The sequence below is a fragment of the Psittacula echo genome (assembly GCF_963264785.1).
Source record: "Psittacula echo genome assembly, chromosome: 16".
In the NCBI taxonomy this organism is placed as follows: Eukaryota; Metazoa; Chordata; class Aves; order Psittaciformes; family Psittacidae; genus Psittacula; species Psittacula echo.
In genome coordinates this window covers 5,174,517-5,286,131 of record NC_137752.1, presented here as the reverse complement: position 1 = coordinate 5,286,131, position 111,615 = coordinate 5,174,517, and the positions used below count along the sequence as shown (strand labels likewise).

General features: G+C 48.7%; 3 protein-coding genes across 3 annotated transcripts; 1 reads left to right on the top strand and 2 right to left on the bottom strand.

Moving 5' to 3' along the window:
* The first annotated feature begins 267 nt into the window (after positions 1-267).
* ABL1 (ABL proto-oncogene 1, non-receptor tyrosine kinase) lies at positions 268-77,974 on the top strand. Its single transcript, XM_080630755.1, has 11 exons — positions 268-1,519; positions 55,573-55,746; positions 56,422-56,717; positions 61,549-61,821; positions 65,630-65,714; positions 66,076-66,253; positions 68,403-68,587; positions 70,684-70,836; positions 71,477-71,566; positions 71,886-72,050; positions 74,328-77,974. The coding sequence occupies exons 1-11, from the start codon at positions 1,384-1,386 to the stop codon at positions 76,025-76,027; spliced, it is 3,435 nt and encodes a 1,144-aa protein (XP_080486881.1). The 5' UTR covers positions 268-1,383; the 3' UTR covers positions 76,028-77,974.
* A 5,152-nt stretch (positions 77,975-83,126) lies between these two features.
* Positions 83,127-83,492, bottom strand: QRFP (pyroglutamylated RFamide peptide; the record flags this gene model as incomplete). The annotated part of the gene is given in 2 exon segments (XM_080630811.1): positions 83,127-83,393; positions 83,397-83,492. Coding segments are annotated over 2 exon segments (363 nt in total).
* A 4,401-nt stretch (positions 83,493-87,893) lies between these two features.
* On the bottom strand, positions 87,894-100,328 carry FIBCD1 (fibrinogen C domain containing 1; the record flags this gene model as incomplete). The annotated part of the gene is made up of 7 exons (XM_080630804.1): positions 87,894-88,153; positions 88,394-88,573; positions 88,857-88,953; positions 93,287-93,423; positions 94,190-94,349; positions 95,112-95,588; positions 100,257-100,328. The coding sequence occupies 7 exons, from the start codon at positions 100,326-100,328 to the stop codon at positions 87,894-87,896; spliced, it is 1,383 nt and encodes a 460-aa protein (XP_080486930.1).
* Positions 100,329-111,615: the final 11,287 nt, after the last annotated feature.

The following is a 111,615-nucleotide window of genomic DNA, read 5'->3' as shown; positions in this document are numbered from 1 at the left end:
ACCTCACCCTCTCCTTCACCCACATTCTCCTCACGGCCCCACCTCCTGCTCGGTCCCTCATTGCCCTCACAGGTTCCCCCATCCCCTCAGGGCCCCCCCCGCTGCCCCACCCCGCGCCCCTTCCCCAACAGGCCCGTCATGGCGGCGGGCACGGCGCCCGGCCGGGGCCGAGAGCGGGCAGCGACCGGGCCGGGCGGGAGGCGGGGGCGGTGGAGGAGGAGGAGGGGCCGGAAGGGGATGTGACCGCCCGCCCCGCCGGCCGGGGACGGGGCTGAGCCGCGCCGGGGGTTCCGGGATCTCCCTCGCCGCCTGCAGCCGCCCCCCGCCAGTGTCGCTGCCCTCCCTGGCGGCAGCCCCCGGGGCACCCGCGGCCCTTCGCCCCTCTGCTCCTGCCAGGCCTGGAGGGCTCTCCCTGAGCCGCCCGGCCGCGCCGCCCCCAGCCCGGCCCCCTCAGCACATCCCGCCGTGGCCGGGCCGGGTTCGGCCCCGCTCCCGCTGCCCGCCCGGGCCTCGCCCTCCGCCGGCGTCCCCCGCGGGGATGCAGCCGGCCCGGTCACCCCCTCTTGACCTCTTCTGGCTGCTGTGCAGGAACCGGCCTCCTGGAGCGCGTCTCTGGCCTCGCTCCGCGGCTCCGGGCTCGGTCTGAGGCGGGCAGCAGGCCACCTGCGCCGGGCCCCAGCACTGCTTCGACGCCGCCATGGCCCCCCGGGCCCCCTTGGCCTCCGAAGGGGTGCGGGAGAGGAGGTAGCAGCGGTGAGGGCGGCCGAGGCTTGCGATGGAAGGAGGCGAGGCGTGGTGAGGAGCCCCTCGCCCTGAGGAGCCAGGCCTGAAGCTTCGCCTTGCTGGTGGACATGGTCTCGGCGTACTTGATCCTGCTAGACTTCTGCGATACTTGAAGCCAAATACGTGGCTCTTTGGCCTTTGCTAACTCAATGCTATGCAAAAGAAAAGGAGGAAAAAAAAAAAGAAACCTTGACACTGATTGCAGTGGGAATGGCTGTTTCCTGCCCTGGGTGAGCCTACCTGTGGTTTCTTGCTTGTGAGATGAACTAATAATTCTCCTTTACCTGGTGGAAGACACACTACATATGGCGACCTGAACCTTTGGTAATGCTTGTTCGTTATTAAGCAATTGGAACTTTTACTTGTTTTCTTTGCATAAAGCCACCTAAGGAGCCTTGTTGCTGTCTTCAGAAGCATCGGAGGAACCTGCGCTTGTCTTAATTCTTCACCTCAAGTGACTTTATCACCCAGTGTGTGTGCACCCAGCGCACCCACCTGAAATACGTTCATCTTCAAAGCTCCTTCCCAGCCTGCAAGATCAGGGATCACGGACTTCTTCAAACACTTCTCGTCCTGGGAAAGGCTGCCCATAGTTACTTTATGGGGCAGCAGCCTGGAAAAGTTCTTGGGGACCAAAGGAGGCCGAGTCTGCCTGCCCTGCACTTTATCAAGGGAGCAGGGAAGAAGGAGTCATCGAGGCATGGGGGCCCACACTGTAACGTCTTCGTCGAACATGGTAAGAGGTTTCTGTGGGTATTTCTTTTGGTTTAACTTTGATTTGCCAAGCTATACATGATATAGATCTATTTAAGGGCATGGTGCAGATACAGGGATGCTGTACCTCATGAAAGTTTTCTGTCTTCCTTTCTTAATGCAAATCTTCTGTGATTGTTTAGTAGGAAACACTTGGGGCAGATTGCTTGAAACCTGGGGAGAGGTTATTGCACAGCTAAATGTGAAATACAAGGAAGTTACTTTTTAACCTTGTATAAGTTTCTCATTTCTGCCTTAGCTGTGCTCTGGTTTACAGTCTGGGAAAGTGTTTCATCCTTTGAGTTGCCTGTTTTGGAGGTATAGACCAACCACAGTTGATGATGATGCTGTGATCAGGGATGAGTGGCCTTTAATTATCTTTACAAAAAGGACTCTGCAACTTGGAGAAAAGACTTTTGCGAAGTTTGTGGATGTTGCTGCTTGAAACTGGTTGGAATAGAAGTTTCCTGTTAATTTGCTTCATGAGGTTACAGCACTTCTGGTTAGTGGTTTCTCAGAATGGGTTAAACCTTCATTTCGTGCAGTGATGGATTTAAGTGCTAGAGGATAAAGGTGGTCAAGTTAGGAGTGCAGCAACCCCTGTCACTTGCTGGTCTTCCGCAAATTAACAGGGGACTGAGAATCTCAGGTAAGAAGCCAGATGAAAAGCTCAGTAGGACTCAGAGGTAGGTTTAGTGATGGTTTCAAACGTTGCTTTATTTGTCTTTAAAAAGTAACCAAAGAAATTATAAACTGAAGGCATCTCAACCAAAATGTGGCACAGGAATGCGTTGTTTTGCTGAAACTTCTTGGAGCAGTCCTTGCTTTTGCACAGTGCTTTTTAAATTCTAACATTCCTTGAGAAGACATGCTCCTGGCTGCTCTCTTCAGCTGGAGAATGGGGTTTTGACAAAGCTTTTTCCGTAGTTTTTGTCCTCTCAAGGAAGTTTATCTGTGGACAAAACTGCATCTGTAATCTCAACTGAAAACAGAAATATCCGCTGCGTCTGAGAATGCAGTGTAGTTAATGGCAAAGTTTTGATTTAGTTTCGTTTCAGCTGGCCTTTGCTTTCAAACTTTCTCTCATTCTGTGTTCATAGAGGGGCCCAAGAAATCCCCTGCAGTGTTCAGCAAAGACAAATCCTGTGTATGTACTCCTGCACTGACATACTGGTTAGAGTTCCATCAGTGGTCTTTCTTTTAATTTCCCATACAATGTTTGTGCACTGAGGAAATTGAAGGTGATTAAGGGAAGGTTAAAGAACATAACTAACTTGTAATGAATGCAGCTAACTCGGCCCTCTGATGATGAACCCACTGCTGGATTTTCCCAATCTATGCTTTCAGTCCTGGAATACACCCGCTCCTCCACCCCCAGTTTGGTTGCTGCTTTCACTACTTTGGACAGAGTTTCAAGGTCAGATAAGATACAGAGAGAGCACTAACTGCAAGCAATCCAATATTAAAGTACCTTTTGGTGTTTTGATGTAGCAGAAGAGCCAGAAATGCTCCTTTTTGATCATCTAACAGCAATAGGCAGATGGTAACTTCTTGCCAGCATGACCTGAGGTCAGAAGATCCGAGCACTGTTGCAAAGAAAAATGGTGTCTATCATGTCCATGCACCATATGTCCACAAGAGAGCTCAGTGTCTTGATTTAGAAAAGAATAATGTTGAAAGGGGACATCAAGGCTGGGACATCTGTTAAGAAAACTGTAGAAGATCAGCCTCGCTTATCCACATGAGGAAAAGTTTCTTCCTTTGAGTGTATGGAATGGTTCTTCGAAGTACAGACAGAATCTGTACCACTGTCGTTTGTTCAGCTCTTTCCTGAGTCTGGGCTGCTCATATCCTGAAAACTGCTATCTTAAAATAATCTGGAAAAATAAAGAGGGAACCAAGTTAATTTTAGAAAGTTCTTTGTTTCTCTCTAGTTTTCTTGATAATTTCTTTGAAGTATACAATCTGACATACTTTATAATTGATGGGCAGAATAGTATTTAATGTTTTCAGGCCTATTCAGGTCTGGTGCCATGGGCTGTAGTTCATAAAAATAGATGGGTGTTTTTTCAGGGCTTGAATTTTTTGCATGTTTGTCTTGCAGTGTATTTTCATTACACAGTTTCTTCTAAATGCCAACACTGTATCTGGCTTCTCTGTCATACTGTGGGAACTAGTTTGTCGCAGGAAAATAATGTTTCTTAGTTTTCATAATTAAGAAATGCTTAAGGAGAAATTCCAGGGTGGGCTTCTTAAAGTAATCCGCTAGGGATAGTCGAACTCTTAAAGGTACTTGTTTGAAGTTCTTGTATATTAGAACTCATGATTAAACAAAGAAAAAGCTCTGGTAGTAGCGTGGCTCTCCTGTTATGGTTGTGTTTTGGTAAAGCCATTTCAGGACCCTGTTTCAGTGGCACCGCTACCTGCTAAGTTCTACTGAGGCTCACTCAGCAGACCCTTAGCAGTGTTTTCAGAGCTCTGAAGATGTTCATTGCTTCAGTGATATTGAATCTTAGTTGAAAGGGTTTGTATTAGCAGATACTAACAGTGTAAGGCAGAATAGCTTTCAGGCAAGTAATTCTGTTTCTCGGTCGTCGCGCTCTCCGTGGCACTCAAAGCAATGCATCGGGAGCCTTCTGAAAAGCGAGGAGGCAACTGGCCAGAAATCAGCTCTGCTGGTGGTCAAATGTGCTGTGAGAATAATGCAGAAAGGCTCTAAATTGTGTCATGAGTTGACAACTGAGGAGTGTGTTAAGGGGGGGAAAAGTAATCTATGGGCAAGTTTGCTTCTTCTGTCTTTGTGTTGCTGCTTTCTCCACCAAGGGTGTTTTACAAGCTGGAGTTCATACTGGTGTGGTTACCCTGGGCAGCAGAGCAGGCCCTGATGGGATTTTTACAGATTTCATCTTGACACAGATTATTTCATCTCTTAGATTGCTTGTAAGCTTGAAATTGAGAGCAATTACAAAGGCAATGTTTGTGTCTACCCCTGTGCTTTTCTCAGCTACGAAATGAGTCTGTAGTCACTGCTTTTTGGGACCATCCAACTGAGAGAAAAGCTGTGGTCAGTAGACAGTTAGTGGGAAAGACTTTGTCAACGCGTTTCAAAGCTTGCACGCTTGGGTATCTTGGGCCTTTCCAGAGCACGAACTTCAACAAAACACATATTTCTGAAAAGAAAGGTGTATTCCCACAGGGCTCAACTCTGATCCTGGAGTTTGCAGTGTTTGACTGGAGTGATCGGCAAACATTATGCCTTCTCTGTCTTGGGTAGGCGTTGCTGTGCTGAATGATAAGCAGATTCCCTGAAGCATCTTGGTAGAACAGTATCTCCAAGTAAAAGCAGCACCTGAAGGCTTACTAAATGAATTTGAATCATTAGACCTGAGATGCTGAGGTGAAGAAAAGATGCTGGGATAACTCTTCAGTGAGGTGATGGATTTGGTCCACAGCTTTGAATTCTATTTACTGTCCTGATGCTATGGTCAGCAGCAGAGCTGTGTTCTGAGAGGTAGAATACTGAGCAGTGTCTTCACTTACCAAGCCAGGAGAGTGGAGTTTTATATATGTATTCCTTGCTATATGAATCGTGACAGTGACCAGGAATGGGACCGTCTTTCCATGGGCACATTGGTGGGAACTTAAGTGTGGGGTCTTTGCTTTAATAATGCAAAGTTATGGTAAATATCTTGATATATAGGTCTTTAAAATGATGCTACAGATTATGTATTTGCAGTCATTGGTGCTAGTTTTGCAGTGGCATTCCCACAAATTATGTGGGAGGAAGAAGAAACCTAAAGAGGTTTTCATTATGAGATGTTCTTATATGCTGTTGCTTGTTATATATAATGGATCACTGATAGATAGCAACCCGGGCTTACAACATTTTTATAGTTTTGTGGTGTTTGAGCCATTCTGTAAAGTAATTACAGCTATGGCTAACTGTAAAGTTGGTAGAATGAGAAGGAACTTCCTTTTTGAAAGTGTTAACACCTTTACACTACCAGGAAGTGACAGTTGTTCGGCTTTATTTCAAGTACCTTTAGAATATACTTGATAAAGTACTGGCACAGGAATTTTCTCAGTTTCTTGTAGTGATAAAATGTAGTCTTTGTGATAGTTTCTCTTTGGGCAGATAAGTGATAGGGAAGCATAAACAAACTGTTTACCTTGCCGTAGAGGCAGACTTCAGGAACTGAATCCATTTTTCTTATTCCTTTAGTGCTGAGTATGTACCTTGTACCTTTATAGCTGAAGTCAGCCTCCTACAGTCTCTTTCATATTGGGTCTAAACTCTTTCCTTACAAGGGTGCTGAAAGTTTTAATTAGGCTGTAATTGTCCAAATCAGATCTGTAGCATGAGCCTGCCACAGCTGCCAGTTGCAGACATTCCCCATGACATTCACTCATAGATGAAAACACCGATTAAAAGTGTATTTTCCTATATTATTGGAAAATTTATATTTAAGAGTCTTCAAGTTTAATAATTTATCTTGTTTTCGCTGTTAAATTTCATGTTCCAACTGTTTGGATTGTGGAAATTAGTAAAGTACTTTATGATTGGTTCCTTCATCAGGACTTAGTGGTTGACCAGCATATACAGGTACGTACTACAATATATGGTGTTATAATTACATTGGCGTCTATTATTTTTATGAAATGCCAATTGTTTTATACCATGTTTTATCTTATTTTTTTGGGGTTGTAAGTTGTTACTAATAACTGTATGGCTTTGGATATACTTTTTTCAGCTGGGCTGTCCAGGGCACATTGTGATCTAGCAGCACTATATGATTTTGTACTCATTATCCTTTATCCAACAGATGAGCTCAGTAGATCTTCTTTATATGCAATATACATTTATTAGATAGTCAATTGTTCATACGTAGAAGTGATTTCAATGAGATTCCTTACATACTAGAACTCTGTTTCTTTAAACCTGTGTAGTTGCAGAGCCTGCATTTATCTCTTTCCATTGTTCCTCAGGGTGTTTTTATACCCTATCTTTGCTTCACCAACTCCAAAACCTGAGACTTGAAAGAAACTGCTTTACTACACCCAGTTCCACTTTAGGCCGTTCACCTGAAACTATCATTCGCACTGGCCTAATTGAAGTCTGTTATTTAGAGCCTGCCTTCAGCATCTCAGGACTGTGTTCTGAACTGACAAACTTTCCCTGTAGTTAGGCTGGAGATTTGGCAGCTCCCAAACTTTAATTTCCATCTCTATTAGGAGAGATTTATCCCCAGCTTTGGAGATCAATTGCTTATGTATCCAACTTCCATGTGCTTTGGTATTAGTCTGGTTAATGCTGCTCATTGAATGCGGGCTTGTTTACTGCCTCTGACTATATCCCTTTTCATCATACAAAGCTCTTGCTATATTTTTTCCTACTTCAGTTTTCAAATACCAGTAGATTTTGCTAAGATCCTCCACAAAACTTGATCTATGATTGGGATGTTAGGAAAGAGACCCAAGACTTGATAAACTGCTTTTCTACACCCTGAGGTGGAAGATGACAATGATGGGGAAAGGCTAATCCTTTTCCTGGGCAAAAGCAGTTCTGTTTTGTGCACTGACTAATCTTTGATAACTTGCCATGTTTAAGCAGTTTATCTCCTTCATGACAAATAGGTAGTGCTTGCTCATATTCCAGACTTCCATTAATAAATTGTGCTGGGTTCTGCATTCTGACTTAGAGATTTTAATAGGAAGGCTGTGTGAGAAGATCAGGAAAGGGAGGCAAGAGAAAGCTGCAAGGTAATAGAATAGAAATCATTGCTTTTAAGTGCTCATCTCATTCAGCACACTTCAACACTTACCAACAAACTTTCGGTATTTTAAATTGAAGAGTTGAAATCTGAAGCTTGAAAGTGAGGAGTTGATGCTCTTGAGAGTTGGAAATCCCGAGTTTCATCTCTCGTGCTCTCTGCAAGCATGCGGATGGAGCAAGCGTGTCCTGAATACCAGCTTGCTTTAGTTTTTGCTTAAAGTACTTTCTGAAGTTGGTGTTGAAAACAGTTTTAGGGCTTTTTGTTCTTTCCCATCATTTCTTCCTTGCTGTTACTGGTTAGGTTGTGAAAAGCATGAGCTTGCCTTTCTGCAGAGTGATTGCTGCTAATTTACATGAGCGCAAGCAAGATCATCATTCTTTCATGAGTGAGGAGGCTGCCTGATTTATGTTGTGTCATTTCTGTGCACTGTTTTTACCTAATGAATAGAATTTCACAATGGATTATTAATCATTAAGACTTTGGTTTCATTGTGTGTATTAAAGAATCAATACTGCTAGACGTTACCTGCCTTGAGAAGCTTCTTGTCCATTACTGCCGCTTTTCTATGGCATTTTGGTGTGTTCATCTTCTAGACTGACTTCAGTTCCTACCATACCTTCTCAATACTTCTATGCCTTTCTAGGACCTGTGTTGTGTCCAGTCTTCCAGAAGCTGGGGCTAATGTGTGATGAAGACCATATTGAATTATGTATTCTGCTGCCTGTTAAATTCCTGGGTTTTGGGATGGCAAAAAGCTCGCTGAAGTACAGGATTCCCCCCTTTGCTGTGTGTTCCATGTCCGATGTCCATCACCATTGGAAGTACAGTTTGATCTGGGCATGTTCCCTGTGTTTGTCTTCACACTGATGTTGTACAGGAGGAAGTTTCACTTACTCTAACCATCCAGAATCTACTAACACACATGCGTCAGCCCTGTCAGGTTTTTGCAGTGACCCCAATATGCTGATCAGCTCCAATCCACATCTGGTGTCACTGATAGCTTTTTCATGGCCTTTTTATTGGGGCGTGTGTTCCCAGAACAAACAATGTTGTTTTCCCAGAGGTGGAATGTGTGAATGGCAGTGGAATAAGGACATGGAAACTTTAAATAGGAAATTGTTTGGGCTTTCAGGAAATATTTGCTATTTCATTTGTTTCCAAGTTGCACAGTTTCCAAGGCTGCTTTTGAGGTGCTGTTTGATCTGTTGTAACTCGGGCTGTTCCCGAGGTCTCAGTTTCTGGCATGACCACAGTGGGTTGTCAGCAGGGCTGTTCTGCAGTAAACTCCATTGGTTTTACTTGGGATTTTGGGATGCCTTTATAATAAACCTGGAGAAAACCGAACTGTCGTTTGATGCATTGGCCACCAGGTGTCTTCTTTGAATCTTGTTCAAAACGTGCTTTGGTTAAAGCAAGCACCCTGCAGTAAGAAGTGGTTTGGAAATGAGCAAAAACTAATGGCAAGAACCAGGGTCAGAAGTGTCAACCGTGAATTTCAGCAATAGTGGCTGTCAAGTCCCTTTAGTTACTTTTAGAGCCTATAATCTTCTTGAGCTTTCTTGCTGATGGAGAAAGAGGTTGGTAGGTGATGTTTGCTTTTGCTGTAATGGGAAAATCTTGCTCCCTTGCCTCCTCAAGCTCCATTTCAGCCTATTCTTCATTTAAGAAAAACCCCAACCAACCAGAAATAGTTTTCAGTGCTGTATTCCTTTTCCCTCACTGCTGTCTCCTGCATTTAATCTCCTTCCCCTGTCTCTTTTGCAATGCCACACTGACTTTTTAGAATTATATCCATATTTTTAATTTCTTTTTTTATTAAATTCTGTGGTCCTCTCAGTAGAGAAATGGATTCTGTAAATCCTCTCATAGCATTGTGACTGGCATTTCTAAACATGTGAACTTTTCCTGGCAAGGATGCTCAGGGAATAACTGAAACCAAATTCAGCCTGTTACGCTATTTCTAGGGTTGGTGTTGTCTGAATATCAGAATGGCTATTGCAAAGCTAATTGTGGAGTTAAACTGTTAGGAACTCATAACAATGCTTACAAAAGCGAAGCTGTAATCTCGTAAGCCTCTATTTTACTCCAATCTCTTTTGGGTGGGAGAATTCTATAATAATGAAGAAGATTTAGTGCATCTAGCAAAATAGTGTAAGCTATAAATATGTATGCTCGAATGGGTTTTTATTTTTATTAGCTCCAAGTTCTCTTCATATATTCTGTAAATCTGACAACACATAATGTTCATTTAAAAGGTACATTCTAGTTTAGCCAGAATTACTGGAACAGCCATTAGAGCTATTGTTGTCTGGCTACACCTTAGGTTTGCAAATAACTTGGGAAAGCTCAAATGAAAGATTTTGAATTAATGCCAAGCTGTTCTTTCGTCTTTAATATATTTACCTTGATGGATAAGAAGATGCATTTAAAATTCTCTGCAGTCAAACCTTTACTTCTTTTAACACTATTGATGGATTGCACTAAATGTGCTTGCTGTATACATTCATTTTTTTTTCTTTCCCAAATGTGCAGCTATTTAATACAAAATGGATGTTCTTTACAGGAAATTAACTGGAGGGAAGACGAAGCTATTCCCATCACTTGATACTGTTGATGTTCATGTAGAAGCTGCAATTTCTTTGGGTTCTGTGGATTGTCTGTTATGTCTAAATAGAGCCTCCCACGCAGAGATTTGGCTGTTAAGGTGCTATCACGTTTCAGGTGTTAAGTAGTAATTATTGTGATGAGGTGATCGCATAAGATAGTGAAAGTGTTGCTCAACCCTTTCACATTCCATGTCACCAGGAGAAAAAAATCTGTTGGGGAAACTTCGGTGTAATAAGACCTCGCTGAAAGAATTATTGGTGTGTTTTACCTTGCTCTTGTTAAAGAGTAGGTACACATTGAGGCTCTGTGTGACAACAGGTACACCACCAGATGTGTGTTGTGTCTTGATCACCAAGTACAGCTTGGAGACATATTCTAAATGGCTTTAAACTGGAAGATTTAGGTTAGATATAAGGGAAAGCTCTTCCCTGTGAGGGTGTTGAGGCCCTGGCACAGGTTGCTCAGAGAAGCTGTGGCTGCCCCATCCCTGTCAGTGTTCAAGGCCAGGTTGGACAGGGCTTTGAGTAACCTGCTCTAGTGGAAGGTGTCCCTGCCTGTGACAGGGGTTTGGAAGTAGCTGATCTCTAAGGTCCCTTCCAACCTGAACCATTCTGTGATTCTCATTTTCAAATGCTAAAGGCTGTTACTGGTTAGCAAAATGCAAAGAGCTAGTAACACCTCTTAAATAAATGTGTAGTATTTTGAGCCAAGCAAAAGGATGACTTAGAATAATAAAAGATGGCTGTTCCGAGGCAACTACTAGCTTTAAATGCTAATAAACCCAGCTTGATTACTGCAGTTTTGCCTCTGCAAAGCGAAGGTACTGCATGACAGTTCATTGAAGAGCTGCCACAATGTTGATAAGCAGAGCTCTCCTGAGAGCAATTGTGAACTTCACTGAGCAGTAGCGTGGCTTGGTAATTGTAGTTAAAAACGCAGGATTTGAAGAACGTTAAATGAAAATAGTGCTGCATTTGTTATCAGTTAAGGATTCAAGGAACCATGAAATGTTAACATGAAATATTTGCATCCCACTCATTGGAATAAGTAGCACAGATCCAGCAAGGTGTTTTTGTTCTAATTTAATAACTTGGGTTACTTTTCCCCAGAAAAGTGAATGTTGCAGTGTCTTGGCCACATTCACATCATTTAATCCTGCGTAGCTACAGAGGCACTAAAATCTCCAAAGTGAAAAGATGCAGACACCAACAGAGGAGATGCTTTCCAACTCAGACATCTCTGTCCTCTGCAAGGTCTCCAAATTAGGAAGTGGTGGGCTTCAGATGGCCTTCAGAACCTGATGATCTGGAGCCTCTGGAATGAGACACGTTTCATGGCCACCAAAAAGTCTTGAATCACCCAGTGTTGCGGGTGCCTCATCACTCTGGTCTCTGTGAGTCATGGCGCAGTGGTGGAACACTGTCTGCTGGTTGATAAAGGGTGGATGTTGTGGCTGAGATGGCGAGATTACTGGTGACCTGCGTCTGTAATAACTAATGCTGTGTGGTACCTGAAGTGCTTGGTTAGGCTGCGGTAGTTTTGCTGTTGTACCTTTAAAGTAGTTTGAATAGCTCCGTAGATGTCACTGTTTTTAAATCCCAGAATTAGAAGGACAGCAGCTCTTCTGTGGTTATGAGGCTTTCATCCGCTGAAGTTGTATTTCAGAAGGTTGATGAGCTGCTTGTGAAATCCTCCCCTAAGGCGATTCAAGCCCTTTGGGGAGGGGGACGGAGGACTAGAGCGAATCAGACAGGCATTTTATGTTTCAATTATTAATATGGTACTTTTTATGAGTCTCAAATTGGAATTGCTGGCAGCTGGATTTAAAAAATGTACTACTTCTAAAATTTTTAAAAGTTATGCTAACCCCATGCAAGTAAAGGTGCTTTCTTCTACCTCAGAGACCTCTTTACTACACCCTTACACAATCCCACGTGGATTTGAGGGCTCTTTATCCTTGCTTCTGTGTGTACTTTGCCACCATGGAGGTGCCCAGTTGAGCAGCGTACATGAGGGATGAGTCAATGAGAGCTCTGCAGCCTCCTTTGGAGAATAAGGTCTTAACTTCAGGGGAGATGCATTGGAAAGGTAATTGTAGGGTGTTTCCTGACTTGTAGTGAAATTCTGATTTGTCTAAAATGGATACAAATATGCAGTTCAATGTAAAAGGGTCACAGAGATGCTGAATACAAAGCTGAACAAACGGCTTTCTTCAGACAAATTGGAAGAGAGGAGGTTGGATGCTTTCCCTTGCTCCTCTCTCCCTATCCAAAAAGTGCTTACAAGAAAGTATCTCAGTGTAATGCTTTAAGCAAAGTGCTATCAAAAAAAAGGGGGCGAGGGGGGCAAAGGAAGTCTGTGGGTGAGCTTTTGCTAAGAAGTTCTGTCAGTGCACCTACACCCTGATGCTGTATTGCTGTGGGTCTAACGAAGCGCTGTGAATGCGGGTCCTGCCTGAATGAAACCCCACCAGATTTGGGGACACTGGTGCCAGGAGCTGCCTGTATTCATCTCACACCACGCAGCACCTCCAGCTCCTCTTGAGAACAACCTGTCCTGAGTCTTGATTTCAGAGGCTAACACCTCAGTCTAAGCGGGGAGAGAACTTGGATCATGCCTGGAAGTTCTTATGGAAGGTTTGGCTTGAGGAGCTGGCCTTGCAGGGCTTGGCCTGGGGGTGTTTTATGAGACTCACAAGCAAAAGCAGATAAGAAGGATGGGGGAGGAGGAGGGAAATGTGCACGGCTTCTCCAGGGCTCTTCCACCGCTTCCTGCTGCGGGGGTGGTTATGAGCCAGCCGGGATGACAGAGCTCCTGTTATTTGGAAACGTAGTGTACCACAGATAAACCACCATAAGGACCTTCGTTCCTGCTTTCTCTTATGCCACCTCTGCTCTTCCTCCCACATCTGGTTCTTGCAGATGGTAGCAAGGAAAACTCTTGCTACCAAACCAGATAAAACCAGGGGAAATAAAAGTGGCTTTCCTCTATACCTGACATTAGTTTGAAAGTATAATTGAATTTCTTTCAATTGTTTCCCTTCAGTGCAGGGATTTTCCTTGGATAAGCTGGATGCCTATTTTCAGGCTGGGTAATTGAGGTTTATGGAGGTAGTGATTCCAGGGATGTGCCAGTGCTGAGGCAAGTGAAATGCATTTCTCCTTGCAGCAGCGAACAGCAGTGCACATCTTGGGTAGTTAACAAGTACCCGCTTGGCTTGTTCGTAAGTGAAAAAACATCATTTGTCTTCATGTTCTTTATCATCATAAAGCTGCAACTTCTTGCTCTATAAGCCTGTATAAATAGGTAATAAGACTTTGTAGCAGTGGAAGAGGGTTAAGTAGAGGTGGAAGTGCTTGAAGGTACTCAGGGATGGGATAATTTGTGTTTGCTGGCTTAAATTAAAGCGCTGCCTTTTGTACAGGTAATAGCGCTGATATAGAGCGCTGTGCACATTCATTCTGCTTTGATTTTTCATTAGGGTAGGAGAAGATTTAAACTCTTACTGTATAAGGATCTCTGTATAAGGATCTCTAGCAGATGCCTATCCAATAGCCACCTGGCCTTTGCAGATGTGTAGTGACATTTCGCACTCATCTTGTAGCTGCTCGCCTTTGATCTACCACTTTGCTAAAGCTGATTTTTTGTTTGTTTCTTTTATAATTGTTTTTATCTGTACCAAATTGTCACTTTTCCTCTTGGAGAAACAACCGTCTGTCCTCAAATTGGATGCTCTTGCAGGCTGGCTGATCACTTTGGATTCCATTGGACTGTGAAAATCCTGCTGTTGAGCTGGAGGAACTGAAATCCTTGTTTACAAAAGAAAGCCATCATTTCTTACTGCCTGCTAGAAAAGCTGCTGGCCTGTGCTTGCAGGTGACCTGCCAAGGATTTAAGAAAGAAAAATTGGATTTTATCCTCTTTTTCTTCCCCCCTGGTTTTAAGATGGTCAAAGCTGGCGTAAAAAATGGTGGTGTTCTGAGAGGGGCTTTGTCTGCCCTAAGCAGCAAAAAAGAGCGAACTTAATCTTGTTTTTCTTCTTGAGTCAACTTTTAGGCTCTTGGATATATTAGTTTGCTATTGAAAATACTACTTTTTTCCTCTCTGCCCCTTTATGAAAAGGGAAATGGAGCCTTGCCCACTCAATTTGCTATTTTGACATCTTCTTTCTATAGTTCTGCGTAGTTGTTCCTTCCTGCTGCATTTTGGGAAGATGGTGCTTAGAGACTGGTGGTGTCCTTTTTGGACATGAAATGTATGTGAGATGCCGGTAGCACTAAGCTGACGTGCAGATATCCCTGCTCTGCTCTCCCACCACAGCCCGTAACTCTTCAGCTGTTGCTCTAATCACAAGTGTGTTGTAATCTCGGATTGCTGCTTCTGTAATTAAATGTGCAAGTTCATGTAATTTGTGAACAGTCTGATTTAGGGAAGACTTTGGCAGTCTCTAATGTGCAAAATATTACCTCCAACTGTTTAGTGGGAACAAAAATCAGACCTGTTCTTGGGAAACTTGCTCTCCAGCTTTCTTGCCACTGATCAAAGTTTTGCTCAAACTCATCTCTATGACTGGATCATACTGTCTGAGTGAAGGATTATGTGGACAGAAAGCTGTTGTGTGCTATAATCAAAAGCTTTGTTTTGAAAACCTGTATTTATTTTCCTCTTAGATTGCAATTACATGGGCTGGGTCTTTGATTTCCACTTAGTTCTTGCCAGTTCTTGAGGTCTGACCTGGAGCTTGCTGGGAGGCTGGTGGTGTGGTTGCAGCACTTCAGTGTGGGACAGGCACTTACGACTTCCAGTTCAGACACTTTTTCTCCTCCAGCCTGTTGATTTTTATGTATTTTAACAAACAGTAGCAGCAACTGAAGAAACCAGGTCCACCTCTGGCAATCTCCCTTCTTCCATCAGCCCTGACCAAAACAGTGATGGGAAAGAACAGCATAATTGTAGGGAAATGTTATATGTCTCCTTCATACCATAAACCCTGTACTTTAGGAAAGATTGTATTGCTGGGCTCAACAGCCCAGAAACATTGTCCTTCCATCTGTAGCATGTTGTCCCTTCTCTGCAAATAATATTTTCGTAAGATGCTGTCTGAATTAATGCCATTTGGGGTTTTTTTGTATGTGCGATTGTGTTCCTAGTGTTGTACAATGATCATTCCAGCTAAGATTGAGGTCCTCATTCAGCATCCATGTCTCAAAGATTACAAACAGCTAAAGCCAGGAGGAGACATCTTGCTGTTGTCATCCTTGGGGCTTTGAGATTTGGGTTCATAGCACTTGGTATTTTTCTTCTTCATGTCTAGGGACATTTTATCATCCTCCTCTTTCCTGTTCCAAGCAATTACCATTTATTTTATCTTCAAGCAGCAGCCTGTGGCAGTAAATTTTAGGAGATTCCTTCCCGCCCTTTATTAAACCCTACATAATAGCTTCCGCTACTCACTCACACATTCATTAAGAAGAACTAAACGAGTGCTGGCGGCCATTAGCAGAATGTTTAATAACCTCTCCAAGGGAAGGTGCAGCAGATTGGAATAGATGAACAGCAGCAAAACCAAATGAAATAACATCATGCTCAAAGTCCTTAAACCCCCAACTTATTTACATGAATGCAGCACTTGGAAAAGTGCCGGTTTGAGACACCTGGCAGGAGTCCCCAGTGTGGAAGGTCCATAGGTGGTGATGGTGAGCGCTTGGTAGTGCCTGATGGAAGGGTTGTGGGCTTTTTAGGGAGAGAAAGGGCATTTTTAGTATGTTCTGCCTACTTGCTTAGCTGCTGATGCTCTCAGCGAGGCTGATGGCTGAGCTTATGGGCTGCAGTAAGGACATCTGTCTTATAGGAACTGGGCCGTAACTAATAGCTCATCTCATCTGGTATCAACCACACCACAGTCTTTAGATGCTGGTGATGGCTGATGCCTGCTAGATTGGATTACATGAAAAAACAAGACATCACCAGGGAGCAAATCACTCCTCCATTGATTCTAACTTCTGGTTTAAAGATGCGCTGGCTCTGCTCCCTCACAGTGTTTATCAGTGTTTTAATGTCTGTGTATGGTCTGATCTGTGTAGATGAAGGAAGGTCGCTGGGACTTGTGTGAAATGTTCTTTTGGTAGTTTAGGAGAGTGGTTATGGATATGTGTTTCCTCTTGTCTTGGTGGAAGATAAAATAGAGCTTTAAGTAGACACCAGCTACTGCTTCACCAGCCTGGTGTCTACTGCTGCATGTAAATTGCGATAGCTGTGCACACCGGCTTAAAACACTGCTCACATGCTGGACTTCCAATGGTAAGTGTATCTTAGCCTTTACTCCCCCAGGATCTAATATTGCCACATTGCTTTAGCACACTTCAAGGCTTCAGCCTGACTTTTACTTGAAAAAATAGAAAAATTCTAATACATAAAAAAGGTGAAGTAGTAGATCTATGGCTGGCATTTCATAATAGCAGTGCTGAAAACCTTCATTTCATTTCACTGTTACTTGTGTTAGAGATAAAACCGATTCAAATATAATCCAGGTATTGTGGATGGCAGATTTTGTTGAGATTTATTTTGTGGGGTGTTCTTTTGCTGTAGTCATTCCTGATCTCATTTGAGGAGCTCAACAAGTTGAGAACAGTGACACAATAATTGCTGTTATTGAACCAAAGATGCAGCTTGAGACTTTTACCTGGATCACTAGATTTGATTGATATTTTACTTTGATTTTGTGGCAGATGAAAGATAATGAGAATCAGCTCAGTTGGATGTACTTGCACTGGAGAATTCCTGATTTTTTTTAATTGCTGTTTATTCTCTACTTCCTAGCACATGCACGTTTCCTCTTTTAAATTCTTCATTATGTTTTAAGCATCGGCAGCATATGAATGGAGTGAATCTGCACAAATCACTTCAATATGCAATATGTTGCTAATATACTCAATAACTTATTTTAATCTCTGTGCCAGATAATAGCTCAGATAATAGATTTCAGGCACGTTGTAAATAACAGTGGAGTGAGATGGTACAAACATTTGTTTTTAATGTACAAAGGTATATGTGAACCTGGTTATTTGCTTTTTAAATGGCCTCATCACCTTTCATCTAAGGGAAGAAGTAACAGGGAGAGGGGAAGACTTTGAGCAGATTGGTTTTGGATCTGTCTCGTGGTTTGATACATGGGCAACAAAGTGTTACTGACAGCAGAAATGAAGAGCGGAAGAGCGGGCTGAAATGCTGATGGTGAGCTAACATATTCTTACAGGGTCACTCCCCTGTTATTAAATAGCAGCTTTGGTAATTCTTGCTGTTTTCCTCAAGTTTGCAGTATTTCACAGTTGAGCCCTGCCTTCTGAATGCAGGTTGTCAAAGCATTAACCATAGCCAACGAGCTGCCCTACCTCCATCTCCGGTTTTTCCTTCTCCCCTTTCCCCTTTCCTCATGGTGTGAGCTGGTGCTACTGGAGCAGATCTCTCTTCATTTTAATTACACTGGCAGCTTTTGTCCCAGATTGGGGAAACTTGGTTCAAGGGGCAATGTAAATTGAAAATGCTTGCCCTCATGCTAATAAAAGCTAAAAAATTGTAATAATATCTTTATCAGCTTGAACCAATTCCCTGAACCTTTCCTCCTCTCAAGTAATAGAGGCCATTCAGTGCTCTGACATTTGATTGGGAGCTCAGGCAGCCACAGAGGCAAGCGGCAGCTTGCTAATGGATTTCTGATTGTCCTCCTGGTCCATTCTCCTCCTGATGAATGGTGCAGTCAGCTCTTGCAGTCTGGGGAATGGATAAAAACACTTTGCCATCATGTCATTACATTTCTCTGGGAGAGGAGAAGAGCAGATTTCCTCTGCTGTCCCAATGGCTTGCTCTCCTGCCCAATTAGAGAGATATATTGGGGATCAGCCTTCCTATTGAAGCTGAAATTAGTTTTCAGCTTATATTAGGTCTTCCCTGGGTGGCTGGTGAAATCCCTGCTTGCTCTGGGAAAGCTAGATCTGGCTTTCCTACCACTGTTCTTGTGACTGCCTTGGAGCACTGATGTTACATAGCTGACTGATGGGGCTTTATGTGGGGAGGTGTGTGTTGGGAGGTGTTTCTCTGCCTCCTGGACAAAACACCTTTTTATGCCAGACCTCTATGTTTCAGGTGAATGTAGACACCTCTACTCAGAGTCAACACAGAGGGTCCCCCTGCAGACCTGCCTTCAATAGGGCTATTGTGCACTGAGCTCTGAAATGTGCTGCTGTTGGTTTAGTAACCCAGGTTATATGGGTTTGGGATGCCTGTTGTAGGACTTGTGGATGCTAGCAGGGAAATTAAGGATGAGCTTTTTATGGCATAACAAGCATCTTGAAAATAGAATAACAATGTGGAAAACCCCCTTAATCTTAGGAATGATTCATTAGAATGTTTTTATCAACTTAAAACCAGCATTTGCAGCCCCTTTACCATCCCTAACAACCTGAACCAGCTCATTTCTTTCCCTTGAAGGATTGATTCCCTTCCCGCTACTCCCAGTGAGGTGTGAAAGTGGATTTTGGGCTTTGTAATTAAGATATCTTGAGTTATTTCTGATTTGTCAACATGACTAATGAAAGGGCTTGTGCATTACATCTCTTTTCACTGCTACACTCCTGCATGTGGAGGCATTTTGGGGGCTTGGTGGGAGTAAATCAGCTGTGTGCCAAGCCTGTGGACTTGGATCAGTGAAGTAATGGCACAGCTTAACCCAGTGAGATCCCCTTCAGGCTGTGTTTTCTTTTCTTTAAAAACCCCAAGCTAATTTAGGCCTGGGTTTTGAGCTTGTTGAAGATAGCTGGTGATAAACTGTGCTGTAACACACCCGCATTATGAACATTAATAATGCCTTGCAATTCGTTTTATTCCCAGGCATCTGAGAAACACCTGCTGAGTGATTTAGCTGGAATTTCAATAGATAGATCTTCTCTACTTTTAGAAGAAATAACTAGTGTATTGTTGGCTCAGTGCTGTTTTGTGGCTTCAAGGTTCAGGCTGTGTGTTGTTTTCCATCACAATCTTCTTATGTTCCACAGCTACCTCTGTTGGCCTGGTTCAGATAAACAGCATTAACTTGTATTAAACCCCACACCCTGCATGTGTAGACTGTGCTGCCTTTCCCTTGCACAGAGAAGTTGTACCAAGGGTAAGTCCTTTCCGTGCAGGCAGTTGCCTCTAGGGAGAGCTGATGTACAATACAGGAGCATCCTGTGCTTGGTGGCTTTTCGGGAACAATATTTATTAGACTTATCTGCTTGTGAGGAGAGTACCGTTTGCTCAGCACATGTTGTCTTTTGGTAGGATTTTGAAATGAAATTCCCTTAGTTGTAAGAAGCTTCTAAGTGAGATCTTCATGCTTCTCTAGAAGGGAGAAGGCCAGTTTTTATCTTCCTCTCTTGCTGTTACTCACTTGTTTTGACTGGTTATTCCCATTTTTCCTATTTTCATCATCTTTCTGCCTCTTTGTTTATCTTCAGTCACTTCAGAAAATGCAGAGCTGGCACGATTTCCTGCAAACATGGATCAGTTTCAAGGTCATCTCATGCAGACCTGCTGAGCACTCATCACAGGAGGGCTAATGGTCAGGGCATAATACCTGATGGTGTCACGTTGCCCAGTCCTGTCCCTGCTGAGACACGCAGCTGGAGCTCATCTATCTGCTCTTTTGTTTGACTCCTCCATAAAAGCAAGTTGATTTTATTAACTTGTAATAGTTATACCCCTGTCCTGTGGACCAGATATCTGTACAGGCTTCCATTATCTCTTCGTTCATAGTGCAGAAACGTGCTTTTCTCCTGTGGGTCCATAATGCTTTGATTTAGTGACTGGTTTGGGGCCTTGTTTGCTGTTTGAGCTACAGCCAGTTGGGTTTGTTCTTTTCTAGAAAGGGTGCCAGCAAACTGCCATAGTCAAATGTTTCCAAACTTTCCCAATGACGTAGGAAATAATCCCTGTGCCAGAGCCACCAGGAATCTTTCTTATCAAACATGGCTTTTTTTTTCTTGTGATTACAGTCTTGCTGAAAGGCAGTGTTCAGGCAAACATTCCTCTTTGTGTTCCCTGGGATGGGTTGTCAGTTTGTTAGGCTTCCAGCAGTCCTGTTTATTCACGTGTGCCTCTGGAAGGCTTGGGACGCAGCAGGTCATTTTCTGCTTTTGTTCACTGCGAAGGAATTAGATAATAATTTATGGCTTTGTTTCTGCTTTCAAATCCCTTAAGAAAACGATGGCATATTCTTAACCCAAGGACTGAGTCCTCTGTACCAGTGAGAAGCTGTTTCTCATCTGCCTTAGCACAGCACTGAGGCGCTCTGCTGCTGATTGGGCCCTTTGGCTCTTACTTAAATGAATAATGAATTTTCCCATTCAACCAGAACTGGGTAAGTGGTAGAAGGGATGTACGTGCTAGATCCCTGCCTGGGAGCAGCAATGTGACTGGAAAATCAACAGCACTTCAGCCTTGCTGGCTGATGCGAATGAGTATTTGCCAGTACGTGACGCCATTAGTACTTTAGGGTCTGTCTGCCCCCCACTAGCAGGTAGCTGTTGTGTGTAACAAGCAGTGGAGGTTTCATCCTAACCCAGTAAAACGTTTGGAATTAGTGCCTGGGTTTATTGGTTATCTAATAGCATGGTCTTCTGCTGTTTAACCTGTTGAAGGGTAATTAAAGAAAGGAATGGCAGCATAGCAGCCTTATTGTTAATCTGAATATGACTGGGCACAAGTAAGAAGGACTTTGTGTGCTGAAATTGGGTTTTTAGCCTTTCCTCCACCCCCTGCTCGGTGCCTGGCATTTTTTTCCCAGCTTGACATAAATATTTGGCTAAGGCTGAAGGGATGAACAGAATTACGTACTATCAGCAGAATTAGAGGGGGGTTGGAAAAGTTCTGCCAATCACATCATGCACTGGGTACAGCAAAGGCTTGACTTAATGCATTTTATTGTATTTGGCATATGCTAAACAGGATGAAGATACAGTGGGTGCAGGTCATCGCCCACTGCGCGTTTCCCAGGCTTTGGGAGAGCCCTCCATCCAGGAGTTTGAGCAGGCCACAAGCCTGGAACGAGCAGCATGTGTCGGTACCCGCTCTGCAATGTGACCTCTGCTGCATTCCCCAGGCTCATTCCTGGCATAACTTGGCCTCTCCATCCCCACCCCCTGTCCTGGCTGGTTCACGGTCAGGCTGGAGAACTGTGGTAACCCCCGCAGCGTGACTGCTTCATGGTAGAGCCAGATTTGAGGCACACTTAGCTGTTTGCTTGGAGGGTAGAGAGAAGTCAGGGGCTGAGCCCACCATGGCACAAGTGAAATACTGGGACAGGAGGGGCTGGCGCATAGGGAAGGCGGCTTTCATCCCTTCACTGGTGTGTATCATGTGTGCTAAAGCAGACACCAGCATTGCTGACCTAGCAACGTAAAAGCTCATGTAGCAGGAGAGGTGGAGAACACCTGAAAATGGCCTGGTTTAGGCAATGACTAATGTTAAGTTTTATTTATATGGAAGAAAATAGCCAACTGTACTTTCCTTGGCTTGCCAAGCTTTAGATCTGTGCAACCTCCCCATGTGAAGATGCTTGTCCTTGTTAGGGGTTGGGTAACCTTTTCTGCAGCAATTCAAACAGAAAAAGAAATCCATAATGCTGGAGTGAGTGTCAGCTAATGGGTTATGAGTCTTTACGTGTGACCTTTGGATTATAGCAAAATGTCTTAACAGGGAAGACCTTTTGCCTTGGGTTTTCTTCTAGAGTGTGCTCATCAGCCTGAGAACGGCTGTTGGTAGGAGACATAATTAAGGTTTAACTGGAGATGTCCATTAGAAGGACAGAGAGGGGAACACTGGGAGAAAGTAAAGAGAATAAAATGTGAAAGCTTTAAAGGAGACGAAAGTCCAAAGAAGAATAAACTGAGAAATGGAAGCTGATGCAATATTGGTGCAGAGGAAGAGCAAGGAAGGGTTGAGGAACCACGCTGGAGCCAAAGGGCATTAGAAGAGCTGAGCTGGCAGATGCCAGACGTCCCAACTGCCTCAATTATTTTGGGACGGAAGAGAAAAGGAGATGAGGAACATCAGGGCAAGAGTTTGAAGAGCTTGCAAGTGAAAAGGGGTGGGTTTTGGATGACAGAAGTATAAATGGAAAAGGGCAGGAGGCATGTTGGGGTGAAGTGACAAGCGGAAAGTGGTTTGCTGGAGGGCCCTGCAGTTCTTGGAGGATGTATGGTAATGCTCGTGCCCCGATCAATGGGAATGGGTGTTGAATTACTAGCAGAAATGCCTTTTCTCCAAAATATCATTGTTAATCTCTTGCAGTGTCAGTGCTGTGTTTAAATAGAAGTTCACAGCCCTTGCTTTTGTCACGTCAGAGTTCCAAGGGGTTTTGTTGCTGTCAAGTCTATTTACGGTGGCACAAAGGAAGTAAATTGCTCTTCAGGTGCCCCTGGTGCTGCTCTGGGAGGACAAAACAAAACCCCACAAATCAAAAGCCCTGCAGCAGATCCTGGTGGAATTGTATGGGCAGGAAAAACCTGAGTGAACGCTCCTGATCTTCCTTGTAGCTCTGCAGAAACTGAGGCATCACGAAGCGCAATGGGTTGTCCTTGGCCGTGCAGGTGTAGTGCGGAGGCTGCTGTGCATTGCCTAGGAAGTTCTGCCCTATACGTTCTAGCCAAAAAGAAAATAGGGCCCTTAAATAAAATATGTAGTCAGACTCTCTTTAAACATCCCCTGGAGTTTCCTTTCTGTTCAGTTGCGTGCCAGAATGCGTTTGAAAGTTCTGCTGCTGAAAGTGGAAAACTGCATGTTAGCACTTTCCATTGAATTTTCTACTTGTGAGCATGTGCATTTAGTGCCTTCAGGTTTTCATCGCGCCCTTTAGAGTTGCTTTGGACTCTTTATGGAGGGAAGTGCCTTTTTCCTGAGATTCTGGGAATGGTTGAAATGTTGAGGACAGATTTAGTGTCTTTTGATGAGGAGGTTAGCCTGGAGCTTAGAGCAAAGGCCTTCGAGCTGTGAAAGTGCAGGGCTATTATGCTCATGGAGCCAACTGACTTTCCTCTCTGTGTGACCTCCAGCAAGTCCTCAGACCTCTTTGCGTATCATTCAACCCAGCTGGAAAACCAAAGTAAACAGCAGGAACCTTGCTGGAAGCCAAAAGCCTTTTCTGCATGAGTTATTCTGGGGAAATGAAATAAGTCATGAATGAGAATCAGGTAAACAACATGGAGATCGGGTTGTTTTAAAGAGAAAATCATTCTGTAAATACCCAAAACCACTTTAATTTGGCTGAGTTTGAATGGGTGAAATGATGGCTCTGTCCTACTTTACAGCAAAGGGGGGAAAAATAATAGATACGTGCAGTTTTCATCAGTCTGTTTACAGAGTCTGTAGAAATTGAGTTAATATTTCTATTAGACACATGCTTGGGCCCCATGCCACAAGCACTCATTTTTAAACCCTTCAATCTTGTATCATTTATGGAGATTGTATTGTCAGAAATAGCACTGTAAATAATTTATTTAGCTGCCAATGCTTTTCTAAAGGTCTCTAGGCATAATGCAAGATTTCCTCCAGGAGCTGTAAAGCTTCCAGATCAGTTTGCTGTGGCAAAGGGATTCTTTATTTAGAGACAGACAAGAAGGATGATGGAAATGATGGGTTAGTTCAGCGGGTGGCTGGCGCCTCTTTCTTTTGCATCATTATTTTAATCTAGAGTAGAGAATTAGTAAGTGAAATTGTTCGTATCTCATTGTTCCATGGGTTGTGTGGAATGAGTCTAATGTCTCGGTGCACACAACCTCCTGCAACCACACTGGTGCTGTAACAGGTAACATGCTTCAGCATACATAGGCTCCAGTTTACATATTTGATGTGTTTTCCCCTCTCTGAAGTGATGCCATTTCTAAGTAGACTGTCAGTTGCAAAAGAAATGTGGCACCGTTTTCTCTTTGTACTGTTCAGTGCAAATCCCTCGTGGGCTGCCTGGTTTCCCTCTCCTCCAGGCAGCTGGTGAACACTCATCCTCACATTCTCAGCCATTCAGACCAACTGCAGCTCCATCTTCCAGCCTGCAGCACAAGACTGAAATCAGTCAAGCTTCTCTAACTTCCCAGAGACCAGAAACTTTGCTGATTGAAGGAAAAACCCAAATAAACATCAGCAATGTACTGGGAGGCTTGCAAGAAAGTCACTATTTCCAATTGACTCTTGAAAATCTTCCCAGATCTTTAGCGCTGTTATGGATTTCTGGGTAATGAGCAGAGTGCAAAGAAAGTTCCATGTAAACTAAGTTGGTGCACTCCCCAAACAAATTAGAAGGCAAGAATCTAACAGGAAAGCAGGCGGAAGTATCCAAAATTGCCTCCACAAGCTTTCTTTGCTGAAAGTTTAGACCCAGAGAGCTGATTTAGCTTTAGCTGTGATACGTTAAAGCTCTTTCTGAAGCATTGGCAGCCAATCGTCCGGTGACTACATGGGTATCTAGTGTGTACCAGTGTGCTCTGCTGGTCTGCACCCATCGATGACCCCCAAAGATCAGTGGTTGCTGATGGAAATCTTAGTGATTTCTGAAATCTTGTCCTTGAGGGCCATTATGTCTCCTTATCCCCTTCAGTTATGTATGGAGAAATCAGCAGCTTCACATGAATTAAGATTATAAGCAATATAAAAGAGAATCCCTAGTTTTGGAGGAATAACAAGCAGCACAGCCTGGCTATGGTTGTATTGGAGGTGGTGATTTACAGGTATGGGATGAAAGAATGGATCCTCTACTTCCTCCGTGGATCGTGATGTGTCTGATGCAGCCCTGGAGCCTCCTGTCCCTGTGGGCATGATGTTAGTGCCGTTTGCTAACAGCTTTGCCAGCCAGGCTCCAGCTTGATTAATAGATGAATCCTCAAATGCCTGTTTGGCATAGATGTATGTATGCTTAAAAACTGCCTTTTGGAGTGCTTTGGGAAAACACTGTAATAGCTAAAAAATAACTTCTATCTTTTCATGTCAGATATAAAACATTGCGTTTTGACTCGAGCTGCAGATTAAAGCAGGAGGCTGTGTCTTTCCTTCTTTTTGTTTTAAACAAGCTGCATCCTTTATTGGCCTCTCCTGTGTGCCTCGAGGCCCCAAGACGGCTGTTTCATATGAAACAGTATCGGTAGACTTTGTTGTCAATGATTTTTGTGCTTCAAAGGAAAGGATCAGAAACTGAATTTATCAGTTTTTAGACTGAAAGAACAAACTTCGCAGTATTTGAAGTTTCTTTCCGAGATGATTTTTCTTTTTCATGGCTCGTTTTGGATTTGTGGTGTGATCTGTCCCGATGGTTTCATCAGTTTGCTTCCATACACAGGGTGTCTGGGGAGGATGAGCGCTGTGGTCGTGTCCCTTCAGCTGATGGTGTCTTTGTGGCTTTGCTTTTCTGCTGGTCCGCTGACCCCAGCACAGCCATGCGTAGCGCTGCCACTTGGTGACAGTCTTTTAAAGCAAAACCTTCACCGGTGAAACAAGGTTTGAACTTTACTGACTCCTGTGTCCCTCTCCGCAGCAGATCTTGGTGTAAATAAGTACTGGGGCATAAGAATTCATCTGTGCGTGAAGCAGAGGTGTGGACACCCAGCTCTCTGATGCCAGTTTGCTCTAAATGCTATCAGTTATCAGTTCCCATTAAATCACTCGCTGGAACATCTTGTGCAGGTAGGATTTGTGGAGCAATCAAAGGAGTAAATGGCAGGTCTGCATCACTGGATCTTGCTGGGAGGGGCTGTCACCTGGAGTGACACATACCCACAAGTTGCGCCTCATTAGCAGCCTCTTAAGGCTGCTCAAACCGTGTTTCTCCTCTCTATAGATGTATATAAAGGCACAGTGTAGGTGGGTGAGGGGTTTTGCTGATTTTTGAAGTGAAGAAAACATGCTTTAGACAGGTTTCCTGGGTGATGTTTTTCTGTCCATGTGGTAGCTGGTCCATACCTAGTAACTTGTGGCCAAATTTAACCTGGAGTAGAGGAAGAAGTATGGAAAACTCACCTGAGCAAGCTGCTGTAGTGGAAGGTGTCCCTGCCCGTGGCAGAGGGTTGGAACTGGATGGTCTGAGGTCCCTTGCAACCGAAACCATTCTGTGATTCTATTTGCAGTTATATATTTGCAGCTGTATGTTTTATGTATCTCTTTGCAGCTATGTGGTTTATAATCCCAGGCTCATAAAACAGGATACCTGAATACCTGGTTAAGACTAGAGTTTCTAAACCAGCAGAATGGGGATGCTGAAGGCAACAGAGAGATCCTGATGCAGGGCCTTCTGCTTACCTAATCAAGCTTTTGATTTAAACCATAAATGTTACTCCCTTGCAGCTCCCTTGTTGGATTTCTCTTGTTTCTTAAATTCCCAGGGCAGGAACGTTGGTATTACAGAAAATGGTTCTCCCTTTTCAGCACTGAGACCCCTGTTTCGGAGCTGTGTGACCAGGGGGAGCAGGTCCTACACACCACTGGTGGTAGGTGAGCAGGAGACATCCAGGCTTCTGCAAGCCACAGGAGCAATCCCTAAATCCTTCCATCTTGCTCAGTTCCAGACAAAAAGTGGTTCCCAACACAAACTCTGAGAGATTCCTGTTTTTTTGTAGCCTGAGATGCACCAGCCTCTCCTGGTGCTGTATGTGTCTGCTTGTCTCTGTCACCAGAGGACAGCAGTCTCTCTGAGCCATCTTTATGTCTCTAGCAGCAGTATCTCCTCTGTCTGGGCAAAGGATGCTGTCTGCAGTGCTGCTCCAGCTGCTGCGTTCAGAGTCAGCTCTCGGCTTCTGATTCTTAATGGTTTCGAGAGGACAGAAGGGGAAGGAGGGGCAGAAATCCTCCATATTCTCAATTTTGACACGGCACCAGTGATATAGGTTAGTTTTCATGGTCTGTGATTAAGGCAGGGCATGGTTCCCTTCTGTAAATCTTCTGATGCAGAGTAATACTCATAAACCAGATCTTTATTATGTGTAGGATGCTTTTGGGTTATCTTGTTGAGCTCAGAATTTCCAACACAATAAAGTGTATTGCTGAGAGCTGTGGATTAGCAGCACCAAGGGCACAGTCTTGGCTCCCTTTCAGTAGGTTGGTACCTAACTTTAGGTTGTGTAAGCAGTTAGTTTGGGACATCTGGCATGTGACTACAGCTGGAGGACAATATGTTGGATTATTTAGGTGGATTGATGTGCCAGGGAGATGAATTTTGAACTCCATTCCTTTCCATCTCCCTTATATGCTGGAGGAGCAAAGGAGCAGCTTCTGCAGCTCAAAGCTGGTCTGCTCCAGGTGACTTGAAGGAACCCTCACTTGTGTCAACAGTGAAGACTCAACCCTCTTGGAACCCAGGTCTTGAATACTGGTTTTTTTCTGTGCTTTTCCTCCTTTCTGTATTTCCTGCAATATTAATAAGCTGTTTTGAAGTAACTGCCATCAGTTTCTCATCAGCGGTGCCCACGAGGCAGTGCTCCGTCGCTGGCTGCGATGACATTGTTTGGCACAAGCAGCTGCCAGGTGAGTGAAAGTCGATCTGCAGTTGTGGAGTGAGTGGAAATAATGTGGCCTGGGACATGTGTATGTAATTTGTTCAGATGATTCAAGTGAGAGCCATGGCAACTGAGATAAACAGAGGAAAAGATACTGGAAAACCAGCAGCGGCTTCATTTTAATAGCACAGCCTTTCCTCCAGACAGCTCAGATGTTTACTATAAGAGCTCCATCTTCCTGCGCGTCTCTTCCTCCCCACCACCCCCATTGCTTTGCATGCCCTTAGTCATGAGATCAGATCGCTTCTTGGGTAAAGCACCACAGGCCAAATTCCACAGTTTCCACTTGAGCTAAAAGCCATCGGCTCTCTTCAAATAGGAGCTGTAGAATTTCTCTCCCTGTTTGCACATAGAATCATAGAATGGTTTGGGTTGGAAAGGCTCTTAAGATCCTCCAGTTCCAACCCCCTGCCATGGGCAGGGACACCTCACCTTAGACCATGGGTCTGTCCAACCTGGCCTTGAACACTGCCAGGGATGGAGCATTTACCACTTCCTTGGGCAACCTGTGCCAGTGCCTCAGCACCCTCTCAGTAAAGAACTTCAGTGATTCAAAAGAACCTTATGAAAAACAGATCTCATTTTAGTTTCCCCATGGATCAAAAGGCATTTTGTGAAAGCATTATGGATTATTTGACCAAGTGTGATGTCTGAGCTCAGGGTGTGCTTTTGCTAGAGATAAAACTGTTGGGCAAGCATAAAGTCAGTGCTGTACAAAGGTAATGTCTGAAATGTAAAGAGTGGAGTAAAGCACAGCATCACCACTCCTCCAGTGTGAAGTTAAGGGTAAAGTAGGCTAATCTGTGGCTGTTGAATAACAAACAGCTCTTGAGAAGATCAAGTATGATTCCCATGCCAGGGCTCTATCACATGCTTGGCAGCGGGGCTGTGCTGGTGTGTGGGCTTCTGGGCAACTGAAACCTCAAGCTTCAAGTGGAAACGACCCAGTGAGAGCAGCAGCCGCCTTGTGCTGCACTGTGGAGAGAGGATTGGGAATGAGGACCTGAGTTCTGATCCAAGTAAATGATCCGGATGGCTGTGCTCACTGTCCAGGGTTGTGTAATTTTGCGTTGGGCTGCAGTTGGGTATGCTTATCCCAGATCCCACCCCCCAGGGGAGCTGGTGGTGATTCACCTCTCTGAATCACAATTCCTGACAGCTTTTCTAATCGCTGTCCTTAGTGCATCCTTGCTTCACGGGCTGCACATCCACTTGGATTGGAAGAAACAAGCTCTCAAGCAGTTTAAATGCTGGCCAGTTTCTTACACCAATACATTAATCCTGCATCAGAGTTCTGTCTTTGTGGCTCGTTTCTTTTTGCAGTTGCTTTAAGAGTGAACTAGGAGACACAGAAAATTAATAAAAGCCATTTAGTTAGCTGTAGAAATGTGATAAATATCCAGTAATTTGACTGTGAGAAAAAGCATGCCGTGGATATGCTTTTCAGTTCACAGTTTAAAACTGAATGTATTTATTTATTTAGAAAACCTGCTCTTTTTGTCATGATTTGGCAGCTCCTCAAGTCTCTGCCATTCCAAGATGCTGCAAATACCAATAAAAAAGTCTAAATAAAGTTGTTTGAGCGTACTTAACACTCTAAATACCTTCTTCCACATATGGTTCAATATAAAACTCCAAGTGTCTATACAGGGAATGCTAAGCTGTGTGTGCTTTTTTTGAATGACTGAAAATAAGGATTAGAGCTAATTTTGCATCGTTTCACAGTAGGAATGGAGCCAGGCCACTGGTGGCTGAACTCTGGGTTAACTCTGTGAAGCCAACCTGCATTTCTTAGCAGGTACATGCACCAATGCCTCTGCCTGCTGGCTCTGAGCTACCTGCATGCTCCTATAAGGTCACAGATACTGTGATGTCTGTGACAGATGAATGTTTGGTGCTGCCTGCCTAGGTGCAGGTCTGGAGATGCTGCCTTCACTGAGCCAGCAAGGCACCAGTCAGGAACCCTCTGCTGGCAAAGGATTTGCCTGTGTGTTGTGAAGTTGGGTTTGTCCTAGACATTTATCTTGCTTAACTTGGCTTGAAATGAATAAGCAGGCTCTATAGCAAGGATGCCTTTTCCCCAAGATGTGCGTTATCAGTGTTAGTGTAGGTGATAAAACAAGACACTCTCATCTTTCTCTGGGGTTTTCTTTCTCCACTTCATTATTCCATCTTATATGTTTATGTCACTTCCAGTTCTCTGCTCTGAAAGATTTCACTGTGCTAAAAGCTGAAGCCTACAAGCAGGATGCAGACTTTTTCAGCTGCCTTTGCTATTGAGCAGCAAACCTGAGTCAGAAGCCCAGTGTTTATTTTGCTTTTGGTACCATTCCTGTATGAAAAAATGTACATAAAAGGGCTGTTTGCTGACTTGCAGTGACTAGGGGAGCACAAGGAGCTGAGTGAAGGGATTCGAAAGGAAGAGATATGGAGTTCAGTCTTGACTCATGGAAGATGCTTTCCACAATCCCGTGGTTTTGCATTGTCTATCTCCATGGTGGCTTCAGGTCTCTTCATGGAGTCCACCACTGGCACAAGTGCTCGGCCTCTTTGAGTGTTCCCTAAACCATAGAATGGTTTGGGTTGGAGGGGACCTTAAGTCTCCTATAGGTCCAACCCCCTGCCACAGGCAGGGACACCTTCCACTAGAGCAGGTTGCGCAGTGTTCCCTCCTGGAACAGATTTTCTCTTTCTTTTCCTGCCTGCCCCTGCTGTCAGGTAGAACTGAGAAACTGGGAACCAATGTGGAGACCTTGGGAGGGCTTTTCAATTTGTGGGGTGCTTTGGAAGGGGGCAGTTTGAGAGCAGAGCTTTGCAGGAACACTCAGTGCCAGAACTGGAACTATGAACCAACAGGGATAAGGGGCTGAGCTGGATGGCTTGGAGTTAGTGGTGGGCCAGCTCTCGTAGGTGTTCAGTCAGAAGCAAACTATTTTCCATAGGATTTCAGAGTGGAAACTTAAGCTTTCCTAGAAGTATTCTGGAGGAGCAGGACTGCCAGCAATTAATGCCTTTCCAATAGGGGTAGGAACTGCAGCTTGCTCCCTGCTTCACAGGGGTGATGCCTGCTCAGGAAGAACACCTGATTTATTGGGTTCTTTGGTGGCCAGTTTCTGACTGGAAATGTTTGGAGCCTGTTTTGAAGCTGTGCAGAAGAGCGTGCTTGCGTCATCCAGAAAATTCAGTGAGTCAGTGGAGTCCTGAGGGAGCTGTAACGGCTCAAACAGAAACTTGGAAAACGAAATGGAGATGGATTTAAAGACACAGCGTTTGTGGCCTCTGCTCCGTTCAGGGATGGTCTGCACCCAACCAAGGCATCGGTGGTGAAGGGGTTCGGTGAGGGCTTTGCTGCTGTAAATACAAGTGGAGCTTTATAAGAACGATCCACCCGGGGCAGGGTGTGGAACTGGAAGAGGGTGTTAAGCTAGTTCTGCTTGCCATTATGCTCAGGATTTTGGTATTCAGGGAATCTCCATGAATTCCTCATTGACATGTGTGTTTTGGTATGTTAACGAGTAACTTACTGGGAGGGACAGGAAGGAAGGCGGGGGGCAGCCTCTCGGTTTGGACCCCGCTCATCTTTCTCCTCAACGTTTTCAACCGCCTTCAGATTTGGGATGGTCTCTACGGAGTTGCAGACTCTGCTATTGCTGCAGTGCAGCTGTGGTGGGATGGCTCTTGGGCCGTTTCATCTGCCCTGGGAAGACAAGGTCCTGTTAAGGAACCACTGTGGGGTTTGTAAAGACATGCCCAGCTCCTGGCTGGGTCGTAGTGGGTGTTAGAAGCTGGTGCCGTCATCACGGGGAAGTTTGCTGTTAATGGACACTGCTCTTTTCATGTCCACCCACAGATAGATAAAAGGGATACAGGATACACCCTTCCTTCAGACCAAATGCTGAATCATAGGAGGTCATTTAGGTGTGCTCTTCTGGTTCCTGTCACAGGTGAAATAGCCAAGGGCTGTGTGATACTGTTGGTGCATTGGTTGTTTTATTTGAGACCTTTGTAATTCTGACCACTGCAGTATTTGGGCACCTCGAAACCACAGCTGAATTCATCTTTATATTTCTGGAGGGAAAAAGCATCCATACAGTGGCACAAGAGTGAAGTCAAAGATAATGTCTTGTGCTTTATATATTCCCTGTTGAATCCTTATTGGTTTTGCTTCAGAATTCAGAGCCTGTTTTCTGCACTTACAAGGCCAACAGGCTGAGGCTGTTCCTCCCAGCAGAGGTAATAAAACACAGCAAAAAGCCCTGATGAATCTCCCCTCTGGGTAGGCTTTTCCCTTACTGGGGCAGAGCATTTGTAACCCAGCTTCAGGTGCTGAACTTGGCTGATTTTATCTGAGCATGATGTACCAAAGCTGGCTGTCCCTTGCAGGTAAGGCAGTCCTCCAGAGTGAATGTTCCGAAAATAAAATAACCAGTTTCTGGAGAGCCAAGAATGAAGAAAAATGAGAAAACCCGGCTTTTCCTGCTTATTTGGGGGTTTTGAGCTCAGTCTCTGGGCTCCCTCAGGAGTCGTCCCACAGTATCTTGGTAGCTGCATGACTTAATAGGGTGCTAAAGTGTTCTGAATGAACATTCCTGTTTGTCCCACCAGCTTGGCCTTGTCCTGCCCTCCAAAGCTACATCACAAATCTCCCAGCTCCCAGGGTTTGGAGCTGTCTCCCTATGGTTAGATTGTTTGAATGAACCATAGAATCATCTAATGGTTTGGGTTGGAAGGGTCCTTAAAGCTCGTCCAGCTCCAACCCCTGCCACAGGCAGGGACACCTTCCACTAGAGCAGCTTGCTCCAAGCCCCTGTGTCCAACCTGGCCTTGAACACTGCCAGGGATGGGGCAGCCACAGCTTCTCTGGGCACCCTGGGCCAGCGCCTCAGCACCCTCACAGGGAAGAGCTTCTGCCTAAGAGCTCATCTCAGTCTCCCCTCTGGCAGGTTCAAGCCGTTCCCCTTGTCCTGTCACTACAAGGCCTTGTCAAAGGTCCCTCTTCAGCTTTCTTGTCAGCCCTTTTAGGTACTGGAAGATTGAGCACAGCAGGATTCTTTGCCAGGCCTTCGGTTCCATGCATTTCCTAATTCACTCTGCATATACCCATTGCTTGAGTTTGCTTCCATAGGGTTGTACGCTGACCTGTGTATTCTTCTGTGTGTATAGGTTCTTCTGCCACTTTTTTATTGGCAATATAAAAACGTTCTGTGCCTGTAGCCTGCATGCACATCCCTGTTACTGTTCAGCTTTAACTCTCTTGCTGTAACCATTATATTGACACCATGAAAGCTTCATTAGTTCATTTATGATTGAAGAGCGATATGGCCCCAGCGATGCTTATGCAAATGGATGATTCATTTATATCTTCAGAGTTGAATTTAAATATCTATGAAATTTTAGGTTTAGGCAAGTCATTGCATTATAGTTTTGCAACTTCTGTGAAAGAGGGTTTTTTTTTTTTACACCCAGGGCCATATTTCAGACCTGTGACCTTATTCCTACAAAGCAAAGCTATTTCATTACATCATAGCTGTGCAATTTGCCTTTTGATAGCTGACATTTGCATTTGTGTTGGAGCCATTAAATATTTGTCTGCTTAAAAAGCTGCAGAGGTTTACATGTTAGCATGTAAGTGGTAATTAAAAAAATAACTTAAAAAGTGGTATTCTTTTGGCCTTTTTGTTGGAAACAAAGGAATCATAGTTTTCCCTTCCATCATCACCCTCTGCTTGGGTTCCAGAAGAAATGATTAATGACTTCTTTGACTTTGCAGCTGCAATATTTGATTGCAGACTGGCTTCACTACTGATACATACAGCAATATTTCTGCAGTTAATCAGATGTTATCATATCCACAGCAGGTGACTAAGACCATACTCAGATGTAGTTGTTCTCCCTCCGCTGCAGTAAGCAGCATCTCTGAGAGCAGGTTCCCATCCATGGCACTTTCCCCCTTTGATGCCAGTTCACAATTTACATTGTCTTAAGTAATTGAAGAGCTTAGAGTCCAGAATCTGCTGCCATTCACTATGCTTTGAGGCACTGTGGTTTCCATGCTGCTCCCATTAAAGTTAGATTTCAGGTAAGTTGGATGAGACTTGTGTGAATCCTTTGGGGTGGAATGGATCAACATATGGTTGAAGCAGAATGACGTGTCAGTCTCTTACAATGCATGTGCTTGCAGGCTTAGTATAAATGTTGAACATTTTAGCTTAGTATTTATTATCATTCGTTATGGCCAACAATTTTTGAATCCCGCTGGATTCCAGCGCTAGCTTCTCCCGCTGAACTGGCCAAAACACATCTTTGGTCTCTCTGCAACTTTAAATTGCCTTTTTGTTCCTCCCTTGAACCTCTTTTGTCACCTATCTTTTGCCAGCAAGTCTTGTGAAAGCAGCACCCCTTGTGATTCAGATCAACTGACTCTTTGGCATAGGGACTGCAGCAGTGCTAGGGAGGACCCCTCCTGCGGGAGCCAGCCAGGGGCCATTGCCTAACCCCCTGTTCTGGGATGCACGTTGCTCAGTAGTAGGATGCTGGGTGAATGGGATTGAGAAAACCTTCCTGTGCCCACGCTGGAATGGGTAGCACTAAGATCCATAGGAGTGTGTTCTTGGCACGGCAGGCTCAGGTCCTGCAGAGTTAAATTCCTTGCACAGGCTCACCCCCTTGGTAACACCTCCATGCCACTGATTATTCATCTTAAAACCCACAACAACAAAGGGGTAATTGCCCAGATTTTGTAAAATGGCTATTTTTGCACATTCAGCCTCAGATGGTGTTTGACCCTTAATACAGATGGTTTCACTTAATGTATTTTGTTTAAACAATCCCTGTTCCTGGAAGTGGTTTCAGAATAGGCTGTTCCTCACTGCTGTTCGTGTTTGCTTTTTCTTATGATATTAGAAGAAGCTTGAAGAGAGCAGATTCAGGAAAGGGCAGGAATCAGCATTAACAGGCAGTTGTGGAAGCCTTTGTATTTTCCAATTACAGTACTGCAGCTTTGTTGACTCCTCACAGCTTTCAGGACTGAAGTGGTTTGGAGCACTTTGGTTAGCCTGTAGAGCTCACTGCATTTGTATTACTCCTCTGACTATGTTGTAGACCTCAGGGAGCCCCAGCACGTTCGTGTGGAACAGTTTGTCATCTGAAATACCTGCCTTTCCCTAGTGTTCCCCCATGGGACAGGATTCTTGGTGCTCCAGCACATGAAAACCTCCCCATTCTCTTGGATACAAGTGAAGCCTTTCTGTGCAAGGGGGAGAAAAATTGTCTGTTATCCTTGGATCTGTCTCCTTTTCATGTCTGTTCTAATCTCTGCATGTGCAGGCTTTTCACAGGTTGTGCAGGATGCGTTGTTGATGCTGAATGCACCCTTGGCGAGCTGTGAAAAGCCTGCATCAAGTTCAGCCTCAGGAGCCTTTCCATGCTGCCCTCTGCCATAGCCACGCTGCTGCGAGGCAGCTCCACTTGATGGAAAGAATGCGAGTGCCCTCGAAGTACTTGAGAAATGTGTTCTATGAACTGGAAGCTGGTGAACTGGGTGTGTTACAGAGCGTTTCATGCTCATATGACACCTTCTAGCAGTGGAGCTCAAGGCTGGGGCCTGATTTGTAGTTGGCTTGTCCAGAAGCCAGGTGCTGTAAGAGTCTTGCACGTCTGGAAGACAACAGAGGCACAAGTCAGGTAGTTGGTTTATTTACAGTGACAGGAGAAATCTAAAGCAGAGTTGGACATAACTGTGACTTGTCTATTCCTAGAGCATATTTTTAAGCTGAAAGGTGAATTTCCCCGTACTTGTTTCATTCTAAAATAATTTCATCTTAAAATACAGACCCAGGGCTTGACAGTGTTAAGCAAAAGTGAACCAAGCTATTATCAGCTGTTCCCAAAACAATAACCTGCTAATTCTCCCAGTGACACTGTGACATTCTTCTTATAACACTTAAGGTATGATTGAAAAATGAGAAATCACATAGTCTGTGAGGTTCTTCCTCTTTGCTTGTTCTTGATCTTACAAATGGTATGTTACACAGCTTAAAATCCTTTTGTGTTACCTCTTCAGTATCTTCTATTACCCAATGGAAGTGGTACACTGGCTTCATTCCCCCTTGCCTCTGGAGCAAGTCCTGTTCCTTACCCCAGACCTTCCTCTGCGTTGAGATTAGTTTTAAAGTAGGTTCTCCAGGCACTCGAGCTGCAGCGTGTGTTGAAGGAGGGCTTAGGGGAGCACAGCAGCTCTTTCACCCTCCAAAAACCCTCTGGCCACATTCCAGGAGTAAGACTTACAAAGGCTGAGCTGAAGAGAGGGGAGGAAACCGGGACCTGTGGCCTAACCAAAGCCAGTTGGCTTTTGCTCTGGGTTTTCCCACTTCTTGGTTCAAGCCGGAGCTTTCCTTTTCCTTTAGTGTACATGTTCTAGACTGCTTTTGTTAGTTCACTTCGTAGGGTTGATATAACTTGATATAACATACCAAACTTGGCTGGGCAGGCAGAAGGACTTGCACAGGAGGTTTGAATACACTGGACTAGTGAAGTTAAGTCTTCCTGCACTACATTGCAGGTAACCCCAAATTTTTATATCAGATACCATCTGGTAAAGTCAAATGAAAGTGTTCTACCGGGGTAATACATGGTAGTTTCCATTCCTCTTCCAACATGTTGGGAGAGAGATACAGTGTCAGGAAGTGTTGGATATATATGTTTACTGGGCATGTTGCATGACTTCTGCTTCATGGAGAAAGCAAGAACAAGGTAAGAGCTTGTACTAGAGGCTCACAACGTGAAGAAATAACATGGAGTGTACCCGACTTACGTATCACTGACATGAGACCTTGGTATGGACTGGAGGTCAATCAGAAACAGGAAAAGCTGAGAATTTAATAACAGAGTGGTGGTTTATCTTCTGCCTGGAACTTCATGGAACACCCCCAGAATCAGGAGAAGCTCAGAGAGGAGCTACAAAGGAACTTCCTACTCCAGAAAGGGTTTCTGTATTTTCAGAGAGCCTTGTCCCAACTGCAGCACTGTTGCATGTCTGGGTACCTGTCAGCTCTCCAGGAATTTGAGGCATTGCCTTTCCTACATCCAGGCTGGAGCGTGGCCAGTTACTCGAGGCTGGCTAAAGTACTTCCATGTCCAATGGAAGCAGGTCTTGCAGTGCTGAATGACTCTGTGGTCTGTTTGATGCTCTCTGAATGATGAATGAAATGCCATCTATATGTTGTCCACTCCTACATTCACATCTATTCCTTTTGGATTTGTTTGAAGGTGTGGGAATGGTCAGTAGGATTAAGCTGTGCATGCAACTCACTACAGTGATTTTCTCAGTATTTTGAATTAAGAAACAGCTCTCCTGGCCCCTTTTGATGCCAGCGCTGTATTTGTATGAAGATGTCATGAGGAAAGTCCTCACATTCTTGAACTGGGTCACCACATGGTTGAGTGAGCACTGGTGCCAACAAGAGGGAGAAGATGGGAAAGGTTGGACCGAGGTGCTATGCATTTAGATGGGGTTAACTGTATGAGGACGTTCACTCCATGTCAGCGTGATCTTTTCCCAGCTAATCTCCATGTTTGCCTGTAGCACTCTTTCTGTTTCCTGCCCCCGTGCTCCATTGTGCATATTTTCAGAGCTGTGGCAGGTATTGTACTTGTTTATTTGCTTGTTCAATCATTTGTGCAGGTCCTCAAAATCCAGTTCTGCCCCCCTGAACAGTGGAGTGTTCAGTGAGGAACAGCTGAGCCTGCAATGAAAGCTGTGGCAGCTCCAGGGCTGTGTGGAGCAGGGTGGGATAGCTTATAGGGTGCTGACTGTTGCTATTCAGTTATAGTTCCGCACTTCTCTTTATTTTCTGTCTGGTATGTGGGCAGACAGAATCTACAGCCTTTATTCACTCCAGCAGCTATAAAACTCAGACCACATGTAATGTATCTGCTCTGTGAATGGCTCTGATTAATGACGGGCAGGTAGAGTGGAGAGGGAATGAATAGAAAGGAACTTTGGATTTCTCAAAACACACGGAGAGGCAGAGTTTGGGGTTACTGGAGACCAGGAGCACTGAGTTCTTTTTACACCTTCGTTCTTTATCTTGCCTCTTTTGCCTGGAAAGACAGAAAACATGGAAGTATTCCACAGTCTCATGCCATTTTCTAGATCTAAATGCAGATATGACAAGCATTATACTCTAAGCATTCCAAAGAAACTTATCCTGAAAGGGTTTAACTTAAGAACTTCGCCCCTGATGAATTCAACATCAAGACTTTTGCTTTGTCTTAATGGTGCAACCTGGAGGGAATATAACTTTTGGCTTTCCCCCAAAAGTTCAAATTAAAATGCTTCTTTTCAATGTGTTTTTCTGTTTAGGACTTGAAATACAGTGTTTTAAGCCCTTGTGAAAGTTTAGTGCTAGGTCTAGTGCTTAGACTGCATTTGCCCATGCTCGGCAGTGCATGAATAGAATGGGCACCACTCTCTGCATCCTTGCTCCAGTTGGACCAAGACAAAAGTGTATATATACATCTTTGTATTTGCCTTTCTCCACAGTGAAGTTGCTTATTTCTGTCTGAGGTTTCTGCCTGTTGGCCTCATTCTTCACAAGGAGAAATTACTAGTCCTGCCTTTACGTCATAGTCCCAGCAGGACTCTTAAAGCTTCCTGTATTGTGTCTTGACAACAAAATCAAATGCTGGCCTGTTTGGAGGGAACCATTGCTGCGGGCAGTTGTATTTAACTGGATTTACTCCTTTCTGGAAGCATATATTTAATTTATTACAATGGGAATAAGAAGCCATTAGTGCTGTGGAGCACCAGGCACTTCACGTGCATATCTGACAGAGGTTGAGAGTACATACAGAGGGTGGATAAATAGTAATTCCAATCAAGTGATTGTAGATGGTTTTATATAGCATCCTTTAGACTTCCGTAGATGCTTTTTTAGTTATATAGTTACAAAGAGTTTTCTACTTTCTCCAAATAAGACGTACTCCCCTGTGGATGAATTAGGAAGTCTTGAGTTTCTGATTGGAGGCACTGTTGGGTTTTGTTGTTCATTTGGGTATGTTATTAAAAAAAAAAAGAAAATACACTCATTGCAGTGTCAGGAAAGGTTTATGCTGTGATCCTGTACAGGTTTCTGTCCATCAATACTGATGTATTTCAAAAGCATAACTTCTTAGGATTAGATCCCTAGAGAAAAATGATCTCTGCAATTGAGTTCATCCTGGTCTCTTGGTGCTGTGTGTGTTGCTCAATGTTATGCAGTTCAGAAAATGATTGTAATCTTTGCTGAACTCAATGCTGAAAGAGCCTGGGTGAGCAGGGACCAGATGAGAGGTGTCTGGCTGGGCAGGGAGCCCTCCCTCACCCCAAACAGCTGTGAAAGTGTCTGTATTGCTGTGAGACCTCCTTTGTGTGGTCATCCCCAGAGCAAAGGAGCTGAACTGCTGCTGGGTTTGATGGATTATTTGTTTATTGACGAATTATTCCTTCTGTCTGCTGTGCATGAGGGGTTTTATCCTTTGCTTTTCAAGTACTTTAGTGACTCCTATACCCATGGCAGCACAAGTGTGCTGGTCATGTCCACAGAGCTGTGCCCCGCATTAAACTCTCTGCTTAGGAGAGAAAAAGCTGCTCAACTGCATAGCTTGGGTGGAGAAAGCAAGACAGGAGTTCCTACGATTCCAATCATATTAATTCAATAGCTGATGCACAAAAAGGGTTTTCACTTTGGCCGGGGGTAAGGTGCTCAGTGTGGATTAATGTTCCCCCAGTGCGGATGATGAGATGTGGGGTAACAACCAGGCTGCAGGCACCTCATGCGGTGATGCTCGGCAGACCTCGCCTCCTCCATGTGCCTCCCAATCTCTGCTGGGTCTAGTGCAGCAGTGGCTCAGTAATACTTGTTTTCTTTTCTTCTTCTCCCCTTCCACCCCCTCCTCATGTGTAATCTGAGCTCTTAGGCCTGCTCTTCTGCTTTGGCAGATTTTGCAGCTCTTGAATGGAAGAAATTAACCACTTCCTTGCCGTCAGGGCTAAAACATGTTTTACTGGTCCTCCTGGCTCTTCCTGCCCAGTGCGGTCAGAATTACACAAGATAGCCCCTGAACTCACCAGCTTGGAGCTCCCCCTTTTAACCTGTTGGTTTCACTTCACTTTTTCATCTGCATTTCCTTGCCTTTTCATTTGAAAGAAATACGGAAACGCTCCTCCTCCACATCTGAGTCAGTGTTTGGCAAAGCAACGTCTCTAAAATTTGTTTTCTGATACTTTCCAAGTATGTATCTTTACTGGTTGTGTCCTGGCTCTCTGTAACCGCTCTCCTCTGGTCTGGCAGGAAACACTGAACTTCAGTAGGATCCCTAAACTGATGTGACTTTACCTATTGCACAGAAACTCTCAGTCTCCACTCCCTTTAAGAATCTTAACAAACTGTCCAGGCAGTGGAAGCTGGGTGGTTATAGTGAGCAGAGGTTTGCGTGGTGGTTGTGGGTTTTAGGTACTCTGCCATTTTTATCTTTTCAGATCTGAAAAGTGCAAGATGCTTCTTTTTTTTTCCTTGCCTGCAGATGTTTCGCAAAGCATTTAATGGAAGAGGCCCAAAACTCTCCCAGTGATTTGTGAAGAGCCCCTTTGGACTTGAATTTAACCTTGTAGGCTTCAAATGCCAACATCCCAGGCAGTTCCCTGTGGAGCTCACATCCCAGCTTGCTTCTTTACATAAGTATGGTGAGGACTGAGCTCCATTGCAGGGATTCAGTTCGTACCTTCTGCCCTGCTGCTTGAAAGGAGATCCATGTAGTTGAGCATCCCATCTCTGAACTCCCACCGCTTCCAGCCGCCTCCTTCACTCAGGAAAAGTGTAAATAACAAACATCTGTTAAATCAAGGATTAAACCCAACAAATGCACATGTTTTGTTGCAAAATCCCCTGTTTTCTGGTGGTGTTTGGAGTGGACTTTCTGTAACCTGGGTTTGTTGTTTCTCTCTTTTCTCTTTTAAAGTTTCTTCCTGTGCGAGCGGGACTTGAGAAGTGCGAGAAGTGTTAATATTTTATTGTATGTGCAGATACTTCTCTGTGCTCTTGCAGGGCCTTTCATGCTGTGCTCGATGGTTTCTGAAGGAAGGAAAACACTCTCTGCCCTCAGGTGTTAACTAGCCTTTATGCAAATTCATGTGTGGGTTGAGCTTTAATTTACAATATTGTCCGTTGTAGAATGGTCAAAATAATAGAAAGAGGCTTTTGTTTTTAATGTTCCATTTGAACTGACCCCGCTGAGTTTTGAGAAGAGCTTTAACGGCAAAGTAGAATTATGGTCTCTATAGAAATGCATTGTATGCCAGCTGGAAAAGGAAAGGAGGGATGTCTATGTAAAAAGCTGGCAGAAAACAGACAGTAGCATCACTGGTGGAGTGGTTTTAAGGTAGGGCAGCACTAGAGAAACTCGGGGTGGCATTACACAGATTGCTGAGGGCACAAAGGTTCATCTGAGCAAGGCAGAGCCAGAAAACCACTTGAGCCCTCTTTGTCTGGCATTACTAATCCCAGGGGCATTGCTCATTCCCGGTGATCACCAAATAAGTGGAAGTCAGAGATCCTTCAGTGTCTTGGTCACTTGGGCTTTCTCCTGAAGTGCATGAGGCAGCTTGGAACGTTTGACTGGGCTGATGTAGTCATTCCCTGTGCAGACACCAGCAAGGGCTTTTCTCGCCCTGTACCTGTTACGTGGCAGGTATTACAGATGCATCACAAACGTAACTGCCTTTCTGCGTAGTGCCGTCATTGCCAAGTCAGCGAGGAGAGTTGGAGTATCCTGGAAGACTTGTCTTTGCTTGTGGTTTGGAGGAGTTACAAGGTGTCAGTGAACAACTGGGGAGACTAAGAGGTGATTGACTCAAGAGACGGTTGTTTAAATCTGAGGTGGCTTTTAATGGCTGGGTGTGGGATGTGCACTCAGGAGGAGCCCTGCCAGCCTTGGACTCGCGTAGTGCTGTGCTTTCTTTGGCATACCATAGTAGAGCTCTCATGACTTAACGTGCATGACCCACTGAAGCTGTGCTCATTGCAAACAGTTTTAAAAGACTCCACCAGACTCTGTGTGTTGTGCTGCATGTGCCAAGAAGGTAGAGCTCAGTAGGCAGGATTTCAAAGCTGCTAGTCCTCTCAATCGAGTACATACCAGTGTCTACCGTTTGGCACATTGTATGCAAGAGTGAATGGAGGTGTTTAATGGTGGAGGATGTGAACACACAAAGGAAAACCGGAATGTGTCAGACAAAGCTAGATCTGTCTGCAGAGACACTGGCACAGGATGCCCAGAGAAGCTGTGGCTGCCCCATCCCTGGCAGTGTTCAAGGCCAGGTTGGACACAGGGGCTTGGAGCAAGATGCTCCAGTGGAAGGGGTCCCTGCCCGTGGCAGGGGTTGGAGCTGGAGGAGCTTTAAGGTCCCTTCCAACACAAACCAGTCTGGGATTTTTTGATTTGTTGTTACATCAAAGCCCAGCTTTGTTACAGCTGTGTCTGTACCAGGTCCTGTGGTCACTTGTGGATTTCAACATAGGCTTCTTCGATCATTTTCGTATACACATTTATTTGTAATCAGGTAATGGTGTTCGAATGCGTTATTCCACTGTGTGAAAGATGCCATCAGAAGAGAGCTGTGTGTATGGCAGTGCTCTGTGGCATGGACCTGTTCTTAAACCTCAAGACAGTGACCTGTGAATGCCCAAAATCATGTGGAACCTTATCCCTTACTAAGAAAAATGCATCTTAGAAGTGAAATGATTCTGCATTTCATTGCTTCAGATAACAAAGTGCTTTATAACTGGCTCAGAGTTAGTCTTTAACACCTGTGGGGATGTTCCCAGCTGCATTTAGAGAACAGCAAGATAAAGCACAGGTAACGCATAACTGTAATCAAGAATCTGCTTTCTTCCTGGTGCCCTCCTGTACTCCTTTGCTTTAACCACTGGTTTGTGCTGCTTCTGTTTCACGTGATTTTTTCCATCCTACAACAGCTGAACATGCCTATCAAGATGCACCCAGTGTTTGGGGCTGCAAACTCTATTCTCTTTCTGGGTTTCTAAAAAGGATTCTGGAATAAAATGAAGCTCTGCTTGTCAATGGATGATGAGCACTCAAGCTGTTTTTAATGGTATCGCAGCAAAATTCGCTCCAGCTGCAAACGGCATGGGATCGTGCCAAAACTCACTTTCTGTTCATGGAGTCCAGTCCTTTCACTGCTGCTGGTGTGTGTGTGTGTGATTGTTCCCTTTTGGAAGAATCATTCCTCGAGCTTTGGGTAGCTTTAAGAAAGTAAAGAATAAATAGTTTTCTGCTAAGAAGCAGCTCAAACATGAAGGCAATTGGCTAAATAGGTTTATGCTCTTGTATGAGCGTGGCCAATAAAGGCTAATGGATACTGGATTGCATTAACAAGAGCAGAGCCAGCAGGTCGAAGGAAGTGATTATTTCCCTCTTTTTGGCGCTTGTGAAGCCACATCTGGAGCGTGGAGCCCAGCTCCCTCCTTCCCCTGCAGCAGAGGCTGATGCTGGAGCAGGGGGTGAGGGGACTGAAAGGGGTCCCTGGGCTCTCATAGCCACCCAGCTGGGGCCTGGAGGGGCTCTGAGGGTTTCACGCTGCTCAGGACACTCTGTTGAAGTTTAGGTGCAAAAAGCCCAGAACCCCCTGGAATAGATACCTCTGAGGAGGAGGCAGAATTGGAGATCTTCTGAGTCTGCTCCCAACCAAAATAGTTTTGTCATTCAGCAGCAGAGCCTCAGTTGAAGGCTGCATCAGTCCAAAGTCTGCATGCTTTTCATAACTGATTTTATTCTGAGATGTCTGTATGACAGGCAAACATGAAAGGGATTAAGAGATGTCAGCCATAAGAGTGGCAGAGTTCCTGTGACACTGCCACTATGGCTTTTATTCTTCATCACCAGTTAATTTCATGGCACTCAGGAAAGGCAGAGGGTGTTTGCTCAAAGTATTTACAGCCTGGTTTGCCATGATACAAAGGAGGAAACATTGAAGGATGATGTTTGTAGCAGAGGGACCACACAAGCTTGTCTGCATGGAAACATAAAGGCAATTAATTGATAGCTCTTTGTGCGTAACTCCCCAAGTGGATGTGTTTCTCTTACAGTGAGGTTCTTCTGCCGGCGGGTTAATTTAATTTCAGATGAAGCATTCTTCTTCGGGAATAAGCACCCCAGGAGTTCATCGGGAATGTAATCCGCATTAATTCTAGTGGTGCTCATTGTATTAACCTTAATTGTAACGGCTGGGTGGTGGGCAGGGAAGGCAGCCTTTGTACTGCAAGGGAATGCTATGGGGACTCTGCATTCCTGCAGCTGCAGCAGAAGGAGAAGCAGGATAAGGATGTTCCTCATACGGAAACGAAGTTGTGTGCAAGAGGCCTGGTCTGCTCTTACAACGTTTCTTCATCCCTAGCTCCCTAAACACCAACACTGGGCCTAAACACGTGATGGCGGAGTTCCTCGTGTGATTTCTGTAACCTCTCTCCTCCAAATCTGCTTTGAACTTCTCTTCCTTTTATTTTCCCCTCTCCCCAGTGCAGTTCTGCACAAGTTCTCTGTTGCATTCCCAAATGAAGTCAGGCAGGCAGGGAACAGGTGAGGTGCTGGTGTCTCCTGAAACTCTCATGCTCCCATAAAATAGAAATCCTCCTCCAGAAGTGAAGGAAGACGTGGGGAGAACCACATCATTGGCTTTCTGATGCACACGGAGGCTGCCAGAGGTGTGGGATTGGGTCTGTGGCCTCTTTTCTTCACTGGACTCTCTAAATTGAGGAGAGGTTTAAGTTCTCTCGCTGTTCCCTGGTTTGTTAGATGGTGATATCCACATCCATCTCCTCTTTGGAAAAGCGTGACAGCGCTTTGTACATCGAGCTGTCCTTGCTGTGGTTATTTCTTTGCTAGAACTGATGTGACTTGTAGTTTAAAAAAGGCAAATGCTATTATTGCAGTTCAGTACGGGTTGAGAGACTAAGGATTTCCTTCCAAGCTGTCTTTCATGTGTACACCCCATGGATCAGAAGAACTGAGGCAAAGTATTGCTGTAAAGCAGTGTTTAAGGTATCTGAGCAGCGTTTGCTGTTTCAGAGGCACGGTCCTCAGATGCTGGAAGCACAAAGAGTTTCCCCTAAAGTATTAAATGTCTGAAGACGTTGAGGGCAAAAGAGCGCTAGCTGGTCAGTAACCCTTCCAAAATACCTCTAGCTGTGGAGGGAAGTTTCCTAGGACAAAAATGAAGATTTGCTGCTTTGTTGATCCTGTGTGTGACACGCCAAGTGCTCCGGTTCCAACCCACTGCCATGGCCAGGGACACCTTCCACTAGAGCAGGTTGCTCCAAGGCCCGTCCAGCCTGGCCTTGAACACTGCCAGGGATCTCCTTTATATATAAATATATATCCTTTTTATAGATATATATATGCACACATAGAGAATATAAATATCTAGCAAAAATGCTGGCTGTTTTAAAAGGAGACACACAATGATACTAAAAAGTAATCTATACAAATGTAAAACTGGGGGCAGTAATTAACATGTAGCCCTGACAAACCTGCAAGGGAAAGGCACAATTTGCAGGAGAAAAGAATAGTAGGTAGTGGGAGAGTGAAAACTTTTGTCCGCTTGTGCAGGAGGAGTCATATCCTGTGAGTGTCATTGCATCAGCTGAGATTTCAATCTGTTTGCCTGTAATCGTCACAGAGCTTCTCCGACAGCATCCTTTGGGAAGGACCTCCAGCTCCCCTGCGGTTTTTGTGCTGGATTACAGATGGGCACAGCTCTGTTTGCTTTTCCCTCTTGCACGGCACAGTCTTTGAACAATTCCCTTAATACACCGTGAAATGACACACTTTGAACTATTGGCTATTGCCTACAATTCACCGGGTTTAACAGAGCCATGCACCACAAACACCAAGGCAGCAGTGCTGTTACCCCTCAGTCCTCCCTTTCCCCCTTCCCCAGGCTGGGGGAACTTGTTGCTTGTTGGGAAAGGAGGCAGCAGGGTGCAGGCAGGAGGAGGGTTAAGGAGCGAGGGCGTTGCTCGCCTGCCTGATGTCATGGAGCAGGCAGGGCTGAAGGGGGCCCTTTGTTGGCAGCAGAGCCCCAGAGCCCTGCCTGCACCCAGCGCCCCGCATGCGGGCAGCTCCCGCCAACTGCGGGCAGCAGCCACTCTGCCCGACTCGGTTGGTTTGGCTTTTTGCCTTCTTTTCTATTTCCCTTTCTTTTTTCCTCTCCTTTCTTTTTCCCCCCCCCTTTCTCCCGCCAAAAGAGTTGGGAAGGAGGGAGCATGGCTGGAGTTAACTCCCCGGGAGAGGAGATGCGGGGCCCCAGGATTTTCCGCCTCCTGGGCTCGCCCCTGTAATGGTTTTCAGAGCGCTGGATTTCTTACACTTTTCCTGGATATTTTGTTTTAGACTTTTCCCGGACATTCTGATTTAAACTTTTCCTGGATGTTTTGATTTAAACTTTTCCTGGACCTTTTCTTTTAAACTTTTCCTGGATTTTTTAGACTCTTCCCAGATTTTTTTTTTGTTAGACTTTTTAAAGACTTTTACCGGATAATTCCACAGCGTGAGAAGCTGAAAGGGGGGGAAGGAAACCAGACAGCCGAAGCCAAACTCTAACAAATGAAAATGTTGGAGATTTGCTTGAAATTGGTGGGTTGCAAATCAAAGAAGGGGCTTTCCTCCTCCTCCAGCTGCTACCTGGAAGGTGAGTACCCAAAGGGACCAAGGGACCATCAGTTGGGGAGGCTTCTGTGCTCCCGAGGGGCACGGCCCGATGCTGCCACCATCCCAGACGTGAGTTTTATCCCTTGCTCGCGGGTTTGGGGCCAGGCTTGGGGAGACGTTTGGTGCTGGCTGGGCTTTGGCATGCAGGGGACCAAGGGGTGTTTGTGGCATCCGGACCCCAGGTGACTTTCATTAGCCTCCGTATACAAAAGGAGCGCGGCTCTACCATTTATGGTTGTAAAATGTCAAGTGATCTTCTCACTGAGCCCATAAACAAAGCCCTGTCTTCAGGCCTCGGCTTCATACTTGCTTCACCAGGGAAGATTCTCCCTTGTTTTGGACAAGGGAGATGGTAAAACTCAATCCCCGGCGCAGGAAGAAAGTTTAGATGAGCCCATCAGTAAAATATTTTCAGCGTGCGTTCATACATGAGCTGTTAGTTCACTTTGGTTGTGCTCTTCAAACTTTGCTCTCCACTCATTTAACTGAATTCTTTGTGTTTGCTTTTAAAAGCTGATTTTTGACTTATACCTGTGGTCATTTGTAGATGTGAAACGTATGGACCCGTCTAGTTCAGATGGGAAGCCTGGGTGATAGGGGTACTGTGCTGTGCTGGAGGACTTGGGGCTGAGGTCTTGCTTGGCCTGACTTCAGGCACGTCCTTCACCCCAGCCCCTTCGCTGTGCAGCGGGGCTGTGTCCCTCCCAGGGCTTCTCCAACTTCTTTTGTGTTGCTGGATGTTGCTGCAGTAAAAATAATCCTCCTGCCAGGAGGACCGTGCTAACTCATCAAATCAGAAGCACGCAAGGCAGCAGCTGATTTCCTGGGGCCTATCGCAAGGCGCTGTTGCTCAACTCGCAAATATTCAGTGGAGAAATGGTCCTTGGAAATTCATGGGTTAGGAATCCAAAAGCTACAAATGGCTTCTTGTGGCAAACCCACTTGAAGGCACTTTGGAAGGAGGGTCTGTATTTATCAGATGCATTTAGTGGCTGTGAAGAATTTTCTACTCTCTAAAATCAAAGAAGTTTCCAAAGAACTTACTTTTACTTATTTCAAGTTTCAGAAACCCAACAGTGGGCAGATGCACGTGAATAACTTTGATCTTTCCTACGGGACTGAACTCTTCTGTGAACTTTTTAGGTCTCTAAAACCTCTGACTGCATCCCCTGCCTCTGGTCTTGCCCAGGATGTGTGTTGTGGAGGAGCTCTGAGCCGTGCTGGGCCTCCTTTCTGTGCCCTTGCATCTTTCAACACAGCCCTGGGAGAACAGGCAGCGCATCTGGGGCCTCTCCTCCCTGCAGAAATGAATGCGAAGGGATGATGTTACAAGGGTGTTACCCTGGCTGTTCTTGCAACTTTTCTCTTTTGTTTGTGTTACAACCACTCCCCCTCTCCTCAATTTGCAATGCAGTTGCATAATAGGATTAGAGCAGGGGTTGATTTGCACCGTATAGGTGGTATGGAGTTAAAACCACGGTCATTGACATAAGTACTGGAGTCTTTCCACTTTCTGCTTCCTGAGGACGTGGTTGCGCATTTGGTTTTTATGGTGGGATGGGAAATGAGCGTTGAAACAGCTTTTAAGTGATCTATCAAAGTAGCTCAGTCTCATTTCTCAGCTCAGCATGGGGCAAAAGTGAAGGCAGCATCCACGGGATGTATTAAAGGTGAACAAAGGTGGCAACTATGACTTTAATGCTGTGTCGGTTAGGGCATAGCAGCCCAGGACACACCGCAGTCAACTGTGGGTCTTGTGGAGGGTGAGAAGTGAGAGTCTATGCTTATATGGGGGGGGACCCCCCAAGTTTAAATCAAGTAGGATTTTCTGTTACTTCTTTCTGAAGCTGAAGGTCTCAACTTTCTTATTAAAGTTATTGTGAAGCTGAAAGCTCTGTTGAGGGCTCTTCAAAAGAGTGGTGGTGCCTTGCCCCAAACTCCTGAACTACAAGGGTACAAGTGAAACCCACTTGTTTGCACTACCCTTAAGAAGATGAGCTTTTACATAGAGGTTTGTTAATTTTGATGGAAGCCCTTTTAGTGTGGCAGAAGGGGGCAGGTTTGTGTCAAGGGTTAGAAACTGGGGACTGTTGCTCCTGGATCCCTGTGAGCAGCGTGTGATGGCTGGTCTGGTCCTGTGCACATCTCACAGCCTCGCTGAAGCTTCTGAAAGGATTAAGGAGATGATGGTGCTATCATTGGAGGATTTAACTCTGTTCTTGTTAGCTTTGTTGTACGGGAAGCTGTTGAGGACATGAGGGGAAAGCTGAAAGTGTCTGTACTATAGTAGACTATAAAACTTTAGACATGACCGCTTAAAGGTCCATTAGTTGTGTGGAAAACCAGTTGCAGCCAGGAGGATAGATTAAATTTTACCTAATTCAATTTCTTCTCTTTGTTTTCATGATTTAACACAAACATGACAGTGTTTGGTTCATGAATAGCGTGGGGCTGTAACAAAATCAAATCTGTTTATTGTATCTTTAAAGACACTTCTTGAAAATACTGGGTTGAGATTGGGTTTGATATGAGGCTGATTTAGTGCCAGGTGTATGTAGGTGTATGTGTCTTTAACCAAGTAATCAGGAATGTTTTGTTTTCATGGTGATCCCTTTCTGAAAAGCTTTTATGCTCTGTTAGTTTGCAGGAGCAAGGATTAGAGAGTGCTCCGTGGTGGTGTGGAGGGATGGCAGGTCCTGCATCCCTCTTCTGTGCTCTTTGCTGTACACAGGCAGGTTTGCCTGCCAAAAAAGTTGAGACCTTTTCTTAACTTGATCAAAAGTAAGTTTAAGCTGGTTCTAACGATTACTGAGATTTCATATTGGTGTTTGAGCTGGCCATTTTTGCCCTCGTTTCTATTCCCACTAGTAAATACTATTTTAAAATGTGAGAGATCTGAATTCCTGTCATCTGCTTTCTCCTTTCTGCCTGTGCCAAACTGAATAATTCCTCACCCACTTCACACCAAGAAAGGGTAAAGAGTAGAAGGGAAGAGGCACAGCAAGTACTGCTGCCAATCTGATCTGGAAAACAGAACGTGTCCATGTCCCAAATAGGGGCTGGAATAGTCTTGCTGCCTTTTTGGGCTTGTTCTACCACTGAAAGGCAGAAGCCTTGTTTAAAACCTGTCAGTGTTCTCTGTAAAGTTTAAAACCCATTTTGGGGACACCGGTAAAAGTCCCTTGTTGCCTGTCTGCAATGATTCTGCCCTGCCAGCTGTCAGATTGTGTGTCTTTTCTCTTTTCTTCTTTTTTCCCTAGTGTGTCTTGTTACGGCTCCAGCAGACGAGCCTGAGGAGGAGCAGCAGCCTGTAGCCATTGCCCCATTCCTAGAGAGTTTCTCTTTATGCACTGGGGCATGTATTGAGCCAGACCCAATCTGCAATGCCAGTGACTCCCTGCCCTGGTTCCCTGGGATCAGCAGGCAGGTCCTTGGTTCATCAGTTAGGAAGAGTGAGTGCTTTAAGGCAGCATTGCTGCCTCCCAGGGAAGAGCCTTTTCAGAGGCAATTCCTTGGCTATTTTCTGCTCCTCACCTCTTGGCCTCTCATCGACCATCACTCAGTAGAGTCCTTGCTTTTAAATGTGTTTCTGGCTTCGTAGTAGTTCGCTGGTTATGGGCTTGTTCCAGCTGTTCTTGCCTGTCCCATCCTTATTAAAAAATCTAGCTGATGGTGCTTGCTACCATTTCCCATGGGATGTGGTGAGGAAAGGATTATCATTTCGTAGCAAAAGCTGTAAAGGTTTTCAGACCTAAAATTGATCATCCGCAGACACATTAATCCTTCCCTGAGCAGTCTGGGGCTGCTTAGTGAAGCAGGGAAATACGACAGTAAATCTTGATGATTCTTGCTTGGTGCTTTCCCTCCCCAGGGCAGAAACAGGCAAACTTCCTTTCTTCTGCTTCCTACATAAGGAAACCAAACCAAAACTGTAAAGGTAAAGCTTTCAGAAATACACGTCATTGAGGTTTGCTTGGATCCTAGTTATTCTTTCCCCTTCCTTCCAGAGGTTGTATTCGAAGGTCAGGCAGCAGCTTAGTAGCAGCTTTGGGAATAAAATCCAAATTTCTGCCATACTCACTGTTCCAGCTCCGTATGTCTACAACTGTGATTAGCTGGCTGGAGAAAGATGAAGTTTACCATGTCACTAAGGGGTTGTAAATGATGTAAACTCACTGGATGACCTTGAGTGGGACCTGCAAGCTAATGTAAGAGTTCACTTTCAAAAAAAGATAAAACCAGAACAACAAAACCAAGCCAAACCCCCACAACCAATGAAAAAACAACTACAGAAGCCCCAAGATGACAGACTCATCACTTGGAGGACTGGGAGAAGCCACATCATCAGGGATTCTTAGTGTTAAACAAGATAAGAAGGATGTGGAGCTGTTGGAGCAAGTCCAGAGGATGCCACAGAGATGCTGTGAGGGCTGGAGCAGCTCTGCTCTGGAGCCAGGCTGAGAGAGCTGGGCTGGGTCAGCCTGGAGAAGAGAAGGCTCCTGAAGGGAAGACCTTAGAGCAGCTCCAGTGCCTAAAGGGGCTGCAGGAAACCTGGAGAGGGGCTTGGGACAAGGGCCTGTAGGGACAGGCCAAGGGGAATGGCTTTAACCTGCCCGAGGGGAGACTGAGATGAGCTCTTAGGCAGAAGCTCTTCCCTGTGAGGGTGCTGAGGCGCTGGCACAGGGTGCCCAGAGAAGCTGTGGCTGCCCCATCCCTGGCAGTGTTCAAGGCCAGGTTGGACACAGGGGCTTGGAGCAAGCTGCTCCAGTGGAAGGGGTCCCTGCCTGTGGCAGGGGTTGGAGCTGGACGAGCTTTAAGGTCCCTTCCAACCCAAACCATTAGATGATTCTATAATGTCAGCCAAGAGCAGAAGCGACAGCAGTTGCCTATGTTGCAGAAGGTTACATGGCCTGTGCTATGGAGCAGTGACAGGAGAGGCTGAGCATGACCTCACTGAATGGGCGAGTGATGAGTCTGAAATAAAACATGAAACCTGCCTTTGTTTTAAAATCCTTATTCCATCAGGCACAGGGAATCTGTGAAGGCCACTAAGGAAATAATGGCACAGAGAGGCAGCTGCTCCATCACGTGTGCTTGAGTCAGGAACATTTGAATGTATTAAGTCTGCACAATGATTCTGCCATTTATCATCATTTCTTAACAGGGAAAAAGGAGAGCAGGGAGAATGTAGGGAAAGGAGAAGCTTTAGACAGCATGTGCAGTACCTCCAAAGACATTACTAGATGTATTCTTCACTGCCTCGCTCTAGAAACCTCGTGGAAAAAATGCCGACACAGTTTGTAAGACCACAGGATGTTTGTTCTGTAGGGAGACAGGAGGTCTCTTCTTCCCTTGGGACTGCCCCACAGTCAGCTGTGGAGGAGCTGAATGTAATTCCATGCTTCTGCCTGTTTTCCAACCCTTTCCTTAAATTACTAAGGGAATTTTACTTGCGTTGGTCTGGACCAGAGCTATTCATACCTGAGAACAACTTCTTACACAGCCACTAGCAGTGATTCATGACTTCGTATAAACTGTAATTAGCAGGAGATAGTTACATTATGAAACCTTGTAGTGTGCAAACATAAATATCTCCTAGTAAAAAATTTAGGGGGGAAATGAAGACGTTCTTATGGTTAATACCTTAAAATAAAAGCTGCTGCTGTCTTATTTTGAAGTCTGCTCCGGCATAATTAAGAGTTGTCATTTAGTTGGTGTTAGTGTTGAACTGAATCACAGCACTGCCTTGGGACTCCTCCTGGGAATCCAGGTGCCATCCGGAGCACAGTGTGATCAAAGTAATGAATTGCAGTCTTGCTGTGACACAGCAGAAGACAAAGTGGATGCGTGGAAGGAATCACAGCGCAGAGATAACAGATTGCATTACGCTCACTTCCTGCCCCACTGCCGTGGCAGGATACCCTCCTGTAGGTATAGCAGCCAGGCTGATTTATGAAGGAGGAATCCAGCCTGTTGGATTGCTCAGCAGTGCTGTAAAATTGTGGTTAAAACCAGCAGCAGGAGGTGCAAAGGCTGCAATTTGTTGAAGACCCTCAATATGTATGAACAGCAAGGTCTAATTCCTGCTCTGAAGGACTGTAACGTCTCAGCAGATTTGCTAGAGAATAGCTCAGAGGAATAAATACCGCTGACAGCCGGCTGTACGTGGCTCCCAGATGGACGTGTCCTGTCTGCTTCTCTCGCTTCGTGGGTTTGTGTCCTGAGCCTGCTGACAGCTCCTCTTGGGGCCCAGACCTTTAAAAGTGTGTTTTGTCATGGTCTATCAAGCTTCTGCTACGCTCGGGTCATCGCAGCTCCGCTCTTTCCTTTACACTGTTCTCTGTGTTGACTCTGGGCCTCATCCTGCCTTCCTGGCTGCCTTTCAAGCTTCATTCAGTCACCGCCTTCCCTGTCTCAGTTCTTAACTTGGGGTTGCTGCCTTCTGGAAATACCAGCCCCAACCCAAGAGCTGGGTCTTGCATCTCCCCATCATGCTCTCCTGCACAGCGCGCACCTCTGTTGGGGTACCAGTGACAGAGCTGTGGAGCTAGCTTGAAGGATACAGAGGATATGAGGCCATCTGTGTGTAGCATCTTACGTATTCACTGGGGGGACTTGTGTGGTTTTCCAGCTTAGCAAATCCTCATCCATTTATTTAACAGCCCTTGTGTGTTGCTCTTGCCGATCCCTGCGTTTGCAGACAGTTATCACTGAGTCAGTGTTAGTAGGAATGTCACTGAGCAGAACCAGCCTTGCACCGCAGCTTGTGGGTGTTTTTGGTGGCTGACACTGTGTTATCTCATGCTCTGAATCCCCGCGCATACCTTGGCATCTGTGTGTAATGAGTCAGGCCCAGCACTGCCGCGGCCTGGGCAGAAGGGAGGGATTCTTGTGGAGTGCTTGGCTTTCCGCCCGCATCCCCATCCGTGTCCATGCATGAGCCTTCCTTTGCCGGGCTGTGATCACACTGGAGTTGGAGAAGAGCCTGCCTTGGATTTCCTGCTTTCCTGTCGAATCAGTCCCCTGTGGTGGAGGCATTTTCCTTCCTCATGGAGGGAGGTTATGGTCCATCTCATTGTGCTGGTTTAGGGGCAGAGCATCACAGCGGGGCTTCTTGCTGAGGTGATGTATCTGCTCCTTGCAGCTCTCTGCTGTTTGTCTGTTCCAGGTGTTACTGTTGGTGTAACTCCTTGGAGTATCTTCAGTCACTGCAGCACCCTGTGATACGGGAGCTTAATGGGCTTGACAGGATCAAAGCATTTTCGTGGTAAAATGATTATAGCTTGATTTCTGAAAGTGGATTTTCTGTTTATTGTCCCTCTTGAAGCAAATCCAGGCTGTTAAAACACATTCTCCTGCAGGAAACAGGAGAGGGAAGAAAGGATATCAAGGTGCTTTAAACCACCACCCAACAGGCCACCACCTTTTCTGACTGTGGAATCATTTAGAAACCAGAATTATTTGACTTTCCTGATTCACTATAAAAATAAATCTCCCCGCAGATACAGTTTGGGTTGGAAAGCAAGACCAGAAGTGTGTATACTGCTGTTTTGTGCTCTGCCCGCATGTATATTACCTTTTCCACAGAATACAGTGTACTTGTGTTCATAAATAATCATTCAGAATTTAGGGTAGAGAACCTTTACCAGTGGAGATCGGACCAACACATTGAGGATGCCAGGTTCTCATCTTCTGGTTGGCATTTTCACCACCAAAGCTTAGAAAATAATGGGATTTGTTGTTGTTTGCGGGGTTGCATTGGGTGGTGGTTGGTTGGTTTTATTAACACGTCCTCAGTGGGATATGTATTTTGGTCCTGTCCCAGTCCACACTTGATTTCATGGGGTCAATCCAATCAGTTCTTCACTGGTTTACTGGCGCAGCTTATACTGGATTTCCAGACCAAACAAGCATGACTGTTGAAAACGTATTTTGGTGTGATTTCATCTACATAGTGAGTATTGCTAGTGAGTATTACAAGTATAAAGAACAAACTGTGCTCCCGGGTGACCTGATAATGTAGAAAACACTTGGCTTTGGATTTCTCCCTCCAAATCCCAAAGAGGGGTTCAGCGGTGGGTAAAGGGAGTAGGCGGAGACTGATGCTGAGCAATGAAAAGCAGTTTCATGGTGCAAGGGGCTGGGTGCAGCAGGGCTTTTTCCTGTCCCCATGGCTAGGCCAGGTTGGACAGGGCTTGGAGCAACTTGGTCTAGTGGAAGGTGTCCCTGCTGGTGGCAGGGGACTTGAAGTTGGATAAGCTTTAAGGTCCCTTCCAACCCAAACCAGTCTGATTCTATGAAAGCCGCACTGATGCGATGGTTTGTGTGAGGTGCTGTGACCCTGCTCAACAAACTCATCCAGAGGGAAAATAACCCCTCAAAAACCCAAGGTTTTCACAACTTGCTGTCCTGGGTCTGTGCCAGCACGGCCCCATGGGGCTGCCATGGGCAGAGTGGCGCATCAGAGGGAGGAGGCACGACTACCTGGAGCATCACTGCCCCAAACACCTGAATCATGGCTCAGAGAGGAGGGTTTGTGGGAGCAACCTCAATAAAATCCCCTGATGTACTTGGACTTGCCTGGTACTTCCTGAATATTACATGCCTGATGTGCCGCAGTGTACAAAAGCCTTCAGCACTTGGGTTTTACTCACCTGTGAAGCTCAGTTTTCAGGAATCTCTTTTCCTGGAAGTGTCTCAGGGTTCCTAAAAATGTGGAAAGCTCATTGTGTGAGCCTGCTCACTGCTGCTCTCTGCTTCAAGAGGAGCAGCAGGAGGGAGGGCAACTAAAAGGGCACAGCCTTCTGCTCGAATAAGAAGAGAAATGATTGAAAATGCTGTGAAGAATAGAAGTATGTATCTCATTCTTAAATACCGTGTCTCCTGTATCTCGCCCTGCCTGGCTCTTTCTGCTGCACATTGTGGCCATTTCATTTATAGCCTAATTAAGGGATTTACCTTTTAAAGGTCTTGGGTTTGTTTTCAGATTGAAGCATGCCAGCAGTTAGGCATGAACCAGAGGATTTAGAAGCAGCAAACAGCCTACGTGAAGCAGCATTTACTGGAGGGACCAGGGAGAGGGGCTTTCCCTCTCTGTCATGAGAGTGGGAGCTGGGGGCTCGTGACAGCTTGGGGACAAGGGTGTCTTGCCTGTGTGGCAGGAGACCTGCATGGAAGAGCTGTCTGTCCTGTGATGCATGAGGAGCACACGTGTCAAGAAATAATGCAAATTAGGAACTCAGAGTGTGTGGGTTAACCAGATGGCTTTTATCAGCAAAAATGAACCTGCTTTCTCCTCTCTTTCTCTCCTCCTCCTCCTCCAGAAGCCCTTCAGAGACCGGTAGTGTCAGACTTTGAGCCCCAGGGTCTGAGCGAAGCAGCTCGCTGGAACTCCAAGGAAAACCTTCTGTCCTGCCCTAGTGAAAATGACCCCCATCTCTTTGTTGCACTGTATGATTTTGTGGCGAGTGGGGACAACACTCTCAGCATAACTAAAGGTAAGGTAGCTGGGCAGAATGGTGCTGGGAGGGTGTTTAGGCATGGAAGTCACTGTGGAATAAATGAGTTATACACTAAACCCTCAGGAATTCTTGTTTTACTATGGGAATTCTTCTTAAACAAATACAAATATCTTTCAAAGTTATAACCTTTTCAAAGGTTGTAACTGTCTGAAGTTTTTGCATCGGGCAAGAAATGATTGAGATATTAAACTAAGCTGGTTTTAGATGCTGGCCTCTGTAATGTTCATCGTTCAGTCCCTGTATGAAAATGACTGTACCAATACAACATTGTCTTACTCAGTCCTGTTGCTCAAGTCACATCTGCTTACCTTGCTAATTGAAATGCTTATTCACTGTTTAACCAGTCCTGTTCTCTCCCAGCCCCATGAAGCCAACTCAGCTCAAACAAAATTTGCTGGATTAAGTTTTTAAGCTCAAGCAGTGTCAGAGCTGGAGCAGAACTGCTCGAGAGCTTAACAAGCTCCTGAAGCATGTGTGTGACTTCATTTGGCATGGAGGGGTCTACTCAAGCTTAAACACACATGCTCCCTGCTCAGTCAGATACCTATTCCTGTAGGAGACTATTTAATGACCTGTTAGCCACAAAGAACCAATCTTTGTGCTCAGCTTCCAGCTTTGCCATGTGTAAATGTATTTTCTTCTTGTGCCAAGGTGAAAAGCTCCGTGTCCTGGGCTACAATCATAATGGGGAATGGTGCGAGGCCCAAACGAAGAACGGACAAGGCTGGGTACCCAGCAATTACATCACCCCAGTGAATAGTTTGGAGAAGCATTCCTGGTATCATGGACCAGTGTCACGTAACGCTGCGGAGTACCTTCTGAGCAGCGGTATCAACGGCAGCTTTCTTGTGCGAGAGAGTGAGAGCAGTCCAGGACAGAGATCTATTTCTCTGCGATACGAAGGAAGGGTGTACCACTACAGAATAAACACTGCATCTGATGGAAAGGTAGGCTGCAGGCTATCCAAACCATGAAAGAAAACCTTCCCTGTGTACTTTGTCCACTGACTGCACAAGGTGAAGCAGTAGCACTTGATCAGTTCTGAACTCTGATCTCAGTGTTCATCATCTGTAGTTATAATAAACTTGGGAGATTTCAACATGGCTGCAACAAAACAGTTTTACTCCTTTAGCAAAACTTCTGATGAGCTATGGTACAGCTCAGTAGTGAAACCCTTTAGGGTAGGAGATGCTAGAGTTACATCAGAGCTGAAATTAATAGACAACATTAATGAGAGATCTTGAGGATGAATTCTTATCCCACATATTCAAAAGATAATCTCTTTGACTGCCAAATCAGAAAAGTCAACGCCTGTTGCTAATAATCTTGTACCTATTAGAGGCAGAATGCTTTCTGAGCTATTCTGCAGTATTTTTAACTACTGTTTTGATTTCTCTACAGTATTTCAGCGTGATCATTGGACATGGGTAGGCATTTTCACTTCTATATGGGCCCTGTCTCTAGTTTCTTCATTTTCCCCCTAGCTAGTTGTGTGCTGTGGCAGTGTTGCAGTGCTGCACTTTGTGGATGCTGCAGAGATACGTTAGCATGAAAGTGTAGTTTTCCACAGATTTTTGTTTAAATTTTCACAGAAACATTTCTACTGGCATTGGAGATTGGAAAATCTTTTTCTGTTTTAAACAAATCTATTTTAAGCAGTGTCTCTTTAGATCCTGTGCAGAAGTTGAAGTGTGAGTCTGGAGCAAGGCTGCTGAGGCTCTTCTTGCCAGCATCTCGTAGATGACAGATTCTGTGCCATTAAAGTACTTCCAAAAAAAGAGATATTTAAGAATCAAGTGTAGCAGGGGCCCACCATGCCCGATTTACCTTTGTCCTGTGAGAGCTGTGTTCTTCTTACAGCAATGTCGACAGCAGAATCTTTCATGTGAGAACATAGGGAACCAGTATGGATATTTCCTATTTATCAGACTCATCACTCTAGAAGCTTTAATAAAATGAACAGATATCATTCAGTAGTGAAATGCTTTTCATTTGCATTAGCAAGCAGATTGTAAGTGAGACAATTCTGACCATGTTATTTAAAGCAAAGTATTTCCAAGGTACAGTGCTTTGATTCTCCCTTTTCCCTCCCATGTAGACACACTCTGTGGTCAAAATTGCACTGGGAAATGCTGACGTGCAGCATACTTGAAGAACTACATGGCAATCTGGGGTATTATTCCTCCTCCTGTCTCTCCAGTTGATATCCCTTCTATTCACACGGATGCTGGCAGACGAGCAATGCTCACATGTGAACATTTTGAACCCAGGCCTCCTTCAGCTGGTGTAAATAAGCATGTGTCTGTGAGGTGATAGCACGCAGGTGTTCTCCATTTTAGCTGTAAAAGGGTTTGGCATATGAAGGCTTTCATCGTAGCAGAGCTGGTTTTATCCCCAAAACAAACAGTTTTGCAGAGGTACAATAAGCTCTTCAGGTCTGTCTTAGCCAGGTTAACCGTTCGTTTTCCACAGTGTTGCTTGAATTGGTGTTTTTGAGTAAAGGTGCAGTTCAATACAATTCACTAAAGTGGATCTGCAGCTCATGGGGGTTGGAAGTACAGAATGGAGAAGCGGCAGTGACCTCTTGTCAGCCGTGGCTCCTGGGCTTTGGCTCCTCATGCAGGGGTAAGTGAAGAGGTAGCTCCACTCCTCCTGGTTGCTGTTCCAAGGCCCAGCATCCCTGCTGAAGGGGCAGTTTGCCACATCCCTGCATCAGGTGCTGCAGTGTTAAACCGCATTGGTTTCAATCTGTGTTAATGAGCCAGGCAGTGAATTGCAACAGCTTAGAGGCAGGTGTGCTGCCTGCTCTGCTGCTTCTGCTGCCCTGTCCCTAGCTATCGAAGCAGAGGAGCTAGGAAGAGAAACAACTAATATCCCTGCTTTTCCCTCTGCAAAATGGAGACTGCTGGAGCAGGTTCCCTGCTCCGAGCTGCTCGTGTCACACTCTATTACCCACTTCACAGCAGAGCATGGCTCTGATGGAGGAAAGCTCTTACCTTCAACTCCCTGAGCACCTGAGGCCTTCTCAGCCTGCTGTATCATTAGTCAGCCTGTCCAGGGAATTTAGTGTCTGCAAGTGCTGCAGTAAGGATGAATGGCTTTGGTGGGATCGTATCCTGTGACTGAGAGAATGCACTAAGGGGAGAAAGAGGTATTAGAGGGACATGCGGAGCAGCTGCTGCTCAGCACGGAGATGTGCCATGCATCACACAGCAGTACCCAGGCTTTTTCCTGGAGGAAAATGGAAGGGACAAGGAAGAGATTGGAAGTGTGTACATCTTAGATTTAGCACTGTTCATACTGAATGCATTGGGGTTCAACAACTTAAAAAAATAAAATCCTCAGGGTATGTTTGCTTTCTTTCCCAGTTTAATGGGTCATATTCTTCTGGACCACCTTTTAATGTTTTGGTTGGTTGTTTTTTAAGGAAGGCATTCAAAATGACCTGCCTTGATTTGGCTGGCACAGTGCAGTTAGTCGTCTGGTAAACCACTTCCGTGGCGCACAGAACTTGGTTTTCCTGACTTGATAATAGTTGAGACAAAGCCTCCTATTGAGTAACCCAACTGAATAAACAGCGTTGTCCTGCCAGTTCTTCCAATCCTGCTATCCTCAGCGTTCAGGGTGATGGATGCATGTCCTGCTTGAGTCTCTTGGAGCCCCCAGCCACTGAACTGGATGCAGACTTGCACCTGTGTCATGGACCTTCATGGATGTGTTTTTGGTGTGGCTGTTCAGTTTTGTCTGCTGACTGAGTGGGGGGAATCCCATCGTGGTAAAGATGCGCTGGAGGTTTGCATTGGGCCAGTTTAATCATCCTTATAAAACACAGGACAGAGAGATGTGGTCTGGTGGCAGAAGCTGCAATGGGCAGCCCGTTTGTACAAGCAGAGCCCCTTGGAACAGGACTGGTGTTATGGTTTGACTGATGATGTGTAGAAGTTACCCAAATAACCACAGAATAATTGAGGTTGGAAGGGACCTTTGGGGATCATTTAGTCCAACCCCAGGTTGGACTTTAGTGCCAGGGCAGGGCCACCCAGACCAGGTTACACAGGAACATGTCCAGGCAGGTTTTGAATGTCCCCAGAGAGGCAGACTCCACAACCTCCCTGGGCAGCCTGTTCAGTGCTCTGCCACCCTCACCATAAAGAAGTTCTTCCTCACGTTGAGGTGAAACTTGTGTTTTAGATCTCCCGGAAGCAAACTGTGTGAGTCCCTACATAACCTCATGCACTGCAGAAGCGCTGAGTCTGTAACCTCTGCATGAGTACAGTTAGCAGCACCAGATGGTTTTCTTGGGGGAAATTATCCTGCAAGCAGCTTGAGTTAAGGCTTGATAATGGGGTCAGTGAAGAAGGGAGCTTGCGGTGAACTCATTGGACTGCATCTCAGCATGCCCTTCATAGCTGCTCCTTCCTTCGTCTTCTTGTGATACGTGCTTCAAATTCCAGATGAAGATTTAAACACAGCATAACTCTGACTTCCAGGAGTGCTGATGGGAAGTCAGGCCTTCAGGAGTCAGTGTTGAGATGTGATCACTGAGAGGTTAGAATCTGCCTACAGAATGAGCACATTTAGTGGGTGGATGTGGTTTTTTAGGGTAAATGGAAAACTTCATGTGTGTTTAAGGCATGGAGTGTTGTCTTGTGGGTTGGACAGGGTAATCCTCTTCCGTTCCCCATCCTGCTACAGGATTGCTGTAAAACCTTTAGCCGTGTGTTTAATTTCTCTCTCCGTCTGTAATGAATCGTATGATCTGTTGCACAAAGTACAGATACCTCTAATTCCAATGAGATTTTGAGATCATCAATACAAGCCATCGTAAACGCACGGGCAGTTTCCCTCTCCATACTTCTCTAATACCTCCAAGTGATCCTGGAGGTCAGCATGATTTTCTATGTCCACACTTACATATTTTAGTCCTCAGTGTAACGTGAACTGCTTGTACCACTGCCAATACTAGAAGTCATTCCCAAAAAGGTATGGCTTGGTTTAGATTGTGGTTGTACTGGGTAGTTCCTGGTGGTCCAAGCCACACAGCTGTAAAAGCCTCTCCTGTTGTCACTTTTCTGTTCTCAGACCATCTGTTTCTAAGGTGATTTCACCTCTTTGACCAGGAAAGGCTTTTAGGCTTAAAATGGATCTTAATGTGAATGTTGAAATGGTTAACAAATAGGGGTAACAAATACAGATTTAACCTTACAGCAAGTTTTCATTCAGTGGTAATGATTTTACTTCTGTGTTGTTGACCAGTGCCCATCACAAGAATGGAACAAACCACTTGTCTAACTTTATGCAAAATGCTATGCAGAAGCTTAGGCCAAAAGCAGGGAAGCTGCCAGTTTGCTAGTGGCACTCCAAGGAGAATGTAGGCAGGTGAAAATGTCATAACCCAAATGGCAATAATGGAATCAAGGCACTGAGGCTGACAAATCCCTCTTATCCAGGAAATGTCCCATGGTCTTTACTGACTAGCCTGTTGAAAAATGACATTTCAAGTAGCAGCATTCCAATCTAATGTGATTTGCAGCCATTCCTCCCATATTGTTTCAGCAAAGTGCATGTATTTTCTCCTGAATCCATGCTCTTCCCATGTAAGCATTGATTGTTCACAGCTCTGAGAGCTAGTTCCAGAGCTTGTGGAGCTCATAGTGGTGCAGCTCGAGTAGAAGCAATGTAACATTTTGCTTTCACTGTTTTATAATGTAGTTTCTGCATATGGATGCTCCAACGTGCATTATGTGTATGAGCTTTCTCTTTCTCTTTGGTTCCTAGCTGTATGTCTCTTCAGAGAGCCGCTTCAACACCTTAGCAGAGCTGGTCCATCATCATTCAACTGTCGCAGATGGGCTCATCACCACGTTGCACTACCCAGCACCCAAACGCAACAAGCCCACTATTTATGGTGTGTCTCCAAACTATGACAAATGGGAGATAGAGCGAACTGACATCACCATGAAACACAAGCTTGGTGGAGGGCAGTATGGGGAGGTGTATGAAGGAGTCTGGAAGAAGTACAACCTTACAGTGGCTGTGAAAACTCTAAAGGTAGGACTCAAATCTCAGAGTGTTCCAGTTCATCTCCATCAAGCAAAGCATGTTCAGGCTGGCTGCTGCCCTGGTTAGACAGTTTGGGTCAGTGACTGCCCTTCCTTTGTGTGCTGTAGGCTTGGAACAGAGTATCTTTGGAAGAGCTCGATCCTATTATGGTTTTATGTGATACCCAAACCACTCATATCTAAACAAAGGAGGACATTAACAGCATAATTTTGACTTTAGAAGAGGTGAAACCATAGCAAAACAAATAGAGTCCTAATGTCTTGCGTTCAGGGTGTGGCAAAGGTGAGCTGTTCATGGATGAATACACTAAGACAAGCTGGTGTCTTAAGGAAAATTGTGGATTGTGTGTCAGTCAACTTGAAATCCAAAGGCTGTGCTTCAGGGAGGCTTTACATGTTTTGGTTTCGTGTCTTAATGTGGCATCTTTCCCAAAAGACAAGCTCTCTGTGTACCTGGAAGACTTAAGCAGTTCTTCACAGCTGCTTCTTATCTAAAGAGAGAAGTGGAGGAAAAAGTGTATCCAAGCTAAAATATATTCAAATGTATAAGTGGCTTTAATGAAGAACTGGATTATCAGCTCTGTTTCTGGCTCTGCTCCCTGATTTGTGTGCCTTGGTTTCCTTGCCTCTTGAAATGCAAATAATGCTTTGGGAGTTCGTAAGGTCATTGCTTAATTCATTTATGTTTATAGAAATGTCTTGAGATCTTCTGGCACCATCCACACACATTGCATTTGATTGCTTAATAAGAGTTTATATTAACTTGACACCGTGTTCTCTCTCCTCCGATGGGGATGTGGTTTGGTCTTGCAGAAACAAACAGACCAGGGGATTTTGTTTGTTTCCTTTCTGGTGTTTGCAGTGGAAAATCTGAAGTGGAGAGAACTGTGGGGATGCTTTAGTGTCAGGGGAAGAACGTTTCCTTGATTTGGGGGAAATGTTTCTTCCTTCCTCTCTGAGCAGAGGCTACCGCAGTATTTCGGGGTTGCTATGGTTGCAGAAAGTATTTTCATTTTGGCCTTTTTTGTACTCCGAAGATTCCTGTTGCTGCCTGGAGGAGAGTCCAGCTGCCTGCTTGCACAGGCAGCGAGTGACACCTAGTGTTATGCCTGCTTGTACCCAGCGCTGGGGACTGCAGGGCTTACTCTGGAGCATGGTAGTGCAAGGAGCTGGGATGTGACCAGGTTGAACAAAACGCCAGTGGAAAGGAGAGAGCAGCTCTTTCCTGGAACATGTTTTGCTGTAACATCTCCTTTCCTGCTTCTGGTTGCAGTGTGAGGATACTCGATGTCTTCAGACTTCTCACTTCACTCCAAACCAGTCATTGCTTTCATTCTCTTCTCTCCAAAACATCAACAAATGCAGATTGCATGTTATCCCATAAAGGCTGTTGTGCATAAGGAGAAACCTTAATACATACCATGGCTGTTTCAAATACATCAAATAAATATTTAATGAAACATGACTAAAAGTGCTTCATAATGTAGTACGGAGCAGCACGTTCCACTGGGGAATGTAAGAATAACTAAGAAGAGAGTTGCGAAAACACTTCAACCTGCAATTATGCATACTAAAATCATCCTTAAAAGCAAATTTATAATCTACCTTCCTTGAATCCATCAATCTGCTGCTTGACAGGTGGGATTGTAGCTTGCTTCAGAGTTTTGGGAAACACTTTAAAATCCCATTTATATCCCAATTCTACTGGGGAAAACAAGCTCTGTGCAGCTTCTGCACAAGCATTCAAGTGACTCACTCTGTTTTCCTCAGAGATAATATCTTTCAAAACTTTATATGACTCTGCTTGTTCCTTCCCCATCTGTTCCAGATACCTCTATAAGATAAAGGAGATGGAAAACTAAAAGAGGAAAAGAATCCTTCCAGCACCTTTTTTAATAGCAATGCTTATGAACACCCATTTGTTGTTCAGTTTTCTATCAAGTGTCTAAACGTAGCTCATAGCTGGCGCAGAACTCTAGATCACACAAGAAAGCAACCGAGGCAGCACGTGCTGTTCCTCACTTGTATTTAACTGGGAAGTGCTAGACAATGTTTTGGTGCCTAGATGTTTCCCAGTAAAACCTGTCAATGGAAGCTCAGTTTGTTGCACAAGACACAAGGGTCTGTTATGACAGGACACACTCTGAATATGTGGGATTGACACCTGATGTTGATGGAAAGGGGCAGGAGTGGAGCTTTGTGACCTGCATAGCATTGGACCAGTGCAGCCTGCTGTTGACTGTGGGCAAAGCATGAGGGCCATTTAATGGCTGAACTGTTGTGAGCTGGTCACCTCAGCACATTTCTTACTGCGCATCTCAAGTCTGCATCCATTAGGACTGCCTCTTCCTTCCCCTTTCCCCTCCCTCTTTTACCCTTTATTTCTTTCCCAGCAGAGAAGCCTGTGTTTTAAATGAGGTAACTTGTAGCTCTGATGTCCCTTAATGCCATGGCAGGCTCCTGGGCTCTGCTAGGAATACGTTGTGTAGCCAGCACTGTCTTCCTTCCGTGGATTTGTGCAGTGGAAGATGGAGGCTGGTTAAGCTTGGTCCTTTGCATGAGATCAGATTTTCAGAGGGATCGTTGTTACAGTAGTTCTCTGTATGTGCCCTTCCTATCAGTTTGATCACTGTGAGATAGGAGATTTGAAACGGTGGAGCAGCTATGCAGAGGAGCAGCCTTTCAGAGCCTGTAAAGCACGCACAAGATAAATGCATATTTAGGGTAATTTTGCAACCTGGATTATTAACCCAGTTTCCTTTGCCAAAGAGAACACTTTAAGGTTCTGCTCACAAGGACCTTTGGGCTATTAGTTTTGACAGAGTGTGTTCAGCAAATCACAGCTGCCAGTCAAGTTAATTGGCAATGAATAGTAAATGATTGAATGAAACTGTTGGAAAAATGTTCCTGTTGCTAACTGCAAAGCAGAGAGCTGGCTGCATCTTGCAGCAGCAGCCCACTGTTATCATTCTCACCAGCAGCAGTAAATCCTTTCCAATCCTTCCTTAAAACACTTCGTCCATGTAGCCTGTCAACATTAATCTGTCACTGAAAAAATATATGGATATAGAAAGAAACATTGCTTTCGGAACAGATCTGTATTTTTGCACCTCTTTGGAATGACCTTCCGGCCATTTGGGGCATATTTGAGTCAGAAAATACATCTTTTGAGCAAGATTGCATCTTCCTCGGTTTTGTGTTGTGCCAAGTAACTTTATGGTGTTCAACAAATAGGTAGTGACACGTCTGCTCAGAGCAGTTACGTCATGGGTCAGGCTCTGAATGCTAGGAATGAAATCTGGGAAACCTTGCACTTTCAATTGCGGAGTCATTGGCCTCCCTGTCTGGAAGGGAGGATTTCTTGCTCTTACCCAGTGAATCTGGGGACCCAGGTTCTGGAGTGTTTGATTGTGCCGTGTCCTTCCTTTTATGTTCATTCTTATTTCTTCTCTTTTCTGTTTCTTGTCTTTTTTTTCCCTGTTAAGAATAAACACATTTTTCCTTTTCAACTGCTGAGTGGTCCTGTGAGAGGCTCTTCACAAAAGGGATATGGATTTTCTTGCCCCAAAAAGCTCCGTTAGAATAAGAATGATAAAAATATATATATTTTCTAAATCTAACAAAAAACCCCAACGTTCCTAACTCCCTGGCATTGTGATGTGGCTACAGGGGAAATACTACCTTGAAAGAACTATGGCTTATGTTGTCAGGTTGCAGTTCTTTTTGTGTCCTCATACACAAATCTGTTCCTCCTCTGTGCATGCTGTCCTTGCCAAAGCTTTACCATTGTTCTGCAGGAGGATACCATGGAGGTGGAAGAGTTCTTGAAAGAAGCTGCAGTAATGAAGGAGATCAAGCATCCGAACTTGGTGCAGTTATTAGGTAAGTGCTAAATACCAAGCAGAGGGATTTGGACTAAACCCTTGTGCAGTGATATGGATGTTAAGGAGCAGATAAGCTGCTTACCATACCAAGGCTTTAAATACAGACACTTATTGTCTGGCAAAATTCAGTTTGTACCACTAATGCATGATTTTTAATGATCTCGTCTCCCTAATGTTTAACTTGCCAGAGCTCGAAGCAGGAAATTAAACTTCTCTATTAACCAGTTCCAAGCAGAACTCATTCTTCCTGTGAGCCCCATATTTCCACCCTCTGGAGGTATAAATTGCCCTAGAGGACAAAACCTGAAGATTCACTGATACTCTGAAACATTCATTGTAAACTTTATGTTGGTCCCTAGGGGTGTGCACACGGGAACCTCCTTTCTACATCATCACTGAGTTCATGACATATGGGAACCTGTTGGATTATCTGCGTGAGTGTAACCGGCAGGAGGTGAATGCTGTGGTGCTGCTCTACATGGCAACTCAGATCTCCTCAGCCATGGAGTACCTGGAGAAGAAAAACTTCATTCACAGGTAGAAAGGGCAGTGAGCACCCTGAATCTCAAGCACAAAACACCCTGTGATTTATTTTCCTGCCTTCCAGATCACCACAGCATTGACTTTGGTGTCCTATATTTAACACACGAGTGCATTGTGTTCTGATACAGTACATTAACCTGTCTATAGGTTGGTCTTCTCATTGTTTTTCTCTCAGTTTTTCTCTTACCTTTGAAGTAGATGCAGGTGAAAGACGTATCACTGCATTCTTATTTTGGGCAAGGGCCTTAAATGTAAATGCTTCCCGAAGTAACAGGCTCTTAATGGACCAGATAAACTACTACTCTTCCTTGATTCTGACAGCCATTAATTGCTGCAGTTGGTGTTGCTGGATGCATGCAAGTGCTCACAGCAAAGCCACCCTCTTAGTGCCTTCTCATCCTGTGTTCTTATTTCTCTCACTTTTTTTGCCATCCTCTGTAGGGATTGTTTCCCACTATTGTCCAGATCGCACGTTCACTTTAATAAGCAGTCATAACAGTCTTGGAGACTCTGACCTTTAAGTGTGCTGCAATTATGGCTGGAGCTTTGCGTTCTTCATCTGTAGAAATGGCCTCCTAGCAATATAATGACACATCCTGCCCAAAGGTTTGAGAGGCGCTGAGCTTTACACAAGATGCTGCCTGTGCCACAGCGTGACCTTTCCTGCCCAATTAACTGGAATATGAGATTAGCACATGTTTTCATGTTTTTTCATAGAGACAAATATGAAGATCGTGTGTAAAGTTGTAGGTGCTCCTCCAAGTCATGCGTTGCCTTTGCTGCCTGAAAGGCCTCTTTAAATGCGTCTGTCAGTCAATAAAGCGAACGGTGATTCTGCCAATTAAAATCTCCAGCCTTTGATTTGGAAGTATTTCACCCCTTCAGCCTGTAGCAAGCAAACTTTATAAACTGCTTTGTATGAATCCCATTTATCTGCTCTCTTTTTCATTTCATTTCCTCTTATTTATGATGATCCATCTATCTAAAATAAATAGTAGCGATTTTCCTTATCAGCCACCCCCGTACCCACCTACCCAATTATTTTAAGAGCGTTGTCTTCAATTCACATCCATGGATTCAAATGCTGGGCTGTGACCTCATTTAATGAATCAGGAAGGAGGAGGAATTTGATTATGAAGAGGAGCTTTTATTTAGACACACATTGTAGTAATCAAGCGTTGATAAGAAGGTGTATTCAAAAACACTGTGAAAAATTAATGGGTATGTAGTAAGACGTGCCTTTATTTATTTATTTATTCCAATTGAGCAGAACAAGCTAAAGAAGCAGCAGTGTCTGGCTCATATCTAAAGATCTCCCTCGAGCCTGCTGGTAGAATCAATTTTTAGTTCAATGTGACATAATTTGGGATACTTAACAAAGCCTACTATTAGGAGAAATGTATTTGTGCTTTATTTTTTTACACTCCAGAAGCGTTTCCGGGGGTTCTAACAGCATTTATGAACCAGGGAAGCAGTAAATGCACTGTGCACATCTCTTGCCTGCCAAGGTAGAGGCAGGTAAAAAACTGTGGAGGAAAAGCTTAATTTGCTTCTTGCTCAGGTCTTTAAAAACATAAGTACTGATAGCAGGGGCTACAATAGGTTTGAAAAGGCCAAAACAAGCTATGAAAAGGTTGTGCTGTAAAATGTGGTATTCTTTGGAGGAGGAAGAGCATTGCTGGGAGCTAAACCTGGTGCTTGATCAAGGCCTGGAACAGGAGTTCTGGAGAGTGACTGGTGTTGGCAGGGGTGACCGAAGTGCTGGAGAGGTGGGCAAGAAGTGAGGCAGTGAGACTTGGTTTATTCAGTGCTCATCCTCAGCTATTGATAACTTGAGCACTGACATTTCTTTAAATTATTTTTATCCTGAGGGTGGCAGCTTTTATTGAAAGTGAGGGGGTTCTTGAAGCTTTCACTTGAAATTAAATAAAAAAAAGAGAAAGAAAAAGTTTGGATGACAGTCTTACAGAGCTGGAATGGAAAATAACTTTCCCTCTTACATGGATGTGCAGAGCTACGTAATTTCTGTGTATGAAAATAATCACCCAGGCCCAGGTTTCTTTGGGAATGGCAGGTTTCCTTGCTGTTGCTGAAAGTGAGATGGTAAAGGCTTCTCACTGCCTGGTTTTGTTCTTATTTTTAGGGACCTTGCTGCCAGAAACTGCCTTGTAGGGGAGAACCACTTGGTGAAGGTGGCAGATTTTGGCCTGAGCAGGCTAATGACGGGCGACACGTACACTGCCCACGCCGGAGCAAAATTCCCCATCAAGTGGACTGCCCCAGAAAGCCTAGCCTACAACAAATTCTCCATTAAATCCGACGTCTGGGGTAAGATTTTGCATATATGAATTAATGCAGGTTATTGTCATCTTGTCCGGGGCTGTGAGCTGAGGACATTGTGGAACATTTCAGGAGGGAGCACGTTCCGTGGTTTGAGCTGTATTGTTCCATGAGCTTGGCAGGGTGCAGGAACTAATCTCTGCTAAGTCAGTCCTTGAGTGGAGCATTGAGGATGCCAACCTGGCTTTTTGTGCTTAATCATTGGCAAATATAGAAATAAAGGATACTGTAGTGCTTATAGAAATGTACAAAATGGGGCTGGGGGCAGCAGTACTACTGCCTTAATAGGCGCAGGACTATGAAGCACTATGCTGTTGTACAGCCAGGAGCTTTCTATTTCAAGGAGGCAAGCGGGAATCTGGTTCATTCTGTATTAAAAAAGCCTCCACAACTGTGTGTGTATCTGTCTGGAGATAGCTCCAAGCTCGCCTTTCTGCATTTTCAAAGAATAATCTTTAGAATGAGATGAGGAAGAATCAGAGTGAAAATTTGATGACAAATGGTTATTGAAGAGCCCTGAGGTGCTGGTGATATGCATAGGCTTAACTAAATGGAGCTATATTCTATCAAATCTGACCACAGAAAAACTCGTTGTACTTTTTATCAGCCTTTCTTTGGGTTTTATATCTCTGCCATAGCTTGGTCAAATCCTCAAAAGCGCCCAGTGACATGAGCTAGAAGTTTGTGGGATGTGGTCCCAAAGGCAGTTGGAAAATGTTATCATGAGCATCTTCTATACAGAAACCCACAGAGAGTGGTGAGCCAGCCATGAAGTTTTCTGGAGTTTGGGGAGAGCTGCAAAGAAAGGCTTTATTTTGAAGAAACTGATGCAAAATGTTTGATAGGCAGGGGAGGAAACCCAAAAGAGCCTCCCAAGGAGTATGCTTTTGTGACCAGCGTGTTTCTTCTGTTTTGGACTTGTATGTGGTGGTGTTGGCTGCTGCTGGTATCTGCTACGGTCTCAAGGATGGATGCTGCTGTATCAGTGTGGTGGCTGCAGGATCCCTGTTTCATTCAAATAGGGGAGAGTATTTGGAGAAGGAAGATCCAAAAGGAGTATTGGATATCTTTAATTAGGGTTAATGTAACCTCGTGTGGTGAGAGCTTGGGCAGAGGACTTTGAGATCTGATTAGAGCAAGCCAGCTGTCCCCGGAGGCTATGGCTGCTGCTGGGCACGCCAGAGTTTAGATGCTTTCACCTCAGTGCCTCCAGACAGCAATCAAAGAAAATCGTGCACAGAAATGTCTAATGTAAATTGCCCTTGGTGGTGTTACCATGTAATGTGATGTGATTTCCTTACTTATGCAGAATTGTAATCGCTTTCTCTTCAGGTTAAGAACAGAATAGGGTGACTGAACTAATTACATGCAGGTTGTTGAACTGCTGTTGAGCTTATTCTGTGTGCTCGACTCCTGGGTTAGCTGCCTGACCCTGGGATTGACCTGCATCCCCATCAACTTTGGGGACCTGAATGCCTGTTTCGAGATCCTTTTTGTACTCTCCCTTTTCCCATTCAGCTTTCCCTGTGACCAGACTGTCTCACCCTCGCCCTGTCTTGTCAGTAGCAACTGCTGGAACTTCCCTCTCATGCTGCTTCCAAGGTTTCCCCTCTAGATCATGCTGCAGCTAAACAAGGGCACCCCAAAACCACTGAGCTATTAAAGTGTGCCAGTCCTTTAGGGAGAGATTGCAGATGAGAGGAGCTGTCAAATTGAGGGAGAGACTGCAGTGCAGCACTGAAACCCTTTCAACTAATCCACTGTGAAGTCTCTTAATTGTGCCTTTAATAGGACTTGAAGGATCTCAAGGCATTCAGGTTTGAGACAACTGATACATTGAAAATTAGTCTAATTCTACCCTGTCATATCGCAGGAGACCTGTCTGTGCTGCTGAAGAGGCTTGTTACGCTTCTTTAACGTTTAAGCTGCTGCTGAGCATGGGATCTGAGCCACCCGGAGCTGGTTTAAGCGTGCAGCACTGTTTAGTAACTACTCCCACTAAACATTCTCTCACATTTAAGATGAAAACAAAGGTTATTGATTTATTTTACCCCCCTTTCTCTTTTGTTCTTTCTCCACTGCAGCCTTTGGTGTTCTGCTGTGGGAAATTGCAACCTATGGTATGTCCCCTTACCCTGGCATTGACCTGTCTCAAGTCTATGAGCTGTTGGAGAAAGACTACCGCATGGAGCGCCCCGAAGGCTGTCCTGAGAAAGTCTATGAGCTCATGAGAGCATGTAAGTGTTCCTCAGCCCTGCAAATGCTGCTTTTTAGCTCTGCAGAAGTGCAATAAAAGTGCCAGGATCTGGCCACATAGATCAAGGCATGAAAAGCCCCCTGCCAGTTGCAGTGAAGGTGCAACTCTGTGTAGAAATGTTTGGTTAAAGCTGCTTTCCCCAGAAGATGAACACATGATGAAACCAACCATTCTTCTCTACTGGGAACACACAGGCCTGGGGGAGACATGTGTTGTTCATCTCACTGTTTTCTTTGTCTCCTTTTCCCTGACAACTTAAAGAAAAGCTTGTGCTGTAAGGATGAAGCAGGAGCTTTATTAGGCTTCTTGCAGGACTGGCTGTTACTCTTCCACAGTGGCCTTTTGGTACGTGACTTAGTGCGGTACATTTATTTTCTTCCAGCAGTGCTCAGCACCTACTGTTCATACTGACATGGGAACCTGATATAAAGGGTGCTAGGTGTCTGCAACCATCACTGAGCTGAAGTGGTTGCAGACACCCATATAAACCAGATTTCCATGTCAGTATTTTCTCTCCCTCATTTTATAAAAAGGGAACTGCAAAGCCAGCTCCTCCTGGTGCCGTGCACTGAATGTCTGATGCTGGTGGGAAGTTCTGAGTGGTGGTGTTTTTCTTTCAGGCTGGCAGTGGAGCCCTTCTGATAGACCTTCCTTTGCTGAGATCCATCAGGCCTTTGAAACCATGTTTCAGGAATCCAGCATATCGGATGGTAGGTGTGAGTTCCTCTTGGACCAGCAATTCCAGGGATGGGGAAAGGGCCACATTGTTCCTAAGTTGTTTTGCAGAGAAACTCAGTGCTAAGTTATATACTGCCTGGTGTAAGCAGCATAGAAAGCAGAGGTGCCTTTATATGAGGGCTTTGTTTCTGGGCATACGATTGATTCTAAAGGGCAAAGTGGCTGAACAACCTCAAGGAACCTCTGCTTTGTGTTGTTTGCTTTTCTTTTGTGTTATTAACTCTGAACAGCGCAATAGGGTTTTCTATCTTCTGTGGATTGTCATGATTGTTTTTCTTCTGTGTATTGCAGAGGTGGAGAAGGAATTGGGAAAGAAGGGCATGAGGAGCGTAGTGAGCAATTTCCTGCAAGCCCCAGAGTTACCAACCAAAACACGAACATCGAGGAGAGCTGCTGAAAGCAAAGATGCCAATGAGGGCTTGGAGACTGCACATGCTCGAGGCCAGGGGGAGTGTGGTAGGTTTTAATTAAAGTCATTATTCCTTCAGGAAATACAGAGGGAAATAAAATGTGTGTCCTGCTCCAAGTCTTCACCTAGGCAGAGCTGTGTCCAATAACAGGTGCCATCTCTCCGTACCAGTATTGTGCTTCTGGGTGACAGGCTGCTGAGCTTGCTTCCACGGGTTCAGAACTCCTTTTATTATCTTTTGCAGAGGTAGGTTGCTAATCCTGGGACCAGATCCAGCAGCTGAGAGTGTGAGTCCTTAACTGCAGCGGGATCGGTGCTATACCTGCCGTTGCTTAGAGAAGCCCTAGGAATTCTTTCAACTTAATGGCTGTTGCCTGCAGCTTCCTATAGACCAGAGCCTGAGCACAGAGCTCTCTGATCATATCCTCCTCCAATTCCCTGGTAGGAGCTGTCAGTGGGGTCTCCCACTGAATCCAAGTGTTGAGTAATCTGCTGTGTTCAAGCCGCTTTACACTACCATATTACATTATTTAAAGCAGGACGATTGCTCAGGTTTAGCAAGCCCCATAAGGGAGGTTTCTTCACTGTTCCATCCTACCAGATTTGTGCTTGCAGCACTGAAGAGTATTACTTTTGGCAGGTACCAAATATAATTTCAGCAAGGGACAAAAAGGTATTTACAGAATCTTCTATAAAATTAAATTCTCATTCAATCAGTTTCTTCAAGCACTTGCCTTCCATTCTGAGGTAATAGAAGCAGTGATAAGATGCTGCATAGATACAGTAGACTTGTCTAGTTCATTTGGAAAATAACAAGGTAAAACAAAAGACGGTGTATTTTCCATCCCCTGTTGAGGCTGCCTTCTCTGGCCATTCACGTGACTGACCTTTTTTGTGTTATGTCAAATTCACCTAGCGGTACATGTTTCAGGAGCAGATGTACATCCAGGCAAAGAGAGGAAAATCGAGGGGATGTAAAATGTTGGAAAAAGGAAGTATCAGCGACTTAAGAAGGTTATTTACCATATATAGGAAATATAATTGCCTACTATTACAAGCTTTGAAGTAAAATAACTTCATTTAAATACTTAAGGGCTTTGAGAGGTTCAAGTGCAGCAGGAATAATACGATTTTAACATTATGCTGGGAATCATTTCACTCTTTTTTTGTGAAAGAAAATATTTCACATTAAAGTTCCATTGCAGTTCCCCCTTCTATTGTCAGTGTTTCCATAGCAAGGAGGCTGATCCTCTGTACAAGCTGCTAGTTTTCTGTGAATCTCCACAGTAAGGTCTTGTAGAAGCATACTGTCTTCTCAAAGTACACAGCTATTTTTCTTCCGTTCTCTCCCCTCCACCAGAATCCCTTCCTCAGCCAAAATCCTACCCAGAGCATGATAATCACCAATATATGACTAAGAAGCATGCTTCTTTTCCCCTATGACTCTGCTTCATCTCCCTTCTTGCTGCCTAGTTGAGCTGTAATGTCTGTGTGCCCTGAAGGCATTCCTCCTCTGAATTAGAATGCCATCTGAGTGCCTGGCCTGGGAATGAGACCCCCTGTCAGTCAAATACAGAGACCTTCAGGACTCCATATAAATTTATTATAAACCACTATTCATTTTTAAATACCTCATGTAAGTGAAGAAAGGGTCACCCATCATTTCCTTTTGGAGCACTGCTGCTGGAGGAGGCTGCTATTACCACTTCCTTCCATTATTGCACGAAGCTGGCCATCGTTGTGGTGGTAGGACCTGCAGTGTTCAGCTGTCAAAGGGTGCCATGATTTCTGCCTGTGAAAAAGTTATTTCCATTCCCCAAAGAGGATAACATTAGGAAAAGAGGTTAGGAGTATCAGAATTTAAATGCCCAAGGAGGCTGGGGATGGAGGTGGGTTACAGAGATGTCTCATTAATTCAGATGGTCAGCTACTCGAAAGACAGCAACAGCTCAGGGACTGAAAGTCTCTTAATATTTATCTTCTTCAGTGTGATGTTTAGACAAGTCTCCAGATATGAGGGTGGAAATCTGAACATAAACATTTCGTGTTTGTCTGTCGCTGTTTAAATCAAAAGCCTACAGGGAAAGTAGTTTGGCAGCCAAATCCTGTAGAAGCCACCTTAGAAGTGAATGTATACAGGATTAGGGACCACGTTCAGTGCAAGCTTGAGTGTGGCTGTACTTGCTTTACTCATGGTCTGAAGTTGTCTCTCTTCACAGAACCTGCACCTTTTGGAGGTGCTGCAGTGGTTTGATCCTGGAAGAAAACTGATTGTTGTGGCTCTTGAAGCAACACTCAGTAGGACTCTTTTCTTTGCCTTGCAGATCCTCTGGATCATGAACCTGCTATTTCCCCCTTACTCCCACGGAAGGAGAGGGTGGCCCTGGAGAGCAGTTTGAATGAAGATGAGAGGCTGCTTCCAAAAGACAAGAAGCACAACCTCTTCAGTGCCCTTATCAAGAAGAAGAAGAAGACTGCCCCTACCCCTCCGAAACGGAGCAGTTCCTTCAGAGAGATGGATGGCCACTCGGACCGCAGGGCAGGTGGGGAGGAGGAGTGCAGGGATCCTGGCAATGGAGCTTTCAGTGCACCCGCTGCAGACCCAGCTGACCCCTCCAAGTTCCAGAGCCCAAGCAATGGGGCTGGTGTCACCAACGGGGTTGTCCCTGGGAACTCTGGATTTCTATCTCCCCATTTAGGGAAGAAGTCCAGCACGATGAGCAGCAGTCGAGGGGTGGCTGGTGAAGAGGAGAGTAGTTCCAGCTCCAGCAAGCGTTTCTTAAGGTCCAGCTCAGCCTCTTGTGTGCCCCACGGAGCAAAGGACACAGAGTGGAAATCTGTGACTCTGCCTCGGGATTTGCAGTCCACAGGACGTCAGTTTGATTCCTCTACTTTTGGGGGACACAAAAGTGAGAAGCCAGCGCTGCCTCGGAAGCGGGCAAACGAGACCAAGACTGACATTGCTGTCAGGGGAACAGTGACCCCTCCTCCAAGGCTGCTTAAGAAAAATGAAGAGACCACGGATGATGTGTTCAAAGATGCAGAGTCGAGCCCTGGCTCCAGCCCTCCCTCCCTGACGCCAAAACTTGGCCGTAGGCAACCTGCTGCCCCTCCTTCCTCCAGCGTGCTCCACAAGGATGATGGAGGCAAATCCAGTGCCTTAGGTACCACTGTGATGATGGACCAAGGTTCTGCTGCCAAACCCAACCCTGCTGGGTTCGTGGGTGCTAGCAAGGCTTCCTCTGAGGAGCCACGACTGAGGAGGCTCAAGCAGACCTCGGAGTCAGCAGGGAAGGACAAAGGGAAGTTGTCGAAGCTGAAACCAGCACCTCCACTTCCGCTCTCTTCATCCTCTATCAGCAAGCCTGGGAAGGTTTCTCACAGTCCCAGCCATGAAGCAGCAGCAGAGGTGGTGTCTGGGCCGAAATCCAAACAGTTGACTCAGGTTGGAGAGGCTGCAAGCAGTGATGCTGTCAAGCCAAACCAGTCAGGGGAAGGTGTGAAAAAGCTGGGGATCCCTTCTGTACCAAAGCCACAGTCCTCTACAAAGCTGCTGATGAGCACAGCAACCCCAGCTGCCTCTTCCTCATCAGTACCCTCTGCCCCAGGTGGGGACCAACCGTCATCTACAGCCTTCATCCCTCTCATATCCACCAGGGTCTCGCTGCGAAAGACCCGGCAGCCCCCGGAGAGGATTGCCAGTGGCACCATCACTAAAGGGGTGGTGTTGGAAAGCACTGAGGCCCTGCGGATCGCCATCAGCAAGAACTCTGAACAAATGGCAAGCCACAGCGCTGTCCTGGAAGCTGGCAAGAACCTCTACACCTTCTGCGTGAGCTACGTGGACTCCATTCAGCAGATGAGGAACAAATTTGCCTTTCGGGAGGCCATCAATAAGCTGGAGAACAACCTACGGGAGCTTCAGATCTGCCCAGCAACGGCTGGCAGCGGGCCTGCAGCCACCCAGGACTTTAGCAAACTTCTCAGTTCAGTGAAAGAAATCAGCGACATTGTTCAGAGGTAGCAGAAACCAGGTTAAAAACCAAAATAATAATAATAATAATAACATAAAATCACATTGGGCCAAAGCCAACTGTGGAGAGAGTAACATGTGGAGACTGGCAAAGGACTGTGGGCGTTCAGGTTAGGGCTGTGCGAAAGACACAGACTGTGAATGGATGCCCCAGCTCCAAAGGGCAGGGCTGTGTTCAAGAGGCATTTTCCACCCTCTTAACTCAGATTCCCTGTGTTTCATATACTTGTAATCGTCTTATCTGTGGAGTTCTTGCCTTGTGGACTACAAGTCTAAATGCTGATGTCACACCATGCCTTTTTAGTAATATTTTATTGTTCTGGACAGACCATTAGGACTGAAGCCAGACTGATGGACACTGAGATGCCATCCTCCTCAGGAGGAACTTCCTAATGCATTTTCATCCCTTCCCTCTGCCCCACTGTACACAAGGATGAGTGTTTGAATAGCAATATACCCACTGTGTTACTTGGGAGAGTTGCAACACGTGTGCCTGGCCCGAGTCTGACATATACCTGGCATTAATGCAACAGCTTTGGTGCTCGGGAGGGAAGGGGGGAAATGGTTGATATAAGGAGAGTTTTAATGACAGAGTGCTACAAGTGATGTTTGCTCAGATTCTCCCTGGGATTCCACCTGATGCCCTTCGTGTTTTGTTTTCATTAATTTCTTAATGCTGTTGAGATGAATTGCTTGGGTTCAAAATGTTGCAGGCAGCACTCGCTAATGTAGTGGCGCAGGAGCCTGTTTGTGGATCTCCCTTGGCAGTGAAAAGAGACCATAGAAGGTCTGAAGAAGGATGTGCTGTCGCACTCTTGTGATACCAAGTGTTAACCAGGCTGGTGTTTGGGGTGGAGGGTTGCAGAGACCGGGGAGCAAAAGGATGGTGCTGAGCTCCCTGATGGTGCATTGCTCCCTGAAGGACCGGAGGGTTGCAGCAGGGGAGGTGGCTCAGGATGAGTTCAGAGACACCACTGTGCCTCTAGCACTGGTTTCAGCTGAGCTCGTGCATCATGGATGGGTGAGAACTGCTGCTTCTCTCATTGAATTTCCAGCTCTTTGTTCTGCCAGGGGAGGTGAGACCCGGCTGCTGCCCTCCCGTAGAGACCTGTCCTTTGAGGGGCCCTGGTGCCTCCCTGCCTGTGCTAATGAAGATGCCAGTACTTTGGGGTTAAAACCATCACTACCCTCATGCTGGTGTGGTTCCATCCAGCATCAAACAAGGATCTGTGAAGACTGCAGATGCTTCTCTTAGGTGCATCTCCCAAGGAAACTGCCACAAAATGCTGACAGCAGGACTCCTGGGCTTCCTTTCCAAGGTCCTGTGACCTTCCCAACTAATGCAACATGAGTGGGAACTAACTGTGACTTGGGACAATGGTGAAAGAACAAGGTTTAGGGCTATTAACAGTGCAATTTAACTCCTCTTAACAGTTGCAAAAATGAGGAAAAACGTTTTCCATGTTCCTGTTCCCCTGTAACTCTTGTGACCCCTCTTGTGTATCTTAAACACTAATTGCCTTCAATTGTATTTTATGCTGTTTTCTTTGGGACTGTTTTTGTATATGATTTCTAGTAGTTCACTCGTGTGTTCACACCATTTCTCACCCTCACAAACAGCCATGACTTAACACATGACAAATGTTCAAAGGAAAATACACACTTCTGCCACAGGCTGCCTTGAAAAATGGAAGGAGAAAAACCCCAACCCAAGCCCTGGACTCTTTCCTGGAGGTACTGTTTTTACTTTGATAACATATTGTGCCACTATATTATACATTTGTATCTCGTTATTACACACTTTTGTAGACTTGTCTTTTTTACAGTGTGTAAATAGCTCTGTCCTTCGTCTCTGTGATACCTAAGGGGGCTGTTTCCCCTTGAATTTGGTCCAGTACAGATTGTTTCTGTACACGACTTTCAATTCTTCCTTTTCTTCTCTCTCTTTCATTGTTTTGATTTATTTTTTATTCCAGTCTCTCTTGCGTAGTATATTTAAAAATAAATCAATGTTGAGGAAAACCTGTGTTTGTCTGTTGGAAGCCTCTTCTAACCCTGGTACCTCCCCTTAGACTCTGTCCAAAACCAGCTTCCCTGTGTAGGTGGTCAGAGCCAGACAGCAGCATCTTTCCATGTCCTTTTTGATCTGGCTCTGAAAAGTCAAGAGAGAAACAAGATGCACAGAATAAAGATTGCATCATCATCTCTTTTGAATCACTTTGTTGTTGTTTTCCATGAGATTTAAATCAGAGATTTGACTTTAAACTTTTCATCATAAATTGTTATAACAGACTGGTTTGGGTCGGAAAATACTTAAAGCTCCTTCAGTTCCAACCCCCTACCATGGGCAGGGACACCTTCCACTAGAGCAGGTTGCTCCAGGCTCCATCCAGCCTGGCCTTGAACACTGCGAGGAATGGGGCTGTTCATCTTCCTGATAACTGTTTGTGTTCCACAATTCAGCTGCTGTTGTATTTTCCTCTTCTGCTATAAAATGATCTGTGGTTCCTTTCCTCAGACAGTTCTGGCTGCTCCCTCCCTCATTTCTGGTTGTCCACGCTTAGTTCCTGTTTTCACATCACCTTCAGCCTTTCCAGCAGATCTTGAGGGAGGGACATATCCAGGTACTAAGCAGGCTCTAAAATGAGGTACTGCCTTGATTAACAAAGATGCGAAAGATTAAAAAAGGATGAGAAGGCAGCAAGGGCAGATGGTGAATGGTGTGCCCGAGGTCCTGCAGTTACTCAATGATGTTTTAGGGTTATAGCCTTGCTTGTTTGATTTCTAATCCCCTCAATAAGACAGCCCTGGCACAGGGAACTGCTCGCTCGTTGATGGGAACAAGGCTCATTGGAAACCGGGTCTTGCTTGTGACAGCAATTGCATTGAGCCACTTCTAAATGAGCCTGGAGAAGATAGAAAGAGGAGCGGGAGGATGCTGTTGGCAATTATAAACGCAGTAAATGGCCTGCACTCAGCAAGGCTCAGGCTGCCTCTCAGCAACGTGGTATCTGGTGATCTCCATGCAGAGCTACAAGGGGTTCCTGGTGGTTTTGTGACTGTGATCCTGGTAAAGAACAATGTCCAGGCTGCTCTTTACATGCATCTGTAGTGTAAAGCCTTGAATAGTTGTGGGCTGAGGGAAGACGAAGCTTAACCTGCCCCTAAATACAATTGCTCCCTATGATCTCCATCTCGGCGTGCTCAGGGACCAGACCATGGTTCCATGGGAAGGCAGAGGCCGGTTGATGTAGCTGGGGAAAGCCCCGGATCTGCAAGTGTTGGGAGTGGGATTAAAGGCTAAATTTAGCTGAGTACAGTAGGAGTTGATTTAACAGATCAATGCATTTAACAGTTTGATTGCTCCAATTTTCAAGGCTATTGAGCTTAAAAGTGAGAGTGTTCTGGAGGAAAAATAGCTGTCGTCGTGTTTTTGTTTTGGTTTTTCATGTCTTTGAAATTACAATGTTCACTCTTTCAAGTTTTCCTTTAATGTCACCCTGCCTTTTGTTGAGAATTTGCTTGTCACAAGATGTAAAGTGTGGTCAGTGTTTTATGCTCACGCTTTCTCTCAAAAGGAGAAGAAAGTTATTAAGGATGGGCTGGTGTCGCATGGAGATGCTGCTGGACCAGTGTGCTGCCTGCCCCAGGGATGATTGGGGGTCAACTGACAGCCTCTTCCTTCCCTAACATTAATCATTTCATGGTTGAAAAGAGAGGAAAATAGACCTAAAGGCTGTGTCACCCTTGACGAGGTGGTTCCAGGTGTCACGCTGGCATCTCAAAGCACGTGGCTCCTGGTCTAAGCGTGAGCTCTGGCTTGGGTGGGTTGCTGAGAATGATGCTTCTGGATAAACCGCCTTCTCTGATCAGTTCTGATGCCTTGGTAGTGCTGTTGGTGCCCTAAAGCTGTGGGTTAGGGCCAGCCCTGCAAGTCATTTGACTGTTTAGGCAAGGCTCAAACCTGTCACCCTGAAGTGCTGCTTGGTGTTTCATCCAGCTCAACAGAAAGCTTACCTGTGTCCCAGGCTACACTGAAGTGCTTCCCCAGCAATCACCCCCCTGTTGAAGGCTGTGTTTGTCCAAACATCCAGTGTGCTGATAGAGGTCCTACCCCTGCTCCCAAAGCTGCAGTGCTGAATGACCCAGTTATGATGCATTAACCACTTCATGAGTCCCATGGATGTGATTAAATCGTGCTCTTTCTCTACAGAGGATCCACTTGGGTTTCTGAGGTTTGCTGCTCCTATTGTATGAGTGTGTGTAGTGCTGCAGGACTGCTTGGGATGGGGAGCAGCCTGTGGGAATGGAGCAGATGAGTGGAGATAGGGCCAGGGGAAGGACCAAGGTTGTACTCTGGTCAGGGAAGGACAACAGAGTGTTTTATAGAGGGTCCCAGCAGTGGTGGTGATGGCACCAAGTGTCTGCATCGATCCTTGCTTGGCTGAACCCACTGGCCATGTGTAGAAGCATCCAGTGCTACCTGGTGCTGTCCCTTTGTGGGCTGTTTGCATGACAGTGGCCTTGCCCTGCCTTGTCCACGCTCTGCTGTCTGTGTGACCATGTCACAACGAATCTAGCTCCTTCAATGTGCAGGTGGGTTCTGAGCTCTCCGCTCAAAGGTGTTGGGGGCCTGGGTGTCCCCTGGGGAGCTGCCCCACAAAGGGACCTGAGAGGGGAGGAACTGGGAAGGGGTGCGTGTTCCCATGGGAGCTCTCCATGTCCAGCATGCAGGGATGGGCTTTCCAGCCTCCTGGGGGTCACTCCTCATGTGTTCCCCCTCTCCCTCCTCCCAGACAACACCCCCAGGCTCCAGGCAGTTATTTTCCATTCACTTTTACGTTCTCCTCCACCAAGCCCCAATGACCAAGGAGCAACAGTGAAGAGCCTGGAGTGCTGCCTGTTCCCATCAGCCATCCCAAGGAGTGCCCCTTTCCTCCCCATGGGTAAAGAGGGTGATGGCACCATCCCTGTGGCATTCCTATGCCCATTGAGGAGCCCTGGAGTGCCTGGGCTGAGTCCAGCTCTGTTCCAGATACCAGGTAAGGGCTGTGGGAAGCTCTGGCTTTTACTTGTAAATAAGTTACCCAGAGGGTGGTTGTGCTTCAGTCAGGGCCTCATTATGTGTATGGTTTTATCCCGCTGCTCTGACCCTATTCCTCCCCTGGACTTAAGAGCAGGAGCTCAGGCATCCCCTCCGGGCCCCACCATCACCCAGCAGGTTTCCTTTCCCTTCCCACAGCACACGGTGCCACTTTTCCCTGCAGCGATCCATCACGGCAAAGCCAGGGATTTACCGGCCTTCGCTAACCCAGTGTTGCTCCAGAGCTCTTTGCCCTCCCTCCCCTCCCCAACTCCAGCGCAGGGTAAAATTGATCAGTGCGTGTTTATCGATGGTTTGAATGCTCAAAAGAAAGGAGGGAAAAAAGAGATGTTGCCATAGAAACATCGATAAAGCTCCTGTCTCCGCTGCGCCTGTGTCCCCTGCACCCACAGCCTTTGGTGGGAGCCATGAGGGAGCAGGGTTAGGATTGGGGTGCCCAGGGTGGGTTCAGCCCCCCCAAGTGCCACTGGGTTTGTTGGTCGCTGCTGTGGTCCCCGTGGTGCGAGGTGCAGCAGGGATGCAGGGGAAGGGAAATGCCCTTCCTCTCATCACAGCCAGCACCATCCTCATGCAAAGACCAAACCCTGATCACCTCTATCCCTGGACTCCCTCCCATTCCACACCCATGGGGCTGTGACCCACACGTAGTTCCCTTCACCAGCCCCTGCCTCCATCACTCCTCCCTACACCTGGTGTTTTCTTGCAGGTTCCAGCTTGCATCCATTCCCCCTTCGGTCCCACATCGCTCCCACTGTGAGAGCAGCTCGCCCTGGCCTGGCAGTGCTGTATTAAGTGATCTGTCTGCTGATGGATTTTGTAATGCATGTCTTGGAGCCTGATTTCCACCCCCACCCCCCAACCAAGTCCTGACACAGTCTTTGATTTTGAGGGTGCAATTTAGCTCTTGCAAATCATTGCCCTGCTTCATTTCTGTGCCTGCAATGAAGTATTAGCAGTCGTTTGGTGTCTAACTTGCTGTTAGTGCCTGCAAGCCAGGTAGTTAGACCTCTGATTACTAATATCTCTTGCCTGCAGTGGCAGGCACAAAAGCAAATGTCGTCATTGGCATTGGCAGAGCTAAATCTGCCCAGAGGAGGAGAAGGCTGAAGATGAAGCTTGTCCTGTACTGGATTTTGGGGCTTGCAAGTCCCCGAGCTGCACCATTGGCAGCGGAGGGGACTGGAGAGCAGGAAGACACCGAGCACCCGTTTGTGGTCGTGGGTAGGTGCAGGGGTCCTTGTTTCAGGTCCTCTGCACCCAAGTTACTGCAGGGATTACAGCAGGAATAGGTGGTGATGAGGCCAGGAAGGGTGAGTGCTGGGTGATGTGACAAGGACACTGAAGGGCAGTCATCACCCCCTCACCCTGGTCCCTCTGCCAGCACCCGGGGATGGGTCCTGGGGCCGGGCAGTGGGGCTGCAGCAGGACTGGGGATGCGGGAGCAGATTTCTGTGCTCACTGCAGGGGTTTCCAAGGACAGGATTTTCTCAGCCCACCGGTTCGCACGCAGGAGCTCCTGTAAGCGGCATCTTGACACTAAGCAGAATTAGCTGCCAGAGGGACTTTTCCTTAGCAGGCAGGAGAGCAGCAACGCTACAGCTCTATGGAGAGCTCTGAGGGTCCTGCTCCTTCCCGACAGCCCTGTACCACAGATACTGGCACCACCAGGACACCACCAGCACTGCTGTAACCCTTCAGCCCCTCTGGCCATGCCGCTCTGCCTGTCCTGGTGCAGCATCCCTGTGCCCCAGCCAAGGCTACGTGTGACAGGGGTTTCTTCTTAAGGCACCCTCCTCCTCTTCTATTGCACTGGCTTCGGACGGGGACAGGAGAGCTGGAGCAGGGCTGCAAGCGGAGCAAACACTCTGTTCCCCTTCCCCAAGCAGCAAACCCCCCCCACCCTTTTGTCCCAGGAAACCCAAATGAGACGGAAGGGAAGGACGGGACTGGGTGACCCGCAGGAGGCGGGAGGTCGAGTCCAGGCGCTCATCTCCCGAAGCGGAAGGTGAAGCCCCCTTTGCTCCTGCTGTAGCCGTTGAGCTCCGTGGCCAGGTTCCCCAGCGCTGCGCTGCTCTTCTCGCCGGCCCGGAGCTCGGAGCCGCGCTGCCGGCCTGCCCGCCGCCCGGCCCCTTCCTCTCCGTAGCCCCGCAGCCCCCGGGCGATGCTCAGCTCCTCGCTCCGCCGCCGCTCCGCTCCTGCCCTCCAGGGCCCCGCGTCCTCGGCCGCCGCTCTCCCGCTGGGACCGAGCAGGGTTCATTCCCCCGGGGGTCCCGGCTCCTGCGGCTGGCTCGAGGGGAAGCAGGTCCCCAGGCTCAGGAGGAAGAGGCAGGACAGCGAGAAGGGGGCTCTCATCTGGAGGAAGGGCAGACATCAGTAACCACAGAGCATCTTCAGGCAGCGGCCAAAGCCTTGGCTGGCGCATGTACCTATCCCACACCCCAGCAAGAAAACCCCTCCAGCAGCCACTGCTCCTCTACACCAGCACCCAGTTGAAGCAAGGATGCTGGCATTAGGATCTGAGCCTCCTTTGCATCTCCCCCCTGCCTCCTTCAGACCTCTTCCCATCCATCTGTATCAGCTCCCTGCTGCGACTCCCCTGGTTCACAGCCAGGATGGGGCTGGCTGAGCCGGGCTATTACCACTCAGGCTGATGGGCTTCTGAGCTGCTCATTCCTCTTAGAAGCACTGCAGGGAGGACTTAAGTGCATTCACCTGAGCCAGCCTCATCCTCCCTGTGTGCAGGTCCTACCTGCAATGCCTACCTAATGTGAGAGCCGGAGGAAGGTGCTCGACATCCCTCTGCTTTATGGGGCTTGGAGGTGCTGAGCAGCACGGCATGGAGCGATGCTGCACTGGGATGACCTTGAGCACAGGCAGGGCTGCTCTGCTGCCCCTTCCTCCTCCCGCAGGTCTCAGTGAGGGGATATGGGGGTTTTAATTATTATTATTATTATTACTTTTTGCTGGAGATTTTGCCTTAAAAGTCACTGCAGGTGATGGGGACACTGCAGGGTGTCTGCCTTATGCTGATGGAAGGATGCTGTGGGTGCTCCTCGCTCCTGTGCTGGGCCCAGCTGAGCCCAAGACCCTGTTCCCCCCTTCCCAGCAACTTCTCTGCCCCTGGGCTTTGCTGTGGGGTGCTCCCTGCCTCCTTCACACCTTCTGCCTGCAACAATTATTTTGTCTTTCTCTAGGTTAGCCTTTGAAGGTCTATAATTTGAAAGTATAGGCTGTAAATTGATAGCTAATTCTAAGCAGGAACATGATGATCCAAGCGGCGTCTGCCTGCTCCCTATTAGAATCCCTTGTGTAGTCTATGAATGACTAGGTATTCCTGCAGTACACAGTTAAGGTGATCCAATAAAGTCAAATAATCATTAATTGCTGCGCTGTTAAAAACATTCCCATGATCTGTTCATCTGCCTTTCTGCGCTCTCCCTCTTCTCACCCAGCTGCCCATCATGGACCCAAATCCCTGGGTGCACCCAGAGCAGGGAGCAAGCAATCAGTGCTGCTGAGTCCCATCCCATCGGTGGTACCCGTGAGTGTCCAGACCATTGCCCCTCGCTGCCTCCCACCAGCCTTTGCCTCCTGCACTGCCCAGCAAGGTAAGGATGCAAAGCACAGACAGACATAGGCAGACACTCACCTCTCTGCCTCGGGCAATGCCCCAGCACTGCTGCACCGGCCCTGCTCCGTGCCCAGACTGAGCTGCTCAGCCCGCGCTGCTGGCCATTAAATACCCGCTGGTGCTAATGGCTGTGTCACCCCTTAGTGCGTGGCCCTGATGAGGAGGGGGACAGGGGGACAGGCTGGTGGAGCTGCCACAATGGGAGCACGGCACTGCCACTAATTAGAGCACCTCCCTCGTTTGCTGTCTTATTTAGAGGAGAGGCTGCTTGTGCTGTGCTGGGGCTGGAGTGAAGGCACTGGCAACTGGTGGGGATGCTGGTGGGAGGGAGGGTTTTGTCTGGGGATACCAGCATCCTCCATCCCCTTGTCTGGTGCATACCGGCCAGATGTGTGTGCGAGTGTGGCGGGTGCACAGCACTAACAGAGAACCCTGAACCCTCAAACCTGCTTAGGGCCTGGCCCTACACAGACAAGCCCCAGTGCTCCCACCCTCCTTGGCCAGTGCATGCAGCCATCAGTGCTAAAGTGTGGTCCCCGATGCTGGCACCTTCCAGCATCACCCAGGATGCCTCCACTGCCCCATCCCTGCCCTGCTGGGTCTCCCCAGCCCTTCCCAGCAGCACACAGAGGGGTTTTGGCAGGCCAAGCCCACAACGGGATGGTCCCTGGATGCCATGTGTGAGCCCAGTGTCACCAGCAGCATGGTGGGAGCTGCAGTAACCCGGTGCTGTTCCCTTTGCCATCACCACAATGGGCTCCTCCATGGGCACAGCTGCCAAAACACCAACTAACGATGAGTTCCTTTTATTAAGGAGTTTAGAAAGTCCACATGTACAGCGTTGGACACCACTCACACATGACCTAGACTTCACAGCACTGCTACACACCACGACCTGGCCCAGGGCTCCATCAGAACGTGTGTGGCCAGGTCCTGGACCACCCCCCTCCCAAGCCATCCCTCCCCGGGGCAGTGTCACCACGGATGGGTTTAGCCTAATCCAGGGCTGCAGTGCTCGGGAATAATCCTGGGAAATCCAGCATCTTGGCATGGATGAAATACCTCTCGTGCAAGTCAAAACAGGGTCAGGAGGGAGTCCTGGGTGACAGGGGCAGGTACACAAGGGTGTGCTACCGACAAGCTGCACGTACAGCATCCTGCATCCCCTCCCTGGCACTGAAAACTACTGGTGGAGGGGGCCAGGGAAGGGATGAGCCTTCCCACTCAGACACGTGGCTCCGTGTGCTGCCTTGTCCTGAAGGTGAGCACTAGGAAACCCGGCTACTGCTCATCCGTGGAAACTGATGGACAGAAAGCAAAGATGGGTGTTCTGCTCCCTGCCTGCGCACAGCCCATTCCAAAGGGGTCCTGAGGGGCACAGGGAGATCCTTGGAAGCTGTTGGGGGCTCCTGCTCTTGTGCTGGCTGGGAAATGCCACTCCTGAGCATCCCCAAATCCCATGGTTTGAGCATCCAGCCCCTGGGCAGGGATGGAGCCGGTGGAGCTGGTGCCTGTGCTCGGAGCTCGTCCTTGTCTAAAGGCTCAGAGGAGCATCTTTGGCAGAGGGGGAGCTGCGGTGATCCCGAATACATCACTGGTCCCTGTTTTCCTGCCGGGACAGACAGACAGGGACTCGCCCAGCGAGGGGAAGGGGCTTGTGCAGCACAGGATCCAAGGTGGGGAAGGCTTAAAAGAAAGGAGAAGCACGCAGGGAAGATGAGCCTTTGATCTCCCTGTGCCTTAAGCTGCCCTGGAAACAGGGATGGTGGGAGCTTTCCTCCTGTCCTTGGGCAGTCTGTCTGTCTGATGGTGTCCCTTGGGGACAGGGCAGGGGTTCTGCTCCCCATTGCTGCTGTAGTACAAGCAGAAAAGCATGGCAGGGTCCTGGCTGTCCCCCTCCCCGCTCTGTTCCCATAGAGCCCTCTCAGGCCGGGTTGCTTTGGGGTCAGTTTTTGGACATAATCCCCCATTTGAGTCTTTGCAGGGAGGCAAAGGCAGAACGGAGCCCCACACCTTGTAGCAGCTCCTCCTTGGGTTGGCTGGTGAGAAGCATCCTTCGCCTGTGCCTGGTTATCAGGGCCCTGCAGATGCTAAGCCCCACTTGGGGCTTCTTTTTGCAAAGCCTTAAAGGGATTTGAAGAAATGAAAGGCTTTGAATATCTGCAGGTGCTGAGCCAGAGCATGGCTCATCCTGGGCGGAAACGAATGCAGATCCCCAGGCTGGGAGCGAGCAGAGCTTGGGATGTGCTGTCCCGAGCCAAGGGTTTTGGGAAAGGTCGCAGCTTTTGGATGGTGAAAGCCCAAAGTGAATCCAAGTGGGTCTGGTTGGGAGGGAAGAGCAGCAAAATGCAGTGGAGCCGTGCCGGGAGCCTTCCTCTCCTCCTCCTCCTCCTCGCTGTGCTCCCTGTTTCAAGCTCTGCTAAAACAGCTCCATGATGCTCAGTGCTGGGTCCTTGCAGCACCAGGCCAGGGGTGATGGGGACTGAGGAGTTTGTCCCTTTGTAGCTGCATCCTCTTGCAGGAGGGAGGTGAAGGGTTTAGAGACCAGAGAAGGAATCACTGCCACAGTCTGGTGCCGGCACAGGCTGCAGCACAGCCGAGCCCTCCCCATCCCAGTAGCACCATGGGGTGAGCTGGGACCATGGAGCAGCAGTTTAGTCCTGTGGGCTCTGTGGGGCTCAGGGCTCCACACACTGAGTGTCCCCCAGTCCCTGTTCAGCTCAGTGAGGCCACTGCTGGGTGTCTGTGCCCAAAGTAGAGATGAATGGAGGTATCCCATCTGCCCAGGCTGCTGCACCCCTGCTCCCTCCCTCCTTCTCTTCCTTGCTGGGTACCGCTTCCCAAATCGCTGCATCCCACAGCCCTCTCTGCCATGGGCACCAGCCGTGGGTCACACTCTGTCCAGGACACCCAGTTTGGCTGCAGGAGAGCTGTGGCAATAGGAAGGAAAGGTCCGGTGATGTCCATGGGTGCCTCGGGGCTAAGGACACCCTCAGTGGTGCTCCCAGGTGCATCTGGAAGATGAGTCAGCCCTTAGGGAGCATGGGGAGGGTGGGAGATGGGGGAATGGGGCTGTGGGGTGGTGGGGAAGGGCACAGGGTGAGGGGTCTCATGCCATCCACCTAATTCTCCTCCCGGACAGGCCGGATCTTCATCTCGGTGAACTTGAGGGAGTACTGCCAGCCGGTCCAGGAGGACCACTCGATGCCGTCGGCGTAGGAGCTGTGGTGGCCCTTGAGGTACTGCCCGTTGAGGTTGGAGGTGTGGCAGTTGCGGTACCACCAGGCGCCGTGGTAGAAAGCTGCGCAGTTGTTCTCCGAGTGGTCGTTGTCCAGGTCCTTGGTGGTGAACTTCATCCCATTGTGCTTCAGGAAGGAGTCACCTGCCCCGGGGAAAAGGGAGCCGTGATGGGCCCTTCCTACCCCTCACCTTGCCTTTGGGTAAGCTCCTTGCCCTATGGAGCTCCCCTGGTCACCCAGTGGGGCTCCTTCAGTGATGCACAAGGCACTTGGGGTCACCCACCCTGCAAACACCCCTCTCCTGCCTCCAGCTCCCTGTGCCTGCAGGGATGCAGCACTGGAGGAGGATGCTGACACCCCACCATGGGCTATGGGGTCCCTACCTGCTGTCCCCGAGTAGTCAGCGATGGAGATGGGGTACCCGTCCTCCTCGGGGTCGACAGAGAAGAGCCCCACGCCGAAGCTGCCGTAGTGGGCGAAGGCGGTGCCGTTGTCGAAGTCCTCCAGGTCGATGCGGAGCTCGTAGCTGCCCTGCACTGTCAGCATGTGGATGCGCTTCAGCCCTGCGGCGGAGGCAGAGGGTGAGTGTGAGGACCCCACTGGGGATGGAGCCCATACACAGGGTGTGTGGTGGGACATGGAGCGATTCCCATCCTCCAGCCCTTGCTCTGCTATTGCTGCATGGCCAAGGGCATGGGTTGTGATTGCAGGCAACAGCCCCATCACTTCCCTGCCCCTGTGCATCCCCCCCTGCCTCCCGAGGCATCACTCCCAGGATGGTCTCAGCGTCCATTCCCTTGCATAGGGGACCCCAGGCTTGCCAGCGGCGCTGCCCGCCCCACGCACCTAACCAGTGCTCCCCCGTCAGCTTCCCGAAGCCATCCCGGTAGGCTTCCCAGCCACGGAAGAAGTTCACGGAGCCGTCCTCCCGCCGCTGGAACACCTGGGGAAACACACAGGGCATCAGTCATGGGGCTGCTCCGAGCCCGCGCACCCCAAGCTCCCCACCGTGGTGCAGGTTAAACCCCTTCAACTCAGGGATTACACAGAGATGCGGGTGTGCAGGTCCCCAGGGGGATGCTGGATCATTATGTGCCAGCTCCCAGGGATGGGTGAGTTGGGTCAAAGCCCTTCTCTGGATCCTCTGCTTGGAAATGGGAGCAGAGCTTGGGAAAGCCATGGTGTGCTCCTGCAGGAAGGTGGCCAGTGCCCATGGGCAGACCCCTGAGGCTCAGCACGTCTTTCCTCCTCCCTTTTTCCTCTCCCGTTGCTCATCGGCATGTCATGCCCTGTGTGTTTCATCCCCTTTCATCCATAGTTTTGGGTTTGAGTTATTGACATTGATCGAGAAAATGCTGTTCTGTGTCCAACCATTTGAACTTAATTAAGCCTCCAGCCCTGGATTAATTGCATTAAACTTGGCCGAGCCAGCCTGCCCGACTGCCACCAAGCGCTGCGTTCCCATGGCCACAGCAGTGATTTGGGAACAGCCATCCCATGTGCTGGCATCTTGGTTTTAAGTCTGGGCTGTGCTGCTGAGCCCATTCACCCTGATCCCAGCATCCCAGGCTCAGGCAATGCTACCCAGTCCTTTTGCCGGCCAGGAAACGCCATGCTTTGCTGTGCCATGGGGATGCTCCTGGCTGCTCCTACCCTCTTGCACAGGCAGGGTTTCATCCCAGAATGCAAAGGAGACTCAGCTTGTGTTTGCCCTGTACAATGGGCATTTTGGGGGCTGCAGATGCCCTGCTCTGGCGCGCTTCTCGACACGGCTCTGATCCTGCTGTACTTACCTTCTAGAATTAGAGCCTTAATTTTTATCCCTGCATTGAGCACTTGAGAAGCTGTGGTTAAGCCTATTTAAAGGGGCTTTCTTGAGGCTTGCTGGGAAGGGGGATGGTGCTGGATGGGGCCCTGAAGCTGATTTTCCCTGGCTCCAGTGCTGCCATGCAGGGAAGGAAGCAGAAGCGGCACCGATCTCCCTCCTAATCGGCTTTGACCCGCGGTTGTAAATAGGCCAATTGCTGAGCAGTGCCCAGGGACGTGCCCATGGCTGAGCCTTTGGCATGCTCAGGAATCACCCCAGGCATTGGAGCAGCCCTTGGTGCCTCACTGCCCACCAAGATCAGCCCCGAGGGGCTTGAAACCAGGCTGGGAGGTTGCTGGAGGTGCTGTGTCCTCCTGAGTCTCCTGCTCCATCGTCATCATCTCTTGTGCTTCACTCCTGCATCCGCCGGGGATGTGGGAGCTGCCTCCCAGCACCGGGATGCTGTGAGCACCGGTGACCACAGGCTCGCAGCCCTGCCTCGCTGCTCTGCTCCTCCTCATCAAATATGCATCACCTTCCTCTTAAGCAAAAAGGATTTCCTTCACTTCTTTAAAGGCAAAGCTAAAATATTTATCTCCCCCGCTCTCTGCCTCCCCCGGTCGCTCTGAGCTCACAGGGCAGGGACAGGCTCCTGCAAAGGTGCCAACCCAGAAAATGGGTTAAAAACAGAGGAAAGTGGGAGCACCAGCCGCTGCCTGCCATGGTGTTAGCAGTGAGGGAGGACTCTGCTCCTTCTCCTCACAGCCCCCTGATGCCAGCTCCCACCAAACCCCATCAGGCTCAAGTCACAGCCACAGCCTGGGGAGATGCTCGACCCTCACTTTTCTGACACCTCAGTGCTCAAGCTCCTGGTTTCCAGCAGCCACAGCATGGACCCCATAGCCTCAGCCCTGTGGTGTTCCCTGGAGCCCCCATCCCCAGGGAGGGACCATCTTCGGGTTCAGCAATGGACACCACAACCTCGGAGCATCACAGGAGCCAGACCCTGGGAAGTGCCAACCCCGTGTCACAGCCTATGAACACTGTGACCGGCAGCGCTGTCCCCCCGGCAAAAGTGTCTTGTCCCCATTCATGGTGACACATAAATCCTATCCTTTGGGAACAGCACACATCACCCCAGGCTGCTCTCACCCCCTGCCTTTGGCTCAGCCCAGCCTGAGTGTAAATGCATCAGTGTCTGCTCAAACCCCCAGCCTGCTCCAGGACCCTCCAGCAGGATGGGTGCAGCCATCCCCACCAGCAGCCTCAGTGTGACAGGTGCCCATGAAGCTGGAAGCTGTCACTTAACATTACCACAGCCCTCATCCTGCTGGCACAGCCTTTTCTTACGCATCCTTCAGCTTTCCCACCGTGGACAATGATGCTGAGGTGGCCAGAGCCATCACAGCATAGTTGCTTATGGAGCCGAGATGCTGATCCCAGCTCCAGCAGGGCAGTGATGGAGGCTCAGGAGCACCATGAGATGCATGGAATGTTTGCAAAGACTTCCAAAGACAACAGCATGTGAAGAGGCAACTTTTTCGGGCCTCCAGGATGCTGAGCCTCCCCTAGCCCTCCATCACCCTGTCATTACTTTAATAACATGCCAGAGGTGAGTGTCAAAGTGGGAAGTCGGGGTCAGGATGAGCAATTACATGGCTGCATTCTGGTGCTGCTGCCACGCTTGGCTCAGCTGCAGTTGAAGTCAGTGCTGAGCACAGGATGTGGATGCTGCTGTTGTCACTGAACCAGACTGTCCAAGGCTGGATGTGGCCACACTGTGAAGCAGAAGCGATGGTCCAGCGGGTGCTGTGCCTTGCTCAGCCTTCCCAACAAAGAGGAATGACCAAGGATCTCAGGCAAGCGAAGGGGGTGACACTAGAGATGAGGCAATAGGGACAGGATGGTCCTGAGCAGCAACCCCGTCCAGATTTCTCCCCAGGAGGCCATCAGGGCAGCTCCTGTCCTGCTCCCCGAGGTCCCTAAGCTGTCCATGCAGGCTAAAGCTGAGCTCAGCAGCTCCCAAGCTCCCGAGTCAAAATTGATTCAGCTGCTGCCACCGCTTCCATCCACCCACCCACATGCAAATCAGCCCAAATGTCAGGAGTGAGCGCTCCAGAGGAGGAGGAGGAGGGAGATTTCCCAGGCTCTGCACTGCCACGGCTCACCTGGAGCTCTGGAGAGCCCCAAGCACCACCCTGCACCCCCAGCCCCATGGGACGTGGCCGAGACACCCCCTGCGCCCCAAGGGACTGCAGGTACGTTTAGGACCCTGTGCTGCAGAGCAACCCCATGAAACGGGAACGGGAGCCTGGGGCGAGCATCCTCAGCGCTGCTCTGGATGTGCCCATCTCCGGAGCGCCGAGATCCGGCACCTGGCTCGGCTCCTTGGCAGCGCTGTGCCCGCCCCGCTGACAGAGCCCACGGCGTTGCTGGTGTCAAATCCTTCCCTTCGTCCCCTTCCCAGCCCAGCCGGAGCCCTCCCGCCTGCAGCAGCTTTAAATAAGCCTCTGAGTGCCTCGCTAATCACCTTGGGCTGCTCTTGAGGCGGTGCTTGAGCTCGGCTGCGGCTGCCGGAGGCTGTGCTCGGGGCTTGTAACGACCCTTCCCACCCTGGGGAGCCAAAGGGAGTCCCCCCTTTTCCCCCTGTGAGCCCCCCAGGAGCTGGTTCCCCGCTGTGCCTCAGTTTCCCCACTGGTACAAGCTGTGCATGACTGCCCGCAGGGGTGGGCACTGAGGTCGGAGGCTCATCAGCCCCTCGAGGGCAGGGGGGTAAGCTCTGTCCTGGCCCTGCTCAAAGCTTCTTATGGGAATCAGATCGTGGGGATTTGTTTCCTAGAGCACCCAGATGGAGGGGTGCTGGCTGCTGGGCTCACCCAGCCTGGCCTTAGGGAGAGGCTGCTGCCCACTGAGCCCCTGCCACCTCCCTGGGGCACCCTGCTCGCTGCCTCTATGGGGACATTGCAGCAAAGCAAATAGGACAGGGCAATGAATGAGTGAATGAGCACAGTGTGGGAAGCACCCCGGGCACCCCTGCATTAGACAAGGCAAAGTGTACCGGGTCTGGGGTCTGTCCTGGTCCCAGCTTACCATGACAACAAGGACAGGGCAAAGCACAGCCACAAGTCCCATGGTGCCAGGCTCACCAAGGATGAACTCCAGCCATGGCATCCAGCTCCCTGCCTTAAATCACCCTCCATTTCCAGCTGCCCAGACCCAAGGCAAAGCCACTGTGCTCCGGCTGGAAGCTCTGGGCAGTGCTGCCGATGCTGCTGGCGCAGGTAACATGGGCAAGCCCATTTGCTCACTTCCCTATGGGACCCGGCACCCCATGCACAGCCAGACCCCATTAATATTTATCCCCCAATCCCAGTGACACATTCAAGTGCCAAGAGTGACATCTCCCACTCCCGCATCCCATGGCCAGCAGTGGCATCACGCTGGCATCCCCAGCATGGCAGCAGCTCACCGTCCAGCCACCCCCGTCGGTTGTCATGTCACAGTAGACCTGGAAACCGGAGGGATAGTGCGTGGGGAAGATGGAGTAAATCCCATCCTCTTGCTGTCCGTTCACATAGATGTCAAAGCAGTCTCGGGGCCGGGAGCCTGCAGGGTAGCATTGGGATGGGGTGGGACAAGAGGAAGGCTGGTTAATTAGTGATCTAATTTGATGTCTTGCCATTTCTTTCAGGCTCTCAACCTTGCTGCCAGCTCTAGTTGGCTGCTTGGTGCTGCCTTGCTCTTTCCCTCCTTTCTCCTCTGATGCTCAAGGCAAGTGGTGCTCAGGGGGATGCAGCCACCATGGGGACCTCTCCGGGCAGCCAGGACTGACTCTGTGTCCCTGCGTGATGGTAAAGGCAGGCAGGGACCCAGCTGGGGATGAGGGAGCTGATGCCTGGAGGTAGCTGCAGGCAGAGTGGGCACTTGCTCACAGCCCCAGGACAGTCTTACTCAGCTTCATCTCAACCAAATGATGAAGAATGTGGCTGTTTATTCTGAGTCCCGTGCAGCGCTGCCCTCTGTGCCCGAATGAAGGTGAATGGTTGCTTCTTGCTCTGCTTTTACCCCTTTTACTCTGCTTTCTGACAGCTGCATCCGTAGGGAGAGCAAGGAGGTCTGCAAGGGAATGAAGTGGGTTTTGTGCTGGCTTGGCAGGCTGGTTTGTGGACAAGTGCAGGTTGCACAGTGAGAAACGCCCATTCTAGGACACAAGTTTCCATCTCCCTTCTGCTCCATCTCCCCCCTCACCTTGCCAACCCCTCTGCTCTATTAAACCCCTTCTCTGGCTGGTTTCCCCCACCTCACACAGTGTTCTCCCTCCCTTTCACTAAGGCAGAGACCTGCAAGAGGGACCGATGAGGACCCATCTCACCATTGGAGCAGCCCCGGGGCCGCGCTCCCCTGGCCGGTGCTCGCTGCAGGTCAGCTTTGAGCCGGGGCCGGGCTCCACCTCGCTCCTTCTGCAGCGTGTCGAGGACGTCGCTGACGGAGCTCACCAGCCGAGCCATGTTGGTCTGGCTCTCCGAGAGCAGCTGTGGGCAGGGGGGGGCAAAGAACTGCGGTTAAATCCCTTCCACACCGCAGCCCCTTCACCACCTGCAGTGAGGATGCTCTGCCTGCTCCCATGGCCAGGCTATGACAGGAATGCTCCCTGCCAGGCTATGGGCACATGAGCACCCAGTGGGGACATAAAAGCCACAGCAGATCCCATATGGCATCTCCAATGCTTTTTGGCTGGGGGTCAGGGTCCAGATAGCTCCTATTTGCCACCCAAACTTGGGGGCATTGGTGACGCCCGTGGGATAAAGAGCATCTCTGGGCAAGGGATGGGATCATGGAGGCGGCAGGAATAGCCGTGTCCTGAGACAGCCGCCAGCTCTCTGCCATCCCCTGAGGTGACCCGGGCTGGGTGAGTGACATGGGGTGGCTGTGTCAGAGCAGCAGGATGGGGAGTGAAGTGAAGCAGCGGGATTGAGCAGCTCTGGATGGAGGGAGATGAGCACCCAGGGATGCCCCTGGCATACCCAGGTAAGTGTTTCAACACAGCCAATACACTGGAAAATGATAGGGATTCTAAATAAGGGGGTCTGATTGCTGCATGAACAACCTTTGGGATGGTCCTGTGCTGTGTCCTGCTCTGCTCAGAGCTGGGCAATTCCCAAGCACCCACCTTAAACCTCAGTTCATCTCCCCTGGATACCATGGGCAAGGGATGCAAGCAGCCATGTCCCTTGGGACATCGGGACATGGGGGCCCCCAAGGAGCACCCTGCATCACTCCCAGCCCCAGCTCACCTGGATGAGCCTGCCCTGCTCTCCCTGCAGGGTGCTGAGCTCCTGCCCCATGGCGCTGTGCCCCTTCTTGAGGCCGTCGCAGTCAGCACGCAGCTGCACGGCGTGTGTCAGCAGCTTGGCCACCTCATCCGCCACCGTGACCAGCAGAGCCTTCTGCTGGCTCTTGCTGGCCTTGGCCTCGGCATCGTGGTCGGTGACGGCGCGCAGCAGGGAGCTCTGCAGCCCCTCCAGGCGCCCGAAGGTGCCCGCTGCGTCGGGGCAGTTGGGGTCGATGAAGATGTTGATGCGGGAGCTGTCGGCTTTCTCGATGGTGACCAGCGCGTTGGCTTCCTCGGGGTTGGTGCTGATGACCGGCGGGGACTCGGTGACGGGTGTGTGGTAGTGGTTCATGAAGAGGATGGCCCCCGTCACCGTCACGGCCAGGAGGACGGCCACCGAGAGCAGGACCGTGCACAGGATGTACCCGCAGCTCATCCTCTGCGGACAGACACGGACACCATCGGCACCCATCCCGCTCCCCTTCATCCCAGAGGTGAGCTCAAACCCTCACAGGCTTTGGGGGGGTCCAGCAATGAGGGAGGTGATGTTGGACACGGGGGTGATGGCAGAGGAGGGGACCCCGGGGAGACAGAGACCACGGTGCTCAGTGGACAAAGCAGCTGAACCTGCCTGAAGCTGGAGATATGAAATAATGAGAGCAGCCACTGGTGTGTGTTATTTAAGGAGGTGATGCTCCAGTGGAGGTGCAGTGCAGGGATCCCCACTGGCCTGGGCACAAAAATGGGGAGAAAAAGGGAAAACACCCCCTGTGTCCCCCAGAGCAATGACCAGAGGGATAGCAAGGAGGAGAGGGAAGGGCAGGGGCTGAACCAAGAGAAGGCTGCAGGTAGATGATGGGGACATGGCACACAGAGCATCGCGGGGACCTGCTCTGTGCAGGGCCACACATCCCAGTCCCCCTTGTGCCCTCTCTGCCTGCTGGAGGGGAGCAGAGCTGCTCACAAAGCCCTCAGACCTGTTCCAGAGCCTCTGGTGATGGGGAGTTGCTATAGAAAAGGTCTCTGATCCCCTCAAAGCCCCTCTGGCAGCCCTCAGGGACCCGTTGGTGCAGCCCATGGGAGCTGCTCCATGCACACTGAGCCTTTTCTCCTTGCAGTGTGAAGCGCTGCCATCAACGAGAGGGAGCGAGCTGCCTCCTAACCCCATCAGCCCCTGTCCTCCCCGCCAGCTCCCCTTCTCATTACACCTGCAGGACAGAGGCTGTGATTTTCCCCTGACCCCGGCCACGGCTGTCACAAGGCATTGCAGGGCTGCCAGAACGCTGCAGATTCCGAGAGACAAAGCCTGCTTTCCCCAGAAACGAGGGGAAAATTGCTGCATCTGCAAAGATTTCCCAGGCCCTGTCCCCTCCTGTGCACATCTATCTGGAGTGACACCTTCCTTCAAGCACCCTTCAATTCATGCACGCTCCCGCAACCATTTGCATTAAGGTGACCCCCAGCTGCAGTGGGGCTGTCTGACCAAGGGCCTGCGGTCCATGCGTGTCCCACCAGCCCCAGAGGATGCTCCGGGTGTTTCCTCTAGCCCATAGAGTGAGGCTGGAGATGCAAATGACGCTGGGTTGAATGTGAAGCTACCCTGCAGGGACCTTGCAATGGGGCAGCCCTAGGCTCAGCCCCTTGGTGTGCATTAAAAGATGTCAAAGGCAATGAAGGGAGCTTTTGGCGAGCAACACGTGGAGGAGTTTGCCCTGTGATTGTGGATATGGAGCCCTGGCCTGGGGGCATGAGGGGCAGCCAGGAGCAGCAGGATGGTGGCAGACAAAGGTGCCTGTCACTGACAATCTCACATGGACAGCAGGGACCTGGGCTCAATCCAGCCCCTCAGAACCCTGCAAGCATAGAACTGATAGGAGGGACCAGAGACCAACATTGGGTGGTTTGGGATCTGGAGGGTGAGATGTCCCTGTGGCTGTCCTGCCTATCACAGCACCTATCACAGCAGCTCTGCATCCTCGCATCCCTCACTCTGCCGCTCCCCACCATATTGATGTTCTCAGCTCAAATTGTGCCTGCTGGGACACACAGATGGGCTGCGATGACCGAGGGAACCATCTGAGCATCAAGGGTTTCAGGAGCAGAGCCATGCACTGCTGATGCTCATTTCCTGCAGCAACACAAACCCCAGACGGGCTTTAACACACTGAAACCCTGCAGCTGTATCCAGCTGTTTTCCAGCCTTCAAGCCCCAGCATCACTGCCCTCCCACTGGCACTGGGAACTGGGGAAGGAAGCGGGGACCGATCCCCTTGGCAAGTGGCCCCCTCTGCTTGCCACCACCAGATCCCACGCGGCGGCAGCTTTATGAGTCCCACAGCATCCTGCTGGCAGGTTGTGTTACCTGGCAACCTGCAGTGGGGAGAGGAGGGAAACGCTCCACCAGCGGCACCAGCAATGCTCTGAAGTGGGGTGCGGGTCCCTTCAATCCCCCCAGCTCCCAGCATGGGGCTCTGCAGATGCCTCTGCTGCACGCTCCTGCCCCAGCATGGACACAGCCCTGGTGACTCCAGGGTCTTTGCTGCCAGTGCCATGGCCTCAGGCTGCTGGATCTTCCTGGCAGGACTTTCAGACAGCTGCAGGACATTGCCCTGCCCCTGGTTATTGATGTCCCCTTGGGGATACCCATCAGGCTGGAGGTCCCAATGTCTCCACATCACCCCTTCCTAAGGAGAGCAGAAGCTGTGAGACCAGGAGGTGCTCAAGTAGAGCAGAGCTTCACTTGCAAACCTGCTCTGGAGCTTGGGAAGGAGCCTCAGGCAGGAACCAAGGCACCCTTGTACCCCTGGTGTGAAGCTGTGCCATGACCTGCACTGATTTAGGTTTAGCTCAATGCTTGGCCACCCATGGGACAAGGTCCTTGGTGCCCCAGTCACCCTGCATGAGCAGCCTGCCCTGCACCCTGGGGCTGTGGGTCCCCAATGCCCATCATGCCCCCCAAGCGTCCCCTAGGCGAGTGCCCGTGCTGGGTGTGGGAGACAGCAGCTCCAGCGCATGCAGCCTGTGGGGAGGGAAGGAAAGGAGCCAAATTGTCCCCCGGGACAGCGAGAGCAGCGCTGGAGATGGGCTGGTCCCTGGGGAGCACGGATGGAGAGAGGTGGCAGGAGAGGCTGAGCTCTGCCGTGGGAGATGCTCCTCGAGGAGGAGGTGCCCTTTGCTCCTGCCAAAGCTGCTGCTCTTCGCCAGCTCGCCAGGCAAGCTCTGTGCTGTGGGATGGTAGCAGTGATCACAGGCACCCCTGGGTGCTCTGCTCACCGAGCCATGTTATGAACCAGGACCCCTGCGCCGTGCTTCTGGGGTGGGTGAACGCTGAGGTTTGCGTTGCCAGGGCTCAGCTGCTGTGGTAAACTTTAGTCCAGGTACCCCCACATTACTGCCGGGGTGCCCCCAGCTCCTAAGCAGCCCCAGGACAGCCAGGGCCAGCCCCTGGACCCCCCAACCCATTGCTCACTCTAGAGCTGCTCCAACAGCTCATTGCACATCCCAGCCACTCACTGCTCTGCTGCCCATCCCTCTCCATCCTCCTGCATGCCCAGCTCTGCTGCTGCTCAGCTTTGTGCAGGGCTGCAGCTCCCTTTCTGCTCACCCTGGGGCTGTAGCCCCTGTACCCTGCTGCTCCCCACATCCTCCTGGAGCCTAATGCTGCACTTCCCTGTCTCCCTGCAGGCACAGAGGCAGATGAACTGCATCCCGCTCCCGTTACCTGCTCTCCTCCGTTATCCAAAGCCTGCCTGCCACTGCTCCTACAGCACGCCGTGCCTTGCAGCTCGGGGAGAGGAAGAAGGGGAGAGGAAGAAGAGGAGAGGGCTGGTGATCACACCAAGCTGGCTCCGTGGGTGAGCACGCAGGTGGGATGGGATGGGATGGGTTTTCGCCAGAGCTTACAGGAGCTGGAAGACCGGCTGTGCAGCAAACTCTGTCCCTCCTTTGCAAGCCTCTGCCTGAACCACTGCTCCGTACTGTGTTGTCCAGCCCCATATGGGTGTTGGGGCTGAATCCATCCTATCCAGCTCATCCTTGGAGCCAAGGGGGGACACAGAGCGGGTTGGATAGCAGCTCCAGCAGGACGCCACTGCTTGGAGCCCTGTGTGGAGGGGCTGCGTGCCAGGAAGGGGAGAGGAGAGTAAGGTTCCTCTCTGGGGTCTGGGCTTCTGGTGCCTCTCAGGGTTGGCAGCCTCTCTCCAGCGAGGCAAGGGAGCCCTTTGCCATGGATGAGCTGAGTGGGGAGGAGAGGGCTCAGAGGAGGGTGTGCAGAAGGGAGAAGTCAGGCAGAAGTCCCTTTCCTGCATCGCCGCAGGTGGAAGGAGGACGGGAAGTGGCAGACCTGGGAGTGAGGGTGTCTCACGGCTGCTCACCCCATCCTCACCCAGCATCGGGGCGCAGAGCAGCGGCGGACGCTGCCCTCTTCAGCTCCTTCCCTTGACCCACAGATTCCATTGCTTTCCCCCAGCTCTTCCCAGGCACTATTGCCCATGCTCCACACTCCTTCCCTTCCCATCACGCAGCTTTATCCCTCCGCTCCCCTACCTGCTCGCAGCCCCTCGCTGGCTGGAGGCCGGGCAGATGGCCGCTACCTGCACGCTGGGCTGGAGGCGCTGGACACGTGCGGCCGGTTGTGAGAACAGGCTCCGGCACGTGTGCGGCACCACGGGCTCTGCCACCGCTTCACCGCACCCCACCAAAACACCAAAACCCGGCGCGGGGGGTCCTGGAGGTTAAGGCAAGGCCAGAAGCAGCTGAGAGACCCCGAAGCAAGAAGGATGCTTCTGGCTGCAGCAGGGAGCTGAGATGCCAAATCCCTTTTACAGGGTTATTTAAGCAGTTTAAAGCGTCGCAGGCGTGTGTGGCTGCCCCCGAGTGTCACCCGCCACCCGGCAGAGAGGCTGGAGGGTGGGGGGACACTGGGTGCGGATAAATGAACTCGGTAACTGGGGATGGGGGTGAGGGGAGGCAGCTCGGGGGCTCCGCACGGCGGGTACCGCACCGGGCTGCACCGGGAGAGAACCTCGATGGGGAGAACCGAGGAATGGAGAGGGGATAAAATGCGGTGGGACCCCCGGGCTCCCCCCGCCGCTCCCCGCCCTGTTACCTGCGATTTCTCCTGCTGCCCATCCTCAAGTTGCGAGGCTCCTCCCATGGTTTTCCAGCGCTCGTTCCCCATCGCGTTGCCAACTTCCAGCACAAGTGCTCAGAACCCCCCCGGACCCCTTCAGACCCCCGTCCCCGGCAGCGCAGCCCCCGGCCCGGCTGGCCGCGGCGGGAGGACGGGCGGCGGCGGCGGAGGAGGAGGAAGAGGAGGAGGGAGGAAGAGGAGGGAGGGAGGACACGGGCAGGAACACGGGGGTGGATCTTCCCTCCCCGCCCGCCCCGCTCCCCCCCCGGGGCTCCCCCAGCCCTACTCAGGGGACGCCGCCCGGCGATGCCCCGGGGGCTCCCCCGGTTCCTCCCCCAACCCCGGTCGCTCCGGAATCATTCCGGATCCGAGCCCCTCGCTCTGCCCCGGGGCTCCGCAGCTACCCAGATGTGGCGCACAGCTGGAGCGGCGGCAGCAGGTAAGGAGCGGTTGGGGCCAGCGGGTCCTGGGTGTTACGGGGTGCTCGGGGGGGTGGAATCCCGGGGATCCGCTCACTCATTTTCCAAGGCTCCGGTCCCCATCTCAGCACCCCATGGTGACAGAGCTCAGATCCACCACTAGGGCAGGGATGGGCAGACAGGGGGAGGGCATTGGCATCCCCCCCCCCCCACCAAACCAGTGTGCCCAAAGGTAGCAGGGGGCTCTTAACAAAACCCAGTGTATGGTGGAAAGCTGGTACTGGCTGTGGGGAGGCAGCGGCCGGGCCCCCCGGCACACAGGGTCACACCGATGCCCACTGGAGCATCCCTCTCCCACAGCCCAGCGTTCCCAGCCCCAAGCAGCAGTGCTGGCCCTGCGTGCCGCCAGCTCCCACACACCATTCCCCCCCCCCATCCTGATTTACCACCATCTCTCCGGGATGTGGTTTTCTTTACCGTACCTTTGCAGCACCTCCCTTAAATCTTTTATTTGCCGCTTGTCTGACCTGCGGGCAGGAGCGCTACTGAGTGGCTCAGAGGAGCATCCTGAGAGCAGTGCGGGCTCAACACTGGGCTAATCCGGCTGGGGGGAGGCTGGGTTCTCTCTTGAAGCCCAAGGAAATCCTCCTAGAGACCCCTGTATGCTCCCTCTCTTGCAGTGTGGGGCTGTCCCCTGGGCAGGCAGCACAATGGGGCTGGGGGATGCTCTGAACCCCCCTGGCTCTCACTGCCTGGAGCTCAACCCCATTTGAAGCCCCTCCATCAACTCCCACGTGGCTTTACTGGGGTAGGGGCTGCCTCCCTGCCACGGCAGGTACCACAGGGGTGGCAGGTTGTGTGTGCTGGGGGCCGGGAGTCCAAGCAGCATCTCCCAGGACACATACCCCATTTCGGACAGAGCTGCCTGAGTGCTGGGCTGGCAATCAGTGCCATTAGGCTCTCTGGGGCGTGTTGTCTCCCAGCCAGGTCCAAATCCTGCCTTTGGCTGCAAGGATGTTGTGAGGATTTACCGGGCAATGCTCATGGCCAGCAGCCCAGCTCCTTCCCTGCGGATGCTTTTCAAGGACTTCCCTTTACAGCTGAGACCGTCCAGCTCATTGCACTGGTGGGGTGCTCAGCACACCAGCGCCAGCCAGGCTCCATCCCCACACCACTCGGCTGCTCTGGAAGCAGGAGGCCGCGGGCACCCAGGAGGCTGTTTTAGCTGAACTCCAAACAATAAAAACTTATCATTAAAAAGAAATGTATCTTGGCTCCGCGCGGCCTGGCAGCGCGGGCAGGAGTGATTCAGTGCCTTGTCAGCCCTGGGTGTTAGGCACGCCGAGCTGCACAACTGGACCCTCTCCAAGTCCAGCAACTCATTTTCTGCAGATGGAGCCGGGACCGTGCAGCCGCTGACGTTTAATTTGCAATCCAACATACCTTGACATAACCCACCGCCGATCTGCGGGGCTGCTGCGGGAGGGGAGGATGGGGTTGTGCAAGCAGGGCTGGACCCTTGTAGCCCCTCTGTCGTGTGCGGGGTGACCCTGCTGTACCTTGACATAGGGGTGCAGGGTCTCGCTCAGTGGATCTCAGTGCAGTTCCTGGACTCCAGGCTCATGCGTGGTGCTCTGAGCTATGGCAGTGCTGTGAGGGGCTGTGTTTCTGGGGCTGCCCCATCCCTGGCAGTGTTCAAGGCCAGGTTGGAAGGGGCTTGGAGCAACCTGTTCTAGTGGAAGCTGTCCCTGCCTGTGACAGGAGGTTGGAACTGGATGAGCATTAGGGTCCCTTCAACCCAAACCATTGTGTGATTCTACAAATGTGAGTGATGCTCAGGGTAAGCCACCCCAGCAGGGTTGCTGGCCTGGCTCATCACTGACTCACAGCAAGCCATGTCACCTCTTGTTACCCATCATGGGGTCCGGCTGTAGTTGCAGCACTGGGACATGGGAAGGGTCCCTGTCTCCCACGCTGTACCTCCAGTGGCCCCACAGCCCTGGATCCCCATCGGCTATGCCAGCAGGGATAGGATGCTCAGGGTGTAAGGACTTGGGCACACACTGGGGCCAGGGTCCATTGGGCACAGCCCCCTCCCTCGGGGCTGACAGCAGCTTGTTTGGTTGGGGAGTGGGCTTCTGCCAGCAGCCCAGCCCGGATCGATCACAGACGAGGGATGATTCATGTCTCAGGCTGTGGCCGGAGGGCAAAAACGGAAGAGAGGTTTGATGTGAGGATGCTGGGAGGCTGCTGCGGCTCCCAGCAGCATTTCCCCTCTCTGCACTGGCTCTGCTTACAATGCCCGGGGGTCCTGGCTTGGCCTGAGGGCAGAAAACAACTGAAGCAACAAGAGATTGAACCCATGCACTGAAATGGGTCTTTTAGAACCAAATCCAGACACTGTCTTTTATTCCACGGTCCAAGACTGTGGGAATCACAGCGGTGGTGGGCAGGGGCTGGGGTCAGGTTGGCTTCATGCTCCTGCGGGGGCATGAAGGGTGAGACACCACGAGACAGAGCTCAGTGGCACTTCACTCTCCCTGTTGCACTCATGGTCTGCATCCCCAGGGCTGCCGAGAGGACCCTTGTCCCTCTGAGACACGGAGTGGTGCTGGGATGCGGGGAAGGCTGATGAAGGGACCGACCCCTCCCCATGGCCGGTGCCACCCGAGGCAGAGCCGTCGCTGTGCACACGCGGCATCAGACATCATCACCATATTAATAATGGAAGGGCAGCTCCTTCAGAGCTCTTCGCCCTGCGCCGGCAAGAGCTCGGAATGCAGAGCAGGCACGTGAGCCTCATCCCAAGCAGCCGTGGAGAGAGCCGCGCTGTGATACCCGGATTGTCCTCCGTCAGGCCCCTGACACGGGATGACAGAACCAGGCCAGGTCCCCCCTGGGTGCTCTCCTTGTTCTGGGATTCCCGGCATGGGAGTGGGGGCAGCCTATGGTTACCCCACTTCTGTCCCCTGGGCAGGCTCCCCCATCCCACCGTGTCCCATAGGAAAAAGCCATTTTGGAGCCCAGGGAACAGCCTGTTTCTTGCAAGGGCAGAGCGCTCTGACCATCACTTAGTGACACCACTCGCTGTGCCAGGGCCTTTGCTTGCCACAGGGGGAATCAATAGCTCAGACAATGAGACAAACTACCTGCACAGAGGGCTTGGGCTGCAGCCAAAAGTGGGTCTGTGGCAGCAGCTCCCTTCTGCTCATCCCTGTGCAAGAGCTTTGGGTTGGCAAAAAGCTGTCTTTAACCCCTCACTTTTGTCCAGAGCATCTCCAAGCCTGGTTCCTCTTTGTGAGGATCTCAGCAGGACCAGACCAAGGGCCAAGCATCTCTCCTTTATCCTCTGTGCTAAACCCCCTGTGGATGCCCTGCTCCAGGGATGAAGGACTCAAACCCCCTGTGCTGGGTGGAAGTGGAGCACCCTATGCCCCCCTGTGCCCAACCCATTTCCAAGTGCTCTCCCTGGCAGTGCCCTGGTTGGGAGGACCCTGCTGTGCTCCCCCCCCCCCCCCCGCAGTCTTTTCTCAGGCTCTTTTCTTTTTCTCCCACCAAACACTACAAAACCCCCAAATCCTCCACAAATGAGAACTCTCTTTTTGTTCCTCGTTTCCTTTTGCTTTCTGCCACGGCACGGTATCGATTGGAGCTGATGTGCTGTAATCCACTGGTTCTGTGAAATGCTGGCATCCCGGAGTCCCTGCAGGGGCCACATCCTGCCCTGGGGTGGATCTTTCCCCTCTACGAGGCTTGGGGCGCAGCAGGAAGGCTGTGTCTCCCCTATTCCATCCCATCCCTTGATGGGGAAAGGCAATGCAAGCAGCTGCTTGGTGGGAAAAGGCCCTGTCTTAGAGCAGAGGCAGGGTGGATCCTGCTGGGATGGATGCTCAGAGTGCCAGGCACCCAAGGGAGCCTTCCTGTCCCTCCAGTGGGGCAGGGGATGGCGGCACAAGGGGACACAGGAGCTGGTGAGAGGGTCTGGCTGTGGGGCTCTATAGAGAGGAGCAATTCAGCTTCCCAGCAGCCAAGACCCCAGCCTGAAAGCAGCTCAATCTGGGGTGCATGGCTGTACCTGCGTCTGCAGCCCCTCTGCTCCCACCTGCCCCACTCTACCCCACTGCTGCTCCATTGACACTTAATGATGGCAAATGGGCTGGAGCTCTGGGAAGCAAGGGAAGGGGGGTAGGAATCCAGCCAAATCCAGCCAAAACCCCTCCAGAAACACTGGCAAGCTTCTCATGTAAAGCCTTTTCCCGTATGAAGAGCAGCAGTCTGGGCCATCTGGAGGAGCATATGCAGGTGAGCAGGAGGCGGCGGTGCCTTCCCTGTGCCATCACCATCAGCAGCACCCCTAAAGGGCTTTTAGCTGGTAAACACTAACCCCAATGGAGGGGCAGGCACCCCAATCCCAGCTGGATCCCTGGCTTTCCATCCCCAGCTACCAAGAGCTCTCTGTTTCATATAACAATTTGCAGAAGTGATGATGAATCCCGACGCAAACTGCAATAGCGGCCGAGTTTATTGCAAGAGATTAATTCAGTGGTTTAATTGAAAGTGCAGGAGCAGGATGGGAAAGCACCAGCCCGGGGTGGGAGGAAGAGGGTCAGCCCTGCTCAGCTGTACCCACATCCACCCCTAATTCCCGGCAATCAGTGAAGCCCGAATTAGCAGATTTACTCCTCAAAGGACTCCCCCATTGGCTGAGCATCACATCCCGCATCCTGAAGCCCCAAGTCTCCTAGCAACTCCCCAGCGCTGCCTCTGCCCACCCATTAACCGTTTCCCTGGAGCCCCCTGTGCCGTGAGCAGCACCCCAAAGCTTTGAAGGCATTGCTGCCACATTGGGTGTGAGAAGAGGTTATTCAGCAAAGAAACCTGCGGTGATACCTAAAGGATGCTCGGGATGCTCGGCCGGGCTGGCTAAGTCAATACTCGGAGGGTTTTCTTATGGATGGCACAGAGAAATCCTCAGGTTTATGTACTGATGGCAGAGGGTTGGTTTCTAAATGTCACAGTAGTTTGGAAGGTTTTATCCTCCTGACTTGTGGAGATGCTGGGAAAAGGTCAGGGAAACCCCAAATCAAAGCCAGCCCGCACAGCTCCCATCCGGCATTGGCGTTAGGGGGAGCAAAGCATGAGCCAGCCTCTTCCTCCTATTTCAATAGCAAATCAATTATACTGATTCTTTGGGAAGGGCATGAATTGTGCTGGAGTCCCTCTCCTAGCCTCCCTGCCAAAGGAAATGTCCTTGGAAGTGTAAAGTCACAGCAGGACAGGGTGTCATATCTAGGCTCAGGCTGGAGGGTGAGAAGCTGCTCAGTGTGGGTGTTACTTCAGTTCGGATGTCCAACACATCCCTGCTCTTGCCTTTAGAGATCCAAAAAGCTGGAAAAAAAAGGGTTGGAAAAAACAGTGGGGTTTTGGTTAAAAAAAACCCAACCCAGTCTTATTCTGTTTTTTGAACAGTCTTAATATTTACAGGCTGAGAAATATGCCCAAAGATCCTGTGCCACTGAAAAGGATAAATCACTTCTCTTACTTTCATGTGCTTTGTTGGGCTTTATCTGAAACATAGTCATAAAATTACCAAATTGAAACTCGAAATGGGGTGGGGAGGGGGGGAGAAGGGCAGAATATCTGGAGGGTTTTGTCGCTGCTTCTATTTCCTTATTGCCAAATAAAATACAATTAAAGCAACATTTTCGACGCCAGCCAGCAGAGCTAACATCAGTTTTCTGACGGCACTTTTCTTCTGTCAGCCAATGAAAATAAATGATGCAGGATTACCAGCGAGCATCCAGGCTCCGTGCCTGCAGGGGGATTCGGAGCAGCAGGCATTCGAGGACGAAACAGAGGGATTTCAGCCCTGCTCTAAGTGGAAACCTCTGGGGACGTGATGCACAGAGCCCTCCGCCGCCGCCTGGAGCAATGCTTTGCTGCTCTCCCACTTCCCACCAGTGTAACCCAGTCCTTGGTACAGCTCCTACTGGGGTGGTGAATGAACCCAGCACCCTGCAGCGCTTTTGGGGTGCCCTGGTCAGATCAGTGTGGGTCTGGTCTCCCCATGGGGCTCACTCCTATGCTGGAGGCTACCGGCGGCTCAGCTGCTGACTGCTCCGAAATCCCCATGGTAATTGGATGAGGGCACTGATTTCCATGAGGATATTAAATCAGAGCCTCAGCTCCGATCCGGGGAGACACGCTTGGGAATATAAAGACACAGTAGATCACGTTAGAGGGGGGTTATTTCTCCTGCTTTAAAGTCAAAGGTATCACAACAACTTCTTATTTGTCACAGAGTGTATTGTACCATCTCTTATTGATGGGAGGGAGATGTTCGTCCCTGCAGAGCCCGCAGCAGAGGGGCTGAGCACTCACAACTCATCACAGCGATGGGCTCTCAGGGAGCTTTGGAAAGCTCTTAAGCCCTTTCCAAGCCTGCTTTTCCAAAGCTCCCTGAGAGCCCATCGCTGTGATGAGTTGTGAGTGCTCAGCCCGTCTCAGAGAAGAGCTTAAGGAGTGACTGTGACCACCAGCAGCTGTGGCTGTGCAAATGCAGGTGCCCCCGTGTGGCAAAGCAGGAAGGGCTTTGTGTGCAGGAGCTCAGTGCCACCATCCTGAGCTCGCTCCTGTCTCCCCATGGGACTGGTACAGGGAGTCACTTGGAAAAAGAAGGGGCTCCAGCCCCTTGGATAACCCTCCCTGTTATCGGTTTAGCTGGGTCTCTGGTTGTGGTGACCATCTGGTGGCATCTGCTGCTGCTCAGCTGTCACCTACCCTCTTGGTGAATAGGGTGACAGAGGACATGTCCATGGACCCAGCACAGGGCAGCCATGCCAGAAGGCTGACTCTCATCACTCCTGCCATGGTGGGATGGATGGATGGTGGGTGGGATGGATGGATGGATGGATGGATGGATGGATGGATGGATGGGCAGACAGAAAGACTTCTCCCCATAGCAGGGAAGCAAGGGAGGACAGACAGACAGATGCACCTCATTAGGTGGCCACAGGTGATGATAACAAGCCCATTAAGGGGGTTTATCAATGTAGGTCATGAGCTGGCAGCAAGGCTGCTGGTTTTAGCTGAGAGTCTCTGCTTTTGGGCTGGGTAGAACCTAAGCTCCTGCTCGATAATTAGACAGGCTTTGAAGAGGTTTGTACTGGTTGGCCTCACTTGTGAGCAGCCATAATATGATGAGTGATTAGGGACTGTGAAGCTTTTTAGCAGGTATCATTAAGCTACTGATGAGCTTGAGCAGGGAAAGGGCCTTTTTGGCTGTGCCTGAAACCCACTGGTCCTGTGCTGACCCAGCTCTTCCTCCTATATTGGTCCCCGACCTCCTGAGCCCCAGTGAGATGGGTGAAGCGTGCGTCCTGGGGACAATTATAGCTCAGTTGTCACCCTGTTCTTAGTCCAGGTCAGACCTGCTGTCCTTCCCCAGTGAGATGGTGAGCTTGTGGTTCATGCATGACTGAAGCTGGGATGTCCCTGTTTTCACTGTCTGCCAAGTATGAGGAAATTTGGGATAATTAGCTCTGAAAAGATGGTTTCCAGACTATTTGTGCATCAGAGGAGAGGATGGCGATGCCTGTCCTGGCAATTGCTTTGAGCGCATCTTCCTCCCACAGAGCTCGTTTCCCAGCTATGGGGCTACCCCACTTGTCTGAGTGCTGCTGGTGATGGCTTCATGTTCAAGCAGATGTCCTCTTGAAGGACAATGTCCCTGCCTCGTCCTCCGCTTGTCCCCCTGAAGCCCCCAAGGGCTGGGATGAGGCTGGGAGCAGAATCTGCTGGATTTTCCCTGCCTTCCCTCTTCTTCTCCTGCCTGCCTTGGCAAAACTTCCCGCAGCTCAGCAGCATCCTGCCCATCGTGGTCTGGTTGGCATCACCAGCGCTGTATTTACAGCAGTGTTAATTAAATACTCTCTGTAATCAGTGCCATGCCTGACCCCGCGCTGTGAGCCAGGGTTGGGCTGTAATGTGCCATCACAGAGTGAGAACACGACTGCTGGCGTCCTGGGGATTTTCTAACAGAGATTTACTCATCCCAGGCCTTCCATTTCTCTGTTTCGTGACATTTTGCAAAGTTCAGGTTTACTAAATAAGCCAGTGCGTGGAAGAAATGCTGCAGATGTTATTTACACTGCATGTGCTGTTTCCCACTCCAGGGGATCTTCATCCTATGGGAGCAGAACTGAGGGGGGCTTCCAGATGTGCTCTCCTGGGCTGGTCTTCTTTGCCCAAGGGCTGCTGTTCTTCATAGCATCATAGAATGGTTCGTGTTGGAAGCGAACTTAAAGCTCATCCAGTTCCAACCCCTGGCACAGGCAGGGACCCCTTCCACTGGAGCAGCTTGCTCCAAGCCCCTGTGTCCAACCTGGCCTTGAACACTGCCAGGGATGGGGCAGCCACAGCTTCTCTGGGCACCCTGGGCCAGCGCCTCAGCACCCTCACAGGGAAGAGCTTCTTCCTTATATCTAATCTAAACCTTCCCTCTGTCAGCTTAAAGCCATTCCCTGCCACTTCCTTGCCCTGCTACAAAGCCCTTGGTGCTGTAGATCCCTGCTCCTCGCATACCTCTGTGTGTTGGGGAAGCAGTGAAGAGCTGTGACTGTGCCAATTGAAATGATTGTGGCATCATGAAGCTGAACCTGGCTCTAATCCCCACTCCAGTCCCAGGGTGAGGGATGGAGCGGGAGGAATGGAGCAGCTGGGGCTGCTATTGCAGAGGGGCCAGGCAGACAGGATGGATGGGCTGCTGCTGTTTTGGGGGGTAATTGGGATGCTCAGCTGCTCTGCTTTTAAAGATAAGCCCTGTGTAAAAGCTGTTTGGGAGCATGGGTGCAGAGGCAGATGCTGCTTGAAGAATCCTGTTTTAGTGTGCAACAGCCTCCCAGGGGCTCAGTTATGGTCAGAAAAGCCCCTTTTGGCAAGTCACTGGTGGCAGGAGCTGCCTGCTCCAGGAGGGTGATGCAGCACGTGTGCTGAAACCCAGAGATGGGGAGTGTGGAGGAGGGTCCATCGTGGTAGAGTGCAGCAAGCATAGAGATGCACCAGCACAAAGTGATACCTGGTGCCTTTCTGACCCATTGCCATTTAACCCACGCTCAGCTCATGAGGTTTGTTGGTGAGACCTGAGGGAAAGCTGCGTGACCAGACCTCCTCAGGATGGAGCTGGCCTTGTCCTACCCAGTGCTACAGCAAGGGCAGCTCATCCCTTCTGGGGAAGGTTCTGCTGGAAACCAAGTGTGTGCCCATCTGGCAGCACTGGCCTGGGATGCAGCCGGGGTCAGGGGTACCCAACCAGCTCTCACCCCATGGGATGGGGCCACCCTCAGCCTCAGTCCCACACCAAAGCACCCTGTCTGAAGCTGGCTGTGCTGCCAGCATTGAGCTGGGCTGCGAGATACAGGAGCTGTGGCTCTGCACACCTCACTCCTGCCCCGTGCCTGCCTTGTCAGGTCTGATCAGGAGGAGCATCAGTCGGGCCTGCACTCTCTCTCCAGATTTAATTAACGGGCCTTTCATCTCTACCCTGAAGGAATCTGCTATCTTCTGTCTTCTTAATTAACGTTCATTAAGCAAATCAGAAGAACATTTTCTCCTCACCAGCTCCACAGCTCTTAACCCTTGCGGGGTGCCAGGTCCATGCTGGGGCAGAAGGTTCCTGGGCTGTGATGGCAGGCTGGGCTGTCACTGCAGCCTTGGTCACCATGCCTCCACTGCGCTTGGACCAAAGTCCTGGGGTGGTGGGTGAAGTGTCTCCAGGTACAGAGGACTTCAGCTGAGGTGGGGCTGGGGGCAAATCTCAGCTCTGAGTGCTCTTATGGACACCCTTGTTCAAGCTTGTCCATGGCAAACAAGGGGCATCCCATAACCAGCTTTAGCTCTTCTTCCTGCCCAGGGATGAAGCTCACCCAGGGCAAGGTGATGTTTCTGTGGGTGAAGGTTTTGCTGTTAGAAGCCACTGTCCTGACCTGGAAGGCATCACAGTGTGGGAAAGATGTGTCCAGCATCTTGTTCTCAAAGAAAAGGGGATTATTTGGGGCTACTCTTGCCCTTCTCTTGTGCAGTGACATTAGATGTGATAGGTTTTTCTCCATGTAGTGTCACCCAGATCTCCATCAAGCTCTGGCCCCATGGGCTGTGCTGGAGGAGGAGATGGGATGGGGATACCCATCAGCTCTGTTCAAATCCATTGTGCATCCCACGAGCAGCCATTGCGCCCCGGCTGCATGGTCTCATTACTCTCTAATGTCAACCCCTCTGCAAGTGGGGATGGGTTGGGCAGGGAAATAATCTCCTGGGTGTGTGTAATACCCTGAGGAGAAGGCGTGAAACCCATTGCATGGGAGACCCTCTCCTGTCCAGGGCTTGCAGCCTCAGTAACAAGGCAAAAAGCAAAGCACATGGAAAACCTCATGCCTGCAGGATGCAAACCCCCTTAAAACTGTCAGTGGAGATGCGCAGGGCAATTATGGAGCTGAAAACCCTTCTCTTTCTCCCCGGAGGCTGACAGCGGGTTTGCCACCGGCTGCCCGCTCCAAGGCAGCTGATGCACAGCTCCTCGGTGCTGGGAAATTCACCCTTCCCAGCAGAGCTGGCTCGGGCTGTCAGAGCCCGGGTCAATATATGGTAATGGGGCTTTGAAACGGCGCTGCTGCGGGAGCCGCTGCCGAAGACTCTGATTCACGGCTCCCCTCTGGTGCTTCCTCCCCGCAGCGTGTGCAGAGAAGGAGAATAAAACAAATAAGAGTGGAAGGGAAGGGGAGGGGAGGAAGGGAGCTTAAATTATAAAGGAGGGTTAAGCTTCCAGGGCTCCTGGGGGCAGCTCGGCTGAGGGCCAAAGGCAGTGCTCCCCTTTGCACCCCACTTCTGCAGAGTGCAGCCTGCCTCTCTCCTCATGTGCT

Bases quoted from the DNA above. Each gene is read 5' to 3' on its own strand.
- ABL1 (XM_080630755.1), top strand. From the start codon at position 1,384: ATGGGGCAGCAGCCTGGAAAAGTTCTTGGGGACCAAAGGAGGCCGAGT. The intron at 61,822-65,629 runs GTAGGACTCAAA...ATTGTTCTGCAG, and splicing joins TGGCTGTGAAAACTCTAAAG to GAGGATACCATGGAGGTGGA. The intron at 70,837-71,476 runs GTAAGTGTTCCT...TTTTTCTTTCAG, and splicing joins CTATGAGCTCATGAGAGCAT to GCTGGCAGTGGAGCCCTTCT.